The 144,179-nt window shown below is 36.5% G+C and overlaps 1 protein-coding gene across 1 annotated transcript; it reads left to right on the forward strand.

Annotated features, from left to right (window-relative positions):
- The first annotated feature begins 7,346 nt into the window (after positions 1-7,346).
- LRPPRC (leucine rich pentatricopeptide repeat containing) lies at positions 7,347-119,076 on the forward strand. The gene is made up of 37 exons (XM_058165239.1): positions 7,347-7,529; positions 19,788-19,984; positions 21,262-21,384; positions 22,281-22,402; positions 22,486-22,544; positions 23,058-23,144; positions 24,146-24,272; positions 25,560-25,704; positions 25,981-26,135; positions 26,892-26,997; positions 27,089-27,196; positions 39,232-39,350; positions 43,392-43,485; positions 44,190-44,259; positions 49,057-49,084; positions 51,974-52,022; positions 53,081-53,187; positions 53,398-53,475; positions 54,903-55,013; positions 56,237-56,367; positions 59,585-59,670; positions 61,072-61,279; positions 76,020-76,144; positions 76,559-76,665; positions 80,445-80,513; positions 83,713-83,803; positions 87,264-87,406; positions 87,526-87,640; positions 95,584-95,704; positions 99,061-99,149; positions 103,605-103,809; positions 106,553-106,683; positions 109,840-109,955; positions 114,302-114,376; positions 114,931-115,015; positions 117,261-117,403; positions 118,906-119,076. The coding sequence occupies exons 1-37, from the start codon at positions 7,390-7,392 to the stop codon at positions 118,972-118,974; spliced, it is 4,134 nt and encodes a 1,377-aa protein (XP_058021222.1). The 5' UTR covers positions 7,347-7,389; the 3' UTR covers positions 118,975-119,076.
- Positions 119,077-144,179: the final 25,103 nt, after the last annotated feature.

A 144,179-nucleotide genomic window follows, 5' to 3' on the forward strand; every position in this document is an offset into this window, starting at 1 on the left:
AAAAAGAGTGACCTAAAAGACAACTATAGACTTCAACATCCATGTTAATGTAGTATCTAGGATTGAATTAGGGGAATTATATTTAGCTCTGAACAGACTAAATGCTACAGGCCTTTTTTGTTCATGACGTTCATCCTCTATGTTGGAACAAAGGAAATGCCAGCTATGGTAATAAGCCTCAGAGATTCCTCCTTCAGCTACAGCTAATATTGAACTGGAGATTACTGCCCATTTCAGGTTTACCTGATTCGCCAGTTGCGCCCCTTCCTTGACCGGGATGCCTTATGCACAGTCAATCATGCCCTCGTCACTTCCCACCTGGACTATTGCAATGCTCTCTACATGGGGCTCCCCTTGAAGAGCACCAGGAGGCTCCAGTTAGTCCAGAATGCGGCCGCACGGGTGATAGAGGGAGCACCACATTGCTCCCATATAACACCTATCCTGCACGGCCTACACTGGCTGCCGGTAGCCTTCCAGGTGCAATTCAAGGTTCTGGTTATCATCTTTAAAGCACTCCATGGCTTAGGACCGGGGTATCTACGAGACCGCCTCCTGCCGCCGATAGCCTCCCAACGACCGGTGCGCTCCCACAGAGCGGGCCTCCTCCAGGTGCCGTCGACCAAGCAATGCAGGTTGGCGACCCCCAGGGGGAGGGCCTTCTCTGTGGCAGCACCGGCCCTGTGGAACGAGCTTCCTCCAGGGTTACGGCAACTCCCAGACCTCCGGACCTTCAGGCGTGAACTGAAGACCTTATTATTTCAACGAGCTGGACTAGCCTAAGAAATAAAATATTTTAGTTAATTTTAAATGGGTTTTAACCGGTTTTTACTGTTTTAGTCATTTGGCGATTGAAATATTTTGTTTTAATTGGGTTTTAAATTGCTTATTTATTATTGTTGTATTTTTAATATGCCTGTGAACCGCCCTGAGTCCTATGGGAGATGGTGCGGTATAAAAGTATAAAAATAAATAAATAAATAAATAAATAAATAAATAAATAAATAAATAAATAAATAAATAAATTTCAAGGAGTTAAACAGATCATTTGGGGAGTTGGCTGGGGAATTGGCAAAAGCCCGATATCTCCAAAAGTACTATTTTTCAGATGTACTGTCACTTCCCACCATAGGACCAAATGAAAAAAATTCGGATCACAGATAGTGTTCAAATTTCTACCAAGGTTTTACACGCCTAGCTGTTCGAGAAAAATCTGTAAGAGGGAATTCCTGAATGTCCATTCTGTTTCCAACTTACAAGTTTTCTCTAAAGATTAGGTTCATTTTGTCTTTCAAGCAGGATACTAGAGCAGCAGTTCCCCATTTTTATGGTGGAAGGGGGAGAGGGAAACTGGTCTGTGTAAGCAGTGGGCCGATGCATGTGAGTTGAACTGCATGTGCGCACTGGCCCGCTGCTCACACAACCCACTTCCGAACTGGCCACAGCCCAGTAATGGGGGGGTTGGAGACCTCTATACTAGAGTACTTTAATCTCTAAAATTTATTATCAGTTTACAAACCCAGGTCAAACACACATGGGCAAGACTCTGATGCAAAGGAAACAAGAGTACATTGTTTACACACACAAAGTTTAAAATATTCAATGTTGTATCTACTAAATGTACCTGTTAAATGTCAAACCACAGCTTCAACTAGCTCTAACTACTTTGACCAACTTCCTCTTGAATCTAACCACAAATACAATATAAAAACTACTTTTAAGTATCTACTTGCTTCTCGTGCTTGCAAAATATTTGCTTAAAATATTTATTAATATTTAATAGCTTAAATTTTTTCATAGAACCAATAAAAGGAAACATCATTATGTCAGTTCTAATTCTTCCAGGGATAAGGACTCAGGAAATATAAGTATTTTAATTTTGTCGGCAGAGAACTGGAGGCACATTGTGTTTTCTCCCATTAATTTTCCGAGTAGGATTTTTTTCCTTCTAAATATGGATTTACTTGTAAGTCCCTGCATTTTGCAAATTTCCACAAAGTTGGAAACAGGCAAAGAGAGTGTAGTTCATCTTTGAATTTCATCATGACCTTCAAAAAGCATGGGGATATTCAGAACAAAAACATCCTGAGCGTTTATTTGAATCATTAATGAAACAAAACAGTGATACAAAACTCACACAGAGAAATTATAGAATCAAGATCCATCCAGTTGGAAGATATTTAATGAGAACACACAGAGTCACTTTCCTAGTTTAAAATAGTATTTTCTAAGGTTCCCTGCAATTACTTTAAACAAATAATCAGATGTTAGCAGCTTTAGGCAACATTCCCTTACCTGATAATGAGAATACTTAAAATTTCTAGCCAGGGCAGCCTATTTATGTAGATAAACCTGGGCCACCACAGAGATCCAAAAGTTTAAAAAAGAAATAAAATACAAATATTTTTGTGGAGGTGGGGGCATTAAAATTTTTGTTACAGACCCAGTTCTTGGTATCTAGTTGAGGGTGATTATTAACCTGGTTAATGACAGTCTTTCTACTTTTAGGCATTAGGTAAGAAATTAAATGCAGCAAAGCTGCAGGGAACATGGACACAAAAGGCTGCTTCAACAGCACTAAGCCATGGTATGATTAACTTATGCTTTTAAGAACCAGTATAATTGATTGGGTTCATACAACTTGGTATGTCATAGATATTTTACAAATCACTATAGATGCTGGTTTATTTACTCAGCCATGCAGTGTTGGAAAAATAATTAATTGAAATGACAGTCCTATACATAGATATCTGAGCATAAATTGAAAACAATGATACTAAGGGACTGTTGGTTTGTTTGCTATGAAAAATCTGACATTTTAAGACACATCCATTATGGTATTCTTTACTGAATTGTTTGTCTACTTGTGTAATGATTAAAACCAATCCAAAAGGCATTATCTGGTATCTGAAAAGTATACCTTTTTGATTGGAAATTATTTAGCCTTGATTGCATTGTAGTATGAGATGCACCATTACTAGTTTATCTTCTCCATGATTTTCAGCTGCTGTTTTATTTAACTATACTGCCCACACTGCCTACAGCAATTCTGGGCAATGATTCCCCTAGTGGCATGCATGAGCTGCCCTGTTCTACTATAAAAATGCATTATGGCTGAATTCACCCTGACAGTTTGGAAAGATCTAAGTTCTTTGGAAACTCAAAAATGTGTTTTTTTCTTTGTTTTAGCTGACAGGATGAGCTTCTGGCATTTTAAAGTGCAAGTCATTAGCATCCACAAGGGTAATGTTAATCTGTCTGTGTTTCAATCTCAGGACATTTTCCATTTGCTTCTGCCACAACAATCTCTGCCATCTCAGTGCTTTCTGAGCCCCCTGAGAATTAAAGGAAGCTTTACGGTGCCAGCAGGAATCACAGAAGAATTCAGCTCAGACCAGTTGCTTGCTGATTTACTCATCCTAGAGATTGGCACTAAAGATTGATAATTCGGATCTAAAAGAAAGACAGGTGGGTGGGTGGGTGGGGGGAGAGGAACCGACGAGTGATTAATAATGAATTATTATCTCCTCATAAATGGAAGGACATAGAGAAAATGCAGAGTTGTACTGAATGAGTGTTTTTATATAGAAAAACACTCAGCTCTTCTGTCCTCAATGTGAGGAGAAATGTGAAGAGAGGATAGCTTGGAGATTTCCTTTTTTAAGGAAGGGAACTTATTAGACATTTTAAGTGCTACAAACTAAGTTGCTTGTGTCAGCAATGGCAGCAGGCCACCCATTTAGAACATTCCATATTTTTGCCCCCAGTTTCTCTTTGGAAAGATGCTACAGTACTCGGTGGCAAAATATTGCTTAATGACAGATGGGGAGGGGATGAGAAAAGGTCATGTCACTGCTACGTTCCCAAACCTTCTTAGCTATTTTAGCACAACATGTCAGAACAGAAATTCTCAGCACAATACACTGTTCACGCATTGCACTATGTTCCAGTTTATTCAACAAGGGTTTGTTGAATATACTAAATAGGCTAGATTCACACTTCATCTAAAGCAATGCATTACGATTTATAAAACCACAATGCCTGGATTTGTGTGAAACACTAAGCTGAAATCAATTCATAACACTGTAGTTTTACACAATACATGAGACCAGCCAACGAGTAAAATACTTTTCCACAAAGGCATCTATTACAAACTACAGAAAATGGTGCATGTACTATGATGTTGTCATGCAAATGCCATAGATGTCATAATGTTGTCGTGATATGCATGGCATACCTTTTCCTTGTCCCACTCGCAGATCCAATTGAATAAGTCAGACACTGCTCTCACCCAAACTAATTAAGGTTCTTTCTCAATGGGTTTTGTCCTGTCATTGTGATGTATTGTGAAAAGGCAATCAGGTAATTTGTATTTTGATTTAAGAACTATTAGTGGATGATGATGATCATATGGCATTGTTACAGTAGCCAGGAGACCACAATGCTATTGCAGAGTCATAGTTTGGCTTGCCAAGGTATAGGTTATAGGACATGCTTGAAAACTTACCAACACTTACCAAGATGCACCCAAGGAAGCCAAGCTAGCTTTGCATGGGAGAGAAAGGCAAGTGGGTCTTCCTGCAGCATCACCCAAGGCCCCCTCCCTTTCTAGAGCTGCCCTGCAAATAGACACTTCAACCGGTAAGGTTCATCAGGAATCTAACTGCCTGCACAGAGCACCAGCTCATCTTCCCACCAAAGTGGTAGCTATCTACCGGTATCTACTTGGCATAGAACATGCTTTGGATGGATAGAAGCTGAGGCAAGTGCCATGCAGTGCTTGGGCTCGAAGCATCAGAGTTTAAACCATCTCAAGCATCATTAAGCCACTGAGCTACTGTGCCTCTATTCAGCCTTCAGTCAGGCTGTAAAACCTTCTCCTTGCTTCTAGTAGTGATCCCGATTTTTCTTAGCCGAAACCAATAGCTTCAAATAAGATATAATTGCAGAGGATAAGATTAAAAGATGGGATTTTATTTTAACAAAGAAATGGACCTAGATGACATAGGGTTCTCAGAAATTCTGCCCATTAATATAGTATAGTTTAGGGCTATCAAATCTTTTTGAAAAGATTGAAAACAAAACAAAACTAAACTTTGGATGTTAACAAAGAAATACAAAAAAATTCTAAGTCTTTGCTTCCACCTAGTGGCCATCTGGAGTACTGTAGCACTAAATTGTAGGTACCGTAAAATACTGCCCACAACAAAGTTCTAAATAGGCTTAATATCACATAAAGCAGCAGGCAAACAATACAATGTGCCACAGTATGGTTGCAAACTTCCTGAACTCTGACCTTTTGATGTCAACTCTATCACAGAGATAAAAAAGAAAGCAAGGAAGGAGCCAAAATCCTAATACAGATAGCAGTCTTAGCAGTGGATGGATTCTACCGGTTCGGACTGGTTTGGGCAAACTGTTAGCTCAGATTTTTAGCCAAACCGGTTCTCTCTTTCTTTGAAGTGGGCCTGCCTGCCCCTGCGTTATATTCACCTATATTTCTGCTTCCGAAGCCCAGCTGATCAGGGCGGCAGAGTGTATTGCAGCTCCTCAGCTGTTTTCCTTGCTCTCAGCAATGCGGAAGTTCAATTTTCTGCAAACTGTGCACACGTACAGTCAGTGAACCTGTTATTAAACTGGTAGGATCCCATCACTGAGTCTTAGGTACCAAATGATAACTGATGGAGTCCAGAGCAGAGACAATGCCACATATGAAGTAAGGTAACAGTGAAGAAAAAGGAATAAGAACTAAATATAATGTAATGTAAACTAATCAGAAAAGCTAAAAAGAAGGAAGTTTCTATTTTGTCTTCCAAAGTAAACCTGATACCGTACTCAATTTCTTCTGTTCTGATATTTTACAAGATAAGCTACTCAGAAGAGATTTTTTTTTTTTTTAAAAGCACAAAAGGTTTCACATCCCATTATAAACACAAAGTATAAGAATGATGGGACACTTTGCATGGACAAAATAAATGATGATCAATAACTCTCCCAAATGATGAGAACCTGCTCTAAAGATTTAAGTATTGTTGCTGGTATCCTTATGATTTATATTGACTGTTTCTTAATATTTGATTGCTTATTTGTTCCCTATGACTATCATTAAATATTGTACCTTATGATTCTTGATGAATGTATCTTTTTTTATGTACACTGAGAGCATATGGAGCAAGACAAATTCCTTGTGTGTCCAATCACATTTGGCCAATAAAAAATTCTATTCTATTCTATTCTACTCTACTCTACTAAATGAAATATGCCCAAAGATCAGCAACATCATTTCTGCCTCCGAAGAAACGCAATCCTGAAAATTTTTTATTGCTGTTAAGGTCACCTTATGGAAATAAGAAACCCTGAAGGGGGAAACTCCACGGCTAGCTGGCAAACTAAGGCTAGTCCTGACAGATCGGTTGCGCCCGCTGAAGCAGGTTTTAGTGCACCAGTTTATACCACCCACACATTTCTCAATGCAATGTATTTTTCGGTAACTTTCTCAAGCGAGAGGGAGCCAACGGCGGCAATATTTGCCCGTGTCATAATTTGAACACACCTCGAAAGCATTGGGATAGAAACAAAAGCGAAATTTATTATACTGCCAATTGAGCTCCCACTTCGCTGGGGAAGGTTCGCTGCGGTTCGGATTTAAACCGCAGCGCGGCTGTATCCCTTAATCGAAACAGGTGAGCCTAGCCTTCCAGCCACCGCCAAGAAACTCGCTGGTTACTTTCTTCCCGCGCTCTAGGAAGTTTAAAAAAAATAAAAATCAGAGCGGGCATGATTACAGCGCATGCGCAAGTAAGGAAGTTTCACGTGTCTTCCCCGGCAAGAAGCGAAAGTAAGGATAAGGCCGACAAGTAGCTTTCCCAGAGTGGAAGAACTCGGAAGTCATCGCTCCATCTCGAAAACCTCTTTGAATCGGTCCGTCTCTGGACCGCGCGGTTTTTATTTTTAAGACAAGTCTTGCGGTGCCTTTTGAAAATGTAACTCTACCAGGAACAATAATAAATAATTCGCAGACTGAAACTTCGGGTTCCATTCGGAGCGGCCCAAGCCGCTCTTCGTCCTTGCCCTTGAGCTACGTCTATCCGCTTTGGACTGTTCCATTTTTTTAAAAAGGGGGTCTATTATAATTGTTGGGCTTGAAAAGGAAACGCGACTACGTTTTTAAAGTAAATCCCAACTCTTCGGGATAAATCACACAAGTTCTTCAGAATCTGGGTTTGTGGTAGTGTATTCCTCGGTTCCAGCATACCGGATCTTGCCAAAGTGTCTCCCAGGAAACCCCCCCTCCCCGGAATTTCTCGGTGAATGCAACCTGCTGCCGGTCACGTGCTCCCCCTGAGGCCGCTGGGTTCTTTTTTGCTGCACCAGCGTGCGTGAGTAGCCATGGCGGGGTTGCTCCGGTCATCCGTGTGGCTCCGTTCGCGTCTCTTGCTCTGGCGAGGGGGATGCGCCCTTCCGGGACCCGTCCCGTCCCCGTTGCCCTCGGCTGCCCTACGACGCTTTCACAGCAACCCCAGCAGAGCGTGAGTATCCCCCGAGGAAAGCACGCGGCCTCTCGGGTCCGGGAGTGGAGGCGAGCAGTGGGGAGGTCGTGAAGATGCTTGGGCTGGGGGTGGGGGTGGGGTGTGTTTGTATCCCTTTGCTGCTTTCTAACCACCGTCCGAATATTTGCAGCCCAGACTCTTCTCGGTCCGCAACACGAGGCTGCACGCTTTTGAAGCCTTCCTCGGCCCTGGCGTGGATTATAGCAGGGGTCTCCAACCTTGGTCCCTTTAAGACTTGTGGACTTCAACTCCCAGAGTTTCTCAGCCAGCAAAGCTGGCTGAGGAACTCTGGGAGTTGAAGTCCACAAGTCTTAAAGGGACCATGGTTGGAGACCCCTGGGATAGTAGGTTGGATCAGGCCATGCGAATCTGAAATCCGGGTTAGAATTGTTATTCTTGCAGGATCAGACCGAAGGCCCATCAAATCCGCTGTCCTGCTTTTTATTCCCACTTCCGCACTAGCTGCCAGTGGGGGAAGCAGCAGGGTGTAAAACAGGCCAGCTGGTTTCCAGAGGCAAACTGCCTCGGGGTATGAAAAGAAAAAAAAAGAAGAGAGAAAAAGGACAGGTAGCCTTCAGGTTGCGACCGCAACTGAACCCAACATTTACGTTGCTAAGTGAGACATTTGTTAAGTGAGTTTTGCCCCGTTTTATGACTTCTCGTGCCACAGTTATTAAGTGCATCACTGCAGTAGATAAATTAGTAACCCGGTTGGTTTAAGTGAAGCTGGCTTCCCCATTGACTTTGCTTGTCAGAAGGTCGCAAAAGAGGCGCTCACATGATCCTGGGACCAGAAAAGGTCATAAATACGAACCAGTTGCCAAGCATCTGAATTTTGATCACATGATCATGGCTATGCTGCAAAGGTTGTAACTGTGAAAAACGGCCATAAGTCACATTTTTCAGTGCTGTTGTAACTTTGAACAGTCACTAAATGAACTGTTCTAATACTATGGAAAGGAAGATGTATTTGCATAACCTACTCCATGTTTAAGTGAACCGCAGTTTACTGAATTAATCCAACTACCTCTTTATGCAACATTCTGAACTAGTGTTTCTCCACCTCAGCAACAATTTGGATTAAACTCAACACTGCTAAAGTTGTTGAGGGCGAGATATACTGCTCCAAATTATAAATCAACTATTTAGTTAGATTGACACAGTTAGTTGCATTTTAGTTTAGTGTGGTTGAGGGAATCTGGCTGGAGAGTTTCAGATGTGCTTTCCATATTTTGCTTAAATTTATAACTGACATTTTATCCTTTGCTTTTTCTCCCTAAAGTTAATTTTTTAAATATTGGCTTCATTACAGGGTTGCTCTGTTCAGTACATTGTTCTGCTTGCCATTTCCTAGAGCTAACTTTACAATATCCTTTCTGAGCTACAGAGACCAGAACAATACAGACTTACAACAGTGGACCGTTCAAAGTTACAACAGCACTGAAAAAGTGACTTATGACCATTTTTCACAGTTACGACCTTTGCAGTGTCCCATGGTCACATGATCAAAATTCAGATGCTTGGCAACTGGTTCATACTTATGACCATTGCAGTGTTCTGGGGTCATGTGATCACCTTTTGCAACCTCCTGACAAGCAAAATCAATGGGGAAGCCAGATCCACTTAACAACCATCTTACTAATTTATCAATTGCAGTGATTTGCGTAATAACTGTGGCAAGAAATGTTGTAAAACGGGGCAAAACTCACTTAACCAAAGTCTCACTTAAACACATAAATTTTGGGCTTAATTGTGACTGTAAGCTTACTGATGATAATTGGGACTGTACACAATATATTTAAAAATATTAAAATATTTCAAAAGTTTTAAGTCCTCGTTTATTCACTAAAGCTTTGAGTGTTACACTGGTAGTATTTTTCTATCATCAAGAACAGGAGTCCCCAACTTTTCCGACCTCAGGGACCAGTAAATTCAAAATTTTAAATTCCGCAGACCACTAATACGATCTGCCTAAAGACCGGCTGGGTGGGCATGGCTAGGTGGTCATGTGACTGGTGGGCATGGCCAACTTGATGTCATTCACATCGAGGGGTGCCTCACTGGCCTCTACTCACCCCTCCCCTCCCAGCAGTGGTGGGTTGCTCCCAGTTCGGTCCGGTTCTTTAGAACTGGTAGTAAAAGTGGCGGGAGTCTCCGCCCACCTGCCCAGACGTCATAATTGACGATATGCGGAGAAGTGCATGTGCTCCCATTGCGAACCAGTAATAAAGGTAAGTAGAACCCATCCCGCCTCCCAGCCACTCCTCCCCACCCTGCCTGGGCTCCTTAGGCCCCCAACAGAAAGCAATTGTTGGAGCTTAGCAACCACCATGAGAAAGAATTGGATCTGACCAAGAAGGAGGCTCAGCAGAAGCACCTCACTCAGGACTAGGAGCATAGGCTTTCCAATAAGAGCGAAGACCTGTGGGACTGCAAGGTACAGGTGCCTGGAGGTTCAGCAGGCTGAGATGGTCAGCCGGTTCCAGGCCATGATGCAGTCCCACTGGAACAAGGCCCTCCAGCTCTTCTCCACTAGTGGCACTTCCCTCCAGCCTTCACCCAAAGCCCCGCACCAGGAGGCTGAAGCAGACCCCAAATCGGAATTTCTGCCCCCTCTGACCCACACAAAAAGATCCCAAAGAGGGAGACTCTCTACAGCAACACAAATTTTCATTGCATGTATCCGGCCCAGGGGCCGTAGTTTGAGGACCCCTGATTTAATGCAATGTAAAAAAATGCTAATAATTTTTCTGCGGACCACCAAAATTTTCTCGCGGACAACCAGTTGGTGACTGCTGATCAAGATGACATGTTTTGTGGGGGTATTTAACCATGCAGTCCTGTTTCTCTAATTCAGTGGTAGAAAACTGAATTATGTAATTATTGACTGATGCCTATGAAGGTGTAATTCAGCACTTGGAAAATCACTAATCCAGCTCAGAATAGACTTTGCCACATTTATCACCTGATTTCAACATTTATATTATTACCTGATTTCAACATTTATTATCCAGTTGCTTAAATATGTCTGTTCTTCCAATCTTTTGTTAATACAGTATATTCCTGTTAGCTGGCTGTGTTTACTATGCAGAAAGGAAATTATTTGCGGTTCCAGGTATACATTGTGCTTTATGGCACCATATCCTTTTTGACATATACCATGTTTCCCTGAAAATAAGACTGTCTTATATTTTTTTGAAATCTGAAATAAGCGCTTGGCCTTATTGTCATGCATTCAAAAACCCAATTGGGCTTATTATTAGGGGTTGTCTTGTTTTGGGGGAAACAGGGTAGAGCAAATTCTCTCCAGTACGCCTTTCTTATTATTTCTGTAGAGATCATCTGCAGAAATAATTTCATTGGTTATATACCACTCCATTTTTTCTTCTGAAGTCAGGTACTCTACTGTTTTGTCTTGGAGGGGTCTAGCATTTACATATAAGGACATATGCACATATGAAACCTGGAGTTTCTTGGCATGCACCTTTACCTTTGTGTCCTTATGGGTTTCTTGATTAACTACATTTATTTCCTGTATCTCTGCTGCCCCCCTTGGAATGGTTATTAAGATGTATATAATCATCCTCTAGGAATTATTTCTCCCTCAACTTTCATGTTGTTGACTTTTCTCAGGAATCAGATTAAAAGTAGTTTACTATTTTTTTTAATATTACTTGCCCTCTTATTTTAGGCATTGTATATTCTTTTTGTACAGATCTGACTTGTCCTGAAAGGTACTCCAATACCTCTAAATTCTTCTTGGTATCATCACCTCATCCAAGGACTGAGACTGTTCTCATAGTCTATTAGTTCTGTGCTTGGAACACGTAAAGCCACTGTGACCATCCAAGCACACATGTTGTCATGTAGTTGACATGCCTCACATGCATCCAACTTTATTTATTTATTTATTATTCGAATTCGAATTTTGGTGCATCTAATAGTCAACCACACACCTCCAGTTCCTAACAGCCCTTGTGCCCAGAGGGTTATCTTTAATGCAAAGTCACCAAGCTGGCTTTTGTGGCTAAGGCAGCACTTGAACTCATGGTCTCCCGTTCTCTAGTCTGATGCCTTAAACCTTAGGCCTCTTCTTTATCACCCAATTCTGTCATTATTGCTCAACATACTTATCTTGGTCAAGATAATTTGACTCCTCAAGTTTATTTGACAGGGTACAGGTAGCCCTTGACTTGTAACCATTTGTTTAGTGATGATTTGAAATTACAACAATACTGAAAAAAGTGTCTTATGACCACTTGTCACTCTTATGACCATTGCAGCATCTCCATGGTTACATGAACAAAATTTGGATGCTTGGCAACATTATAAAGGCTACTTTATGAAGGCTACAATGTCCTGGGGTCAATGAGGAAGTCAGATTCATTTAACAACCATCTTACTAACTTAACCTGCAATGATTTACATAACTACTGTGGCAAGAAAGGTGATAAAATGGGGCAGAACCCACTTAATTGTCTTGTTTAACAACAGGAATTTTGGGTTCAATTGTGCTCAAGGACTAACTGTATCTGTTACATCAATCAGTTCAGTAGGTAAGAGCTAGAATTAGGTACTTCTGAGTGAGTTTAGTTATTACACACAATAAATTACTAATAAAGTATCTGTTAATTTTTTCAGAGTTGATCTGAACTACTTTTCATCCTTCTAATCTTTGCACTGTAGCCTTTGTGATCCCTAACTATAGATATGCTAACTGGGACTTAGTGGAGTTCAGAATATTTGGTGGGTAGTAGATTATGATTTCTGCCTCCAATACTAGAGAGTATACACTAAGATGCTCAGAATTAAATTGTTAGGCTCTTGATAGTCTCTGATTGGCGGGTTGTTGTTTTTTTCAGATGTTTCATAGGTGAAGTAACAATTTACAGGAGTTTGCTGTTTTTTTCTGTTAATAGTTTGCTTTTTGGTTGGGGTATGGTCTGTTTTCCTTGGTAATTCATTGATTGTGATATTGTTTCTTTTCTGATTGGTTTTCTGATACCGTTTATTTGGTATTGGTTGTTGGTTCAGTATGCTCTGGGTTGTTGACTGTTCTTTGACTTTTGGTTATATCTTTTAAATCGTATATAGAAGAGCTCTATGTCTCTGTCAGGGAAGTAGGTAAAACAGGAGGAAAAATGGCTGCTGCTGAGGGCCAGAGAAGGAGGTGTGTATCTTCATGTGTATCTCTGAGGATGAAAAGGTAATTCCAACTCTTGGAGGTCTGTCAGGGCTTGTTTCAGTGATTGAGCTGCTTGATCTGAATTTTACAAATCCTTGCCTTGCCTTCTCTCCATTCCAGCAGAAGAAAAATTGTAAACTACTTTCCGGAAAGTAAGTAATGCTCCCTTGAGGCCTCCTGATTGTCTTTTGATCCCAAGATATATCATTAACTATTAGGTTTTTTTCCCTAACTCATACATTTTACGATTTTATTCTATAAATTTCAAATTAATTGAACTTACAGTATTGTCAAGTGCACATATCAGAACCACTTGTGGATAGACCCATATAGATGCTGATCATTGTATTACATGACTATCTGCTTTGCCTTTGGAAACAGCAGATATAGAACTAACAGTCTGACCTCAGATGATTCTTCCCCTAAATAGACTCTAAGCTGGAATGTCTCTTTACACCCTCTAAAGCCCCCCGTCCCCCAAGCCAATGGTTCCACTATAAGAGTTGAGGCATGTATTTTTATATTTCCAAAAACATTCAATTACCAGTAATCCTCAACCTACAACCACAATTGGAACTGGGATTTCCATTGTAAATCGTTGCAGATCTGAGTTGGATCTGATTTTATGACAATTTTTACTGCAGTTATTAAATATATCACACAATTGTTAAGTAAATCCAGCTTCCGCTATGAGATTTTTTTTGCCAGAAATCAGCAAAAATGGTTGATGGTTAAATTGTGATCATGTAATAGCAGGGCATTGCAACCAGTTGTAAATGTAAAACAGTTGCCAAACATCCAAATTACAATCAAGTGATTATGGGGGTCACTTTTTCCATAGCCATCATAATTTTGAACCTTTGTTAAATGAATGGTTGTAAGTCAAGGACTATCTATATAGAAGCTTCCTTTTTCCCAAAGCGTGATTACAGAGCTATAGTGTTGTAAAGAAGAACTATAGTCAATCATTTTAGATAGTAATTTTCATAATTGCAAAACTAGGATCTCTTGAATCTTCAATTATGCCTTAAAAGCGTAACATAAAGTACAGCAAACATTTTTAATATGATGATAGACAACATTTTTTGCAAATTTCTAAGTTATTCTAAGTTATTTCTGTACAGGTATATTTTTTTGTTTTGTACAATTGTTACCATTGTTTGATATGAATAATTTATTATTCATGACATTCATTATGAATAATTTCTGATTTCTGCCTACAGTTCAGTATTCTATTTTTATGTAGCCCACATATACATAGAATAGAATAGAACAGAATAGAATTTTTTATTGGCCAAGTGCGATTGGACACACAAGGAATTTGTCTTGGTGCATATGCTCTCAGTGTACATAAAAGAAAAGATACGTTCATCAAGGTACAACATTTATAACACAATTGATGGTCAATATATCAATATAAATCATAAGGATTGCCAGCAACAAAGTTACAGTCATATAGTCATAAGTTGAAAGAGATTGGTGATGGGAACGATGAGAAGATTAATAGTAGTGCAGATTTAGTAAGTAGTTTGACAGTGTTGATGGAATTATTTGTTTAGCAGAGTGATGGCCTTTGGGAAAAACTGTTCTTGTGTCTAGTTGTTCTGGTGTGCAGTGCTCTATAGCGTCGTTTTGAGGGTAGTAGTTGAAACAGTTTATGTCCAGGATGCGAGGGATCTGCAAATATTTTCACGGCCCTCTTCTTGATTTGTGCAGTATACAGGTCCTCAATGGAAGGCAGGTTGGTAGCAATTATTTTTTCTGCAGTTCTAATTATCCTCTGAAGTCTGTGTCTTTCCTGCTGGGTTGCAGAACTGAACCAGACAGTTATAGAGGTGCAAATGACAGACTCAATAATTCCTCTGTAGAATTGGATCAGCAGCTCCTTGGGCAGTTTGAGCTTACTGAGTTGGCGCAGAAAGAACATTCTTTGTTGTCATTTTTGATGATGTTTTTGATGTTAGCTGTCCATTTTAGATCTTGCGATATGATAGAACCTAGAAATTTAAAGGTTTCTACTGTTGATACTGTGTTGTCTAGTATTGTGAGAGGTGGAAGTATGGAAAGGTTTCTCCTAAAGTCTACCACCATTTCTACGTTTTGAGTGTGTTCAGTTCCAGATTGTTTTGGTTGCACCACAAGGCTAGTCGTTCGACCTCTCGTCTATATGCGGATTCGTCATTGTCTCAAATGAGACCAATCACTGTTGTGTCATCTGCAAACTTCAGTAGCTTAACAGATTGATCGTTGGAGATACAGTCATTGGTATACAGAGAGAAGAGAAGTGGGGAGAGCACACAGCCTTGGGGGGCCCCTGTGCTAATTGTACAGGTATTTGATGTGATCTTGCTTAGCTTCACCTGCTGCTTCCTGTTTGTTAGGAAGCTTGTGATCCACTTATAAGTCTGTTCTGGTACCTGTAGCTGGTTTAGCTTAGTTAGAAGAGTGTCTGGAATGATGGTATTGAATGCTGAACTAAAGTCTACAAAAAGGACCCTTCCATAGGTCTTTGGAGACTCAAGATGTTGTAGGATGTAGTGGAGAGCCATAGGTCTTGCTCAAAGAAAAAGCCATATTTATGCATAATTTTAATAAATTGTAATTTATTACAATTTGTACATACACTAAGCTATAAACATATAGGCTGGACACAATACACAAAGCCAAAAGTAAACCAACATGTTACAGGTTAATGTGCTATGTGAATCCAGCCTTAATATCCTTGAATTGAGAAGACGTCTTAACTCTATAATTTGTGATGTTTTACATCCTAAATTAAACTACTTTTAAACTGTTTTGCGTGCATTTTATTATCTCATAACTGTTCTAATGATCTTAAGCAGTTGTTTTGAAAAAAAGTAAACCATTGATTTACCGTACTTAAAATAAAGTAGTGGTGGTTTCACTACTTCATGGTAGTGGTTTCAGAAATTTATTACAACTTTAGATAGCCAGTTGGTCCGGCGGTTAAGGCATCAAGCTAGAGATGAGGAGATTGTGTATTCTAGTCCCATTTTAGGCACACAGCACTGGGTGACCTTGAGCTAGTCGCACACCTTCAGCCTTAGAAAACAGACAATGGCAAACTACTTCTGAAAATCTTTGCCAAGAAAACGGACTAATCTAGACAGTCACCAGGAGTCAACACTGCAAAGGCATCCCATATTACTATTTTTACTGATTGTCCCCTATTTTGATTATTTACCTGGCTCTAAATATTTGTTTTCAATGTTGTTCATTGAGATACTACATTTAAATTTCCACATCTACTACCACAGTCTCATTGTGGGATATGGGTCTCAGAATAAAGAACAATTTTCTGTAATATTACCTTCATCACCTATGGACTGAATCCCTCTTGGAAGGTGACAAGTTGGGTTCAAGGGATAGCAAACGCACCCTTGTAAGATGATGTCATTTGATTTGAAAGAGGCAGTGGTATAATATTACTCCTCTCCCCCCCCACCCCCTAGGGCAAAAAAACTATTCCTCAAGCTGTTGTTAATAACCCTTGGGCTATCTCTTACTTTACTTTTTTAGGAAAATTGTTGAGAAAGTAGCTGGGTTAAAACTTCAGCGAGCTTATCTGGTTCCTTTCAGTTCAAATTCAGTCATGGATATAGGGAAAAAAATGGCAGTGGTCACTGTTTTGTGTTTGGGACAGTGGGTGATTGATTTTCTTAGTCTTGTGGAATCTCAATTATCTTTGATACTTTTTTGATCATGATATCCTTCTAGAATAGCTGTAAAACTTGGGAATGGAGGGTATTGTATAGTTCTCCTCCCTGAGTGGTTGGTTCTAATCATTGGAGCAGTGTGTGGATATGAATCCAGACATGTACAGGACCGCATTCTCTACTACTCTAAGCCTAAGTCCAAGTGAACTATGTTACATGAATCTAGGGAGGCTATCACTTTTGGTTAAGAAAAAATGGAATTTATTGCAAAGATTTGTTTTTAAATTCCTGTTAGGGATGAAAGGTGGAAGGATATAGTATAGTATAATGGCATTTATTTATTTATTTATTTATTGTTTGAATTTATATACCGCCCTATCTCCCAAAGGACTCAGGGCGGTTCACAGGCATATAAAAACATCAATATACAAATTAAAACAATCATTAAAAAACTTATTCTACTGCCCAATTAATTAAAAGTAAAAAATATAGATATTAAAATCAATTTAAAAACCCCTCTAAATTTAAAATCTAAAAAACTAAGCCAGTCCTGCACAGATGAATAAATGAGTCTTGAGCTCGCGACGGAAGGTTCGAAGGTCCGGAAGTTGACGGAGTCCTGGGGGGAGTTCGTTCCAGAGGGCGGGAGCCCCCACAGAGAAGGCCCTTCCCCTGGGCGTCGCCAGGCGACACTGCCTAGCTGACGGCACCTGAGGAGTCCCTCTCTGTGAGGCGCGGGTCGGTGAGAGGTATCTGGTCGCAGTAGGCGGTCCCGTAAATAACCCGGCCCTATGCCATGGGCGCTTTAAAGGTGGTCACCAAAACCTTGAAGCGCACCCGGAAAGCCACAGGTAGCCAGTGCAGACCGCGCAGGATAGGTGTTATACGGGAGCCACGAGGGGCTCCATCTATCACCCGCGCAGCCGCATTCTGGACTAACTGTAGCCTCCGGATGCCCTTCAAGGGGAGCCCCATGTAGAGAGCGTTACAGTAATCCAGGCGAGACGTCACGAGGGCGTGAGTGACCGTGCATAGGGCCTCCCGGTCCAGAAAGGGGCGCAACTGGCGCACCAGGCGAACCTGGTAGAACGCCCCCCTGGAGACGGCTGTCAAATGATCTTCTAGAGACAGCCGTTCATCCAGGAGGACGCCTAAGTTGCGCACCCTCTCCATCGGGGCCAATGACTCGCCACCGATGGTCAGCTGCGGATTTAGCTGACTGTACCGGGACGCCGGCATCCACAGCCACTCTGTCTTGGAGGGATTGAGCTTGAGCCTGTTTCTCCCCATCCAGACCCGACGGCCTCCAGACACCGGGACAGCACTTGATGGCTTCGTTGGGGTGGTCCGTGTGAAAAGTACAGCTGGGTGTCATCCGCACAGCTGGTACCTCACACCGAACCCACTGATGATCTCACCCAGCGGCTTCATATAGATGTTGAACAGAAGGGCGAGAGGATCGATCCCCGCGGCACCCCACAAGTGAGGCGCCTCGGGGCCGACCTCTGCCCCCTGTCAACACCGACTGCGACCGGTCAGAGAGATAGGAGGAGAACCACCGATAAACGGTGCCTCCCACTCCCAATCCTCCAACCGCGCAGCAGGATACCATGGTCGATGGTATCGAAAGCCGCTGAGAGGTCTAATAGGACCAGGGCAGAGGAACAACCCCTATCCCTGGCCCTCCAGAGATCATCCACCAACGCGACCAAAGCCGTCTCCGTGCTGTACCCGGGTCGGAAACCGGACTGGAACGGGTCTAGATAGACAGTTTCATCCAGGTGCAAGGGAAACTGATATGCCACCATCCTCTCTACAACCTCCGCCGGGAAGCGAAGGTTGGAGACCGGACGATAATTACCTAAAACAGCCGGGTCCAGGGAAGGCTTCTTGAGGAGGGGCCTCACCACCGCCTCTTTCAAGGCGGCCGGAAAGACACCCTCCACCAAAGAAGCGCCGTAATCGCCTGGAGCCAGCCTCGTGTCACCTCCTGCGTGGCCAGCACCAACCAGGAGGCACGGGTCCAGTAAACACGTGGTGGCATTCAGCCTCCCCAACAACCTGTCCATGTCCTCGGAGCGACAGGGTCAAACTCATCCCATAAAATGTCACCAAGACCACCCTCAGCCGTCTCACCAGATCACCGCAATCTTGGTCCAAACCATCCCGAAGCTGAACGATTTTATCGTATAGATAACCGTTAAACTCCTCAGCACGTCCCTGCAACGGGTCATCCCGCTCCCCCTGGTGTAGGAGGGAGCGGGTCACCCGAAACAGGGCGGCTGGGCGGTTATCTGCCGATGCAATGAGGGAGGAGGCGTAGCTACGCCTCGCCTCCCTCATTGCCACTAGGTAAGCCCTAGTATAGGACTTCACTAGTGTCCGATCAGCTTCAGAACGGCTAGACCTCCAGGAACTCTCTAGGCGTCTTCTCCGGCGCTTCATCCCTCTCAGCTCCTCAGAGAACCAAGGAGCCGGTTGGGACCTGCGCCGGGTCAGAGGCCGCAAAGGCACGACCCGGTCTAAGGCCCCCGCCGCGGCCCGTTCCCAGGCCGCAACAAGTTCCTCAGCCGAGCCGTGAGCCAGACCCTCAGGAAATGGCCCAAGCCCCGTCCGGACCCCCTCCGGGTCCATCAGGCGCCTGGGACGGAACCAACGTGTCGGCTCCGTCTCCCTGCGGCGGTGAATGGCGGTCAGAAAGTCCAGACGAAGAAGAGAGTGATCTGACCATGACAAAGGTTCAATGACTATTTCCTTTAAGTCCAGATCTCTCAACCACTGACCAGAGACAAAAATCAGGTCCAGGGTGCCACCCCCAATGTGAGTAGGGCCATCAACTACTTGGGTCAGGTCCAAGGCCGTCATGGAAGCCATGAACTCCCGAGCTGCCGTCGATGACGAGCCGGACGATGGCAAGTTAAAGTCCCCCATGACTAAAAGTCTGGGGGTCTCAACTGCCACCCCGGCCAGCACCTCCAGGAGCTCGGGCAGGGCAGCTGTCACGCAGCAAGGAGCCAGGTACGTGATCAGCAAACCCATCTGGCACCTATGGCCCCATCTCACAAAGAGGGATTCGCACCCGGCAATCTGAGGTACAGTGGTCTCCCTCGGCTCTAGACTTTCTCTAATCACAACCGCCACCCCCCCACCCCTACCCATTCTTGATTACATTAATTTGTGAAACTGCCTTAATCTGTGCATAATGTGGAAATATTGTTATGCTGATAATGCCCATTGATTTGATAACTAGCACTTGTGTTAACTTTGGGTTCTTTTGGTCTGTTAACATTTTAGATACAAAATTAGTAGCTTGTAATAATTTTTGCTTAACAGGAAAATACTGTGGTATATCATAGACTTTGTTTTGGTTTGCAGATTCCTAATATACCCCACAAGGCTCTTTACAATTGCAGTCCAAGAAAACAGAGATGTTCAAGAGCAGTTACCTATTCAACAAAAGCAGATACAATTTTTTGATTGGGCCTTTAACAAAATGGACAATTCTATCAGAAGAAATGGGTGCATTACTAAATCCCTGTTAGAAGACATATTTCATGATGCCTGCAAAACAGGTAAAGAGTTGTCTTCTTAATTCTTATTGAACATCACCAATGTAAACGTTATGTTAATATATTAATTATTGATATTGCTTTTTTAACAAATGCAATATTTTCATTTCTTTGGAGTCTTGTTTTAGAGGGCCTACAATCAGAATTTTCATTTTGTATATGTGAGCAGTATATATGATATATAAAAAAGTTACAAGTGTGATTTTATAGAAGTTAGAAGCCTCTTCTGCATATCTCCTCTGCTAAGAGGCTAAAATATCAAACCATGGAAAACCATTATTATTTTTAGTTATCTAGATATCTTCAATAGAAAATTCAGTTTCACCTTTCCCCCATTCATCCTGCAAGTCCATACAGTGGTTTTTTAATAACTATAAATTACTTTGAATTTCAGATCCATTGTATAGTGTTCATATTTAGGTGTTTAAACAGTTAGGTATTTAAAATCATATTTAAAATCTTCACACATTGAGTAGTTTGTAGATGTCATTTCCCCTTAAGATTTGGCAAAATGGGCTTTCCTCTGGTCTTGTATATTTTTTACTTTGTAATGGATTTCTTTTTTCTCCAAAAATTGTAATCTGTATTCCCTGCTTTTCCTGATATTCTTTGTTCAGTGTTTTCTTTTCCTTCATGGAGCCATTTTGTAAATCAACTTGCCCCATTTTGTGATGGCTTCCACAAAAGCTGCTCATGATTCCAAATGGGCCAGCAGGATTCCAGAAAATTTGAAGACGTCTAAAAGAAGGTCTTTAATAATAGCTAGATGCATAATGCAATATACATAACAGTCTAGAAAACAACCAAGTAGTCTTCAAGTTATGACTGGTCAATTAGTGACTGTTCAAAGTTATAATCGACCCATAAAAGAGGGCTTAGGTCCTTGATTTGAAATTTCAACAATTGGGCCTTCATTGGTTTTCTTAACAAATGCTGCAGAAACAGTCATAAAATCAGATTGGTCATGTGACCGACCTGTTTTACAACCATTACAACATACCGTAATGGGCAGACTCCATTATAGTTGTGTGTCAAGGACTACCTGTTCATGTATATCTTTAATTCAGTGTATCTCTAGTCAAATAAGATACATGCATGGGTATACTAATGCTTCCTGTCTTTAAGATTGTATCTGTATATTTTTCTTATTCTGTAAAGTTTGATTTGTTTTTTATTATTTGTTGATACAAAGAAGACTAGAATGTTTAAACTGTTCAAAACTTCTTATTTATGGAAACTTAAAAGTTGTTGCATTTCCAAATTATTTTGTTCTAATTTAGGATTTCCAAATGGTAACCAGGCCTTGCTGCTGTTAAGAAGCTGTGGCTCACTGTTGCCTGAGCTACCTCCGCTTGAAAGAACAGCACTTGCTCATACCATGTGGACAAAGCTGAAAGATGCTGGTATGTGATTTAAGTAAAATAAACCATATAGATTAGCATGTATGTTTTTTTAAAAAAATGGTTTGATAATATTCTATTACCATTCTTTAATACTGGTTGCTATGACATTTTTCAGGTCAGTTTCCATATTTAGAGAGCTATGCTGACATCTAGGGGATAGTAAAAGCAAACTATTTTTATTTTATCTTCAGTTAATTTAGCTTTATGTTTACTGCTTTTTAGATTAAGTTTATTGATCTTGTGTTTTGCTTGTCAGTTTATTAGATGGAATTCTGTGCAGTTTTCCACCTGGGTTTCTTAACTACCAGGTAGTATTTCTTAAAGGGTTTGGATAACAGCTTATGATATTCAGCATCAGTTTGGATACTTTAGACACCTAACCGCAGCTTGGTGCTACAGAAGGAAAATATATACTTGTTCATCTTTTTCCTTCCCCTAATCCCCTGCCTAAATGACTTACTTTGGTGCTAACCATAAATCATTGTTACTCCAAACTTAAAAAGTGAGAATTGAAAGAAATCAAATGTCAGAAACTATTGTACAGCACTCCATGTGCTAACGTATATAACTCGCCCTTCCCCAACTTAATGGAGAAATTTTAGCTGGGACCTGCTTTGATCAGAGTTAGTACCCATCATTCATGATAAATAGTATCAAGAGCTGTATATATTTTTGTGCAATAGTGGCAAGGCATCTTCCATCTACTCTTCCTTTAGGGGTTATCATTTCATAGGAAAATAGTATCAAAAATGTCCAATTTTAAGCTGAAGCTTGGGTGAGCAACGAGGAGTGCCAGAATCTGATGTGTCTTGGATTTTTAGTTCATTTTCTGAATATTACTGTTGTATATTATTATTGTACTGAATTTTATTTTATTTTTACCTTTTTTTACTTAGGTGTTGTATTTGACATAAGCCATTATAACGCTTTGCTAAAAGTGTATCTCCAGAATGAACATGATTTTTCTCCAGATGAATTCCTGACAAAAATGGAAGAGGCAAATGTCCAGCCCAATCGAGTAGGTTTTTCATAAAGGTATTTTCATAAATTTACTGTACCATTTGATAAATAGCAATTCTCATATTTAATTCTGTTTTACAGGTCACATATCAGCGACTGATTGCTGCCTATTGCAATAACGGAGATATTGATGGTTCCAGGTAACAACATAAACAAATAGCTTGAGATAAATCTTGTGGGACAATGTTACATGTGTTTATGTTGAAGTATCTCCAATTGCGTTTAGTGTAACTTACTCCAAAATTGGGGAAATTTCAAAGAACTCTTTCACATAAACCGTTTAGAGAGGGCTGTGAAGCTCTGTGAATTGGTATATAAGTCTAAATGCTATTGCTATTTTCCTGACTAGGCCATATTCTAATATATGAGTAGGAAGCCAGAAATTGAACAGTGTCTCGAAAAGAATCCTAATTTTGCCCATTTCAATTAAAATACCTCTTTGAAGCGAAAATAGTGATTCTTAGGCAGAGTGGTAGATTGACAGGTTAATGCTAATCAAATTTTAGAATATTGTTCCATAGTTCTTTTAACTAAAGCAAATATTGATGTCATTCCTGTGCCTGTGTCTGTCTGTCTCTATTTATTATCTATCTCTACATACATTTTTCCTATTTTTCAAGGGAAAATTTATCTGATTTTGTTTTCATTTGCAGCAAAATTCTTAATATTATGAAAAGCAAAGATCTCCCAATTACAGAGTTGATTTTCAGCGCCCTTGTCACTGGTCATGCAAAAGCTGGGTAATTTATGTTTCTTATTCTCCTTAAATCATTGTCTAAGCTTAATCTTAATTAGGCAATTATATGTTTAAATCGTTTGAATAGTTACAATAGAATCTATTTCATAATGAACTTCCTTACCTTATTCAGAGATCTTTGCTCATTCTGATATGAATGGGGATTTCCTGAATTGAAGCAGCTCTGCACATTATATGAAGCAATATCTTTTTGTATGAGTGTCTTCTAGGATGTGTGAGCTTGCTTGACCTATGTTCCAAGAAACATCCTAAGAACCTACACACATGTGAAATTAAATGCATCTTTTTAAATTGGTTTGGAATTGAAAATAGCTGTTGCAGGCAAATTTGAGAAGGGGAGTTTTGATCCTTTTTCTGCCATAATGCTGATTTTGAAACAACAATCTACTACTTCAATATACATAAAGGTTCAATGTCATATTCATGTCATTAAACAAATAATAGGTTAGATAAGATTTAATATGAGTAGATAAGATTTAAAAACTCCAAACCACAGACAAGCTGTGTGAGGAGATAATTGACATCTTATATATTTTTTCTCCTCGTGCTACCAATAGAGTGGGCTGTTGGAAAAGATTTTTCTGATACAGTAGTCTTCTTTCAGAGAGATCTTGAATATTTATTACTGGATCAGTCCAAATCTCAAATTGCTGGAAATATCCACATCTCATATACAGTACGCTGATACTTTTTTTGCTGTGACTGTCAATCTTTTTTTAGTAGATTGCTCTCATCTTTTAACATAGTTCCTGAACACTTTATACAAAAAAAAGTAGAATTTTAAAACGTGATGCTTTTCTTCTAATACATTCCACAGCTATTTAATTTTGTATACATTTCCTTTTACATAGCCATTTAATTAAATATAATTAAATATAAATTGTTAGATTCCGGACTTCTGGTTTCAATCATGGGCTAAGGACAAATGTCAAAATACATGTAATTATGTAATTATGTATGGTATTTTTCTCCATAATATTTCAGAGATATGGACAATGCAATCAACATCCTTTCTGTCATGAGAGACACTAAAATTGAACCTAGTTCAGAGACTTATTTGGCACTCTTGAATGCATACGCTGAGAAAGGCAACATAAACCAAATTGAAGAGGTAATGCCCTTTGTTTGTAAAACTACAACTTATATCTCGGTTTACGGCACTTTTAAAAATAATTTGCTTCTGACCTTTTTAAATATAGTTCTTCCATACATCACTATATATGTATCATATTAATCCAGAAAGGAGGCTAATCCTGAATTTGAGATGTTATTAAAAAAATGGATATTACTAAAGATGCCGGTATTGGAAAGTTGTAAAAGTGTAATTAAGATTTTAAAGATATAAATATTGAATAAAAATATTTTTTTTAAAAAATGAAGATTATACAGGGAATACTGTATGAATACACACATAAAAATAAATACAACAATCCTGTATAAAGCCCAACTCCATATCATGTCAATTTAGGATTACCAGAGCCACCTAAAACTAATTTTGTATATCTTTTTTGTCTGTGTATGCAGCTGATACTCTTTGCATATATAAACAAATAAATATAAAGGCAATGCTGCAAATAGAGGTAGATCTATTTGGATAGACGTTTGATAAGAACAAAATTTTCCTAATTAAAATTGTCTATAAAAGTATCCCTTTTTAAAAGGAATCATTGATTATGCATGCCTAAACGATTTACTTTCACATATACAAACGTAGTAGGGAGTCATGGGCCTGACAGAAAAAAATGATATAACGACACAGAAACTAAAAAAAGACTATTTACGAAAAGCTCAATAGGAGCTGTGCTGGCTCAGCATGTATGAAAACTTACTCTATTTTAGTCCTTTGCAGTTATTATGAAGTCCCATTGTTTTCCAGTCCATGTGTATTGGCAAGTGTCTATAGTGAAATAGAAGCCATCATCAAACTTAAAGTACTTCATTAATCTTATAGCTGTTAATGACAGCTTAAGCCACAATAATTTTGTCAGTAACCAAACAATAATTGTAAAACAGTGCCATGTTTTGAATTCTGCAGTGACAATTTTATGGTAATCCCTCAAGAAATGTTGTCTTAAGACTTGCTTACATAATTAGCCAATGCCGTATATCAGTGTTGAATCAGTATTTGCTACTTGCTAGGCATGTTATAAATCTGAGAGTTTTTCTATAGATATTGCTCTCTGGAAAACTCTGTTCTTTTATTTGATGGACACATAATAAGATACCTGTATCATTGAATACAGGTATCTTATTGGGGAAGTTAGCAGCTACATTTCTCAAAAGTTTATAATTGATAGCTAGATTCATTTTTGTCTTGCCCACAAAACTAAATAAAAGAACAGCAATTGTGATGTTTATAAGAAACACTAACATGACATTTTTCCGTTTGCTGATATAGGAACTAAAAAATGTCGAAAAGGCTGAAATTTATCTTTCTGAAAGAGATTTTATGGATATCATTTTTACTCTTGCTAAGGCTGGATATCCTCAGCATGTACAAAATATTCTGGAGAAGATAAAGTTTAGTAAAGAAAGCATACCAGGTAATGTTTTTCTACAAGTATTTTGGGATATAGATGGGTAATTTTATTCTGTTAATACAAGTTGGGAATGTAAGGTAAATGAGATTTGATAATATGTCCTATTTATGTAGCAGCCATAGAACCAGAATTGTAGGTAGAGTATATTTCTTGTGTAAGTATACATGTGTATACACATCAAAATACCCTTTTACTGAGATTGTCAGAAAATGCATGTTTATAAACTTGTCAAAATCTTACAGCTTACATCTTTCCCTCTTATTTTTATTCCAACCATAGATGTAAAGAATCTTTGCCTGAGATTAATAACATTTAACTTAGAAGATACAGCTTTTGAAGTTCTGCATTCAGTTTTTGTGGCATTAGGGCTCACCTGTGAAAAACACAATACCCAGTGCAACTTTTTCTTACGACATTGTATAAACATGGAAACGGTATGTGAAGGCTCACAGTGGACCAAACAGGATTAAAAGTGCATTCCTGCTTACAAAATTTCTCAAGCTGATTTTTGTGGATTGGTTTTAAAAGATGTGTTCAAATTATCCAAATTCAAATCCAAAGTTGGATTCTATGTTGTTTAGGATTTAGGAATAAAGCAAGGATTAACTTTCTCAATCCCTCCTTTCCCTGCCAGCCACTAGACTTCTATAAAAATCTTTGGGGCCCTTCTACTGTAAGTGGAATGGCTTGTGCTATGGAAAGCTAACCAATATCCAATCATCTTTCATAAATTCATATTTTTAAGTGGATTTCTCTGGGATTTATATAGTGTGAAAGAAAGCTTTGCATATATCTAGCTATTATTGCTGGCAGATTTTTAGATCTAGTTTATTTAATTTCTTAAACATTATATTCTGATCTGTTAGGGATTCCTTATACACGTCGTATCTTCCTCTCCCCAACTAATTCCATAGACTACCAACAAAATAAGTTCTGCCCATATTCCCACTTAGAGGATTGCATTCTCTTGTTTCTTAGTCTTTATTTTCGTATGTATTCTGGACTGAAACCCAAGGAATTCTTCCCTGGTCTTTCACTGCTTGGTTGTTCATTGTTAAGTGTAACATGGGTTTCCCAGTCAAAGTTTTAAAAAATCTGTTTTTCAAGATTTTGTGCTTTATTGTCATTATGATTTTGAATAATTTATTGAATAGTGGTGATCTTAAATTCTTAAATCTTATTTCTTGCAGCCCTTGGCCAAATTGAAGTATTTCTGCAGTGAGCTAAAAGCGAGCAACTTACACCCTTCATCTCTATTGTCGAGTTTATACTTTGCGTTGGAAACAAAGAAAACTGGTATTTCTTTTTGCTGTTTAGAATTGCTGAACATTTTTGTATATATGTTGTTATCATGCTCATTAACTTTTCTGTTTCTGGATCTTTTAAGATTTATCTATTGATATAATGAAGATAATAAAAGAAGAAGGCTTAGGTCTTAAACCACACTATTTTTGGCCATTGCTGGCTCAGCACCAGGAAAAGAAGAACACTGAAGGTTAGCACTTTTAATCAGATTTTGGTTATCATTAATACTAACACATAATCATGTTAACATATTTGCACATGAGAACAATTCAGCAACATGTACAACTCTATCAAAACAATATTGTCTTTTGATGTAGTAGTGTACTTTATATCACAACAATTGCCTTGAAAGGTTATTATTTCATTCTTACTTTATTTTGTCACTGTTAATAATGCCACATTTGGAACTTTACAAAGAGCAATTATTATTTTAGCTTGGTTGTAGCCAAGGTTCAATTTGTCACAATATTCTTGGTTGTCTTAATATTCTGAACTTGAAAGACAATACTGAAATCTAGGGAAGCTTTTAAGATCAGGTTACTTTGTGCAAATTCTTCCTCTCTATATAAAAGAAATGAATTTTTTAGATGAGGTTTTCATCTTTCTTTGTAGTGATAAGTTAAATGTGAACTTAGTTACAATAATAAAAGCATAAAACTTTCATTGTTGAATGAACTCTCATGATCTGACAGCATATTGTCAGATTGAAGGACTAAAATGCTCAGTTTTTGGATTCTTAAGTAGGCTTAAGCATTTAGCACACACTTTCCCCTGTTACACATGGGGGTGTCTATAAGATATGAGTAAGGATTGAACAAATATTAAATTTTAAAGGACAATATCTAATTCTTTGGTTTGCATTATTGGTAATTCAGAAAGAGTGGACTGATAAAAAGATGCTTTTAAGAGAAGTACTTTCCCCTTGGGAAAATTAAAAACTGTCTTTTTCATCTTATTTCACAGTATAATGTGTTTTAGAATGAGATGCAGAGTTGTTAGTGTGACATGGATGACAAACAAAATGCAAAAACAACAAAAAAAGAGCTTTTAGCAGGTAGTTCATATTGCAATTTTATTTTAAAATATACAGTCATATTCCAACTTAGACTAAATGCTGAAACAAGTATTCCCTAATTGTTTCTGGCAATAAAAGTGTGCCAGTCATTTTTTTAGAAAAGTCTTTATAAAACCACATTCTCTTGTTAACTCCTTACATTCCTGAAAATGCTTAAAAGTACTGGGGAGAATAGCCTAAAACAGCCTTTGAATTCAAAATTGTTGGCAGTTTATTGCATCTCCTCCAACTATCCTCCAACTATACATACCACGATAAGTTTAAGTTTAGCTATGTTTTATTTAATCCTATTTCTTTCCAGTTTGACTTACCTTTATCCCAAAACTAATGAATGGCTAGCTATAAGTAGTTATATTCATCCAGTAAAAAAGCTTCTTGCTGATAAGAAAGAAACAGTAAGTGTTGATTTCATGATTCTTGCAATGAGAAGATGACTAGGCAAGCAGTTGTGAAGTTTGGAATCTTGATTGTAGAAATCCTTCAGCCTCAAAGGCAGCCACTTAGTATTGTGAATAAAAATAGCATGGCTTAGTTGCAGAAAAAGTTTTTCTTCATCATAAGTGTTGTATAGATTAAAATGTAGAAAAACTTTATTGTTAAAAATCCTGAGGTGCTTCTTCAGATAATGACTCCTTGGCGCTCTTATCAATGAAATTCTAAATTCAGAATTCAATTCACTGTGTCAGTCTTTCTTCAAACATGATGTTTGAACGGTTGCAGGAACTGGGTATGTCTAGTTTAATAAAAAGAAGGACTAGGGGAGACATGATAGCTGTGTTCCAATATCTCAGGGATTGCCACAAAGAAGAGGGAGTCGGGCTGTTCTCCAAAGCACCTGAGGGTAGAACAAGAAGCAATGGGTGGAAACTGATCAAAGAAAGAAGCAACTTAGAACTAAGGAGAAATTTCCTGACAGTTAGAACAATTAATAAGTGGAGCAACTTGCCTGCAGAAGTTGTGAATGCTCCAACACTGGAAATTTTTAAGAAAATGTTGGATAACCATCTGACTGAGATGGTGTAGGGTTTCCTGCCTGGGCAGGGGGTTGGACTAGAAGGCCTTCAAGGTCCCTTCCAACTCTGTTGTTATGTTATGATGTGGTATCGTTTTTCTAGTGGTATAAACTTGAACTGAGGAATTACATGAACTCTTGCCACAAAATAAGAATTGCTCTATGATGACAACATGTTAGATCCCATTGTTTCAATAGTAGAGTGTGTATGTATATGTTTGTATACACACTTAGCTCAGAGTTGAACTATTGGGTTCTCCTCTTGGATGTGTAGTGTTAAGGTGCACAAATTTTCAGAAGTAGTTTGTTATTCATTGAAGAAGCTATCCTTCTGTTAATAGGTGGGAAAGCTACTTTTAATTTTTAAAAAATGCTTTTGAAAATTACTATTATTTAATTGGAATAGGACACTGTTTAGCTATCTGATTTGAAGACTATTTGTTGGATAATTTAAAGAATTAATGTTTTCTCATCTGTGTGTTGAAAGAGTCATTAAAATATGTTCAATCCTTAAAGCCATCAGTCTGAAACTTTGTGAGGTTAAGGATCCCTAGAGAACATTGGTCCCTGTTTTTGCCATCCTAAAATGAAGCAACTGTAGTCTTTTTGATGCTTTTCCATTATACTTTATAATCAGCTTTTTTTAATCAGGGTGGCTTCAAATAAAATCTCTGTCCCTACAGACTACTTTGTTATATGCAGAAAGTTATATATAAGAGGCAGCAGTAAAAACAGAAACCTTTGTTTTCAAACTAAGACTTTGTTCTCAAACTGGGACTAAATTATATAAACCAGCATATTTTATATTGTACCTTTGGAATGTAAATTTAAAAGGTTATATTTATAATCTTACCTTAAATTTTGTTTATAAAGAAATTACGCATTGGGTAAAGACATATGATAGTTACCATGTGAATTTTTTTTCTTTGTGTAAAAAAAGCTAAGCAATATAGTTGAGCTTGGTTCATAGTACTTTTCAGGATATACCTTTGTAATTTTTTATCATCCAGTCTATTGTAGATAGATCTGGAATTATATGTAAAGGTCTTCCATGAAATGGGAATTACAAATATGATTCCTCTAGATATAGTAACAGAAAGAAACATAGAGAAAATGCAAACTTTGGTGGATTAGGTAACTGATGATTAAAAGATAACAAATATATCTGTCTACAATTAAATTGTACTTGGTTATCTTGCTTTTGATTGAAAAAAAATGAATAGTTATCTAACTTGGAAACATCAGCATGTAAATGTCTTCTGAGACATTGAATGAGGGATAAGGCAATATGTAAATTTAAAAAAACCAAGTTAATTCTGTTTTCATCATACAGAATTGTAATGAAATTTGTGAATGACTTTCAGAAAGAGTGGAAGAGATGCTTTGAAACAATAAGACGAGAGGCAGGAGCTCCCAGTGACTTAATGATCAGAGAAATAAATTTAGGAAGGACCTATTCTAATGGTTCAAGTAGTTAAAAGAGACACAGGAAGTTTCTACTTTCAGATTTGAACGATTCTGTCAAATTATGTACCTTGCATTATAGTGAAATTATACAGAACTAGTCCTAAAATGAAAACCTTCAAAAGTATATCCATGTTTATTTTCAGTAGAGTACAATGTGGTTTCTGCAGTTAATCAATGGACTAATCCAATGATTTTAAACTGTGAAGTCTTAACGAAGTGTAAATACATATACATAAATGAAGATTACATGTAGAGTTGGGAGAATTTTTTCTTTGTGTAAAAAGCTAAGCAATATAGTTGAGCTTGGTTCATAGTACTTTTCAGGATATACCTTTGTAATTTTTTATCATCCAGTCTATTGTAGATAGATCTGGAATTATATGTAAAGGTCTTCCATGAAATGGGAATTACAAATATGATTCCTCTAGATATAGTAACAGAAAGAAACATAGAGAAAATGCAAACTTTGGTGGATTAGGTAACTGATGATTAAAAGATAACAAATATATCTGTCTACAATTAAATTGTACTTGGTTATCTTGCTTTTGATTGAAAAAAAATGAATAGTTATCTAACTTGGAAACATCAGCATGTAAATGTCTTCTGAGACATTGAATGAGGGATAAGGCAATATGTAAATTTAAAAAAACCAAGTTAATTCTGTTTTCATCATACAGAATTGTAATGAAATTTGTGAATGACTTTCAGAAAGAGTGGAAGAGATGCTTTGAAACAATAAGACGAGAGGCAGGAGCTCCCAGTGACTTAATGATCAGAGAAATAAATTTAGGAAGGACCTATTCTAATGGTTCAAGTAGTTAAAAGAGACACAGGAAGTTTCTACTTTCAGATTTGAACGATTCTGTCAAATTATGTACCTTGCATTATAGTGAAATTATACAGAACTAGTCCTAAAAAATGAAAACCTTCAAAAAGTATATCCATGTTTATTTTCAGTAGAGTACAATGTGGTTTCTGCAGTTAATCAATGGACTAATCCAATGATTTTAAACTGTGAAGTCTTAACGAAGTGTAAATACATATACATAAATGAAGATTACATGTAGAGTTGGGAGAGAATTTTTTTCTTTTCACTATACATCTTATTCACTATAATTTATTAGTCCATTTTTGTTTGAAGTTATTTTTTGGAAAAAAAATTAGTTGACAATGACAACATAGATCAGGGGTGTCAAATTCGTTTCATTGAGTTTGATTTCATTGAGGGTTGCATCAGGGTTATGTTTGACCTTAGGATGGAGTGGACATGGCCAGCTCAACATCACTTGTGTCGGGGGCACCTATGGTGGCCCAAGCACTCTGCCAGCAAAATCGGACTCCTGAGCTCCATTTTCAGCTGTGACAACCCTCCTGCAACCCTCTGCCAGCGAAAATGGAGCTTGTGGAGTGCTGACCGTGACCGTGGCCCTTGCAAGCTCCATTTTCAGCCATGATTGCCTCCTGCAACCCTCTGCCAGCAAAGATGGAGCTCAGGAGGGCTGCATGCAGAAGCACTGCAGGCCAGTCCTTCACTGTTTCCAGGGTGGCCTTGTGGGCCACATTTAAGCACCTGGCAGGCCGCATCCAGCCCCAAGGCCTTGAGTTTGATGCCCTGACATAGATGATTAAAATACAATTACATTTTTATTCCATTATATAAATAGCCAAATTTCACTTTCCTAATCAAAAGGTAGAAAGTTGGGGAGGGGAAAAATGAAAGGAGAGATATATAAAAAATCCTTATGTTTTCTCTTCTACATTTTAAAGCTCTTTCACACAGATATGGCTTCTACTCATACTTCAGGAAATTCAGATGTAAATAAAAATGAACCAGCTCAAAAATGGTGGAATGCTGGAAATGATAGGATTATAGCCTCGTGCATTGTTTATAAAGTTCAAATAAAAAAGCAACTACTAGCTTGAAGGTTTTGCAGATCACAAACAAGGCTTTTGGTTTTTTTGAAGCTGAACCAAAAAATGCCTTTTGATCTCTTTTTGATTTTGTAACCAAAAAGCTAGAATGCATGTGTGATGCAGGGGTTCAAAATGTGGCCACCAATGCAATCATCAATGATCCAGACTCAAAATTTTTGTCATTAAATTTTTAAGATCTTCTACCTCATCTGGATTGAGTTTACCACCTGACAGTTTGGAGAAGGTTCTGCCCAATTGCAGTAGCAGCAGCATACGAAACAGCCTATGTTTTTGCACAGTGAGGACCCCTCATTGCTTTACCTTCCTCCAATCTTGTCAGATTCTTCCTTCATATATTAGAATTGGGTGCCTGCAGAACTATCCTCATAGCAGGATTCCTTTGTCCAAAGGTATAATTGCAAATGGGTACAGGTTAATGGTCCAGTCTAGGTGAGAGGCTTGCTTTGCTGGATGTATCTGTTTCTGAACTGAACCCATGGGGCCATCTGATCACAGTTGGGTAGTATGATGGACATTCAATATAATTTTAGTGACTAAATGAACAAATCATGTGTTTAAAAATTAATGTCCCATATCAAACTGTTCCTTTTTTTGTGTGTTATTTGTGAAACAAATTAGGAACTCTGATTTTTTTTTAATAAATTGGAGATGAGTTATAATTGGATAAATGGATTATAGTAGGAATATAGAGAAACAGGATTAAGGGCAAAAAAAGAAGGGGACGACAGAGAACGAGGTGGCTGGATGGAGTCACTGAAGCAGTCAGCATGAGCTTAAATGGACTCCAGAGGATGGTAGACGACAGGAAGGCCCGGAGAAATGTTTTCCATGGGGTCGTGATGGGTCAGACATGACTTTGCAACTAACAACAACAACAACATAGAGAAACAGTGTTGTGTAATGAGTAAGAAACCAGACTAAAAGCTAGAAGATGCTGGGTTGTAGTTCTGCCTTAGATACAAAGCTAGCAGAATAACTTTTGGCCAGTTCCTGTTGGGTCATTCCATGTCAAGTGGTCTGATTTCAGGAAAGTGCCAGGTCGACCATCACGGATTTTGATGAAATTCAGTGTAAACATGCACACACATCCCCAATGAACATTGGTAGTGTTATGTTTGCCGATGCAATACTTGTGGAGATATAGTTGTTTGTATGACCCCATACCGCAGCCTTTGACAGTATGGCTCTGAGATTACAGCAACTTTGAGACATAATATCTCCAGCAATATTTTGTTGAGAGAAATAAAACTTGGCCATCCTGTACAACTTGTGCTCTATTAAACAAAATAATAAAAACATTCTCATGAGCGATCTCCATCTAGATAATTGGGAGCAAAGTTGGCCAAAAATGACTGGCATGAAAAAAGGGTAAAGTTTGGCTTTTTATATGGAAGGAAAGGTATGAGAAATGTGAAATTTAGCAACACAAGATTGTCGAATATAAAATTCCATTCTCCTACTGCTTTCCAATAGTTCACAAATTGAGTGTAAGGTGATGGTTTTTGTAAAAATGCTAAAAATGGTATTTTCAGCCTGCTTTTACAAAAAAAAGACCTTCTGGAAACACTGTTAAATTATTCTCATTAGAAAGAGCATATTTCAACCCCCCTAAAAAAGTAGAGTTGGTGTTTCATCGCTGACGTATAAAGCCCTAAAAATAGGGACAGAGTGGAGGATGTTGTATGGCAATGTCACATCCATTCTATTATTGTTTCATCTTGTTCATTTTATATAGACATCATTACTACTATTATATTGCATTGTCCATGGTGACATTGTCACTACCAGTTCAGGCACTTGACCCAACAACCCTGTCACCATAGGGGGCACACCTGATAGTCATGCAATACCATCTATGGGTGGGTTTCTTAGTTGAGGATCCCAAGCCTGTAATTTGGTTTCTTCCTTGAGGTTCCAAAGTCTTGTGTGGGTATCTGTCCAGTTCCCATAGGATTCCGCAGCCCCCAAAGCAAAACAGTGTGTTAAGAGTGTCTATTATGTGGCTGCATATTCAGACAATTTTTGGGAGATCTAAACAAGATTTTGGGAGATCTAAACAAGACAAACTTAAGGAAAGAGCTACCAAAATACTTTCAGCATGTCAACTGTCCCACCAGAGGCAAGAATATTCTAGACCATTGCTACACAACACTAAAAGATGCTTATCGGTCTTTACCACGTGCAGCTGTAGGACACTCTGATCATTGCATGATTCACCTTGTACCTGCTTACAGACAAAGACTTAAAGCCACAAAACCAATAATTAAATCAGTGAAGACCTGGACGGAGGAATCAAAATTAAAGCTACAGGCATGTTTTGACTGCACTGATTGGAATATTTTTAAAGATACCTCTGCAGACCTGGATGAACTCACAGATACTGTAACTTCATATGTCAGCTTCTGTGAAGACCTATGTGTACCTACAAAGAACTTGCGAATATGCAGTAACAAAAAACCTTGGTTCACACCTAAACTTAAGCAGCTACGACATTCCAAAGAGGAGGCCTACAGAAAAGGTGATAAAATGCTGTACAATCAGGCCAGAAATGCACTAACAAGGGAGATCAAAGCAGCAAAAAGAAGCTACTCTGAAAAGCTAAAGAATCAGTTTTCAGCAAATGAACCAGCAAACGTGGAAAACTGTTAAAAATATCACCGGCTATGGCAAACCTCCCTCCCAGGCTGAAGGTAATCAACAACTGGCAGATGACCTGAATGAGTTTTACTGCAGGTTTGAAAGGAAACTACAGCCACCTATCTCCACAACCCCCATCTCAGACACACCAACAACAGCCAAGCCTCCTACAACTGACCCCATTTCATTGGGTTCACAACCCCTAGTGATCACAGAAAAAGAAATGCAGGACCTATTTCACAGACAAAAGCCAGGAAAAGCTCCAGGCCCAGACAAGATAACTCCTTCTTGCTTAAAAGTCTTGCTGACCAATTGGCCCCCATCTTCACCCATATTTTCAAGAAATCACTAGAGATGTGTTATGTTCCTTCTTGCTTCAAACGCTCTACCATCATCCCAGTGCCGAAGAAGCCCACCATCAAGGAACTGAATGACTACAGACCAGTTGCTCTAACATCTGTAGTCATGAAAACCTTTGAAAGGCTAGTGCTTTCCTACTTGAAAACCATCACGGATCCGCTGTTAGACCCCTTGCAATTTGCATACCGAGCAAATAGATCAACAGATGATGCTGTTAATATGGCTCTGCACTACATCCTACAACATCTTGAGTCTCCAAAGACCTATGCAAGGGTCCTTTTTGTAGACTTTAGTTCAGCATTCAATACCATCATTCCAGACATTCTTCTAACTAAGCTAAACCAGCTACAGGTACCAGAACAGACTTGTAAGTGGATCACAAGCTTCCTAACAAACAGGAAGCAGCAGGTGAAGCTAAGCAAGATCACATCAAATACCTGTACAATTAGCACAGGGGCCCCCCAAGGCTGTGTGCTCTCCCCACTTCTCTCTGTATACCAATGACTGCATCTCCAATGATCCATCTGTTAAGCTACTGAAGTTTGCAGATGACACAACAGTGATTGGTCTCATTCGAGATAATGACGAATCTGCATATAGACGAGAGGTCGAACGACTAGCCTTGTGGTGCAACCAAAACAATCTGGAACTGAACACACTCAAAACCGTAGAAATGGTGGTAGACTTTAGGAGAAACCCTTCCATACTTCCACCTCTCACAATACTAGACAACACAGTATCAACAGTAGAAACCTTCAAATTTCTAGGTTCTATCATATCGCAAGATCTAAAATGGACAGCTAACATCAAAAACATAATTAAAAAAGGACAACAAAGAATGTTCTTTCTGCGCCAACTCAGTAAGCTCAAACTGCCCAAGGAGCTGCTGATCCAGTTCTACAGAGGAATTATTGAGTCTGTCATTTGCACCTCTATAACTGTCTGGTTTGGTTCTGCAACCCAACAAGAAAAACACAGACTTCAGAGGATAATTAAAACTGCAGAAAAAATAATGGCTACCAACCTGCCTTCCATTGAGGACCTGTATACTGCACGAATCAAGAAGAGGGCCGTGAAAATATTTGCAGATCCCTCGCATCCTGGACATAAACTGTTTCAACTACTACCCTCAAAACGACGCTATAGGGCATTGCACACCAGAACAACTAGACACAAGAACAGTTTTTCCCAAAGGCCATCACTCTGCTAAACAAATAATTCCATCAACACTGTCAAACTATTTACTGAATCTGCACTACTATTAATCTTCTCATAGTTCCCATCACCAATCTCTTTCCATTTATGACTGTATGACTATAACTTGTTGCTGGCAATCCTTATGATTTATATTGATTTATTGACCATCATTTGTGTTGTAAATGTTGTACCTTGATGAACATATCTTTTCTTTTATGTACACTGAGAGCATGTGCACCAAGACAAATTCCTTGTGTGTCCAATCACACTTGGCCAATAAAAAATTCTATTCTATTCTATTCTATTATATTTAAAGTAATTAGATTCTGGGTTTAGATGTGACAGAACATCTAGTCTGTTTCTCCAAAAATAGGTCCCAACTGGACAATAAGCTCTAGTATGATTTTTTCAGATGCTCGTAAGATTACCCAAATCTTACCCAAGTCCTACCCAAAAAATAAGCCCACTTAAGATTGCCAGCCAGACGGACACATTTTTAATAATGTACCCAAAAGTAAAACCTAACTGGAAAATGAGCCATAATGCGTCTTTTGGAACAAAAATTGATATAAGACCCAGACTTATTTTCAGGGAAATATGGTATGAAATTCCTGCATGGACACTGAATACCTTACTTTATGTATTTCATAAACAGGCTAATGAAAATTTGTGTCCTTGCTTTATGATATACTGAACATAATTGATCATTGTGATTGCTTAAAAGTAAATGAACTGTTGTCATATATGAGTTTAATATTTTTAATTGTGGAAGAAGCAACAATGAATGAAAATTCAGTTAATGGTATTTTTCCATGTCTTATAAACTTAAGTTTTAGATGTTACCAGAACTATTGACAATTACTTTGTAATTAATTATTTCTAAATAAGATTCCAGTTCTACTGAAATCAAATCACTTTTCTATTTTAAGGCAAACTTCATTGAATGGTGTGGCTTTAACTTTCTGTGATTTGTTTACATGTACTTTAAGTGCTCAGCAGGAATTCACATTTAATTATTTGCACTATGGTGCACTACATAAAAAATTCATGGAAGTGACACTTTTCCAGAGTTTTCTACTGGTTTCAGAGAAGGACTTCAGGAAACTAGTTTTTTTAAAATAACAAATGAGGAAACATGGACTAATAATGTTTATGCTGCTATTTTATATTTATTTACTTGTAACCCACCTTTATTTTTACAAGTAACTCAAAGTGGCAAACATATCCAACACACTATCCTCTTCTTATTTTCCCCACAAGAACCTTGTGTGGTGGGTTGGGCTGAGAGGGAGTGACTGACCCAAAGTTACTCAACTAGCTTTCACAGTCACAGTCTTCCACTTTCTAAACCTGGTTCCTTAACCACTAAACCAAATAAAAATGCTAGTTCCAGTGCAGTTTTTGACATGAATCTCAAATTAACCCCAGTAAGATGTAATAAAATTCTGTGTAGGCATTTCAAGAAGACCTAATTTCTGAACACTTTGTGGTAACCTTTTATATAGCAATGTTAGTCTCTTATTTCTATTTTATTTTTTATTTTATGCCTTTGAGTCAATGTTGATTCCTGGTGACGGCCTGGGCTAGTCCCTGCAGTGTTCTTTCTTCCACTCAACTGGGTTTGTGCCTAAGGTGATACTAGAACTCACAGTCTCCTGGTTTTTAGTCTGATTATACACGAAACCGGCATTCACTTTAAAATGTACTTGTAATGATAAGAATATAAAATGCGGTTATATTAATTGGAACATTTAAAGACAGAGAAAGAAGGAAGGAAAGAAATAGTAGTAGTAGAAAAGAAATAGGAATATCACTGTATATTAAAATGTCCAATCCTGGTCAGAAATTGAAATTAATGAACTTGACAGTACTTAATTTCTTGGTAAAATTAGTGAGGAATCAAAGTAGTGCTATTATTTACTGTGGAGATGCTGTGGAAGAGTCTTCCAAAAGAAAATCTTCCCAAAAGACATAAATTTATCATGGTGGGAGAATTAAGTACTCCAGCATCTTTAGAACATAAACTTTGCCTATCATGGTTCTTCCTGGAAATTCCTGGTTCTTAGTGATTGTATCCATGCAGTTTTCTCAGCAGTGTAATAGAAATAGTTTATCATTGCATCACAGGATTTTTTAAAAAAAGTTTTTATTACCAAGTCGGAGTATTATCACCAGAAGCTGTGGAGCTTCGTGATCAGCCAAGGTTGGCTAAAGGCTGCCATCTTTAGCATGCTATTGAAAATAAAATCCTTTTCCATCTATTTAAACTTTAATTGTCTTCTACTTTCTTTGTGTGAGATGAGACAATCTACATATAGAAAAATTCACATCCTAGGATCCGATACCCTGTGTTAGAAGAGAATCAAGCAGAATACAAAAAAACAGAATACAGAAAAACAAAGGCCAATGTAATTTCTGCTTTAATGTAATTTTCTCAACATAAAATAATCTAAATTTATAAAGCATTATGTAATCTTTATTTCATAGACTGAACTGAGTGATTAGCAAGCTATTGTTTAACACCTATGTTCTTTTTGTTTAGGTGTAATTAATGTCCTCAAAACTATGGATGAATTGGAGGTAGAGCCAACTATTGACACCTTTTTATTATATGTTTTCACAAAATTGGATAATCTTGACCCTGTTCGCCAGAGGATTCAAGTAAGTTTATCATTTGTTTTAGCACTTTAGTCCTTAATAATATTCACTGAAATTTCTGGGGCTGTATAGGATTGAGGTTTAAGACTTTGATTCATGATGGAAATATCAAGTAGTAGGATGATACATATTTGTTAAATCAGATAATGTAATTTTGTTTATTTTAAGATAAAAAACAACAGAGAGGATGCATGCTGTTATACCTGGAACTATTGCTTTAAAGAGAGCTGTCCTGGGCCAGTTCAAGTTACCAGTGATGGAATTATCACCAAAAGAATGACTTGGGGACTGAGGACACTTCATTGTGATTTATCTGAGGCGCATATGAATATCAGGATAGACATTGTTTTGCTAAAATACATGTTATATGGGTATGATACAAAGAGATGTATCAGGGCAGTGAAGGATGGGAAACATCCTCAGAGTAAATGTTGGCAGAGAGATAATGGTGGTGTTGCAAAGAAAAGAAGACAGGCTGCTTTTGGCTTCTTTTCTTCCTTTCTTTCTGGAACAGAAATAATCCAGGTTACTGTGGTGGCGGTTCCTCCATTCCAGAAGAGTATTTCTTCAGTGCTACATCAGTTACTAGTAAGGCATCTGTCGTCTAGAATTTGTTTCTGGATAAAACTCTTGACTTAACATACATCATGGAGATCGGACTTAGAGCCAGGCTGCTATGTAGTACAGCATGTTAGGATTGGAAAACGGAGTAGAATTGTTTTGATCTATATGAATTTTGTCTTATTGACCAGATGCATTGGGCTAAAAGTCTGAATATCTGAATATCTGATGATGCATTTAAGTTGTATGAGCAGGAAAATAGTGTTAATGGTTTATTTGCCTGATTGAATAAGGATCTCTTCCTAAACTCAATTTCTTCATAACCCTTTTGTCCTAAGACTTTTCATTGTTCCCATTGAAATTACACATTCTGGAGAGGTTCAGGATTCCATGTCCTTCATATGATCACTAGCCTGTCCCAGCTGGGTCTTGTTCCACCAACCAGTGATCTGAAGACAGAAAAGCTTTGCATGATTGTTCTCATATATAGACTACTCCTTTACCGATCTTACATGAGGGGGTGGTGCAAGTCTCTGATGAGATAGAGAACTAAAGTGATCTGAAAAGATGTTTGGTATAACCAGTGTTTTCCTGAATCTGCCCATGATACTATTGAAAGTCTGTTTGATTTGAGGAACCGGAAGCATCATGGTGAGACTAGTTGGAAAATAGCAAAGCTCCAATAAGCTTCGTGAAAATCCAGCCAGACAAACCGCTGTTGGGGGGGGGGGTCTTCAGACCAGAACCATCTTGGAGGGATGGTGATGAAAGAGAGGCGCCTCAGAAGACCAAGAGGACAGGCAAGTTCCTCGAAGGGTCGGAGGCAGCTCTTTCATCCGACAGCAAGCTGGCGGCCTTTAAAACGACCGCTCTAAGTTGTGGCAACAGGACTAAGATTTGTGCAGGAACAATGTTTGAATGGAGTATTGTTACCGGATGAGCGTTTGTCCAACTTAAAGGTAAAAGTATATATTTTTTAAAAAGCTTAAAAGAGGTCCCAGCGTGAAATAAGCAGCTAATTGGTACTTGGGAATTTTAAGAACAAAGAGGAAGTTAAGAGACTAAAGCCCAAAAGAAAAACTTTCTACCTGGACTTAAAATTAAATTTGGAGAAATTAAAAATAATACAAGAAAAAGAAAACTGAGAGACAGCATTTTTTAACAATAAAAGAAAATAAATTGAAGAAAAAGTACTTTCTATATGGATTTAAAGGTGATACTTTGTTGCCTGGGGATTAGTGGATTGGAGAGAGACATCTGCTGGTAGAAAGAAAGCACTACAATTAATGCTTTAAATGTTGAAGGAACAGTAAAAAATTTTACTATTGTGGGAAATTTTAAGGAGTACTTGTTTAAACAGCTGGATCCCGACTTTGAAAATAAGTGAAAAAGAACAAAGCCTTAAACTGGAATGGTCAAGACAAATATCTGAATTGGATATTATTTGGAAATTTAAAAAAAGAGAGAGAGAGAGAGACACTACATGGACTTGAATCTTAATTACATATAAATTAAAATTAAAAAAAATTGAATTGACAATATGGAACATTGGGAATATGAGGAACGAATGGAGATGTTTAAGAAGGTGCGTGAAGTGTTTAAGGATGATAAAGAAGCGGAAATCTGGTTAAAATACCAAGAAAAAGGAAAAAGAATGTAAATGTGAAGCAGGATCATAATGTTGAAGGAAAAATAATTGAAGATGAAAAAATAGATAATTATACTGGGATTGTCAATGGAAAACAAAAAGTGGATAGGGGGGAATATCATCCAAAAAAGAAAGGAAGAAAAGGTTTAGATGTGAAAATAACTGAAATTAAGATATAAAATTGAAATGTTAGGAAATGAGGAAAATAATTAATTGATGTTGGAATAAGAAATTAGGAACTAAGGAAAAGTAAGAGGTAGAAGGTTAATGAAGTTAAAAGGTTTCAATGTAAAAATGGAATAAGTTGAAATATATTGTTAATAATTAAAAAATGTGATGGGGACTGTGAAAAATATGGTTAATAAATGGAGAAAAAATTGGAGTTGCCCAGATACATTGTGGAAAATATTGAATTGAAAATTAATACAACAATGGAGAGAGAATGGAAGGAGGAGTAGAGGGAAGAAGAAGAGAGAGGAATAAAGAAAGGGAAAAGGAGAGGAAGAAAGAGAGAGGAAATAAGAGTAGGAGAGAAGGTTAGAAAGGGAGGGAGGAAGGAGGAGGGGGGAAAGGAAGGGGAAATAGATAAGGAGTAGGAGAGGAGTAAAGAAGAAAGTAGAAAAGGATAGAAGAAGGAAGGGAAGTGAAAGAGAGGAGAAGGAGAAGAAGAATTGTTGTAAAACAAGAGAGAGAAGATGGTAGAAAGGCAACCCCGAGCATATTCAAATGTATTAGGATGAAGAACGAATCAATATGAAAGTTAAAAGAAAATATATATGATTAACAATGGATAAGATAAGATAACTAATTGAAATAATCTTAAGAAACTAGGACTTGAGGGCAGATGGTGATGCTGTTTATATAATAAGTATAGAAGTAGTAAGATAAGATAAAAAAACATGGAAAAAGAATATTTTGGCAAAAATTGTAACTATGTAAAATGAAATTGGATATGATAAGTTGTATAAGATATGATACGGCCAATATTCTGTTCATAAAATGTGTGTGTGTGTGAAAGAAAAAATAAAACTTGATTTTAAAAAAGAAAGTATTTGATTTGTAGAATACAGAGATGAAAGCCGCAGTTGACACGACTTAGACATTAATGAATCTTGATGTTAAAACTGGAAATGAAACAGTTACCTTTGATAATAGAATATTTAATCATACTTAATGGCTTGATGAGATACTAGATAAAGTTTCATAATTTTATATAAGTTGAGCATAACAGGAAAGCAAATTATTTAAATTTCTAGCTAAATTCCTTGCAAAGTGAGTTCTCTCTACCATAAAATGATAGTCTATAAACAAAGCATATATTTTAGTCTAGGACATCCTTCACACTTCCTTCCAAAAAAGCTTATCTTAGCTAGATGTCCTTTTCTATCAAATGTAATATTGCACACAACACATAAAAAACATTCAGATATAAAGTTATTTTTATAAAGGACTTTGGCTCTTTTGTACGGCAATCAAAACATTTCTCACTATTGTTAATATGAAAAGCTGGAGAGTTAGCACTGTATTTACAATTCTAACAAATTGAAACAGATACTGTCTTTTAAAATGATTGCTTTGCAGGTCTACTGTGCATATTCTGTGTGTTTAGTCTTTAAATTACAATTCTAAAATTATGCTTTGCATAAATAGTTTTTTTGAGAACTTCAATAATATCTGTAAAATAAGCCATTGCACACCCTGATTTACAGAAGACAGCTTTGGTCAAGGTTGGGAGGCTGTTGGCTAAACCCACACCAGATCTGAAATATGAAGTATTTTAGAGAGTTTGACTATGATGATATACCAGGAACTACTATATTACCATCTTTCCATAGGAAAAAGGCAGTCCTTTGGAAACCAATAAATTCTTAGCAGCAGAAATCAGGCATGAAGCTTCACAGGGCAGACTGGATAAAGTTTATCAGTTATGTAAGTGCTCTTGTTTTATATATTATCTGAGTAGCCTGTTTGGAAAAGTAGTATGAGATAATTCTAAGAATGGTAAATGTTGATAATTTATACAAAAATGCTTATTTAAGATTATTTGAAGTTGTATTTTAACATGCCTCTGTTTATGATTAGAAGCAAGTATAATATGTAAATTAGCCTTTTGTTTCATTTTAAAAAGCCCATATCCCTTTGATAGAAGAAAGAGATGCTACATTACCTACTGTTCTTAAGATATTCTTCTTAAAAAATGTTGTAGAAATTGTGTGACTACTGTGAGCAGTTTTAATAGATATACCTTAATGTTCTATTTGAGTATTGCTGTGCTATAAAATTAATATAATCTTTAACACTGCTTTTGAGAACAATACTTAAATGAAAAGAATTATATCTAATTTGACTGGAAAATCTGAATTTATAGAACAGATCATTCCTTTATTTAGGAATAAAGTTTATTTAAACTTAGTCGTGAACAGGGACTGATTAGGAAACAGGGAGAAAGACAGGGTTAATATGTCTTTACAGTGAAATATAAAGCAATAGGTCTATCAAGTATGTGTATATAACATTAAATATTTTGTTTTCCTTTATAGCATATTGGTTTTAAAATAACAATTGTTGAATCAGTGTTGTTTACAAGTACAAATCAATGCATACTGAATGATTTAATTTAATTTAACTTGCAGTATCTTCCTTAAACAACTGGACAACGGAGAGGAGTCATATCAGGAACAGTATAATCCTTGGATTTAGAAGGTATGACTTATGAAATCTTATATTTTGGATATCTTTGGTTCTAAGTTCCAGCTTTGTTTTTCTGTTATTTAAGGCATATTTTTTTAAATAGCTATTTGTAGCTAATAATATCCTACTGTTTTGGCAGGATCTTTTAGGGCTCTCTTTGTGGCTGGGCTTCAGTGTTATTGAAGTTTAATATCCTGTTCTAAAAGTGGAAAAGTTAAGGTTTTCATTTGGGCCTTGATTCAATAAATTGAAAACAGAGTTTATTTATTTTATCTTTTATTGTTTTAGATTTATATTCCAGTTTTCCTAGGAAATCATGGCACCTTCCAAATATTCCCTTATAATAAGCATCTTTGTGTGGGTGGCTGAGCTAAGTTATCAAATCCCAAATTCCATAAAGAGCTTCTATAGCTGAAACTGCTCTGATAATATCACGTTGACTGTCAAGTAAAATAATATTTATATAAAATATTCACAAAGTATTTTATATACATATTATGCTTCAAAGATACTATCACAGTCATACTAGTCACAATTAGGATAGGTTAATCAGTAGTATGTATTCTTTACCTAATGCCATCCCATAAATTTATGCTTAAATTCAGACCTGCGCATATATATGTGTGTGTGTGTGTGTGTGTTTTCTGAGGTTTTTGCGGGTGTTTGTATGTAGGTCTTTGGTTATTTGGGTTTTCTCCCGCATAAAATTGGAAGTGTCTTGGCGACGTTTCGATGAAGTCTCATTCATCATCTTCAGGCTTCAGCTTCTTGCTTCTGGGAGCAATGTGTGATTGCAGCTGTTTCTTCCTTTTAACTGCTAGTGGGGGTTTGAACTGATTGGGTGGGAGCTTGGCTGTGCTCTAATTGGATGGGGATTTTTTGTGCTCTGATTGGCTGGGGGTGTGTCCTGTTTGGATGGGGGCTTGGTTGTGCTCAGATTATCTGAGTTGCAGTGGGATTTGAGCTGGTGAGCTGCATTGCTGTTGTTTGGCTTCGTGTTCGTGGTCGTACTATATCTTCATAGTGGGTATCAGTCTGCTGCATGTATGAATTGGATGGGTTTGAAATGGAATATCCGGGTCTTTTCCCGTGTAAAGAATACCCGAATACGCCAAGACTTGCATACCTATACCTGTGAAAATCTATGAAAACATACATACACACATATGTGTGTGTGTCTGTATGTATGTATGTATGTATGTATGTAATATATAATATATATGTATGTATGTATGTATGTAATATATAATATATGTAATATATGTATATATATAAGGATTTTTGTTTAGAACTTTTTTAGTTTTACTGTTTTTCTTTCATTCAAATACTAAAAATCTGGTATTGATATTAAACATCACTGAATGATGCATAGGAACGAAATATTCATGTAAATGCATTTCATCAGTGGTTGTAATTTTTCTGTTGACCTTATATGATACTTGGTGCTATCTACATCTTTTTATCTCTCCTTTGTTTGTAGTGCCTTGGTTGCTTAAAGTTTTACTCTTAGTGAACAATTTTTTTTTCATATTTATACCCTACCACAATTTTATACAGAGTCTTGGTGGCTCACAACATAAAACTGCAATGAAAAGAAATAGACAAGAATGGTGGTAATTCAGATTTTTGGCAGTGGAGACAAAACAAAAAGGGAAATTACTGTTCAAAGAAAAATCAGCAAGTGACAAAAATGGAGACTATGTTTGGCTTATAGGAGAGATGTTACAGTTTTATAATACAGTACTTTTTGGGCCTAACTGTAAACTGTGTAGACATAATAGATAGAAAAAAAGGAAGGAAAACAGAATTTGGCTATAGGGAGAGAAAACTAAAAAATAATCAGCACTAAAGTGGAGAGAGCAAGCAAAGTAAGAAATGGGTGGCAATTGCAGGCAAATTGTAGGGTGATCTAAAAAACTAAAATTATCTTATTTGAAAAAGATACAGTGACAGACAAGGAAAACAGTGACAGATACAGGTGAGACAAAACAGATTGTATTACTGTATGTGTGTATCACTAAAGAGGTAGATCATTCTAGTTCCTGGCAAGGTGTTTCAAAATCTGAACCACTCTGAAGTAACAGTGATTAGGATTATATTGTCATTTATCCAGGGAGAAAGACAAAGTAATAAATTATTAGGCTAGAGTAAATCTGTGAACTGTTTTTATGTTATTAAATTGATATGTCAGGATAAATCCCTTGCCAGTTCAGAGTAGAAATTATCCTGGAAAAGTAATCCAGAGTTAGAAGACATATATATTTTCTCCATGGATCAGTGGCTGGTTAATTTAAGCTAGTTTACTAGAGATGCTGAAAGTGTATGCTGCTTTTGTCATAAAACACAGAAACCATGCTATGAATAGTTTTCCATAAGATTCTCATACAGATAATCCTCAAGTTACAATCATTTGTTTAATGATGATCAGGAATTATGATGACCTCATTATAGGTGCTTTACAGCCTCTGAAGCCCTTCTGGCTGTTGCAAAACATTGCACCACCATATTTTGGTTACATGATTGCAGTCTAAGTACTTGGCACTTATAACTTATTGCCAAGTGGCCCACAATCATGTAATCGTCATTTACATTCTTCTCTGCCAGTTTCCCCAAAAAGCCAGTGGGAAGCTGACATGGAAATTTGCAGGCTGCTGCCGCCAAAAGGACTCTCTCTCATCTCTGGGATCTGGTTGAAAGAATGGCCAGCTGATGGGAGCTAACTCTTTAAAATCCTGAAGGTTTCACCTCTGTTCCCTCTCCCTGCTGAGGAAGTTATCTTCTGTGCACGGAAGGGAGCTGTACTCCTTCATCAGTCCCCAAGGTGCTTTTTCAAGAGGCAACTGGACTTTCTTGTTTTTCTTTGAAAACGTTTCACTTCTCATCCAAGAGGCTTCTTGGGCAAGAAGTGAAATGTCTTCAAAGAAAAGCAAAGTCCAGTTGCCTCTTGAAAAGGCATGTTTGGGGCAACCATGACCTGGATGAATGAGAATCTCCATAGACATTTACTCCTTCAGCAAGACTCAGACAGGTTCCTGCGTCTTACCAAAGGAGTTCCCTTCAGTGCATGGAAGGGAGCTGCAATCCTTTCGCAGGCAGCTCTTTCAACCAATCCTCAAAAATGAGAGGGAGCTAAAAATAAAGCAGAAAATGGAGGGGCAGCATGATATGATAAGGTGCCCAAAATGCTTGAAATGCGTGTGGGGAGGCCCTGGGAGGATCGGCACAGGCCATGCACAAAGTGCTTCTGTGTTCTGAGGCTAAAGATTCTGACTGGATTTCAGCAGGGAGGATTTTCACTTCCTGAGCAGAGTGACCTGGCACAGGTCACGTGCGAGTGTCTCTCCACTCAAGAGGCTAAAAATATTGCTTGGATTTTGGCAGAGTGTATTTTCAGCTCCTGAGTGGGATTTTCCCCGCTCTCCTGTGGCCGGAATGGGACAACTCACTGCAGCCAATTTGCCGCAGCCAACTCAGCCATGGTCATCTTGCCACCAAGTTGCCACAGGACAGTTCAACAATTCAGTTTAATTATTTAGAATAATTAAAACATTATTTAATTTTTTTCATTTACTTTTCATTTTGTCCTTCCTTTGGCATCTTTTCTTTAATTATTCTAGTCCACCATTTCTTTGATATTAGTGTAACTCTTGTCCTACAGCGAGTTGGCCATGGCACGTTAGCTGTGGCAAGTTGGCCACAGTGAGTTGTCCTAGACCCCCTGAGACCCCCTGCACTGCTTTCCTGTTTATTTAATGACCCATGGGATCACTTAAGAACCACAAACAACAATGCCAGGATTGCAGTCATTAAGATAAGCATTAACGTGGCAACTACCTGGACTAGTCCCTACAGTTTTCTTGGCAAGGTTTCAGATATGGTTCAGTCTCTGAAAGAAAGTGATTTTCACAAAGCTGGCTTTGTGCCCAAGGCATTACAATTTCTAGGGTAAAGCAGATAAATTTGTTGTAAACATTTAGAAAGCATACCTGAGAAAGAGGAGTATAGAAATATTTTACATTATATATTCTAATCCAGCAATTATCAAATATGTTTGAAGAAATAGCGGTTCTGTTCATGGATTAAAATAAGTTATATCCCTTTGTGGCATTGCTCAGTATCCTGCAGACATTCCTGGATACAACTGTATGCATATTTACTTGTATGAGAGACAGGACCATATTATCAGGGACTTAGATCACAGAGGAGGCAACGTGTGTGCATGGAATGTACATGGAATGCTTTTGTTTTCAGAGATAGGTTTTATTATTTTCATGATATTATGGGATGAAGCTTGCTCACACAGTGAAGGCTCCAGTTATATAACTTTGAATAGGATTAGTATCTTTACTCATTTTAAAAAGCAATCATTGTTCTACAAGAAAATTCCGTAGAGTATAATAGGTGGTGATATAAAAATAAATAGTGGAGATTAGGCTAGTTGTTTAAAGCTGTGAGGTTTGTGGTTTCAAGTCAATTTCATGATGGAAAAATGTATTAAATACAGGCAGTGTAGGTGGTATAGGTTAAAGATTACACAGATTGCATGTATTTTGAAATGCAATGAGATTATAGATTTGAACATTATCACAAAAACTCCAAAGGTAGTGATCTTCTGTAAATATAGTAAAATCATTTTGTAAAGATAGGCTGATGCTAAAATATATATGTCAATTATTTCTTAACTTTCTTCACTTAAGCAAATCTTCTGAACTCATGATGTGACTGTTCAGTTGTATTGAGCATTCAAAAGAAATAATAGGGTATTTTTTTAAAAAATTCCAATTTATTATCTTCTGCTGCCCTCTGCAGGTGTATTGATGTTGATCTTTGGAACAAGGTAAGTACAGACAGCTAAGCTGCAATGGGGAGATATTTTGGGTGCACAGTATTGGAACAGTGCAATAAATAGATCTCCTATTTCAGATGTAAGTCTAATCTTACTTCACCTACGTGAAGCATTTTAAATTGTCATGACTTATCTAAAGTTAAATATTTTTAACTCCTTTTGATCTCAGTGGGGAAAATTAAGCATGTAATTAATACTTTTTCCTTGTCTGTATTTGGTCTTTCAAATGCTTGACTTTGCTCTATAATCTATTGCTCACGTTGTGACTGTGAATTCATATTAACATAGAAATGGCATTTATTATTGCATTTATTAAGTAAGCACTAATTTTATTGTTCATGGTAGGGGATACATTTTTCTTTTAGGGGCAGCAGTTTTTGTCTTTATAAGAGATATCCAAGTACCACTTGGAAATATTTGATGGTATAAAAACCCTACAAGTTTTGGAAAATTTCTTTATCAAGGATTTATAAAACAAAACCATATAAATGTAAAAATGCCTATACCGTTAATATTTTTCCAAAGACCAAAACCACTGTTAAAGTTAAAGCAACTACTAGTGAGTGTGCTAGCAGCTTTAGTGTGCTGCAGCGAACAAATGAAGCTGTAAAGATAGCTAACATTTTTAAAAAATCAATATTCTGTAGCTTCATTTTTAAGCAACGCAATCATAAAGCCCGCTGCCATGTAATCTAACTGCTTAGTGATGGAAATTCTGGCACTCCCAGTTGTCATCGTTAAGCGAAACATGCTTCTTCATTAAATACAATACCACATGGATGCCATTTGTGACCTGCCGGCTTCCCCACTGACTTTGATAGTAAGAAGCTGCCAAGCAGCAATAATTACGATTAGGACACTGCTAAGGCTGGAAGTTTGAGGACCAGTTGCAAGTACCATTTATTCACCATCATGGTTAATGTCACTGCATAGGTGATAATGGTGTAGATTTATTTTCTTTTGTATAAGGCTTTGAAACAAAATTTAAAAAATGATAAATGAAAATAAACCAGATTTTTTGTAAAACATGGATTTAATGAGTTACCTTCTCTTTTCCAAATATGGACATATTTTGTTTTTTTCAAATGGTTATCCTTGCTGTAGCTTCATCTTACCTGACATAATTGTTTTGCTATTTTAGTAACAAATTAATGATAATAAAATATCCATTTTAAAATCTATTTCTTTTATTGTAGATTCAAACTATATATTGTGTTTTTAGTATTACCTAAATTCATTGAAGTTTTTACTTGAATAAAATAGCTTGATGTTATTAAGCAGCCTCCTCGATAAAGACATTTTTCAAACTTTGTGGTTTCTCTGCAATAAAATAATTCTAATTGATATTTCTAATGCTCTCCCCCTTTTTATTCATTTTTCTTCCAAATCAGTGGTTTCCAAACCACTGAAATATTGGGGACAAAATATGCAAAGGAACTCTGGTCTCTGCCCATTAATTTTGTCTACCGTTAAAACCTGAAAGAATTTGAACCACATTTGTTATGATGGAATAAATTGGCAAAAGAGATAGCACATCTGAAACTGGACTGGGGCTGTGCAGAAAAATATTTCATGAAAAAAAAAATCTGCGGTGGATCCCAGTAGGAAACGAAGTTGGGCAGCTGCTTAAAACGTTGGCAGCTGTTCCATTCTAAGTTTCCTCCCTTCTCCCTCTGTGATGCCTTGAGCTTTCCAGTTCATCTCTATAAACACACACAGATAAACATGTGGGGAAAATAATACCCCACACGTACAAACACACACTTCACTAAACAGAAGAAAATGTTATGCTTTCTATAGCCAGTGTTGGTGAAGGAACTAGAAGGAATTGTAGAAGCTATGCTTTCTCTGACTTAGTTTGGCTTATAGTGCCTACTTTTGTTCTTTTTGTCTATGGTAAGAAGTGTGACACCTTGTAACAAATAGACATTTGGCCAGTCATAATGCCCTCCCATTCCTTTTACACTGATAGTTTCCCCCTAAAAAAGTAAAGGACTGGGGAAACTGTTACTTGGAAAGGTTTAAAAGGCTTTGTATACAAAAGGACTAGGGGTTGTTGGGGGGGGGGTTGTTGTTGTTTTGCCAACATGGCTGTCTATCAGTGTAATTGTCCTTGTTAAATATGTATAAAGAGATGAGCAGTGAGAAGAAAGCTTTCTCATTTATTAGATTTATGCAGAAAAACTAAAAAAATTCCAGTATTTTAACCACTGGAGATAAATAGTATAAGCAAGTAGCCAGTAAAGGCAAGTAAAATATCTTGAAATCTCTTTTTTTGATCAGAGTTGCCAGAATATGTTCATTAAAATGGATTTTAATGGGGGTGGAAAATCTTGTTCCCTTAATAGTAGGAAGGGTAATCAAGTTTAAGAAAAAAACTTTCAAGTTAAACAACTGACCAAATAGCCGCTACCTAGATCCTTTGGTTACTATCAGCCATCAGGTTTTAAGGAATAGATTGTTTCACTCTCTCCAGTTCTATTTAACTGTTACATCAAGTATCAGTTATGCTATTCCTAAATTAAATACTTAACTGGAATAGAGTCTGTTATGCACAGTGCAAGTTAAAATTAATTTGTAAATAATGATAGCAAACTACATAGATCTCAAATTTTAAACCTTTAAACAATACTGTCGGAGTGCTTCAAGATTTTTTTTTCTTTATGATCACTTGTGATGGTAAAATGCATGAATCTTTTGTTGTGCAATTTTTAAAAAAAATATTAAAAGCTTTTATTTAAAAATAAATAAATTGCTGTGATGTGGCACAGAATAATGCTAGTAGAGGGCTGCTTTGTTATTTGTAGAATTCAATTTCAGTTACTATTTGCCCTTGCTTGCTTTTCTTGGCTGCAATGTACGATTATTCTGTCTTACCAGATAACAGAACTGTTGTATATGGAGGAACAGAAGGCTGAACAAGAAACTGGTAGAGTTTCAATTTCTATGATTGTAACTTATCCACAAATCCGTTCTTCTGGGTAATGATAGGTTTGAGGGATTACAACCGTAAACATTGATTATTTCTTTTTGAAAGTGAAATTTGAAAACATGTTGGGTAAAAACTTTACCCAGATGATCACAGTATATTTTGTGGAATCCATGCGATTTTATTAGTGTTTTTCCTTTTTAATGAAAAAATGTACTTGAGATGCTTATATAGTAAGTGAAATGAACAGATTACCGGGATAATGTAATCAAGCATTTACAGATGGAGGTAAATTCTTTTTTAGAAGGGCATTAATATAAATAAGACGCTATTAATTTAATAGCTTTTTGTAACGTTTTAATAACAAAAGTTACATTGTGACAAAAATATTTTCAATAATAAGAAAATACAGTATGCATCACTGTGTAGTTTCTTTATTGGAATCTCATTTATTCTTTCTGATGCTTCAGTGTCAAAATTAATACCATTAACTTATACTGCATCTTTTGTTAAACTTAAATTTCATTGGCCAATAAGCAGCTCCCCACAGGATTATTGGAGCTGGTGATTAAATATCATTTAATATTCTTTATTGTGTTTACATTCATTCACTAGCTTCAGAAAAACCCTGGAAATAATAAGAAATACATGGGGCTGTGCCTATGAAGCTTTAAAAAGCTCTATTTCTTTTTGAATAAATGACAAAATATTTACAGCAACTATTTTGGGGTGGTGGGCAGGAAAGTGGGGGAGAGGCCTTGGGCAGTGCTGCTTTTGTCACACAGCCATGGAAAAATAGATTGAAGAAAGATTTTGTTCTGAAAAGCTGTCATTCGGTTTGAAAATAATTAATATTCCTTTCACTCACCAGTTAGATATGTGCTCCCAAACCACATAATCTCTATGCCTCAGTGATCATTGTTGCCATTTCAGAGCCTCTCATCAGGGTGACATCTCACACCAAAATGATTTCTTATAAATTAATCTTGATAACATGACAGTGTCAGTAATTTTAGTAGAATGCTTTCTCTTGTCTTACCCTCACCCCCACCTCGCAGAAAATATTGGCCGTTTTCTTTATTCCTTGATTGACAACATGACTGACTCAGAGGTACAGGACAAGGAGGAGCAGTTGAGACAATACTTCCATCAGCTGCAGAAGATGGTACTATTTCATTTTTTTGCTACATAATGCCCGTCCTTCCTGACATGTATCTATTAGATTTGAAATTGCAGCTTTTAAGTACAGCCAGACCACTTCTCAATGGCATGCAAGTGTTGGAGATTTAAATTATGTCTGAAATTTGTGTAATATATTTTTTTTGTTTGGTTGTGCTTTTAAAACTCACATGATTTTCTCCACCTCTTCCTACAGAATATAACGATTCTTCCTGCCTACTACAAAGGTATTCGCAAACTGCTGATCGAATACAACGTTCCCAATTTAATTAAGGTCTGTAATGGCAAATGTTATTTTATATATAATTATATAAAATTTACATATATACAAACATATTCTTCCAAGTGTATAGTTACCTTAAAAATTAATAAGCCTGATATATAAAATTAGTTTTATTTAATCCTTTTCTGAAATGCGGAAGCATATTTTAGGCAGAAGCTAAAGTTTTAAGAGGGCAACTCTTAAATGTTGATAACAATCTTAACAGCAAAACAAAAGCACACATTCCTTGAGTTTTTAAATTTATCATAAACACATTGATGCTTATATTCAAATACATATCAAGCCATTAATTATATCTTACAGTGTAATTTTATTGGCTTCTGATGAGCAGCTGTTAAGTGTATGTACACACCTATTTAAATGGGTTAGCATTAAATAATTTTGCTACATAACAAGAATGCATGGCTTCCAAGTTTTATTACAAAAAAAGAGTTTTGATCCTAGCAATAGTAAAAATATTCATTAGAATAGAATAGAATTTTATTGGCCAAGTGTGATTGGACACACAAGGAATTTGTCTTGGTGCATATGCTCTCAGTGTACATAAAAGAAAAGATACGTTCATCAAGGTACAACATTTACAACACAATTGATGATCAATATATCAATATAAATCATAAGGATTGCCAGCAACAAGTTATAGTCATACAGTCATAAGTGGAAAGAGATTGGTGATGGGAACTATGAAACGATTAATAGTAGTGCAGATTCAGTAAATAGTCTGACAGTGTTGAGGGAATTATTTGTTTAGCAGAGTGATGGCCTTCGGGAAAAAACTGTTCTTGTGTCTAGTTGTTCTGGTGTGCAGTGCTCTATAGCGTCGTTTTGAGGGTAGGAGTTGAAACAGTTTATGTCCAGGATGCGAGGGATCTGCAAATATTTTCACGGCTCTCTTCTTGATTCGTGCAGTATACAGGTCCTCAATGGAAGGCAAGTTGGTAGCAATTATTTTAGTTGAGGACTTTCTACCTGGTATTTCTGACTTTTCCATAAATTGATTTGAAACCTTAAATGCTTGGTTGCTATGATTTAGTTTCCTCTTAAGGATACAGCTATTTATAGTTAAGAATTTCAGGCCATGTTTATGCCATGCTGATGCAGAAGATGACTGAATATACAAATTAGTTTGTCCTCACTTGCATTGGAATTGCACAGAGAACAAAGAAGAATGGGGGACCTGCTCCTAGTGGGAGAAGCCTATTCAAGACCAATAAGAATCCTAGAAAAGTACATAACTGATACAACTCAACATCATTGCCCACAACTGAGATAACAGAAATACATTTTTCAAAAGTGTAACATTAGGGTTTCCTTTGTACCTTACACATAACCCCTATAAATATAAAAGTATATATTGTTGCTGGGATGTGTTTCATTGTAAAACATCATTTGAATATCTTTCTATCCTTTTACCTTAGTCCTTGATTAATTCACAAAATTTGGAACAGAAACTTCAACAACTTAAAGCTGAAAACAAACCCATTGGAGATATTCTAAAGGACTTTATAGTTGCTCTGTGTTCAGAAAAGGTAATTTTCAGCAGATTTGTTTATTGTATTATTATTAACAGAATATGATAAGTAAATTAAATACTTCTAACTATGTATAGCACCATCAGTTTAAATTACACTTTACAGAGTAACCTAAGTAAAATACAAACCCTAGCCACAGGAGACTTCATATAAGTGGTGGTGGGGGACTTAAGGAGAGATTATAAAAGTCAATAGAGTTCAAAATGAACAAATACAATTATATGTGTTTGTTTCTTGTCAAACTGCAAATGCATGTAGGTGAGTAAGGAAAACTAGTATTTTCTGGATTTCAGGTTTGCTCCTTGCAAATCTAAAGTATTAAAAAAAATTAGTGAAAAAAACCTCTCAGTGCTGATTTTTAGTTACCTTGTGAATGACATGTTTTGAGATTGTGGAAGTCTGTTAATGGTAATCTGCAAAATGAATGATAGTAACAGCTGTGAAAGGTTTATCATACATGCCAAGTGTCCTTTCAAGCCATGGCTCTGGTCTCTTACAACTAGATTGTCAAGCAACTGATACATGTGTAATAATTTGCAAGTCAAATATTAAAAGGTGGTTAATGTGGGGACTGAAATTCCATTTTTTTCTTGAAGAAAAGCTTTCTGAGATGCTGAGGTTCTTTTCTTCATTAGCAGGCATACAACTGTAATTCATATTTTTGTATAGAACTTCATCTTGCTCAGAGTTCTTATACATGGGCCCTGAACTTTGTTTTACGTGGCACTGATGCAATGTCTGATTTCATAGTAAATTAAACTATATTTTAATTTTAAAAATATATTAATATGTCAGAATTTTAAATTTATATCATGTCAGAAAATTGGATTATGAACAGCTTTGTCTTCCTTTTAATTAACCAATATGTTCTCTGCTCATTGATATATTTAAGAGATTGTGATATATTAGCTGTAGGTATAAAATGTGAAAATGCTTTGCCATCAATTTCAATATCAATGGGACATAATTAATGATATGCATACTTCAGAAATCAGTGAAAGCATATATTGCAACAGGATAAAAGTTTATAATGGACATATTAAAACTATTTACTAATTTTAGAAAAAAATCATTTGCACATAAATGTAAAGCACATGAATTGCTAAGAAGCAGTGCGATGTGTAAGCATATATAAATAAATGTAATTTCCTTGTAGAATATAAAATGTCATGTTGATTTTCTTTTTCTACTTCGTATCTTTTGCTTAATGTTCCTTCTAGAATATGCAGAAAGCTCTTGAAGTAAAAGCCAAATACGAATTCGACATGAATGTTGTGGGCTATGGAGCCTTAATACGCCTTTGCTGTCAAAATGATAATGTAGAGGAAGCAATGAACCTGAAAGAAGAATTGTAAGTACACTGGCACTGAAAGATGTCACAGAGATTTATGCTGATATACAGTCCTTATTGAATTAAGTAGGTTGAATATTATCGCCCCCATACATTTTTAATTAGCTTATTCCACACAAAATATTTTCTGCTGAAATTCAGAATTGATTGTGTAAGCTGTCATGATTACACAATCGCTTTTGTGCCAGCACTTTTGTTAGTGTTTTAGGCTCGTATTACTCTATATTATATTTCTCTAATATATTTCTGATGAAGTCTTAGAATCTGTCTTGGTATCTAGCTTTAGATTCTGATTAGTAATACATCTACAGTATGGATTGCTGCAATTCTTGTAAGTGGTATTATTTTAATCATTATCTCCAGTTATTATGCTTTTTGTTTTTCAAAAGGCAACAACTTGATTGTGAAAATTAGCTCCCAGCTAAAACTTGTAATACCGTAACTGATTTGAAAAGAAGCAAAGTGCTTTTCAGCACTTCATTTTCTCTTTAATTTTTTAAAAAATTGTACTCTTGAGATACTTGTTTTAAATTAAAACAAATAAGTATAATAAACTAAAATAGTTTAAGATTTTCCCTTGGTTATTTTGGCATTAAAAGTTTGTGTTTCAGCATATGCAACTTTATTAACAACTCAAAGCTGTCATATATCTGAACTTGCTAAAGTAATTAATTTATTTTAAGGTATTTGTTTCCGTTCTTGAACTAAAAATGCTTTTTGGTGGGTTATATATATCAGGGAAAAACATTCCATATCCATAAACATATTAACTAAAAGTAGTTGACCCAAAAAGTACAAAGATTAGGGAAGGGTGGAGGGGAAAAAATGACCTTCAACAGTTAAATATTAGTTCTTCCATTATATCCAGTTATAGATATTCATAGAAGGGGTAAGAAAGACTGGTGGAATTGTTTGTTGTCTTCTTCTGTTGCTGTCTAGTAAACTTTCTGTTGCTGACTAACAGCTGGAGCCACATGGAGTATTTTTGTATCAAATATGTGTCACTATTTTTATATCAGTATTTCAAGAGAATGCAAAGTTTCATACACAAAAAAGTAAGGTTCTACATTTAGGCAAAAAAAAATGCACAGGTACCATATATGTGGTACCTTGCTCAATAGTAGTAACTGTGAGAGGATCTTGGAGTCCTAGTGGACAACCATTTAGATATGAGCCAACAGTGTGCAGCAGCTGCCAAAAAGGCTAACACAGTTCTGGGCTGCATAAATAGAGGGATAGAATCAAGATCACGTGAAGTGTTAATACCACTTTATAATGCCTTGGTAAGGCCACACTTGGAATATTACATTCAGTTTTTGTCGCCATGATGTAAAAAAGATATTGAGACTCTAGAAAGAGTTCAGAGTAGAGTAACAAAGATGATTAGGGGACTGGAGGCTAAAACATGAAGAACGGTTGCAGGAACTCAGTATGTCTAGTTTAATGAAAAGAAGGACATGATAGCAGTGTTCCAATATCTCAGGGGTTGCCACAAAGAAGAGAGGGTCAAACTGTTCTCCAAAGCACCTGAGGGTAGAACAAGAAGCAATGGGTGGAAACTAATCAAGGAGAGAAGCAATTTAGAACTAAGGATAAATTTTCTGACAGTTAGAACAATTAATCAGTGGAACAGCTTGCCTGCAGAAGTTGTGAATGCTCCAACACTGGAAATTTTTAAGAAAATGTTGGATAACCATTTGTTATCCAAATGGTGTAGGGTCTCCTGCTTGGGCAGGGGGTTGCGTTAGAAGGCCTCCAAGGTCCCTTCCAACTTTGTTGTTATTATTATTATTACATATAAATATTTCTTGTAATGTTTCTAACACTGACACATCCATCAAATGTAGTTGAAATTTGAGCACATATCTTTAATCTTCATGGTAAACAGTGCTTTCTCCAGTTTAGATGATCTATAAAGTGCATTTGCTCAGTCCGTTCACCCTTTGCAGAATTTGCAAACAAATGAAAGTCCTTACAGAGTCAGACATTTCATATATGCTAAACTAGAGAAATCACAGTCACAAACAGTACCAGCCCTTGTATGACATTTCCTGATTTAGCAATGGTTGTGACTGGGAATTGGGTTTACCGTAAAATCTATAGGCCTGAGGAACAGTCCTTTGTTAATGAGCCATTATAATAAAGATAAGTAAAATTCATTAGAGGAAGTCCTTGGCTCATGTCCAATTCATTCAGTAACTGTTCAAACTTACAATGGTGGTGAAAAAACTCCCCGATATATAACCAATCTTGAAGTTCCAGCCATTGCTCATAATGTGATCACTATCTGGGTGGGTGCTTGACTTGAAATTATGACATTGCAAGAAGCCATGGTCATGTGATCACAATTTGTAAGCTTCCCTACCAGTTTCCCCACAAACAAAGAGAATGGGAAGCCAGCAGGGAAAGTTGCAGTTCACTTCAATAAGTCTTTCCCAGCTTTTCAGTCTTACACTCTGCATGCCGTAGTCTTCCTCTGCTCTCATGGTGCTGAAGCACCCCACTTCCCCAGCCTTCCCGAACTAGCATGTATCCTGCACCAGGCCACCAATGTTACCCATGTACTTTTTACCTGCGACTCACATACCTTCCTGCTTAATGACCTATACTTCTTGGGACTATAACAATACCTAGGACTGCTGGGATGGTCATCACTAAGCAATGCAATCACATGGCGCCATGTTTTACAACCATGTTTTACAACCATATCACTCAACAGTGACAAGCCCAATGACATAAGTGTCATTAAATTCAGCATAAGCTTAGTTGTACTTGAGTCCTAGTGCAATTATAAATATAATGGACATTTGATATTAATGGGATCTTAGTTCATGTTAGCCTTGATAAGCCATTATCAGTATTGCCTTCTCTTTTTGTACATATTTTTACATAAATCTTGTGATATATAGTATTTTCTTTCTTTAAAACAGAGATTAAAAACAAAGGCACTGCCCTTTAGTCTTTCCAATGCTTTGTTTCTTTTTACATTCATCTCTCAAGACCTCTATTAATGCAGCTGGATTTAATTTGACAGAAGCAAACAAATGTGCTTCTGTCAGTATCTTAATGTTTCAGCAATATTATCATTTTATCCAGTTACTGGGACTAGTTTCATTCCATGTACTATTTCTAGGTGAACATGCATCAGCTTGTGCATTGAGATTATTGTATTCCGATATGATGTAAGAATCAATTTATTTATTTTTATATATTTTAGTTGCCGTAAAGATTCATCTGATGTTCTTGAATTAAGCACTTACATAGAATTGATTAAGATTTTGGTGAAACGTGAAAGACTGGATGGTAAGCAATGCATGCTTTCTTTCAATGTATATTACTGTTATATAATACAGATATCTTTCCACCAGAATAAAAATATTAATGGTATATCATGCCCTACAAAGTGCTTGAACATTTTACATCCAAATTTGCATGTGAATTCAACCAGAGATACTTGGACGATGTAGGCCATTAGTTTTAATGGACTGGCAAGCTTGTCATTTACATTTACACAGCTCAGTGCTTTTTGCATTTCTGCAGCTAGTTTTTATTAGCACTGCTGTTAGGATTGAGTTTGAAGATCATGACTTATGGCACAAATTGTGTATGTGCCTTGACTAATGGCCTTGTTTTTCCTTAAGAAGGTGTGAAGCCTGAGTGTAAAGCCTGTAAACATAACCTCTTTGAAAAGTGTCTAAGCACTCTTGGAGAAAAAAATGATTTTTTAAAAAGAAATATAGGATTAGGTTTTAAAATTGTGTGTTACAAGACTTGTAAACTGTAAGTTATTGGCATAGTTAATTAGAAGAAAATATTCTTACATTGACTAGTGAATTTGAATATGAAATTCTATTAGATGATTTATATTAAATTTATTTATTTAAAAGGGTAAAGGATGTGTGTGTGTGTGTGTGTAATATATACATTGTGTGTGTTTGTATGTGTTTTAGAGTGATTATTTTCATAAAAGGAGTTGATGTTTAGATCAGATACCTATACAGTTAAAAGGTGCTATTATGTCAAGCTTTCAAAAGCCCATAGCATGTTGCAGGAAATATTTCAACAGATGCTTTTATGTAAAGTAGTCAAAACATTTTGCTTGTGCAGTAATTAAGAACATTACAAAAGTGGTCTTATTCCATATATGAAAATGTTTGTTTCTGCTTTTCTAATGAACATTAATGAACCTAATGTTTTAACATGCAGTCTCTTAGAAAGCTTTCATTGGCTCTCCTTGGCTAATTAGTATCGACACAGCAAACAGGCCCTATCGGTATCAGACCATTAGTCTGGCTCTATATACAGTGTAAACACATCTTTATTATTTGGCCTCGTGACAAGCCATCTGCTGAAGAAACAATGGTGTGATTTAGCAGATGTTAGCACCAAACGATAAAAGCATCCATTTAGTAGGATCTTGTTGCTATAGGGCAGACTCTACAGGGTTATGTGGTGCAGAGTGGGCTCACAGTTCCCATCTGTAATTTGTAGTCAAAGTTGCAGCAAAATGATAAAACCATGCTTTGTGGATTCATAATTGTAGTCTCGTTTAGAAATGCAAGTAGTAATTAACTTGAAATTGGCATTATACACCAGAATTTACATTCCTGCTGGTTTTTGAAAGGCTGTTTTAATAGCAGTTTGTTTTTTTCTGTATATAAAATTACCTAAAGCTTTTTTTGTGTATGCTGTGGTTTATTGTAGATGCTATTAACATTTTAAAGGAGATGAAAGAGAAGAATGTCTGTATTAAAGATTCAGCTGTCACACAGTGTTTCCATATCCTTAATAATGTAGCCTTCAAAGGTGAAGTTGAAAAGGTGAATCAGCTGCATGAGGCTATGGTAGACCTGCTGTTACCACAGTCTTCTGTAAAATTGTGCTCTCCCCTAGTTACTGTTCACTTGAAGAGGTAAGTTGGTTGACATCTACAATTAACTAAAGAAACAAAGATATTTACTTTCATGTTTACATTTTATACACAATCTTTACATGCTTTCTTTATACTGTAATTCTGCGATCCTATACTTAGAGAACCTCATTAAATCCAATAATTAACTAGTGTTATTGTTATTATGTCATCATGACCGTTACGCTTTTTTTGTTTGCAGTATTTCTTTCATTTTGTGAACCTAATAATATCAAAGAAACAAAATATGTCTTAGATCACTGCATCCTCTAAGAATTATTGATATTCCCACCACTCTATCTCCAAAGGCTAGTAAAGTTGGGTTTGGGTTAAGCTTACTTCCTGATGACTTCCCCTGGGACTCCGTCAACTTCCTGACCTTCGAACCTTTCGCCGCGAGCTTAAGACACATCTATTTATTTGCGCAGGACTGGGCTAGGATTTTAATTTAATGTAGTTTTAATGGGGTTTTATTATTTTAATTATAAATTTTAATTCGGCCTTATTTAATAAGTTTTTTAATTAGTGTTTTATTTTGTATTTATATTTGTTTTTGTATTTATATTTGTGTATTTGTGTTTTTAATAGGCTGTAAATCGCCCTGAGTCCCTTGGGAGATAGGGTGGTATAAAAATGTGAATGAATGAATGAATGAATGAATGAATGAATGAATGAATGAATGAATGAATGAATGAATAAATAAATAAATAAATAAATAAATAAATAAATAAATAAATAAATAAATAAATGACATAGATGTATCAGGGGTGTCAAATTCGCAGCCCACGGCTGGATGCATCATGTACTGGCCACTCACACACCTGGTTTAACGAAGGGGGGGAGGTCGCAACGCATCACATGATGACACCCTGACAATGAAAGTTTGACACCCCTGATATACAGTATCTATTTCGTTTCCTTGAGTTCACTGGTTTTCCATTGCCTTCTTCAAGGCTGTTTCTCCCCCCCCCCCCAGCTTCTCAGAGTGGGCTATAGCAACGATCCCCAATCTTTGTGGCTTGGTAGCCTGGCTGGGCTGTAGGAGAGGAATTGGGCTGCACAAGTGCTGGGCCAGCACACACACAAAGCCCAACTTGCTTTAGCATCTGGCTGATGTGCGAGTGCCCACCAGCCAGCCAAACACACAAGGGCTGCATGCGCGCACCAGCCCACCGCTTGTGTGACCCAATTCCAAATAGGCCATGGCCTGGTAGCAGCCTATTTGGGGACCCCTGTTCTGCCACATAGATTCCTTATTCCTATTTTAGGTATGCCCTAATTTGACAAGTGTTTCCTGGATCTGTAAATAGGATTAGACTAATGGTAGAACAATAAACCATTATAGGGGCATTTTAGAAAGTGAAGTAAAGTTTCCTTTTGAATCACTACACAAGGTGTTGTGACCTGGCAGTTTTTTGAGGGTAGAGTGCCAACATTCCAAATGCTTCCCTGAATTAACTTGTCAAGCACAAAATGGACTTTAATTACAATGTTGTCCTATCTTCATTTACCAAACAGCTATGCAGAAATCCTTTAGAGTTACTATTTGGGACAATTATTAGAAGCTACTCTTATTTGGACATTCCCTCTATTCCTTCTCAGAGCAGATTTACAGTTCTTGGTGTAGCAATAGCTTTCAACAGACACCTTCTCGTGAGCTCATGGATATGTTCTGCTTTCATCAGTTCAAACAACAGAGTCTGTTCCATAAATTCTGGAAAGTTACATTGAAATGGTGGGGCATGTAGTGAATCTTTTTTCCCCTCTTTCAATGGCAGTGTATTGTAATTTCATTTTAATGTGTGCCATTGTGTATACAATGTGTATACCGGAAAATGACAATAAAGGTTATTCAGTTCAATTCAATCCAACATTTCATTACGGAGGATCAAAAAGAAAAGAAAAGAAAAATCCCTATGACCAAGCCTTTTCTAAGACCAAAATACACTGACAGTTCAGGAACTAATCATAAAGTAGCATGCCAAGCCAAGCAATTACAAGAGGATACAGCTTGGAAAGTATCCTAGCCGGTTTTTGTTTTTTTTTGGTCACACATGCAGGGATGCAGCCATCAGTCTCTGTTGCATGTCCTGGAGCATAATGATTGCTTTCTATTAGCTTCCTTTCCAGTCTCAAAGACTGACATCAACATCTGTTCAATTATCCTTTGTGCAATGTCAGGATGATTGATAAACAGCTGCAAAGCAGCTCTGGTGGAATATTCCATTTTTAATTCTCACCAACGCATACTGATTTAAAAGGTTGGCATCAGCAGCAAAGTCCGTACACAACCCTTGTCGTAGGAGATAATATGGAAGTCTGAGGATCATACTTTCAATCTAAAACTTCATTTCTTTGTGTGTATTAACACACTTTATATGTGTGTTAAATCATTTTCAATATTTTCTTAATTCCCATTTTTATATGATGCCATTGCACTAGAAACAGTATTGGTGAAACAGTAGTTATTTATTCATTCCTTCAATTTATACAGCTATCCATCATCTCACATGTGTGATTTTGGGCAGCTAACACATTTAAAAACAAATAATTAAAATCATAAAATATAGTTCACAGGACAGTGCAGTCCATACATTATGAACAGTTAATCTTTTAAATACAAGGTATTAGTTTGTAAACAATTTTTGTTTTCCTTCCTAGTTGCTAATACAGCCTTCTTTTTCTTGACTCACTGGCCAAGAGTATTTTATGACAAGTTGAATGCATTTGTATTCTGTTTCTCTTCTCATGTCACTTTGAGCTTGTTGTTGGTTTAAAAATGTTATTTGTTAGAATTACGTCCTGCCTTTCTTCAGAGCTCATAGTATCTTGCCTGAGTTCCCTTTTCATTTTCTCCCCCTAACAGCAACCCTGTGAAATAGTTGGGGCCAAGAAACTTAAAGATATTAAATTCTTTTAAACTCACAGCTCCATTCTTCAAAACTGTGGTTTTGATTGTCATACCATTGGGGGTGGTAGGATGGTTCAGAACCCTAAGCAGTTTTGACATAGAAAATAGTAATACTAAGAACAAGCCACTTATTGCCATTTCAGGTTAACTATAATATTTACAGGCTTTGCTAAATATATATGTAACTATTTATTAGTCCTGAATATTTTGTTCATATGCAGGTGGGGTAGAGAATAAGTCAGATGCTATCTAATACTGCTAGTTTTTACACATAAATATTCAAAAATCTTTTGCAATCTTTTCTCTAGCTTTTGAATGTGATAGCTGTGTTTTCACGATGTGTACTGAGGAGTTGATGAGAAATGAGATGTTTTTCACTTCTGCAAATGGAGCTTTTGCATAGTGGGAGGATGGGATAATTCCCTGAAAAAAAAATGTCATTTTTAAATTCTTTCAGGTTATTTTAATTTTTTATATGTAAAAGTCTAATCTTGAAAAAGTCTTAATTTTTATATTACTAACAAACAACAAGTAGAAATTATGACCGTACATTTTGTCTGAAGAATTTTATCTTCCTATGTTTCACTGTGATAAGTTCAGATCTACCATATTTGGGAATGCAGTTGGAAAGTATGTCACATAGGTGCCAGACTATTATTCATTTTTACAGTAAAGTTTACTGTTCCTATGAACCTGAATGAAGTTGTGATGGGGTAAAATTAGTTTTTTGGAATGGTTGCTATTGCTTCCTTCCTAGGGTTAAGTAAGAGTGTTTGGCCCAAAGTCATCCATCTAGCTTCATGCTGAAGTCGGGACTAGAACTCAGACACTCTCAATTTCTAGTCTGTGCCTTAAGCACTACACCAAATTGGTTCTCATTCCTGTTCTTAAGCTGGTGTAAAATCCAGAGGCAGAGGTTCTATCAAGGGGAACATATCCACTGACACGCCCCTCTATTTTTTAGAATATACACTGCCTCTCTGAACGTGTGCCAAGATCATTTTATTAGTCATACATGTCATATATGGTATCTGCATTCAGTTTTGTCAGGATGCCAGATAAATGGGGCAGCTTCTTATTGGATCATGCTACTCTGTGGTAGTGTGTATAATTGTCAGCCTTACTAGCTAGACCAGATACGAAACATGACCAGATAAAGCTAATTCTACTTTATCATATAGCTATATTAACAGAATCTTGAAGGTCTGAAAGTGCAATTTTCCTGCCGTCTCCTTTACAGCCTGAAAAACTAGGGACAAACCCTTGTGAGCCTCTTCCCTGCCCACGCCGACCCGTGCGCTCTCACAGAGAGGGACTCCTCAGGGTGCCGTCGGCCAGGCAGTGCCGACTGGCGACACCCAGAGGAAGGGCCTTTTCTGTGGGGGCTCCCACCCTCTGGAACGAGCTTCCCCCAGGACTTTGCCAACTTCCTGACCTTCGAACCTTCCGCCGCGAGCTTAAGACACATCTATTTATTTGCGCAGGACTGGACTAGAATTTTTATATTTTAAATCTGGTTTTAATGGGGTTTTATTATTTATATTTCTATTTTAAATATTCGGCCTATTTAATAAGTTTTTTAAATTAATGTTTTATTCTGTATATATATATGTTTTATTTGGCTGTAAACCGCCCTGAGTCCCTAGGGAGATAGGGCAGTATAAAAGTACGAACAAATAAATAAATAAAATAAATAAATAAATTTTGCAGTTCCAGGCAATACTGTTACTTACCTGATTGTTTCTTAGGCAGCCCCCGTTGTCTCCAAAGGTCTTTCCCATATAGCATTGCAATAATTTGGTTTATCACAGAGTCATGGCAAAACTTTTAAAATGTGTAAGTGAATGTGTGTTATTCAAGCTTAACACAAGCTTATTAGATCACCTTCTGACCAGATGTTTAAAAAGTCCTACTTTCTTTTCCTATACTTTCTGAAATAAGGTTGATGATATCCGAACAGGTTTGTGGCAGTCCTGAGAAAGCTCCTTTTTAGCAAAAGTGGGGTGGGTGGATTTGGAGCCAGAAATAACATTTTTATTCAGTCAGGACGTCTGACACTCTCAGCATAATTTTGCTATTTAAATATATTTCTAAACTGTCATTCTTTTACAAATGATGAAAATTTTTATTTTATTTAGCATTCACAAGAAATTGTGAAATTTCTTACTGCTCTTTCCCCCTTTGGATATATTTATAGTATTTTATCTGAGTTCTTACAATAATTTTTATCAAAGCTAATAAGCCAATAAGGTTTCTTGACAGGATGATGCTACTTAGGGAACATACAGGTAGCCTCTGACTTATGACCACTCATTCAGTCACTGTTTGACGCGCTGAATGAAGGGGCTCAAAGTTACTTCCTTTGCAGTGGCCCCACAGTAATGTGATCAGAATTTGGTCACACTCACACGTATGACCACAGGGACACTGCAGTTCCCCAATATGTCTCTCTGTCTGTGTCCTTTTGGCCTTCTGCTGTTGTTTGCTCTGCCACCCGAGAGGCTCTACCATCCTTCACCTGCCACCCCTTGGCTACTTTATACTCTCCCCACTTTTTTTTTCTTGCAGCACAAATCCAGCCCCAGCCCTGTCCAGGAACTCTTTGCAAAGAGTTGTTTTGAGTTCAAAACTGCAGTTCAGGGCCCTGCTTTAGTCTTTTTTCCCCCTCACAGTGCAACATCAGACCCAGCCCAGCCCAAGAGCACAGTACAAAGGGGCGCTTTGGTGCACTGCTGCTGGGATTGTAAAAAGCAGCCCCCTAGCCATAGTGCAACACAAAGCCCAGCCCCGCCCCACCCCACCAGTTAGGCTACATGTTGTTGTGGCACACCGGTGGCCAGCAGAGCTGGCAGCAGAGTCGAACAGTGAGGAGATTGGGGTGGAACTTGGGCCAGTCCTGACAGCTGGGGAAAGCTCTGTGTTGGAGGCAGAGAGGGAGCTAGACAGCAGCAAGGCAGAGGAACATCGGGAGCTCGTTCCCAGTGTGCGCATGCACAGAAGACAAGAACAACTCAGAAAGCAGGGTCGACTTGGGAGGAAAGCCACACCTTGGAGGTGATTGGCCCCTCCCATAGGAAACAAAAGAAGAGCGTATGGGGAGTGGGCTTTTGCAGGAAACAATTTGTTCGTTCCTTGACTCTGAGAGACTCTGTGCCAAGTTTTGCCTTGTACTGTGTTTGGAAACAAGTTACATGGCAACTTGCCAAGCGAGATAAGGTCTGTACTGATAAATATTCCTCTGAAAGACTGTTTGGACAGGCCTTGCTGACTGAATGAAAGTAATTCACAGTCGTGTAAATAAAGGAGGTTTTCATTTCATTTCATTTCATTTATTAAATTTCTATACCGCCCTTCTCCCGAAGGACTCAGGGCGGTTCACAGCCAACGTAAAACAGAATTCATACAATATATATAGATAAATTAAAAACACTGTAAAAATCTGATTAAATTTTGGCTAACAATTAAAATTAAGTTATTAAAATCAAATAATAAAACCCCAGTTAAAACACAACACATTAGGCTAGCCCTGCGCGATGAAACAAGAAAGTCTTGAGGTCGCATCGGAAGGTCCAGAGGTCGGGGAGTGATCGTAACCCCGGAGGAAGCTCATTCCAGAGGGTAGGAGCCCCCACAGAGAAAGCTCTCCCCCTGTGGGCCGCCAGCCGACATTGTTTGGCTGATGGTACCCTGAGGAGACCCTCCCTGTGGGAGCGCACAGGTCAATGGGAGGCTACCGGTGGCAGCAGGCAGTCCCGTAGATACCCCGGTCCTAAGCCATGGAGCGCTTTAAGGTGGCTACCAACACCTTGAATTACACCCGGAAGACCACCGGCAACCAGTGCAGCCTGTGCAGGAGAGGTGTTATATGTGGCTCCCTCTATCACCCGCGCAGCCGCATTCTGGACCAGTTGAAGCCTCCGAGTGCCCTTCAAGGGGAGCCCCATGTAGAGAGCATTACAGTAGTCCAGGCGGGAAGTGACGAGGGCGTGAGTGACCGTGCACAAGGCATCCTGGCCTATGAAGGAGTGCAACTGGCGAATCAAGCGTACCTGACAAAAGGTTCCCCTGGCGACGGCCGTCATGTGATCTTCTAACGACAGCCGAGCATCCAGGAGAACACCCAAGTTGCGAACCCTCTCCATAGGGGCCAATGACTCTGCACCAACAGCCAGCGATGGAACCAGCTGACTGTACCAGGATGCTGGCATCCACAGCCACTCCGTCTTGGAGGGATTGAGTCGGTTTTGCCGGGACCAAGATGCTGCTTCCTGCTTTTTAAGGGAGCCTAGGTCAGAACAGGTGTGTGCCTCATCCATAGTGGCAGCAAGAAGATGGCAAAAATGGACTGGGGCACCAGAAAGCAGAACAGCAGGGATCTCAGAATATAGGGTGATCAGTGAGCTAGGGTGGCTGCTACTTCCTGGTGAATGGCAAGAAACCTGGAGCCACAGGGTACAAGGTCATCAAAAGAACAAAGATGGAGGAAGGATAGACAGACAGATAGGAGAAGTTGGAGGCATCTTACCTTGCCAAGAGCAGATTGGGAGGGACCATCCTGGAATGTCTAGGATTGGCTAACAGCTCGTAAAATTTGCTTAATAATGGCAAATGGGATTGCTGGAATTGTGGTTGCTAAATGATGCAGTCACATGACATTTCACTTTACAACCACATTTCTTAGCAACCAAAAGTTTTGTCCCAATTGTGGTTGTAACTCGAAGACTACATCTATAAAGCCAATCTGAAAGTGAAATTTCTCTTTCCCGGATCAATCATGGGACTGATCCAAACCAGTCAGTGATATTGTGAATAAGATGTCATTGTGATGCTAAATAGCCAGTCAGATTTGGCTACATGACAGTAACACCGAAGGCAAATGAAACCAATTGAGAGAGAAGGCAGTATAAATGCATCAATGAACTGCTCTGTAGACATTGATAAAACGGTATGGGTATATGTGTTTCAGTAGAGAAAATAGTCTTGAAATGACATTACTAATCTCAGTTCAGCTTTTCTTATGGAGCATTTTCTATGACTGGAAGACTACAGCTGTCTCCAGTCATAGTTAAATTATTTTGGCCACTCCGGTAAGTTATGGAATAATTTATGCTTGAACAATGCCTGTAGCAGTTTCTTTTTGAAACAAATTTGAACTGAGAATAAGAAATTGATTCATAATCCTGGCCTAAACTTTCTAGTATTATTTTTAAAGTAATTCCTCCACTCCTCCAAACTACTGATTTTCCTAATACTATGGAGAAATCTATACACAGATCACCCTTATCAGCTTATGTTATATTTATTTCAAATGTCTGCATTATTTATGAATTGTTTTCTTCTCACCAACACAATTTTAAAAAAAAGTGAACGAAAGGTTTGTCTCTCTTACTCCATTATTGCAATTAAGAATTTTACTTCCTTAGTGCCAAAGGACAAAAGTGGTTCATTTGCCCTAGGAGAACAGAACAGTGATAAGATGATTTTTCGTCAAGGATCATTGGGTCGTAATTAAGTTACATTCATTGCTATTACTTTTTGAAGGCTGATTGGTAAATGACAGGCTTCATGCATTTAGTACGGACAGTGTTCGCTGGGGCTTTTTTTCTCCCTCTGTCAGAAAATCCTGTTGAGCCTGATAATGTAAATGTGGCATTTTATTCTGAACAAAAGAGTAGGGAAATGAGCTATCTTGTCTAATCATTCAGTTGTTTAACACTGACTTCCAGTTTAGACTCAATTGGCTGGAAAGCACTTGACATGTGAAGTTAGTGCTGTTCGGAATTCATGTTTGAGTAAATTTTAAAGTAAGTGACAGCTAAATTGTACCTAGGGAAATTACAAAGCCTTCAACACAGTTAATTTTTTGGGGAGGATTAGTTGTAATTGCAACATGAGTCTCCTTGAAGATTCCTCCTTAAAGCTGATGAACAAGGGGGAGGGGGACATTTAGCTCTTTTAAGAGCCCTGTTCTCTTAACAGAATAAATTTTTTAAGCTGATTGTACCTTCTTGAATTGATTTCCTTCCATACTAACTTCTTCTTTAGATTTGCAGAGGGGTTTGTTTTTATCATTCTGTTTTTTTCTCCAAAGTCATTCCCCCCCACACACACACTTTCCCCTTCCTTTCTCTCTAGTGATTTCTGGTTTGAGAGCATTCCAATTAGTAAAACCCTTAGGTAAATTGCCACTTCACTAATATGCTATGCAGAACATTAAAACACTTTATTCCAATTAAAATCAATATTTAGCTTCTTATTTTACTTATTTTTTTTTATCAAGCAAGCTCCTTGGTTTGTACATATATGCTGACTATAAAGCTGAAAGAGTGACAATATTTTTAGTATTAATATTTGTTATAAATTAAAACGAGAAGAGGTAAGAAAAGAATTATGCATCTAGCTGTAATTCACAAATAAATGGTTTCTAATTTGTACAGATAATTTTTAATATTGCAATTTTTGAAAATGTTTACAATTAATGAAATGAATTAATTTCATAATTACATTATTTCTTGTTAAGATTCAGTCAGGTGAGTTGCAAAATAACATTTACTTAATCACAAGTTAATTCAATTTTCAATTAAGTATATGAATGAGAGATTAATTCCGAATCAGATAGAGCATATGTAGACTGCATGTTTATCTAGACAGAATAGCATATTGTAGAATAGAGCTCTCAAAACAGTTATGACACTGTACTGCTGGGACTGAAATATATAAACTGGCAGGTATGCAAGTAACAATGAAACAGCTTTGTTTTAAAATGCAACAGTATATCTGAATAGCAAAATATTCCGACTTTTGTACAAAAAATATTACGAACAGTTGTAAAATTATGCTCGTGGAACAAAATGTTCAAATAATTTGATCTATATTGAAATTTCACCATTGGAAAATACTATTAACTATGGTGCTAGGAAGAGCCATGCTAGATCAGATCTAACAGTTGTCTAATCTGGCATTCTCTTTTCAGAAAGGTTAGCCACATGTAAGTGGAAATCCCATACTTAAGAACAGCAAAAGTTCAGTAACATTCTCCCATTTAAGTTCCCTAGCAGTTAGTATAAAAAATCTGTCACACCTAGTAATGGTTCAAGAAATAAAATTTAGTGAAGATTACAGAAAAATAGAAAGTAATAATGAATGACCTATTGCAACAAGGAAGTTTGTGAAGCCATAAAATAGGCTAAAAGAGGGAAAGTGCCTGGACCAGATGGATTTCTAGCTTTTTTCAGAAATAATTGCTACAATTTTTTTTTCAAAAATGAACTCCATTATAGAGCAGAAAGATATGAGGTAGCTGGATCGAATCCTGATTGAAATATACTAATATAGCATTACAGTTGTCCTCACTTAATGGCCATAATTGGGATCAGATTCTCAATTGCTGAAGCAGTTAAATGAGACATCACATGACTTGCCTTGTTCAACAACTGTAATCTTCACACACTCAAGTCATTAAGCAGTTTCGCAGATCGAGTCCCAGCTAAGGAGCATGAGTTACTTCAATTTTTACTAAAGAGTCAGTTGAGAGATAATTTTGGAATACCTAAACAGCATAAGAAAAAATTCACCAATCTTTCTAAGTGCAGAAAAGGCCTCTGCCAATTTGAATTAGACTTGTTTAAAATTTTGGAAGATACAGACTTTGGTGAGAATTTTATTAAATAGTATAAATCAAATTATATTTCACAGAAAGCAGATAAATGTAAACAGAATTGACATACATTTGTGAAATATAGATGAGATTGCTATTCATATTATTCATATTAGTTCTGAAAGTATTGAATAGAACAATAAGACAAGGCGAAAGAATTGCTAGAGCGGATTAAAAAAGAAAAACATAAATTAAATTATAAATTAAATATTTGGTGAAAATCTTGAAAGTCCTTGGGAAGAAATAGAAATATTAATTTAAAAATTAAAGTATTTTAGTGTGCTATCTTGATTTAAAATTAATAATGAGAAAATGTATTATTAAAAACACGGCTGGAAGAACAGAAACTCAAAAAATGGTTTTAAGATCAAGACAAAAGTGAAATATTTGGGTGACAAATATGAATGTATATCTTTTCAGAACAATTAAGACATGAAATGAAGTTATAAATATGCTAAGATTGGGAAAAGTGCAGCTGACATTGTTTAGTATAGTATAGCCTTTATTGTCATTGTACATCATGTATACAATGAAATTGGTTAGGTAAAATTTTTATGATTAAAATGGTGCTGATTTTTTTTAAAACAGTAGCTATTTTTATAGAAAAAAATGTACCATTTTAACAATGGCAGAAAGATGTGTGTTAGTTGGTATGGCAAGCGTTAAATATAAGAATATTTGGAGCTCAGGATTGAACTGTGGAGTCCTTGCTGTTCTCTGAGCCTGGTTGTTTTCTTGCAGACATTTCAATATTCATTGCTCTCTCAGAAAACAAACTCCACTCCCTTATAGCACTGATGAAGGTACCTAATTGGGTAATGAAATGTCTCAAGAAAACAACCAAGCTGGGAGATCACCAAGGATTCTAAAGATTAAATAAACATTTTTCCAAGATACAAAAGGGTGCGGAGGACTCGGACTGCCTGATTTGAGATTGTATTTTAGAACCTGCAGCTTGGTTTGGTTGAATAAGTGGATGCTGCTAAGAAATAAGAGAATCTTAGAACTTGAAGAGCATGACCTGAAGTTTGGATCTCTATAGTACATTAAAGTTAAAGTTAATATAAGTTTTAAAAATCACTATATTAAAAGTTCCAAATTGAGCATATAAACCCAAATGTATATACAAATATCTGTATGGATCTCAGTACCAGAAGAATTTTAAAGAAAAGAAACAGCCGTGTAAGAAATGGTTAACATATAAAGAGCTGTACATGGATCTGGAGAATATAAGATGAAATCAAGAGAATTTTACTGCAGAGAGATTTAGTTTTCAGTAATTTTCATATGCAGAATTAAAAGAAAGATTTAAAATAGATAACAAGATATTTGGAATTGAACAGCACAAGATAGAATTTGAAATTGAACTATATAAAATCATGAACATATAATTGCTAAAATATAGACTGGTGAAATTTGAAATGGAAAAAGAATAAGTGAACGAGTGATAAAATAGGCTAAGAACTTTACACATAATATATTGCTTGAACAATGGGAAAATATGGGGCTGATAGGATTGAAATTTACATTATGCTATTATTTAAAAGAGGTACTTGATAAAATAATGAACCAGAAAAATTGTCTAGAATGTATAAAGGATACTTCAAATCTAAATATAGGAAAACATGAAGGGTCATTTTATCATGCCAGGTGAACTTGCAAAAAATCCAGAAAATTTTGGGTTCAAATACAATGATACAAAAAGTTTTAAAGATGAATGTTCAGTTGAAACCATAACTTTTCTTGTTTGGACTAATGGATAGACAATTAGAAAAGAGTTATGGAAGATTATGTTTCTATATAACTGTTGCAAAATTATTATATGCACAGAAATGGAAAGGCTGTGAGATGCATTCCACAATGCAGGAATAGATGGTAAAAATGACAATTAGCAGATGTGTCAAAATTGACTTGAATAATTAGAAAAGGGCAATAATTAGATTTATCAGTGATTAATAATGAATTTGTGATTTATGCGTTTGATCTTTAGAAAGGGTAAACTACGGAAAGAAGAAAGTTATGTTGTAACTTTGGAAAAAAAGCAAAATATATTTATAACCACTTTTAAGAATATGGAAGCCTTTTTTCTTTTTCTTTTTTTTGCATTCATTTCACTGGCTCCTTCTTGTTTATTTCCCTTTTTCTGTCAAAATTTGTATTTTTTTCTTTTGAAATTTTCTTTTATAAAAATTATATATAAAAAAGCTCAGAAGGGTAGTTGATTTGACAAGTCTGGTTTTGAAAGGTGTTCTTTAAAAAGGCAGTTGCATAACAATAGAGCACGACTTTGATTAAGGCTGGGTTCTTATAGTTCTATTTAATTTTTGCAGTGGCTTATTAAAAATCTTGGCTTGGGCTCAGAGTGATTCAGTGAACATACCTCATTGTGAATAACTGATTGCTGCTGCTGTTATTTTTTTTTTTTAAGAACCAAATTACCAGTTCTCTCACACTGAGAAGTTTCTGATGTTGCATCAGGTTCTGTAAGGGTATTTTCTCTGCAGCTCTTGCTTGGGGAAATCTGGACATTGGTGGGTAAGAAAGTTTCTTAGCATGCATAGCTTTAATTCCAGAGCTTTCTGCTGTAGGTGTGATTAATTTTGTAAATGTGGTTGGAGAACTCTCATGTGGCAATCATGAAACTGAATATTAAGATGTCATTCTAATACTCTCCAGATGTTAAGCCAAGATGACAGTTTAGAAATGTAACATTTATAGGTGCATACATTCCCATTACTCCTCTGAGTATTACTTTTAACCCTTTTACCTCATTTCTTAGTTTACAAACACATGCTAGATTTCTTCAGAACTCTGTATTTGAATATTGTGTACATTAGTAATGTATCTGGTTGGTTGGCGTTCCAATTGCTCATTCATTTATTGATAACTTTGATATAAACATGAATTTAATACTGTGGGAAAGCAGCTGAGATGAATATTATTGCTCTTTCCAGAGTCACTGTCAGAAGCTGAAATAAATAGAGAAAACTTGAACGTGTAAAACTGCACCCTAAGAAAATTGTGGGGAAGAGTTTCCAAGCTGTTTCTATGTGTGTTAACTGAACTTTTATCCAGAGCAGAAGAAAACACTGATTATATTAAGCTTTATATCCATGTGTGGTAGCTACCATAGCATTTCTTTTGTATGGCAGTAATCTAGTTTGTATCATCCTCTTGCAGTTTTGAAATTAACCTGTAATTTAATCTTCACCCCAAATGACAATAATTCAAATGACTCTGTGGGGTGCCAGAAGATGTTCTGTAAACAGGGCTCCATAAAAGGGGATAAGGTAAAGATCCAACAAGCCAGGCTATTTACAATTTCATCCAAACTGGAGTAATATCATTATGTTGCCTGCATTTGTAATGAATAATTAAATTTACATCAATCTTTACAAAATTGTAGCAAACTTTTAAAAACAATAATTCATGGGAAGAGTTTAAATGAATAATTTTCTTTCAAAAATTTTGCTTCTGAAATGTAACAATCTTGTTTCATAAATATGACATGCTGAATTTTCAATCTCTCTCAACATTTTCTGCATAATTATCTAATACAACAAATATCAGTAATTAACTGCTAGAAGTTAGTTTTGAAGATGTTAGTTCTAACATACCTATTAATTTTCACTAAAATTTTGAATTGATCTGCTAAATATAGGACCACACTACTATCATCATACATTTATTAACGAATGGAATTCTAAATTAGACCAATGGTGTTTTTATGATGGACACATACATATTGAAATTCATGACTAATAAGAAAAAATATGTTTGTATATGTCAGCTCATTATATTATGCTGCTTAGTTAAGATTCAGATTCATAGTTACCAACTGAATGTTAATATTTTTGTATGGTAGAACTACCAGATTATATTTCTTTAGTGTCTTAATTGGTTAAAATGCTTAAGTTCTCTTTTAAGTTTATAATTTGTAAATGAATGAATAAAATTAGGTTGTAATTAATTAACTACATTATATGAATGACCAGAACTATAAAATAGGTGCATTACAGGAGATAAAATAAGGGGAAAAAAGGAAAATTTTGTAGTATGTTTGCATTTTTAAAAGAACTATTACTCTGTGAATTATATTGTGATATTCAAATTATTATTTTAAGGTTTGTTGTTTTTTTCTTCCTGCTAAAATCTTTTGCTGGATTTTCTTTAAGGGATGACTTATTAACAGCGGTGGAAGTGTTATTTGAATGCTATAGAAAGTACGGTGGGCAACCTAGACTTCATGAAATCTTATGTGGATTAATAGAGAAGGGAGACAGTGAAACAGTGAAGAAAGGTTAGTCACTTCTATTAAGCATTTCTGTTTCCCCCTGTTGTTCCAGGGTGCAATTTTTTTGACCAAATAAACTGTTGGAAAGGTTTGCTCCAATAAGAAGGTTCAAATAATATTCTATAATAATAGGACACAGTATTTTTAAACAGGTTCTCACAGCTGCGCTAACAGCTACATGTTACATAGCTTTTCTTTGTTGTAAAATAATTGATATATGTAATTTTTAATTGGTTGGTGACCATTTAGTCATAGCTTAATTTTGTGATTTTTCTAGAGATGATTGTTTTATTTCACCAATATAAGAGATCTGTAAATGACATTGAATAACAAATTACAATTGACCATATAACTAACTTTTATCTCTTTAACGTTTCTTGTTAACATTAGCCTAATGAGTCTTTTAAATAAATCTTACAGTTTTTGACTTTTTCACCGAAGAGAAAAAACAAATGGGAATGATGTTTGATCTCTTCTTTGCCTTTCTGGCAACTGGCAAATACAAAGAAGCCAAGAAGATCATTGAGGTGAGAGTATATCTAAAGTAGCCTAATCTCTTATAGCTATTTAGTGTTAATTGGAATATATTTAAACTTTTTAGCCATTAATTAGTGTTGTTGTAATTAACATTAAATAGAGCTCAAATCTAATCACATATGAGTGGTAGGAAGCCAAGGGAGACCTTGGGCAGCTTTTTAAAATATGTATAATTATGTTTAGAAATGAAATAATCTCCTGTATATTCAAATTGTTTTTTTACTTTGTCAAATTTCCTATTAAATATCCACATAATATTTGCATATAAATCTTACATTGTGAAACAAATTAAACCAGCATTCCTGGGTGTAAAGTTGCTAATCCTCTTTTCTAACAAATTCTTTGTTCTTTAAAGCACTGGAATTTAATTTGCTGCAGACTATACTTAGATTTATTTGTAATGCTTGTCTAAGAGTTAATCAGCCAAACAGCAGTGTCTGCTATAGCCTGATCTTTCATTTAGCACTTCTTTTTCTCTTACTATAGTAAGCAGCTTATAGAGAGTGGAAGGTGTGAGGGAGTGAATTTGGAGTTGCTGTCTCTGCATTTGGGAACAGTAGGTGTAGCCAAGGGAGAAACATTTCTGTCATGCCTTCACTCACAACTTTATCCAGAAGCCTCCAAGCTGATATGGCAGATCCCTTTGATAATTGAGCCAACCCTGGCAATTTCAAGAACATGCCAATGTCCACAGACAGCCTCATCCCACTTGGGCCCTTAGCTTAAAAAAGCAAATACTAAGAGTGAGAAAAGGGGTGTAGGAAGAAAAAAAATAAGCAAAGGCAATTGTTCACCTTGGCAATTTTAAGACTTGTTGACTTCAATTCCCTAGCCAGCATAGTTTAGTCTTAAAGTTGCCAAGGTTGAACATCGCTGAGCAAAGGCATACAGGCAAAGGTGACATTTGGATAGTGGCTGCTATGACAAGCAGGCAAAAGGACTATCATTTTACTGCCAGACCCACAAGCTATAATGAACAGCATGTCCCTGTTCTGCTTGGAATTTTGCTGCAACCATAGTAGCAACCAAAAAAAGGAGCAATCACATTGAAAAGCACCTCGTTCCTATTAGCACAAGAACATTTTGGGGGGGTGGGGGTGGGGGAAGTTTTATGCTACATTTATCTAGTTTTCAGTGAAATATTGCTTATTGAAATGGGCCAAATCAATTGCATTTCTCCTTGCCCCCAACTCAATATTCATTTACTACTTGCACATTAGTGAGAGCACAGGTGAGACATTAATCTTTGGAAAATATGAAATTTAATTTTGCTTCAAACAGGAAAAAACCTCCAAGGAATATTTTTAATTATAATGTGGTTTGTAAATAATTGCACAGAAAGAACACATGAATTTATCTAAATTAATATTAATTTTACCCAGCTACACTATCTGATTGACAAGTTTAGTTTTGAATTGTCAAAAAAGTTACAAATTAAAGGATTGATGGAAATTTAATCTATCTTTTAAGATAGGTAAGGGGATTATTTCCCTCTCAATTTATGATAGGGACAAAATGAAAGATCATTTTTCCTGGGTTTTAAAAATTTACTTCTCTAACCTTGATGGTTATATATTATCTTGATTAACAGTTGCTAAGAAGCAGCGATGAAAACATATACTTGCCCTCATATCCTATTTTATTTGGAAGCTTCCTGAACGAATCTGACTGATCACAGTGTCATACTGAGTACTAGAATTGAGAGACCTATTGCTTTATAGAGAAGACCATTTCTTCCTGCTGTTTGATAAGTGCTTATTGGTACCATTACCACTTGGGTGCCCAGCTCTTCATATGTCTATATCTGATATCTGTAGGTAGGTTGGCAGAGATTAACGAAATAGCAGAGACGTAAATGTAACATAATACAGAAAAATATACTTTTGACCCATTAGAAAATAAATGTCTGAAAATTGCAACAAATAACTAAAAAGTAAAACTATAGGTGAGAAGGAAATGCTATACAATTATATTTAGCTTTATAATTTCTATTGGAGTGATTAACAACTTTAAAAATTAACAAAATTTATTAAAATGCAGTACATAATTATAATCCATAATAAAGTATAGATAAATGTTGTAATTGAAATGTTAAACTCATTTTTGAAAATGCAGTAGGAGGGTTAGAGATAAACTGCCAATACAGACTACTGTGGCAATCCAAGAGATTTAGTTAATCTGACCTAGATGTTCTTTTAATAATTGAGAACATGGTATATGTGAAAACACTTCTCCATTTCAAAATGAAATGCAAGAACATCCATAGTATAATTCTGTGATTGGTGCAGAATAATTTCTTAAGAGAAAAGGATTTGCTACATACACTTTTTCAGCTTTTAAAGCTATTTAGATAATTGGCATTTGGAGCATAAGTAATATTGAATGTTGGAGGTGAAAGCGGAATCTTATTTTTGTCATATCACAAAGGGGATTATCTGCAATTTCAAGTGAAATACAGTGCTTCTGTATAATGTCGATGGGCATAGTGTGTAAAATGTTAATTTTCTAGTTCTTGCTTGGTTATTTTGTCTTGTATATTCTCATCAAATAGAATCAGTATGAAATAAAAGTGATGATTGAACAAGCTGTTTTTCTTGTACTGCTTGCAAGTATAAAGTGAACTGTAAAATAATATGTAAAAATGCTTTGTTGATATTTGTCTGATAATCATATTTTATTCTCTTTTGAATCTATGTGAGAAGGAAGTTATCTTTCCAAAATTTTACTGTTTCAGTGTTACTATGGCGTTGTTTTATACGTTTGGCTACTTACACTATTCAATTTTTTACCTATTGGATATTAAATATCATACATTAATGATATTACTCAGTAGAATATGAATTTAGCAGTAACATAGATGGGTTTACATAGTAAAGCGGTTGGCTGCAGAATATTTCTCATGCTTACTGGAAAGCACCCAGTAATAACATGGGCTACTATTTTTGAAAAATATATATTTCTGCTATAATAAGAATAGGATGGTTACTTAAACCCGTATATCTTTTCATTGTCAATGATTATTGTAAAGTGACTCTCAGGAAGGCAGTTGTGCAGGGAAAAAAAAGTTTGGAGTTGCATTGTCAAAATACAATATTTTTATTTTATTTATTTATATCCCTCCTTTATTATATACTCCCTATACCCAAATCTCCTTTTCATATCCAGTGAATCAGAGGTGTCTGCCTGAGCCACTTCCAAATATTAGCTTGTTTCCCAAGACTAAAAAAATGTTTCAGCCCACTTTGCCTATATAGGTAGTCCTCAACTTATGACCACAATTCAGCCCAAAATTTCTGTTGCTAAGCAAGACAGTTATAAAGTGACTTTTGTGTTCTAATAAATTACCTTATTTTAAGTGAATCTTATGGATAAATAGGTGTATACAAAATTAAAGTCTGTAACAGCAATTAAGGTAGTCAGCATCAGTAGACTAAGATATAAACAATAGGTGCAAAAAGTCTATTTATTCTTCAAGATAGAATGTCTCAAGGAATAAGCACTTGAAAGTATAGTATTTATATGTATATTTTACCTTGAAATGTCATGTTAAAAGCACAGTTCTATTGATACCATAAACTTTATTTGAAAAAATAAATTCTGTTTTTGGTACTTCAGGATAAGTAAGAATTTTTGACTATAAAGCTCAATGGGGGTTCAATTGGCATTCGCCTTTTAGGGACCCAAATTACAAATTCAGGTTAATAATTTGTTTTGAAGAGGTTATCCTTAGAAAACAAGTATTTACTGATTTTGAAATCTTCTTTTACAGACACCTGGCCTAAGAGCAAAATCAGAAAGAATGGAATGGTTTGCAAACAGATGTATTGCAAATAATAATGTATGTATATTTAATTTTGGTTTGTGTATATTATTGATTCAGTAGAATTCTATCACATTACTATCAAATCATTAATACTATATCCAAAGACAAATAGATTACTTTCTGCAGTGATCACTGAATAGTATTTAATCCAGTTTACAGATGGCAGTATTATAATTGCTCTGTGATTAGTTATTCTTGATTTCGTATCCTTTAGATCAGTGCTTCTCCACTTTGGCAACTTTAAAATGTGTGGAGACTTCTGGGAGTTGAGATCCACCCGTCTTAAAGTTGACAGGATTGAGAGACGTTGCTATAGATAATCTTTAATTTTTATTTTCCCCCATTCTTCTCATCCTTTACATGAATTGTGACTGTTTCTGGTCAAAAAATAGCTAGTTCAGAATAATAAAATTGGAGAAGGAAATTTAGACCAAAATGTCTAATTTTCTGCTGAGTGCAAGAATCCCATAGAAGTTTAAGTTTACTTTATTGTCATTGCACCTCGTACAACGAAATTAAATGCCATCTTCAGTGTACATCATACATAAGAAAACTACAAAAAAAAACCAAACCCCAGCACATTTTTCACATTCTACACAATTGAATTGAAAACCTCTGATACTGCATCAATATTGCACTATGTAGTAGAATTCAACATAGCTACTGCTCTGGGATAGAAGCTGTTTTTCAGCCTATTTGTCCTTGTTTTTATTGTCCTGTACCATCTGCCAGATGGCAATAGTTCAAAAACAGATGAATGAGATGAGATGAATCTTAAGGAAAGTTTTGAGCTTTCTTAAGGCAGCGGGAGCTATAAATCTCTTCCAAGGAGGGGAGAGGGCAGCCAATGATCCTCTGGGCAATGATGTTAACCCTCTGGAGCACTGTACACAGGTGCAATAAGTTAAGATACTCTCTATAGTGCAGTGATAGAAGGTCACCAGCAGTTTTTCAGAGAAGTCTCAGATAGTATAATCTCTGCTGGGCCCTTTCAACCAGTTGTGCAATGTGAGCGCCCCAGGTCAGGTCCTCTTTTATGATAACACCCAGAAACTTAAAACTGGCCACTTGCTGCACTCGATCTCCATTGATAGTTGTTGCATCTGCAATGCTTAATGTGAAATGGTCAAGTACTTGCAGGATAAATAGAAACACCACCTAAATTATCTGTATCTTGAACTTGGTTGCAAAATTATTAAGTCCTTAGGCAACATCATTTTTTCCAATATGATTAACAAGACGAATAATACTGTTAGTGAACATGATAAGATACTGATATTTTTTGGTCACATCCCTGATCCTTGTTTCTAGCAAGTCAGCACACTTTGAAAGCCAGTGAGTCCTGTCAATATATGCTTATTTCAGTTCCTTGCAATAGTTAATCACCAGCTACCATGACTTTCCTCTTGGTCTTCAAGTTGCATCCATTGTGCTCTTTAAGGATCTGCCATCTTGTTCTTTTATGCATTGTTTCTTTTTCTTCTTTTGAGCACTCAGATCCTTATTCACCTGTAAATCTGAAAACTATGTATGGATTCCAGTAGTGCTTACTATCTTCTGGGTTTCTTCCCAGTAGGTGTTATGCTCTCCTATTGCTATCTTCCAGTTAAACTTATGTTATTGATAGAGAATTACTTCCACAGTTAGTTTTTGTTAGAAGAGCTTCTTTTCTGTGAATTCAAAAAATTGCATTCTTGTTGCGTTTTTTTTCCTTCAATATTTATCAAATATTTATAGGTTATTTTCAGGCAGGAAAATAAATATGCTAGAAGCATTGTCACCATTATAGATTTGCTCTATTCATTTTCATTTGTTTAATTTTTTCCATTTTTTTTCCTCTTCTGTTCAATCATGTTTGATTCTCAGATACTGTATTGACAAGTCCCTACAGTTTTCTTGGCAAGATTTTCCAGAAATGTGGTTTGCATTTTCTCTTTCCAATAGCTGAAAGAAAGTGACTAATGTAAAATCATCCAGCAAGCTTTATACCTAAAGTGGGAGTAGAACTCACTTTTTCCCAGTTTCTTGCATGATGCCTGAACCACTACACCAAACTGGCTCTTTTCATCTTTAAGGAAATCATTGATAATAGAATTTGTATTCTTCTTGTTCTCCTGTTGGGCTTTCATTTTAATCAAATACAGATTCTTTCCTTAAGAGAAAATGTGCTGGGACTATCACTTAACCTCCCCAGAAAAACTTGTTACCTCATTCTGAGAAATTCGAATCTGGAAATTGGCTGGAATAAACCTAGAATAAATCCTCTTGCAATTGTTGCTTATTTTGCAGGAAGCAATCATTCAATAATTCTTGCTGAGTAATTAGAAGCTCTTGATATTGGACTATCGAGAGATTATAATAGGATAATTATCCTTTCATCCTCAAAGCTCAATGGACAGTCCTTCAGAACATACAGCTGCTCTAATCACTCTCCTCTCCATTTTTGCAAAAACTTGTTAATTCATACAGTTAATGACTTATTACTAGCCCAGCTGCAAAACCCCAGCCAAAGTGAGCACACTATCTCCCTTTATCCTTTTGGATAGTTTACATGATTCGGTTTTTGGGAAGCAGGTTGCTTCTCTTTTTTTCCTTCAAATTCTTTGCCCCTGGTTGATTCCTCTGATAGGTGACAAGAATAGTCACAAGTGATGCCTCTTGTATCTTTCAAAAAAGCCCAATGAAGTGCTTTTTCTTATACCTCACAATGTGTAGAAGTGAGGAAAAAATGGGCACTATGGACTCTGTGAACTATAGTACCGGTAGGTTTAAGAACTCCAAACATTATGATAGCCATATTTTTAAAAAGTGCTATCAACAAGGCAAATAGCTTCCAGATAAACCTACATATATATTTAGACATTGAAGCGGTTGCTGGCATGTTAGACCAAAAGGCAAATGAAAGTGGTTTCATACTAAAAGAGAATATTTGAGGGGCAAATGTATGAATGCTATTAATGCAAATATATGGAAATTGCTCTGTTAGATATATTTATGCAATAAGATGTTTGAAATATCTGCATGTTTTGAATATTTTTATAGTTCTTTTTGTTTACACGTATTTTAAGAATTATGAAAATTATTGTTATTTTCCTATTAATCAGGCCTATATACCTTTGTCAACATAGACCATATGGAAAATTGTATAATTTCCCAATGTAAACAGAAAAAAATATGAATATTATAATATACATGTTCTATTTTTATTTTAAAGGTTGAGAGCCTGGAAGCCATGGTAACACTGACTGAAAACCTCTTTGATTGTGATAGAGATAAGATGTATTATTCTCTGTTATTATTATGCCGTAAGTAAAATGACCAGTTTTATTTTGTTTCATAGGCTAGACTTATCTGTCATAATTGCTAAGCATCCCCCAAAAGCTAATGCAACTGTGTAGTAGCATGAAAAAAAAATACGTATCCTTGCGATCAACTAATTAAAAATAAAATGTAGAAACCACCAAGGAGGTTAGGTACATAGAACTTCCATATACCAGACAAGACTAAATACTAATGTCATCCAATATTGCATGTTCTGAAAGATTTCAAATCTCAGGAATTGGTATTTCCTACCAGTTCTTAACTGGAAAAGACCAAAGTTCAACTTGAGGCCTTCAGTGTGGAAAACATATGTGCTAGGCCTCTTCTCCATATTGTTCAGATAAAAAGAGGATTCTCTGTTTAGTTTAGCTTCATCACAAGGAAAAGGACCAAAACAGCTATCTTGCTTATCTTCCCTCCTTCTACATTGTTTTAAAAGAGATTTAGAAAACTTAAGAAAGCTGGGATCTGAACTACTTTCCTCCAGATATTATCTAAATGGGCTGGAGTCAACCATGGTTGTGGATTCTGTTTAGCCACGAGCATAAAGGTCTGCATTTATACTTGTTTATATTTGTAAGCATTTCACTACAACTGAGGGCCTTCATTGGGCCTTCAGTTTCCTCCTCTTCCTCCTCCGTCTCTCCCCCCCCTCCTTGCAGGTTCTGGTTTAAAGATCTTGGCATAACACTACTTTTCCTTCTTTCTGACCAATGCTCATATATTCTATTTTTAAAAAAATACCACAAGAAAAATTATGTGGCATTTTTGCATTCAGTTCAGCAACTTGTCCATGGGTGAAATATTCAGTATGTTTGGGCTGCATTCCAATTTACCAGTTGGTTTCTTTCTTTCAGTTCTGAAGTATTAACTTGAATAGGGAAACATTCTACAGTTGGCTTACTTTGGTTGAATGATAATTGAAGGTTTTTGTAAACCACCTATTTTCTTCTGCATAGGTGGTATTTATCTCTTGAGGAGTTTTTTAAAGAAAGTTGCCATTTCCCATCATTCTGTAGTACTAAACCATGTTTCAGAAATTCAAGAAGCGTCTGTGTAATTTCTCCCTTTACTTTGAACTGTCTTGTTTTGCTGTCTGCAAAAGAATTTGAAAAAATGTTCCTCTTTGCTATGTACATAATTGCTTTCAATAGAAGATAGCCAAATACACTTGCATTCTTCCAAGCCTTTCATAATTTTACCATTACGTAGGCAACTTGTTAAGCTTTAGAGGAAAATGCTATAAAATTGAGAGCCTCATAGCACAGGGTGACTGCACATTCAACTCAGGGAGATTTAAATTTGGCAGGCACGTTAAATAGCTGAAATTATTATTTTGAAAAAAATCAGAAGTTCATATGTATTTGTACTGTCAAATAGCTTTATAGCTTTTATATATATGCTTTTAAGAATGTGTATGTTACTGTTCAAAGTTGGAACAGTATAGCCTCACATTGGAAATTCTGTTAAAATTAGGGGTAGTCACAAAGGTGAAAATGTGTCACGGGAAGGATACTGCAAAATCCCCATTCCCACCCCACACTGGGGCCAGCCAGAGGTGGTATTTGCCGGTTCTCTGAATTACTCAAAATTTCCACTACCAGTTCTCCAAACTGCTCAAAATTTCTGCTACCGGTTCTCCAGAACCTTTCAGAACCTGCTGGATTTTACCCCTGATATAACCTCCATCTCCCTCCATCACACATTAGAATAGTGGCATATCCAAACTCCCCGCCCCCAACACACACACTTCCTTCTTTGTTTTCCCTTGGCTACTTCTGCCACCTTGGAGTGGTGTCTATCCCACCCACATCTTCTCCCAGTCTTCATGAAACAGCAAATGTTCAGTCATCTGTAACAAAACCACCCCATTTCATTCAGTGTCTGGACCAAATCGTCAAAATCAACTGTTCCGTACATGGGCAGATTTATACATCTCCCCTCCCCCCCTTGAAAATTTTGAGTAGCCTGCATTTTGGATCACAAAATTGACTGGGGAACTCAGAAATGGACTAGAGGCCATGGTGTCTGCTAATTGGCTCCCAGGTCGCAGAAAAAATGGCCCAGAAAGTATTTAGATTTTATTTTTAAAAAACAATTTTCCAAAGTATATTGTGGAATGGCGTGGAGTGAAAAAAGTTTGAACCTTTGGATGTCTGCTATTGTACTGATCCAGATTGATACCTTTCCCCATTACTTTAATGTCAGATGGGAAAAGCTTCTTAATAGAACTTAAATATGAATGCTGAAAGCTTTTCTTTCATTGCCCGGTCTCTCTCCTGTTTGCATAGGTCAGTTACCCTTGTAAACCCACACAAAATGGAAGGAAGCATTATGAAACTATCTTTAGAATGCGAAGGACTAGCTGCTTTTTTTGCTGCAGCAGATTAACCCACTTCTCCCTCCACAGCTCTGCTTTAGATGGTTTACTATGGGCTTACTATTCAGCAGAAAATAAGCAAAAAAGGGGTCAGAATTTCAATTTAAATAAAGAAACATAGCATTGGGCTTCAAAGCATATTTTTCCCCAGGAAGAGATTGTTCTCTTCTTCCCAATAGGAATTTCCTCCCTTATACTGACAATACGCCTATCAGGAAGAAGTATAAATTTTATGACAAATTTCTCCAGTCAGCAAAAATAAAAGGCACAACCAATTGCTCTATTCAAATGAAAAGAACAGTTTTTTTCTTAGAAGATAAAATTAATGTGTTCCTTAATGCTTTATATTTAGTAATTAATTATAATCCTTCATCATAGAAATGAAAGAAAATAGACCCAGGAGCATCCTTGTCTGCCAACTGTATTTAGGATTTATGCTGGTAGTTTAAGAAGGGTATGTTATATACTTAGTGTTATTTGGATAAAAAAAAGAACAAAACAACCACATTTCTTTTGTGATCCTAGAAGAGGAGCACATTCCTTTGCAGGAGTGAGTACATAAAAGTACTTACAAACTTATCAATTATGACACTTTGTCAAACTTTGTTTAAGCACTTATTCAACATCAACAACAGCTGTTTTGTTTCCACTCATAGAAGGATCTTTTGGATCCAGCAAAGAGCTTAAATTAATTTAACAAAACAACTCCAAATGATATAACCTGAACAGAAAATTATTGAAGTTTTACTTAATACAACATGATATGACTTTTAATTCTTATTGTTATGGATAGTCAAATTTCCAAAATAAATATAAATAGAGTTAAAACAAGTTTTTGAAATAAAATCTTCCTTTTCTTGGTAAACAGTGTCATTCCCATGATTGTTTCATAAAATATGAAACAGTAAGAAAAAAAAGTACTTTTTATTTTAGCTTACTAGTTTTAATGGAGATTTTGCTAAAGTATTTGAAACTTGAAATCTTTGTTTTTTGTGGCAATATGTTAAAATACATTTATCAACAGTAGATATGTGTAATTGTTTTCTGTTTTCTTCTTCTTTCAGAGAAAAATAATGATTTAGAAAAGGCTGAATCTGTTTGGACTAAAATGCAGGAAGAAAACATTGTTCCCCGTTCAAGAACTTTGCATTTGCTAGGACATATTTTTAAAGCTAATAATCAGAAAATTCCATTTACTGTACCTGAGGTAAATTAGATTCAGTGTTTTCATGGTGAAATAACTACATTAGAATAATTCTTTTCAATTAGATAATAAGTGGGTATTATGTATTCGGAAAGATAAAGACATATTTGTTTCTTTTTAAGAATTGGTATGAAAGCGATGATGATTCTGCAGCAGTTGGCTTGTCATCACCTCCTCAGAAAATATATCAAGTTAATGAAAAAATAGATCGATTTTGTAAAAATGGTAAACACACAGGTAAATCAGTTTTGGCTTCTTAAATCCTTGTTGAAGATATTATTAACTTTTTCTGTATAGTCACAGTTTATGGTCTATGAACACATAATGTAACTGCAACTGAAAACTTCAGTGCCACAATATTTACATATATATGTTACCTGAATCTACTGTACCACATTTTTTTTAAAAAAAAAATATTTCTATTTTCCAACATCATATTTATGTACAAACTATTTTATCCATCATTAATCATTAATTTTTATTTATTGCTGATTCAGGCCTGCCCGACTGCCACTTCCTTTCTTCACAACGCCCCTCTACCCTTTACTACTTTCCCATCCTTCATCTCCTTCACTTTACTACTTCCTCTCCTCCTTCTCCACTCCTCCCTTCTTCCACCCTATCTAACCTTCTTATTCCCCTCCTCCTTCTCAACTCTTTCCTACCTACTTTCTTCCCTCCTTCTACTCCTCTCTCCCTTTCTTTCTGAAATGGCAGTTGGGCAGCCCCAATATCATTTTAAATTTTAATTTCATATCTGCAAACATTACTGTACATTAATAAGCAATCCATGTATCATTTCTCCCCCTCCTCCCCCCGGACTTCCCAGAGCAAATACCGGATATTATGACCAACAATCACAAGCTAAAGTATACAAAATATACATAAACTCCCACCCCTCAAAACTTTAAAACTTTAAATCCCCTCACAATACAAATAAAGAGATAAGAAAGAATAATAAAAAAGAAAAGAAACAGTACCAACTTCACATATTACTTCTTCTTACAATCCATTTTTAAAATTAATCCATCTTCTCAAATTCAATTTTTTTCCACTTGTATATTCCTTCAAATTTCATAAGTCCATTTCTTAAATTACAGTCCATCTTCTCGAGCTCAAATTTTCATCACTTATATATTTCTTCAATTGTCATAACATTTAATGTCCGTTCTTTTTACAGTCCATTTTAAAAATTAGTCCATCTTCTCAAATTCAAATTTTTTCCCACTTGTATATTCCTTCAAATTTCATAAGTCTATTTCTTAAATTACAATCCAGCTTCTCGAACTCAAATTCTCATCACTTATTTTTTTCTTCAATTGTCATAACATTTAATGTCCGATCTTCCAATACTACTCCATCAATCAAATATCATTACGAATAAAGTCTCTCAAATACAATATTTCCAACTTAACTTCATAACTTTTACTGTCTATAAATGTGTCAATTAAAACAAATAATCATTTAAGTTACATTCACAATATAACAGTAAACAGTTAAAATCATTACATCCACAACATTAAATACATAAATTTTACTTTCCATCCTTCACAATTAAATAATATCATCCCATAGGTTTATTCCATACAAATAGCAAATAACAAAAATCCTATAATTTATATCCTAAACAAATCAGTTCCAAAAATTAACCATAATCATCATATTCACATCTTAAACATTCCTCCCCTCTCCTATTCTATTTTCCATCATTTCCAAACCAGTTAACTTAGCATCTAACAACAAAGGATTCCCACTCTTTAAAACATTAATATAGAAGTGTCTTGCTTTCATAACTGAACTAAGAAAATACTTTCTGCCTCTAAAATCCACTGACAAACCCATTGGAACTTCCCATCTAAAATATATCTGATGTTTCTTAAACTCATCCACTAAAAAAGCAAATTCTCTTCTCTTTCTTAACATTTTAGGAGGAATTTCCTTCATCGTTTTTATATCTTGTCCCAATATTTGAAATTTATTTTTATAAAAGGCTTGCAAGATTTCATACCTAATCTTTTTAGTTGTAAAATAAATAACCACACCCCTCAGTAATCTATTTTGTCTTGCCCACCAAGAATTAACACGATAAATTCTTTCAATATTAATCTCAAAGTCTTCTGGCTCCACACCCTTTATCTGAGCAAAGGCTTGCGTAAAAATCTCTTTTAAGTTTTCCTTCCTACTTTTCCTCAACCCCCTCACCCTTATAGCATATTCCATTAATCTATATTGTAATATTACTCTTTCTTCATCTGCCCTATCTACCTTTGCCTGTATATCTTCCATCTTATTATCTAAGTTCCAATTGTTTTGATTCTTTTGAATTTCCTCTATTTTCCTTTGCAACTCTAAATTAGCTTTATTAATTTCTTCAAAATTATCTTCCATCTGAATACAAGAGCTTAATATTTGTGAAATTGCATCCTTTACCATTTTCATTTCTCTCTTCTGCTCTTCCACCACTTCCTTAAAATCCAACATCTCTTTCTCTATTTCATCAAATTTTTGATCTATTTCTGAAAGACGACTCTCCAAAATCTCTTGTAAAAAATTTCTTAATTCCTCTTTTATTTCTTCTTTTAATTTTCAAATCTGAACTGAAGAAATTTCAAAGTTTTTAGTGGCTTTTGGTACTATTTGCTTAAAAGCCATTTTTTAAAATATAACCTAACAACGGACAAAAAGAGGTTAAAAAAGAAAAATTCAAAAAAACTTTTCTTCTAAATTACTATAATCCCAAAGAAGAAGAAAAAATATAAATCATAAAATTCTCATTTCTTCCATTTAGTCAGTGTCTTCTTTTATATCTCTTGTTCCACATTAGCTGTTAATAAGTATTTCCTTAACTTTCGTTTCCAATACACACATTCCACAAAATGCCATTTGCATTCTTCTCTCCTATCTTCGCAACAAATGTAGCCTCTATTAGGGGCTTGCAGTCTTCTTACAAACAAATGCTAGAACTCCAGTTTCTGCTCTGTCCGCGTTACAATCCATCACAAATCAATTTCTGCCGCGGAGACTGGACGCTACCTTTTTTTCTGCCAAAAGGCAGATGCCTCTCTGAGTCTGGAGCTTTTCAGGCTATGGAAGGAGCACTCCCCTCAAGCCTCCAGAAACTTTTCCTGTGGCTTTTTTGGGTGTCTCAACTTCAGCCTGAATGCTCATCTCTCCCTCTTTGCCCGAGGGGGAGATTTACAAGCTGTCGGACAATTGATTTACGATGTCCTGACAGCTCTATAGACTACGGAGTTAGCAGTCTAAACAAGACTGCTTTTCAACGCAGCGGAGCCAGGCCAGAAGTACCTACTGTACCACATTTTTATGAGACTTGGTTACTGTTCTAATTTTGTTTCTATTTTGATTGCAAAATCTGACAAGATATGTGTTGTATCTGCACCCCCCGAGCCGGGCCTCCTGCCAGAAAGTGACTTGGAAAGTGAAGGGGAAGGGCCATCAGGACTTACCTCGGGAGCACCGGCTTCCCTGGCTCAGCTCCAGGAGCCAGAGGCAGGCCAGGTGGAAGAGATAACGAGGCCTCCATCCTCTGACTCTTTCCCCCCACAGGCCATGCCTTCAGACCCAGCTGATGGCAGTCAGGCTTGGTTGGACCCTAGGTTTCGTAGGCAGGAGAGGCGGGAACAACAGAAGCAGGGGTGGGGCAGGCCTAGGAAGTGTTGAGTCATGGAGCCACACCCCACAGGATATAAAGGCAGCCAGAGCTGCTGTGCCTCTTCGTAGCAGGCAAATCAACTGATTAACTAAGAGCTGAAGTTTGTTCCTGGGTGACTCATCAGCGTCGAGGGAGATAACAGAGACACTTGGCAGGCGCTCGCTATTCTGCTGATAGTGCTGGCTAATTAAGCCATCACTTGAACGGAGGCGAAGGAGGACAGAACAATACCAGTATCTTGTTATATTGAGATGATAGTATATTAAGATGGAAAAAATGCCACCCCAGAACAAGAGCACATCAGGATAGAAATACTCTAGAATAGAGATCGTGAACCTATAGTTTCTCTTGCTATATCTGTCTTCTGTAGACAAAACAGTTAATTCATTGTCCCTAAGCATAAGGAATTTGAAAGGGATATGAGTTAACTGGCCATGATGGATCTTTTCTGGGCAGACATTACCCCAAATAGCCTAGAATTTTGAGCTAGATGAATGCCACCTACTATGGCCACCAGAGGGCAGTTATGGCTGAAGAACTGGTACAGAGTTTCTGTCTGCTTTGGTACTTTGATTGGGCCCATTCAAGAATGGAAAATTATTTAGAGAAGCCCTAAATATTTAAGAAAAGAAAAACTGTATCCATATCCAACAAAAGTTATGAAAGTAAGGGTAGTAGGACTTCAAGTGATATCTGTCATTCCTTTAGTTCTTACAATTCTAGTTCCCACTATTCAAAACATGCTAGGAAAAGAGAGATTTCCAAACAAGCCCCAGCAGCTCCAGCAAGAGTGAACGTTGTTTTTCCCCACCCAGCAAAGAGGAAGACCAAAAATGGGTGCCTTAGCCTTAGTTACCTGAATTTGAAAGGTCTTTAGAATCATATGACAACCTACATATATTCATTATTATGGGAAAGAATCCATTCCTTCTCTCTCCGATGGATATTTTTCCCTTTCCAGGTGGGTGAAATATTGTAGAATAGAATAGAATAGAATAGAATAGAATAGAATTTTATTGGCCAAGTGTGATTGGACACACAAGGAATTTGTCTTGGTGCATATGCTCTCAGTGTACATAAAAGAAAAGATACGTTCATCAAGGTACAACATTTACAACACAATTGATGGTCAATATATCAATATAAATCATAAGGATTGCCAGCAACAAGTTATAGTCATACAGTCATAAGTGGAAAGAGATTGGTGATGGGAACTACGAGACGATTAATAGTAGTGCAGATTCAGTACATAGTTTGACAGTGTTGATGGAATTATTTGTTTAGCAGAGTGATGGCCTTTGGGAAAAAACTGTTCTTGTGTCTAGTTGTTCTGGTGTGTAGTGCTCTATAGCGTCGTTTTGAGGGTAGGAGTTGAAACAGTTTATGTCCAGGATGCGAGGGATCGGTAAATATTTTCACAGCCCTCTTCTTGATTCGTGCAGTATACAGGTCCTCAGTGGAAGGCAGGTTGGTAGCAATTATTTTTTCTGAATTATGAAACGAGTGTATGAGTTATATATTGAGTTGTCACATAATCATGATCTCCTTTATTAAATACTATATACCAGTGATGTCTAACCTTTTTGCTGTTGCATGCCAAAAGCGGGGGGGGGGCACATGCGCGTGACCACACCCATAATTCAATGCACCCCACCCCCCATGCATGTGCATGTGACCCCTCACGCTCCCCCTGCTTTTGGCACGGTGGGACCGGAAGGCCCATTTTTCGCTCTCCCCAGGCCCCAGAGCCTTTCTAGGAGCCTGGGGAGGGCGAAAACGGCTTTCCCAACACACACACACCGGGAGGCAAATGGGCCGGTTTCGCCTTCCCCACTCTTCCAGAGGCCAGAAACAGCCTGTTTCCCGACTTCTGGTGGGCACGGAAGGCCCGAAAATCAGTTGGCCAGTGCACGCATGCATGCTAGAGCTGAGCTAGGGCAACGCTCGCGTGCCCACTGATACGGCTCTGCATGCCACTTGTGGCACACGTTCCATAGGTTCATCATCACAGTCCTATACAATTAAGCTCCTTTAATAAAAAATAAGCCCTCACAAACAGTTTGTTTGTTCCACTATCAAATGTTTTGACTCTGTTGTAGGAAAGCAATGTGCTGGTCTTATAATGAAAGTTCATTTTCTGCAATGGAGACAGAACAGCCAGCTACCCTTCAGTATCAAGAGGGAGAGAAATGTCTCAGGGCCTATCTATACCTGTAGCCAATTTAGCATAGTTTAGTCACATATATTTATTCCTAATTTTTAAAGTGTTCCATCTTTGAAAGGAGGAATGCTTGGAGTGGAATTGGCATATTTGACCCATTTCCTCTTACTCAGTATAATAGACTAGGCTTTTTTTTAATACTAGAGTAATTATTTTGTTGCTAATGAGATATTAAGGCCACACCTGGAATACTGCATCCAGTTTTGGTTACTACATTACAAAAAAGATGTTGAGACTTTGGAAAAAGTGCAAAGAGCAACTAAGATGATTAAAGGCCTGTAAACTAAAACAAATGAACGGTTGCAGGATTTGGTATGGCTACTCTAGAGAAAAGGACTGGGGAGGTGGGGGGGATGGCACACATGATAGCAGTATTCCAGTATTTGAGTTTATGGAGATTCTCAGTCATCAAGGTCATGATTGTCCCAAGGGTGCTTTTTTTCAGCTGGTCATTTGCATTCTTTTAGAGCGTCATTAAGCACAGCCATTTTTTTAAAAAATCTTAAAAGAATGCAAATGACCAGCTGTCTGCAAACAGTATAAATCCTTCCATTCCCCACCATTCAGATAGAGCTGAAGAAGCTTCTTGGATGAGAAGCAAACTGTCTTCAAAGAAAAACCAGAAAGTCCAGTTGCCTTTGGGACAGTATTTGAGAGGTTGCCACATACAGGAGGGGGTGAACTTATTTTCCAAAGCACCAGAGGGTAGGACAAGATACAATGGATGGAAGTTAATCAAGGAGAGAAGCAACCTATAATTGAGGAGAAACTTCCTAACACTGAGGACAATTAAGCAGTACCTTAAGCTTGCCTTCAGAAGTTGTGGGTGCTTCATCACTGGAGGTTTTTAAGAAGAGACTGGATAGTCAGTTGTCTGAAATGGTATAGGGTCTCCTGCTTGAGCAGGGGGGGTGTTGATTAGAAGACCTCCAAGGTCCCTTCCAGTTCTATTTTGATTGATTAATTTCAGGAAACATGCCAGCTAGCCTGCAACAGATATTCTTCCAACTTGTTGGCTTTGTGTTTTTTCTTCAATCTTGACTACCAGTGATCAAATATTACTATTTTCTTAAGTAAAGCTATTAAGATTTATCTTGTAGTACTGTCTTACAACTGTATGTTGTGTGTGTGTGTGTGTGTGTGTGTGTGTGTGTGTGTGCATGCATGCGCGTGTTTCATTTCATTGAATGCAAACCTAGCTTTAACATATAATACTTGGTATTTTAGTTACAGTAATTTAGATACTAAAATTATAATAAACATAACAAAGAACAAAATTAATGAATATTGACCTAAAGCTGTGTGTAAATTGTTACACATTCTTGTTTCAATGCAAAATATTATGAACATATTCTTAATCACTGCAACATTCATCAAATTTCATGATATCTTTTTTACCTTTAAGAATAACATAATATAGGATTTGCATCTATTTAGTCGGTACCTGTAGTGTAATTTTTCAAATTCTGTCTTACTTATTCTTCATTCAGTTTTCTGGATATATTTTCAGACATGAGCAGAATTCCACTAGATATTCAAGGCATATATATAAGCTCTTTTATGTATAATATTTTATTCTAACATTTGAAATGACTTTCTAAAGTGAACTGTTGAATAGTGGGTATTTCCAGATATGTAACATGTATTTTTAGAGCAGAATAATGTTTTGGTGGGACATTCACATCTGCTTAATCTTGTTCAGAAAAGTAAATGATTTTAAAGAATACTTCCCTTTTCCTCCTTAGCTTCCTCTTCTTAATAATGTCTTTTGACTGTCAATTATTGTGAATGTGTGAAATAAAACCATTAATCAGTCAGATAAATGCTGTTGTAGTATATTTATAAATGGTATGTTTCTGTGTAAACCTTTTTGTAAGCAAATAATTTCATCTCTCAAAAGTCGAAATACTGCTAACATTTCCAAAAGATTTCTGGGATAAATATTAACCACAAGAATTAGGAATTATCTTAAAATTGAATGTAAAGTATTCTTAAATGAGAAGCATTGCAGTGATTTGACAGTGTTTTTGACATAACTTGTTTCTCATTGGTGGCAGAAATTCCCCCTCCCTCCTTTTAATATGAAGACAAATTTAAGTTGCTAAAAGTTCAATAGAAATGAGATTTTTATTGGACACTAAAACAGCTCTTAAATGTAGCTTTGAGCTCAGAAAAAAGCAGAGAAACAGATTTGTTTCACATGCTGTTATAAAGAAGAGATGGGAATTTTACTGTGCCATTTCAATAAACACTGATATATTTATTGTTTTTTTAATTCTTTTGCAGAGGCATACAGACTTTTTCTAATGACGAAGGACGTTGTACTTAATGTCAGTTGTTACAACAATCTTATCAAATCATTGCTCAGCCATGGTTCTCTTACAGAAGCAATGGAAGTTAAAAAAATGTAAGTCATTTTATGTATGCATCTGTCTTTAGCAGGTATGGGTAATTTTGCATATACATTACTTCTTACCTTGCCTGTTGTTTAAGGATAATGTCAATGTCATGTATTAGACTTTCCATCGCTGAATCAAAAAAGTTGACATACTGAAGTCATCTTTGTCAGTAGTCCATCATGAGCGAGTCACACATTTGGTACACTTAACAATTTAACAAATGTGGACATTATCAAAACGCCAAACACTCCTTATGTGTAGATAGTCCTGGGATCTCAAGACCAGAGAACAAATATTGCAAATATTCTCTTGAAAGAATCATATGAATAGGAATAAATGTTGTTTAGTGCATCAGACAGCTTTGCTTCATGCATAAAATCACCACTGTGGAGTAGAGATCTGAATATGCAGCTATGCCACACATTTCTTCAATTGTTTGACTCTCTTAAAAGAACTTTCTTGAAATAAACTTATTAGAGTGTGGATTGATTTTATATCGATAGTGAGAAAAAGAGATTAACAGACAGAAGATTGTCTGTGGCCAACACATCCAACTGTAATCTGATCCATCACACAGTAGAAATAGTGGTGGGTATCAGCTATGAATATTGAGACCGTTAGAGGAATGAGTTATCTTTACAGTTAGCTTACATTGTAACAAAGAATGACAGAAAAGTTTTAAATCAGAAAACTGTGTTGAAAGGGCAGTTTATTAGACTAAATTTATAATAACAAAAACAACAATAATAGAATTAAATAGCTACTAGAAAATAACCTGAGATTTTTGTATGTTCAAAAAAATAGAGATTTATCTTAAGAAATTAATATATAGAAACGGAAAATTACCAATTAGTTGACTAACTTTCAAAAAATAATCTGCTAGAAATAAAGATGAATGCAAACAGAAAACAATTAAAGCAAGATTTTAAGTGTGAACTAATTAAAATTATATTGAAATTACGTAAAATAAAATGATAAAGTAAATTTTAACTTCAGTCCTAAAATCTTACCTGTATTTTGCTATGCTTGGACATGTTACAAAACTAGAAATTAAATGGTTACTAGTAAATAACAGAAGATTCATCCTGTGAATTAGCTTTAGTTCTACAGTCCTTTCCAGTTGCCCATCCCAAATGCATGGAACCTTTTTCTTGTACTTTAGCTAATTCTCCTTTAGCATAATTTATCATTGTGTCTCAAATCCAACAAAACTATGTTTAGTCTTTGTTATTATTATCTTTATTCATTTATTTATATCCTGCCTTTATTATTTGTATAAATAACTCAGGATGGCAAACATACCTAATATTCTTTCCTCTTGCTATTATTTTAAACATGCAAGTTAAAAAAAATTGGGTTATGAAAAATAATAAAATAAAAACCATCTATGTTCTCTTTACTGATATTCTAGAGAAAGAGAAAGTCAGTATACTTGAATTATATATCTAATGCTCAGCTAAATCGTGCTTTACCATTGCCTCCAAAATGGATTGCAGTATAGATTCTAATTCAGAAAATAAAAAATAGAGAATCAAACAAAAAAATTAACCAAATGGCAGTCTTATGTAATGAGAGACTCTTCTATAAAACCTGCTCATCTTGCTACATTTTTCTTTAATTTTGATACGATATACATATGTTAGGTGTCAAAACAAAGAATTTTCAGGATTGCTTGATAAATTGCAAATATAAATCACTAGGACTGTTGAATATTTAATAAATTATAGAGAAATAGCTTTTCATCACATTGGCAAAGGTTAACACTTTCGGTGAAAATTTAAGCAGGCTAATATATCAGAACACAATATACTTTACATAGTCTATTACCAGCAGAGACAAAACACTAAAATAAAAATAAAAATAATTTGGTAATCCAAGTGAAATACAATAAAGATAGCATTCCAAGATCAGGTTATTTTGGAAGGGAGTTCTGCCTAGCTTACAGTAAGGAAGAAATAATAAGTCATTATTTACTTTGTCCTACCTGTATGGGTAGATATTTTTTAAAAATCAATAATTTCTGATAAATTGGAAATACTAAATGTTAGTGCTTTTATAGAAAAATATTTTATTATTATTATTGTCACCCCAAAGATCTTGATGAAATTTAACTATAGTTCTAAAATAGAAATGTAGAAGTTTTGAAATAAGGGATTAGGTCTGTAATAACAGCAACACTTATTTAATTGCACTAAAGATTGGAAGATTGGGGAAAGTAAATCCTTTGTAATATGTCATTTACAGTTCCGTGCATGAGTTTTTGACTTACAGGTTTTGACAGATGGGGCAAAAGGAAAAAAAAAAGAGCAATGAGGGCTTAGGCAGAGATTAAGCGGATTGGTTTGGAAGAGTAAGGAAATCCTGAGGGCCAGAAGCTGAAAGTGACTGAGAGGAAGGTCATATTATGAACTTAGCGGAGGATTTTCTTGAGATTGGGGAGAATAATTTAGCTATGACTCTGTTTATTTCCTAATCCGCTCAGTTCATAAATTCAGAAAGGTGGGCTCTTCTGTTGTTTCTCATAAAATGATCCCTGTGGTTTAATCTGATTGTTGATACAGCAAATGTCAGCCTTGTATTTACTCCTCTCAGGGGGAATTTTAAGAGTAAAGTCTATATTTAATTATGTGAGGACCATTTAAAGCCATGGACCTGAAAATAGAAAAAGGTTTTCTGATCAGCTTGTTCAAAGTTCCCCCCCACCAAAAGGATTTAAATATTAGTAAAGCTAATTTCTTACAGTTTCTGGTAAGTGAAGTTGTTCACTTTTGTTTTGTTTTTGCCTTTTAAATTACAGAATTAATGAATGATGCAATTTAGTTATAGGACCGCAGAGTAATACATAAAGTTGTTTTTTTTTGCATATGTCTAGATGACAAAAATTTGAAAATTAAATCAACCAAATTATACAGAACTGATTCATAATATCCCTTTGATTTGTATTTAAAATATACTGTGCTCAATGCAGGAAGAATGGTTTTACATTTTATAATTATGGTGACTGTTTTAAAAAGAAGAACAAAGTATCCCGCTTAGGATACAGCAGAACAATAGTGGGCATGCAGTTATTTTCGTCATGTAATATGTCAGCATTCAAGAATCTGAACCGATTGTTTAAAAAAATCTTGTACTTTGTTTCTTTTGTTGCTCATTTCCAACTTTGTCATCTGTCAGAATGCACAAAAAAATTATCCTTCTATAACCATTGACAGGATAACACAAAAGCTGTCTCCAGGTCGATATTTTGCAGCAATATTTTTAACATACGAACAGTAGTTTTTATAATTTCACCTTGGTGCTCAACCATTTATTATCGTATCAGAAGCATGTCAGTAATTCCTTTCTAAATGTCTGCTTCTTTTAGTGCTGAGAACCACATCAAGGGCTTCGTGCTGAACGATGCTGCCAGCAGCCTCCTCATCTTAACGCAAGTTAGGCGGGATTATTTGAAAGGTATGTCACAATGCTTGACCTTTACGTCACATTAATGCCTCTGCAGATTTTTCTTGTAACGCCCTTCGAATACTTGGATAAAGGAGTCCATTTAGCAAATTACCTGCTTATCAAGCGCCTTTTGTGGTAGCTGAGAGACGTAAATTACTGTACATGCATTTATAATACAGCTTGAATATGAATGTACTTGTCATTTGACCACTTAGTCCAGTTTCCGTTCCATTTAACACAAGATGGGTTTTCTTAAGATGAATCACAGCTCTTCAGACATGCAAAATTTGTGTTCCAGAACGAGAAAAAGTACAGGCTTTCAAATGCGTTAAAATTCACAGCACAATTCATTTTGCTTTGGAAATTAACATACCTTAGAGCATCTGAAACAATTCCCAGCAGTTTCTTCCTGCACAATGTGTTTGTAGCACCAGATATCAAGTGAGTTAAATTGAGTGTTAAATGTGCGTGGCTGTGCACTAAATGTTTATAATACTGATTTTTTAAAAACTTAATCGAATACTTTTAATAGTTCTCAATGCCAGAAGTAATAAAACATACATTGTCCTTTTGTGCTCTTTGTAAACTTTACTTTGCATGGTAACAGCAGTATTGGCTAAACAGTGTAAATGCTTGTGAATGCAGTGGTAGACAATTTTACTGTTATTCTATATTCATTTATTTGAGTCTAGTTTAGATTCATCTTGAACATCTTCCCTCAGAATCTATTGGTTTTCACATAGCAAGAAGACCAGTCAGGTTTGGGATCACTGAACTTTCACAAATTACAATTTTATACCACAGTTGTTACAGATTGCTGATGAAAATGTCTTTTGTGTGTTTCATCATATGATTAAATGCATTGTTTCCATATTTTATTTCATTTTTACTCTTAGTTTAGCAAATTACCTTCTTTAAGGTAGTAGGGCTATTGCTAAATCATTTAGTTTCATGAATTCTCTGAAGAATGTATCTTAGTTTAAATATATCGGAGTTGGATAACATTATACAGTTCTTGGCTTAATTAAAGAGTCCTTTAAACTGTACAAGTTCAGAACTCTGATAAAAAGTGCCTGTCCTTTAGCCGTCTATGGTATGGGAAGAAGTGAAGGTATCTGAAACAACACAGAAACAAAGATTATCAGGAGATGAAAAAAATGTAGGAAAAACTGTGGGTGGCCTGTTTATATTTTGCTTTGGCCCTACTTAAGTTCTGCTTAAGCTCCATGTGGTTCCCAAGTGATTATCCCCAGGGAATCCTTTCAACAGAAATAATTACCCATCAATCAGCTGCCATGACCCTATAATGCCAGACATGATATCCTGAATCTCAAAGTATTGAGAAGTCACTGGGAGAATAGCTTCTCCTCTCTATCTTCCCTTGAGACCAGTACTTCAGCAAAATTTCTACAGCATAACAAGGCATCTTGCTGTTTTCCCATAATTTGCTATTTTGGCTTCCTCTTGGACAGCAACTAAAGGATGCAGTAAAAAGATTGCAGATAGATTGGCAGAGACTTCCTACTTCAAACTATTGAACTCCTTTGCTTTTATTTGACCTCTGATTTCTACAAATGTAGAAATCTTTACTTTTTCCTTTCTCTTTACTTTCCCTTTACTTTTCCCTTTCTCTTGCTGGATACCTCCTGGCTTGCCCTCAACAATGGCTAGTGAAACACTTGCAAGTCTTAAGATTATTTTCTCAGTACTGAGTGCATTAATCCTGTTTCTCTGTGCTATGTTTTACTTATCTAGCCAATTTTTTATTCTTTAGAGCAGAGCAGGGAAGCTAATATAAAAACTGTACAATTGAAATTGGATGGAATCTGTATTTTAAAAATATTTACCATATTTTTCGGAGTATAAGATGCACCGTAGTATAAGATGCACCTTAGATTTGGGGAGGAAAATAAGAAGAAAGCTGATTTGCAGGTGGATTGGCCTCCCGGAATATCCCCAATCAGCTGTTTAGGTGAATTTTAGCAACAGGTTCCTTGGTTGTGAGCTCTGTGCCTTGCTTTTTTTGGCTTTTTTTTTCCTGCCTCTGAAACTCTGTTTCAGAAAAAAAAACTTTTTCTGCCTCTGAAAGCCTCCAAAACAGAACTTCAGAAAAAAAGTCTCTGAAGCTCTGTTTGGGAGCTTTTTTTCTGAAGCTCTGTTTCTGATGCTTTTTTCAGCCTCTGAAACCTCCGTTTGAGAAGCTGGGCGGGGCTACATTTGGAGTATAAGACTCACCCAGATTTTCACCCTCTTTTTTGGGGGGAAAAGGTGTGTCTTATACTTCGAAAAATATGGCAATTCAGTGTGCTGCTATGATCTACCTAGGCTAAGGATGTTCCACTAAAGGTAATTTATTACTTGATCATTCCCAGATAGCCTCAATTGGCACAAAACCGGATGGATCATTTGTGCCAGGCAAAAAAAAACCAACCCCACTAATTGTGCAGTCACTGCAGTGGTTTTAAAATTGTCTTCTAGGCCCAAATCAACTAAAACCATCCTTAGAGGATTTACTGGCATGGGTCCAGCAACAGGCCTCCATTTTATGGAGCGCTCTCTCCTGGAGATACATTTGGCCTCTAATTTATAGATCTTTCAAAACCTAGCCAGTGTAATGCTGCCTTAGCAGGTGTTTGGCCTTAAGTTAATTTCATACAATAATGGTGCAATATGTTCATTTTGTATTGATTGTTTTTATTGCTTTCATGGGATTTTAATAAGTAATAATCAAATTTTTAACGTGAAAATTAATACATAGCCATTGTGACTAAAATAGGGAGAATTATGATGTTGGTCAATTATACATACAACAAATCAGATCTGAATAAACCAAGTCTAAATTATAGTCATTAAGAAAATGGTCACATTTTTATAGTGAAACTTTGATTTTTCTGGATCTCCATTTAGTGCTCTTCAGATACAACAATTTTTAAAAAAGATTTCATCTCCAATTATTTATCTGAAGCAGTCTATAAACAATTTTTTACATCTTTTCTGTAATTATATAACCTATGTTTTTACAAAATGATACAAGTTGCTATAAAAACATCAGTTATATAATGTTACATTACTTCAGTTTGATTTAATAGACATTGATTTAAATGGGAACTAATCCTCCTTATTTCCACTCCAATGGTATTGCAGACCCAATTGCAAAAGAAAGCTCAGAACCATATTGGTTGGAAACATGCGGAAGATGGCTTTATCCTTCAATGGATAGACAATGGCTAAAATGATGATATGTATATGTATATAATAAAATATATATTAATAAAATACATACGTGTTGCTCTTATCTAATTATCATATTTTAATATTACCTTTTCATTCTTAGTATCCATATGTGTGTCTGTGTGTATATACGTACATACACACGTACACACATACATGAACCAATTCCTTTTACCTATATCAGTGTGGCTCGTGGGGGACGGAGCATTAGAAGTTTAATTTTCACTTTTAATTATTTAGGATAGGTAAGTAAATGTGGTCAGTGAGAACATTTGGTATTTTCGAAAACATGTTCTGGGTGCTCTAATAAAATAGCTGCTGCATTTATTCATTATTGATGAGGATGGAGGCAAAGCCAGGTACAAACATACACTCACCTAAAGTCAAAATTGTTGTGATTACACCCTTTTCCTTTACCATATGATGCTTTCTATCACTACAGAATGTTTCTGTTTTTCAGTTTAGATATTACATTAAATTTTCTATGTCTATTATTGTAAGATAAGACTGCAGCTTTTGATTAGCTATAAATGTGTCCCATATGCCTTTTCCCAAAGAATTTTGGATGGAAAGTCGGCAGAGTTTTAACTTTTCTACTGTTACTGTTAGCTACAGGACCTACACTTGAGAATAAGCAAAACAGATTAGGGTGTTTTGATATATTCATCATGAAAATTCAGTAGAGTATATAATAAAGTGATGATTTTGTTTTTCATGTTGCCATTTTCAATAGCTAATATCAAAAGTTGGATTGAAAGTATTGTAAGTGAGCCAACTGCACTTAACTTAACATAACTTCACTTAACCAGTGAACCCACCATTTTTTACTGTTGAACCCCTCCAAGTTGCTAGTGCAGGTTCTAAATATATCTTAGTGGTTAAAAAAAACATAAAAATTACCTGTTAGACCATGGGTCAGCTTAACAAATCTAGAAGAATCATGCTTGAGGAGATAGGATATGGAAACAGGGTACTTTTTCTATCTAATATACATGATGGCCTATGGTGACTGTTAACTATTTAGTGATAAGAATGTGGACATCAAAATCTTACATGCAAGATATACATAACAACATATAATTGCTTTCGGTAACAGCCTAAAAAAGCTATGGTGGGTTGAACAAAAGAGTTGGTAAGGTTTTTCCTTCTCCTATTAATTAGATTTATGAATATGCAATGTAATATCAAGATCTAATGTTTTGAATAATGTCTCTTTTTTAATCTGTTCAACAGAAGCAATGTCTTCCCTCGATACACTTATTAAAAATGGTAAGATACCCAGTCAACTAGCAACTACTCGTCTTGTTCAGGCATTCGCTGAGAAGGGAGATGAAGAGAGTATAAGGGAAATTGAGAAATTAATAGAACCTCTCCATGGGATTATTAAATTGCCAAGAATGCTTTTCATCAACAACACAGTGCTGGCTCGCATCAAAAAGTAGGTAACTCGATGATTGATACCACTTCTTTGTACTAGTAGTAAAGCAGGTGATCTTGTTGTCTTATCAATAATCTTTTCTTTATAATAGTTAAATACTTGAATTGGCTGCCATTGAAGATTCTTAGCCAAGAAACAATGAATGTTGGAGTCTATTTAATGAAATGGAAAAAATGCAGATTATTGGATAAGTGAACTTTTGCAATAGGCTAATAATATCAAGCTCTTTTTTTCCTCTTTAATTGTGTTCAATTCTTGTAAGATTGCCTGCACAAATCCTTGCAGTTTTCTTGGCAAGTTTTTTTAGAAGTGGTTTGCCATTGCATCCTTCTTAGGACTGAGTGAAAGTGACTGGCCCAGGGTCACCTAACAGTCTTCATGCAGGAGTAGAACTCTTGGTCTCCCAGGTTCTAGCCTGATAAACTGACTCTCATATCAAACATACATGTTTATAAAATTCTATCTACCTGAATGAAACATTGACGTACGCTAACTCTTGCTAATACTGTAATTCTCAGCATAGTGCATACCTGTTTATAGCAGTAAGTTTTACAGGTGTGTTAAAATTGCTTTGCACTCCTGTTATAATGCAAAATAATAAAAGATTGCCTCCCAGCAATTTGCCTCCTTGCAGCAAACAGCCTGCTTTAGTTTCATTTTCATTTTCAGCACAGCCTGATTAGCACAGGGGGAAAAAATCTGCCTCTTCCTCCCAGCAATTTGCCTCCTTGCAGCAAACAGCGGAGGCCCGTGTGGCAATGGACAATGGCAATCCCTGCAACCTGAAACAGCTGAGGGTCGGGAGGCCGATCCTCCAACCAATCAACTCCTTGTGCGAATTAGGCTGTGCTAAAGCTGAAATGGGCTGTTTGCTACAAGGAAGTGAATTGCTGGGAGGCAGAGGCCAAAAGGTGGGGGCTAGCAGGTAGGTGGGGTTACATTCGATGTATAAGACACACCCAAATTTTCATCTTCTTTTAGGGAGAAAAAGTGTGTCTTATACTCCAAAAAATACGACACCTTAAAATAAATAATAAAGTATTTGTCTAATGGAATGTTTGAAAATGCTTTTCAGATAATAGATTTGGAAACATACTACATTCCATTTATACTATCTCTCTTCTCTTTATAGTATTAGTACATAAATATCAACTGTATATTTTCTGATGTATACTGGCTTCATTGAATGGTTTAATAGTATTTATTTAATATGGAGTGTTGGCTTATATCCATAAAATCTGTGCTTCTGTATGCATTGAAGACATTTAAAATATACCAATTAGCTGAATCTTGTCCTATTTATTTCACCCTTATGCCAGCCTTTCAGATAAATTTGGTTGCTTTCTCACAGTCAGCCGTTTGGTAGAATATGTTATAGATATGTATACCCCAGACATACATTGATGATAGTTCTAATCCAGACTGGCAAAATATTTGAAAAAATAGAGGAGTTTGGTAGAAAGATTGAAGAATCATTTTAATAGATTCATGTCCATGTTCATGCTTTCTGTTTCTGGACACGGATTAGCATCTTTCTAAGGAGAAATAAACTTTACAAATTCTTAATACCATAGTATCATTAAAAGCAGTTTTAAAAACTAGTCTTTTGGAAATGCATAAAGGGTCAATCTTTTCTTTTAAACATCAATTTAACATCAAGAAAAGTCCAAAGTATGCATATAAGGTTGTGTCAGGTAGAAGAACATGATAACAAACAATCAGTACAAACCTTTTGCCATTTTATAGCCCAGTTATCTTATTTATTTGCTGTAGTCCATTTTTATCAATAAGTTCAGACATCATGTCAGCTGTCTCCAGGGAGAAAATACTGCTGCATTTAGAATCAGGTACTTTTCTAAATTAGCATTAATTTAATTTAATTTAAATTAACTATGAACTTTCGGATGTCTTCTGGTATCTTAGGCATGTTATTCGCCTAAGTGTATCCACTTATTGTTGCAGCCAGATTCTAAAGAGCTGTAATCTGCAACTCTTTAAAATCAAAGGCACAATAAGTTGTGTTTATTTCTTATGACTACAGTACTTTCATCATATGTTGCCATTTCTATTACACTAGAAAGTAAAAAATATGTAAACAAAATCATTAAACCTATCCATCAGTAGGCATAGAAGGACACGAAGGTGCAAATTTCATATATTCATTACAATGCAAATGATGAAGCCAACATACTTGTGTCAGATATTGTGACATGAATTCTATCCTTTCTGCAATGATATCGTGACACATGTATCTTCATTTTGACATCAGCCTGGTTGTTACAGACACTGGTAAGCATATCACATTTAATATAGTTGTGTCTGCATCCAAAAGGGTAACTATGGAAAAGTCAAGGAAGTATTTAATAATTATAAACATTTTTCCCTGTAATTTTTGTTTTCTGGGGATATTTTTTAAATTTTTACATCCCCATATTTCAAAGGTAACTAAGCCACATGTTATTTTGTTCAGTTACCAGAAAAGTAATGTTATTCAACAGTAGAAAAGGTTATAGTTCATTTCTGAAGGAAATGGCATTAGTGCTGATGTTATGCACTCGGCCATAAATGTGTTTCACTTTGTGTTATAACAGTATCTGCATGAGTGGATTGATAAGTACTTTTAACATTGCTATTCTGTGTAATATTAATGTAGTAATAGAATAAAACATTCATGGTCTTGCTTTATTGGCATATGAACTCTAACGTTAGCAACTTAGCTAATGCAGCTTTTTACTTTTACCAGCAATAACTGCGATGCTGCCACAGAATACATTGAGGAGAAATTCATTTCTAGACAACTGACTGAAGATGCCAACCTATCCTTTGTATTCAGAAAATTGATAGAAGACAAAGAAGAAACAGCTTTGGAAAAACGTAAGTTAGTGTAGCAAAAAAAAAAAGGTTCACTGCCTTATAAAAAACTTCAGTAGCTGCTTCTGTAAATCTTTCCTACTTGGTCAGTTCTTAAAGCAAGCAGCGTTTTCAAGCCTTATATACAGGGGTGAAAAAGGGACACGGTGACTCAGAGGCTAGGATGTTGAGCTTGTCAATCGTAAGGTCGGCAGCTCAGCAGTTCGAATCCCTAGTGCTGCCATGTAATGGGGTGAGCTCCCATTACTTGTCCCAGCTTCTGCCAACCTAGCAGTTTTGAAAGCACATAAAAATGCAAGTAGAAAAAATAGGGACCATCTTTGGTGGGAAGGTAACAGCGTTCCGTGCGCCTTTGGCATTGAGTCATGCCGGCCACATGACCACGGAGACGTCTTCGGACAGCGCTGGCTCTTCGGCTTTGAAATGGAGATGAGCATCGCCCCCTAGAGTCGGCAATGACTAGCACATATGTGCAAGGGGAACCTTTACCTTTACCTTACAGGGGTGAAATCTAAAAATTTTCCGTACTAGTTCTGTGGGTGTGGCTTAATTGGTGGGCGTGGCTTGGTCAGGTGACTAGGTGGGTGTGGCCAATAACAATAAATAAAAATAATAAAGTATACAAAACAATAAAAGGTATCAAAAACCAACTTTCACATTTTACACACACACACAACACAACACAACTGACTCACACACAATGCAAAAGCAGCTGCACTTCACCCAAAATGGCCTTGCAACAAGCAGAAACCTCACACAGCCACAAAAATTCCAAAAACCAACTTTCACACTTTACACATTCACAACACAGCATGACTCATACACACACAAAATGCCACATACAGCTTTGTGAGATTTTGTGTGTTTGTGTAGTTAGAGTGAAACACTACAGAAACACACCAGATCTCAGAAAGCTGCACAAATATTTTATTTTTATTTTATTTTATTTTATTTATATATTTAGATAAAAGCAGCTAAATTTAAAACTTCCTTAACTTTAAAACTTCCTTAACTTTAAATTGCTATGTCAAAAAAAAATAAAACCCCAATTAACTATTTTTTTTTAAAGCTCCCCCCCTCCTTACCTAATTCAAGGGAAAAGGCAGGCAGATTGAGTTGCTTACCGATGAGGTAGATTGCCGGCAGACAGATTCAGTTGCTAGCTGATGCAATTGATTGCAGCAGCCGAAGCAAGGCCGGAATAACAATCAAGACCGAACGAAGCAGGAAGCTGCCAAGTAGGCACCGGGCGATTGGGTGGGCATGGGCCGGGGGTTGAGGCAGGGATTTTTGCTACCAGTTCTCCGAATTACCCGCCCTCATCACTACCGGATCGCACGATCTGGTCCGAACTGGGAGCATTTCACCCCTGCTTATATAGCTCATTTCATGTTAATTTCAAAAGTAGCATCACTTATAATGAAATCTTTCCTTCCACAAACAGCCTACATGAATATATTTTAAACTTGACAACTTTAAGATATTTGGACTTTGGGGCTAGGGAATTCTGGGGGTTGCAATCCATGCATTCTAGAGTTGGCAAGTTTGAAAAACATTGACCTGAGTGAACACCTTTACTACCATAGTTTTCGGAGTACAAGACGCACTTTTTCCCTACTAAAAGAGGGTGGAAATGTTGGTGCACCTTATACACCGAATGTAGCCATTATTGGCCTCTCAAAACCCCGCCCCGCTTGTCTCCTTGTTGCCAGAAACAGACCTGTTTTTCACAAAAACGGGATGCGCAGAGAGTTTGGGAGGCCTGCAGAATGCTTCTGAGGGCTAGGCCTCCCAAACCCTCTGCATATCCCATTTTTCAAAAAAATGGGGCACGCAGAGGGTTTGGAAGACCTGCAGAGTGCTCCTGGGGGCCAGGGAGGGCAAAACCGAGAGACACGGAGGCAAAAACTTTTTTTTTCTTGTTTTCCTCTTCGAAATCTTGATATGTCTTATAGTCCAAAAAATATGGTAAATGTTGGGCTGCATGTTTTCCAGAGCAGGGTTGGACAGCAAGAGGAGTTTTGACATTGGAGGAAAAGAATCCCAGGTGATTTCTGTGATTGCTGGGAAATAGAATTCTGAGATGAGATCTCCTCTCTGCCCACAAAGGAGGCAGAATGAAATATATAATCCTACTGGTAATATTGTAGGATTGCAGTGCTGATTTTAATTCTTTATTGATAATATATGTTCACTTATTCATTACTTCTGTTTTTGCCTCAACCTTTCAACCTGAAGAGTACTCAAGGCAGCCAACCGACAAAAATAAAAAAATTGAATATAAAAAGTTTTTAAAAGCACAGTTAAACTGATCATCAGTTCAAGTCGAAGGGTGAAATCACCACTTTTTAATTTATAGCATATTTTTACAATGTGGTTTATAACATAAAAAGTTTAAAACAATAAAATAGGCTACAAATTAAAAAGTAGCAAAAATTAATAAACCACCATTAAAAATATTACGATTACAAGCCTGTACCTGTTTAAAAATTAATTCTTTTTCAGCTTGTTTTTTTTTTATTTTTTGATATTTTAATGTTGTAATTGCTTTATTGCTATTTTATGGTATAAGCCACCCAGCGTTGCCCAACAGTGAGCTATGAAATGTAAATTAAATTAAGATGGCTGAAACACCAGAATTTGAAGGGCCGTTTTTTTAAAATGCTTATACATAACCTTGTCAGCCCTCTTATAAAATATAATAAAAAAAGCAATATCAACATACAGCTTCATTTACTGGGTTTAATATTAGAAAATTAGGGGTTAGGATACATAATCTTGAAAACTGGATAAGCAAACAACCCATCCTTAATTACCGTTGAATTTATTAAGATGATGTGCCTGAATTATTTGAACCACTTCTTCCCACAGTTCAAAACTGAAGGAATAACTTCCTTTTTCCCTTTTTTATATGATAAAAAATCAGGTTGGTGGCCATGATGGCCCAGTCAAAATTTTCTCTAATATGTGATGCAGATGTTGATATTTTTACCATTTCCTTTGGGTTACCCCTGCATTGCGAAATCCATTTGCACTTTGTTAGCAATTTTGAAATACTCCCTTTTCTTTCCCAGCTTCAGTGATTTCTCTTACAAAGCCTTATATTAATAAGCCTTATTTTTCCCCATATTTATGCATATTTATTTATTTGTTTTACAGTGAGTGCGATGGCTGAAAGATTGGCAAATCAGTTTGGAATTTATAAGCCTGTTACAAATCTTTTCCTTCAGTACATAGAGCAAGAAAAAATAAATGACGCTGAGCTTCTTCTACAGGTAAATGGGTGTGTGTGTACATAATAAAACATTCTACGGACAAGATATACTGAAGGCTTTATTATACACTATATCCAGTTATCACATTATGATTTTTCAGGTATATATTTTTTTATTAATTTTTTATATTTTTGGAGGCAGATGAAATGATTCTAACGCTGGAACAAAGGAACAAGTGCTTTTCCGAGTAATGTAATCTCAGGTTTATCTTAAACATGTCACCTTTAGAAGTATGGAACCTGGATGTAGCATATTCTGCTTCTTATACACTTGCTATAAATGTCTGGGTCCCTGCCTGAAGAATTAAAAAGACTATTTTGCTGCAGAGCAGGTGGGAGAGGGACAGTCAAGGCTATATTTTTTGATAAATGATTTTCTGTCTAGGCTTAATGGAAAATTAAGAGTAAAAACTCAGGCAGTGAACATGGTTTACCATTATTCAACTACTTTCAAGCAAAAATGGGGTTTTATTTATCAAACAGTGGTTTCCTTAGCTTTTCAATTGCTGAAGTGTTGAAAGGAGTTGTATGTTTTTAAAGCAATTAATCTGGCATGTTAACTGACAAATGCAGTGAACCATATTCTCTCCCTTTTAGAATTGGCAGTCTTCGGGGAATGGGATGACCATGTTTGCGCTACTTTAACAGGGCTAAATATAGAGCTGAGAAAAATGCAGAACAAACTGAGTGATAAGAGCTGGCACTGGGAATGTACACAAACAGGCTTCAGCAAGCTGACTTTCCCAGCAGGTGGCAGTCAGACAACCACAATGATCCAACAAATTGTGGGCTTCGTATAAGCTCCCTCTGTCAAACAGAAGCCTGCTTCCAGTATCTGATAAAAAAAAGCCACTGCTTTATATGCTTGTTCTTGCTTAGCTGCTAAATACTTGAAAGAGGACATGGAAAGGAAAACAGCTCCTCTCCTAATCAGAATGTTTTGCGGCATCTGGGGAGATTAGGTAATAGGACTGTGTGGTAAAAGAAGGCTTTTGTCTGTTGCTTATAAAATTAAAAGAATTTTAGTGCTTGGTCATCAACTAGTCATTGAACAGTTCTGTTGGCTTTCAATGGACCGCATTATCATTATGAATAGCTTAATCTAGAATGTTAAATTTTGTTTAATTACTGCTCAGGGAAATGATTTGGATTTGTACATGGGAAATCAGTGAGCAGATTTGGATGTTCTGAAAACATTTCTTGTTTTTTTGAAGATGATTGAATAGTTAGCTACATATACTTTGTATTACTGATCTATTTTAGAAGACACATTTTTATGTCATAAAATTAGAACTGGGTTTTTTGTTTTGGGTTTTTATAAATATACATGTAAATATTTTTAGTTTCATTTAAAATTAATTCAAATATTTCAGTGTCTTACATTATCTTACTAATACTAAGGATGTGCCTAATGGCTCTCTCTATATACAGCTTTGTGCAAAGTTCCTGTAAGAGCATCATTGGTTGGATTTACCAAAGCAGAATCTCTGGTTTACCATACTTAGATTGTCAAGGGCTTTACTGTGTTAAGATCGAAAGGAAGGAAGAACCAAGCAACTTGTCTTGGCCTCCCTGTCTCAAAATCCCAAATGCTAAGACTGAGGCATCATTTATTAGTTTTTTTTCTTTGTCGTCTCTTTGTTCTTTTCAGAAATATATTGTTCATGTTATGGTGGGCTGCAAGTTGAATGCTATGGAACTTGGCTAATAAGCTGTGCTTATTCTTTGTCCCCTTTGCTTTAATGCAGCTCTTTAGTTCATATTCTTAAAGGATGAAGTGCTAGTCCTCTGAAGACAGCAATAAATATTGTCCAAATTAGTGAAAAATACACTAAGAGATTAATATAGGTCTTCTGTAATTAATTCCATTAGTTTTGAACAATTCCATGGGAGTTTTGAACAGTGTGTTTAACAGTATCTTAAGTTTCTCATCTCTAAGCACTGACAGTTACAAAAGCTATGATGACTTTTTAAAATGGTTTGCAATTAACTTTAGTTTCAAATTAAAAATATCATTTGCTTTGCCCCCAAATTACGGTGGAATCCTACATATATTTTAAAGGATTTTTTTTAAAAAAATATTACTTGTTAGAAGTGGCTAACTCTGCCATAAAGACTACATATTTTTCTCTCTTGACTGGTACACAGATCATAATTCTATTGTGGTGGTCCAAAATCATGTACACGTACTATTAAGGCTGATACTCACAAATAAATTCACAAGGAGTTAAGACCGTATTTTGTGACTCTCAAAGAAGGTGACCCATTTATTTCAATACACAATGCACTATTTAATTAAGGCATGGAATTAGAATCAGAAATAGCATTTTGCTATTGCATATTATTTATTTTAAGATGCCTTTCATGAAATGGGTATGTCTAGTTTAACAAAAAGAAGGACTAGGGGAGACATGATAGCTGTGTTCCAATATCTCAGGGGCTGCCACAAAGAAGAGGGAGTTGGGCTGTTCTCCAAAGCACCTGAGGGTAGAACAAGAAGCAATGGGTGGAAACTGATCAAAGAAAGAAGCAACTTAGAACTAAGGAGAAATTTCCTGACAGTTAGAACAATTAATAAGTGGAACGACTTGCCTTCAGAAGTTGTGAATGCTCCAACACTGGAAATTTTTAAGAAAATGTTGGATAATCATCTGACTGAGATGGTGTAGGGTTTCCTGCCTGGGCAGGGGGTTGGACTAGAAGGCCTCCAAGGTCCCTTCCAACTCTGATGTTATGTTATGTTATGTTAAATAGCTTCATATCTTAAGTTGTGATAATAAATCTGTGAATGAATAGTGCAGAAGAAGGACAGCAATTCATGAAACGAAGAGCACATACTACTTCTAACACTGCTGCTAAATCATGGTAACAAAATACAGCAAAACTCAAAAACACATTTTCTCTGACCATTACAGGTTTGGAGCAAAAAACAAAGAAAAAATGTTTTCTGTTTTAATGTTTACCTCAAAATTCTTTGAGTTCGTGCAACAGCCTATCAAGACAGCTCTGCTGCTAATAGTTTGTTGAATTAATGTGTCTTCACAGTAATCTGTAGCAGAAGGATAACCCAGTGATAATATGCATACCTCATATCTTTTCTTTTATGTACACTGAGAGTGTATACACCAAGACATATTCCTTGTGTGTCCAATCACACCTGGCCAATAAAGATTCTATTCTATTCAGCTCCATTTTGTGTCTACTGAAGCCTCCTCAAATTATGCTGATTAAATTCAGCAGTAAATAAACATGTTTGTTGCTTTTTTAAAACTTAAAAATGAAAAGGTTTGTGAACTATCATATAACACATCTGTTTTGAGTCATTTCTCTCTTACACACACACACACACACACACACACACTCCCAGACCAGAGTTAAAGGGTTCAGAAAGAAAGCTAAAGAGTTCTTCAACACCATGTTTCCCTGCTTCCTCAAATGTTTAAACCCTTTTTTAAAAAAATCACCCCAGCTGCTAAAGGATTGCTCACACCTGATCTATAGGATTTGCTTATATTTCTACTTCTACACAAAGGGGAATAGAGGTTTTAACATTGATGGGTTGGAGGCGGGAGGAGAAGTCATTGTATATTTTTCAAGTTTTCAAAAAACAAGACAGAAATTTAAAAAGCAGCAAATCAGACAATGTTTTAGTTTTATTGTCTGCTTTGCTGTTTTTCTTTTCTTTCCCTTCATAGAATTTCTGAGATGGGACAGACATTTGATTTTTCGGGTCTGTCAAAAAAAAACTTTGAGTTTAACTTTTGTCTCTTGAGCAGTGGCTGTCTGTTGCAGAGAAAGCCTTTTATAAAATAGAGAGATTGAAATCAGTCCTTTTGTATGTGTAAGTGTAGGTAATTATACTTTAAAGAGAACTTGCTTTGTACATTTTAATTTTTATAAAGAAACGAGCAGTTATCTCTCTGACACCTTATTAAATGTATAATTAACCTTATGATCCCTGCCTCACTTGTGAATGCTTGGCAGAATAATTGGAGAAGAATACTTCCCTCCTTTCTTTTACAGTCCTAAATCTCTTTTCTGTGGGTTGTTAAGCCATTTCTTCATTTTCTTCTCCCTTTGCAGCAAACATAATGTTTATAATGCCAAGAATAGCATTTGCCAGAAAAAGAAGAAAAAATAGGTCTTAGAATCCGATGTATGTTTCTTTCTCCAGCTTTTTAATAACTGGTTGACCATTAAGGCCTTTAGTAATAATATATTATTGGCTATTGTGAACTTTTCTAATTGGAAGTTTTCACCTTAGGTGTGTTTTATTTATCAAGATATTACAGTTACTTTGCTCATTTAATTTTCTTTCTTTTTCTCCCCCCACCCTTTTCTTTCAAGAGAAACAAAGCAATAAGTGAACAAAAGAATTATATCATAGCTTTTATTATACAGAAATCCAGGACCAAAGGAGAGGTATATAAACTTTTTTGGTTAAATTGAATGTAAATAGCATATTCTTTCTAGGATCTTTACTTAATTGTGTTCTGATGTCAGCATTTGCATTGTTGAATATTCTCACAAGGATTTAAGATTGAACTTCCTCAATCCAAGAAAAGAAAAGGAGATATCCCAATTTAATATAAACAGTGAACATAATACTTCTTCTAAAGTAAACATAATACTTTGATTCTAAAGTGACTAAACATGCATGATTTACAACTTGAATCACTATACATTAGGGATAAAGCACATAAATTGTTGGCTGAGTGCCCCAGATTAAATCCCTAGCATATAGATTTTGGAAAAATTTGTGGGAAACCCTGGAGAACTGCTTATAATAAACTATAATAATGATACAAGGTAGTTTCCTATATTTTTGCCCTGGGTTTTTCTAATAAGCTGTCCGCGTTGTGCTTTTTTCTGCTGAAAGCATCTCTAGATTCAAACTGTAGCACTTTTGTTCTTCTTTAGTCCTAAATCTTTATGAAAGCTATTTCACTAATATTCTGTGCCTGTAATTTTTCTAGAGCAAAAAGATCAGGACTTTAAGGGACCTGATACCTGATTTCAAAGATCAAGACCAGCTGTTCCACTACCTCCTGAAAAGCTACTGTAAGATTTAATGTTTAGTTTTTTTACATTTTGTGTACATATCTGCATTTTAATTATATTCTTTGATTCAAATACTGTCAGCAATTTGATAGCAATATTTTGACAATGATCTTTTTTTCACTATAAAGCATTAGAATTCTCTGCTATCTCAAGTATTATTTATTAATATTCCATTTCTAAACACACATATGAGATGACATGCTTTCAGAAATATTGGATGTTATGTCTGTGGAGATTCTCGGTCAGCCAGGTCATGGTTGTCCCAAAGGTGCTTTTTCAAGAGGCAGCTGGACTTTCTGGTTTATCTTTGAAGACATTTCGCTTTTCATTCTTGAGAGAGCTGAAGAAGCTTCTTGGATGAGAAGGGAAGCGTCTTCAAAGAAAAACCAGAAAGCCTCTTGAAAAAGCATTTTTGGGATTGGATCAGAGGTGGGTTTCAGCAGGTTCTGACCAGTTCTGGAGAACCGGTAGCAGAAATTTTGAGTAGTTGAGAGAACCGGTAAATACCACCTCTGACTGGCCCCGCCCCCGTCTATTTTTTGCCTCCCGAGTCCCAGCTGATTGGAAAAAAATGGGGATTTTGCAGTAACCTTCCCCTGGAGTGGGGATGGAATGAAGATTTTACAGTATCCTTCCCCTGCCACACCCACCCAGCCACACCCATAGAACCGGTAGTAAAAAAATTTGAAACCCACCACTGGGATTGGATGTTATGATATTTTGGCGTTTTTAAAAATGTAGCACCTCCTCATGAAACAGAAATGTGGATGAGAGTTACAGGAGCTGAAACCCACTGCATTTGGAGGTAGATCAGGATTGCTTAAACTCCCCAGAGAGTAAGTTATACAAATCAGACTTCCGGCAAAGGCAGCAAACCAATAGTCATTCTGTTTTTCATCGAGACTTAATTCTCTACAATCCTGTTCTCGATATATATGTGTAGGTGGGCGGTGAGGTAGGAGAAGCTCTTTATATTGTTAGTCTTCCAAAAATAAAGAATTACTAAGAAAATGTCTCAGTTATGCAGTCCATTAAACATAATCTCACTATTCTTTCATACAATAGATACTTCCATTTTAAAGGAATGGGAAGTTAACAATTTCTATTATACCTTTTATTAAACCATCACTTTCTGCAGATTCTGAAGCCTCCCACAGTTAGAAAGCAACTCTTCTACATTTGCAGTTGTGAGTGGGGAGTTTCTTCCTGGCAAATGGAGGGATCTGAGGCATACACCTCTGTGGAATAGAAGCTTTTTAGTTGAATAACTCCCTGTTGGAAAAGCAGATACCACAAGTTAAATGAAAATCAAATCAGTTCAGCATAATTTCCCAAAACACTGTTTAGTGTTTCTGTCACTCATTGCATGAAGAAGCAAAGAAACAATGTTTTGCTGCACCAGCTCTGTAGGAAAACATCGGAGTTAGTAGGGTTATGTTGGAGGTCAGAGTTGCAAAGACACTTCCGTAGAGCCTATGTATGGTAAGGACTTAGTTGCTTGAGGATGAAAGCTTTGATGTAAAAGTAACCTCTGCTGTTTATGATCAAAGCAGAAAACCTTCTTTAGGAATTTTATTAATTTTTGAATGGGAATCATTAACCAGGGTTGTAAATGTCTTCATCTTCTAGCAAACTCCAATCTTACCACTATTTAAAAGAATGCAGTAGCACTCAGTACCATTGACACTTTTCTGCTTGCTTGTGTTTTATATTCTGTAGAAGCTTTACTGCAGCTGAGATTAATAACTATGAGAACAAGGGACTTGATTTACCTCTTAGCGGTTCCATACCAAAAATAGAGATTTTGCTAAATCAGCATTAGTAATTAATCAAGAAGCAAATTTAATCTATTTCAAAGCTTTGTTTAATCATGCCAATTAATCGATTCTCACTTGTAGACCCACTTCAGATTTTCGAAATCCAGTATTCTTTCACTGGGATGAGTAGGCTTATTGTTGAGCACGGGTGTCAAACTCTCGGTGTCATGTTGCTGTGACGTTTCATGACATTTTTTCCCTTCGCGGAGTTGGTGTGGCCGTGGCCTGCGCGTGATGCATCCTTCCCTCGGGCCGCCATTGTGGGGAGCAGCAAATTAGATACTTTGAAACCACATCTTGATTTTGTGAAGTGTGCAGCTACCTATTTCTGAACACAAAGCATGCTGATTAGATAGATAGACAGGTAGACAGAATAGACAGATAGTTTTAAATACTTGCAAATTATTTGGTTTGTTTTTCTTTTTTAGACTTGGAAAAGGATGTAGTTTCATGTAAAGCTCTGTATGAAGAAATGAAAGCAAAAAATATAGACTTAAATGACCTGTGTTTGAAACGTTTGGCAGTCCTGCTGAAAGAATACGGACAACCTGTTCCTTTCACTGAACCTCCTGTGAGTGCTTAGTGATTTTCAGGGAGTGTGGGGAATCTATGTGCTTTGTAAATTTTAATAAAACATGTTTAATTTTGCTCAGATTAAAGTTTCTCAGAGAACACTTACTGTTTTACTCCAGTGTGAGATCTCATTAGTGGGAGAACAGAAACTTTGGGGATCTGTATTTTAAGCCAAAGATTCAAGCGTGGGTTTACCATGCATCTGCAGAATATTTGATCTTTAAATGATTATTGCATGCTTTAGTGTAGAATAAGACTTAATGTATATTGTAACTGATTACTACATATAGTCCTCAGTTAACAAACATTCATTCGGTTACAAAGTATTGCTTACAACTATTACTTGAAATTCCTACCATTCCACAGTCACATAATGGTGAGCCAGGCACATCCAGAGAGGGACCAATGTCACACCTAGAGTGGTTGCAGTATCCCATAGTCACATGGTCCCCACTTGTGCCCTCCCCTGCTGGCTTCCCCAAAAGCAAAGTGAGTGGGGAAGCTGGCAGGGAAGGTGGCAGGTTGTTCCCACTCCTTACACTTTTTGTTCTGAGGAGCCTGGCTATGGAATACAGAATCCCCATGACTCACACCACAGCAGCCACCTGTGCATCCTTCTACACTGGCCATCCTGGCCTGGTGACACTTGCACCATGTGGCAACTGTTACCAGGATAACCTCCGGTATCTGGCTAGAGCCACTTCTGGCTAGCTGCACTCATGCCACAACAGCCACTTACTCCCCATTGGCCTGCTTGTGACTTGCGACTGTCTTCAAGCTTTCCAATTGACTGTGTTTTTAAAATTCAGCAAGAGGTTGCAAAGCAGTTCCTCACTTAATGACAGCAATGGGGACTGCCAGGATTGCTATCACTAAAGCAATGCAGTAAGTGTGATGTTACACTTAACGCCATGTCACAGTGGAAATTCTGCTCCCAATTATCATTGTTAAGCAAGGACTGCTTGTACTTTATAAATCTTTTCCATGAGCTTTTGTATGATCTTTTTGTCATGATTGTTAAGCGAATTACTGCAGTTATTAAGTGAATCACATGGTCATTAAGCAAATCCAGTTTCCCCCATTGTCTACACTTGTTAGAAGTCAGCTAGGAAGGTCACAAATAATGATCACATGACCCTGCAGCCATTGCAAGTACATGCAAGTTGCCAAGCACCTGAATTTTGATTACATGACCATGGGACACTATGACAGTCATAAGTTTAAGGCTTGTCCTAAGTCACTTTTTTCAGTGTCGTCATAACTTTTAATATTGCTAAACAAATGGTAATTTATAACAGAATAGCAATACTTCCCAATTAAAAATATGCTTATATTTTTAATATCATTGCCGTTAGAATAGATATATCAAATATTCTGTTACAGAGGAAATCTGAAGATTTGGTACAGAAATTGCTTGATATATATGTTAAAATATGGCTTATTTGCGTTCTCACTTCAGTTTCTTGCTTTCTTTTTGTTTCTTGCTTTTTCTTACTATAGGAAAGCTTCACATTCTACGCAGAGAAGTTAAAGAATGAAAAGGAGTCACATTCATCTGATGATGATTAACTTGTTTATATATTAGCTTCTGTTAGAAATACTATGATTATTACAAGAGGGCCTGTTTTAAATTCTGTGTTATTGTCAGAAAATAAAGGTGAAAAAATAGGACTTTTTGTGTAATGTAACTGACTTCTATACCATTACAGATTTACAGTAGTTTTACCCTGTAAGTTGCTTTTGCTGCTAACAAAACATACATATAGAAGAGTTACATGTGAACTGTATACTGTATTTTTCGGATTATAAAACACACTTTTCCTCCCCCTAAAAGAGGGTGAAAATTTGGGTACGTCTTATATACTGAATGTAGCCAAAAATGCGAGGCACGAAGGTGGCAATGGTCTGTGGCAATCCCTGCAGCCTGGAACAGCTGATCGGGGGTATTCTGGGAGGCCAGTCCACCCGCCAATCAGCTGCTTGTGCTGAATCAGGCTGCAATGATGCGTTGAAGTTGACCTGGCTATTTGCTACAAGGACTCAGAGTTTGCAGCAGCAATCACATCCAGCAAGCATACACAAGTAACTGATTCAGAAGGATTCAATAATTTCTCTTTGTCTATAATAAAACACATGAAGTAAAATATACAATACCAAAAGCAGGTTTTCCAAGCAAAACGCAAGCAGAGGAGAGGAGTTTCAGTTTCACTTTTGAGCAGCAGATTAGTTTGCAGCTTTAGCACAGACTCGGAGCTGCAGACCTAAGCCACAGATTTCCATTGCCCAAGCTCCTTGCTGTCTCCTTCCTTGTTGCTCACACAGCAAATACTGTTTCTGTTTCCAAACAGCCCCCAACTCTCTCACACACTGGCAGGATGCTACTAGATGAATACCGATGGACACTGGTAGGCAGATTTTTTTTCTTATTTTCCTCCCCAAACACTAAGGGGCGTTATATCCTGGAGCATCTTATACTCCGAAAAATACGGTATATCACTGTTTCTTCATTTCTTCTGGTCTGCATTCATTTTGCTACCTACCCTCAGCACATCTATTCCAGTAAAATTCTGGCTTCAAAGAATAAAGTTGTGCATGTATGCATGATTTGTTTTTAAAACAAAAAACAAACCCAAGTAGTTGGATTATAAGTAAGAGGAAACCACAAAAAACTAAAACATTAGCCATAATGAGTGACAAACAGCTATAGTCAGACAACAGAAAGAGTTGTAATTTTTTCAAAATCCTTCTGATCCCTAAAAACTCTTCATTTTTTCTAATTGTTTTTGATTGAGTTTCCAATCTTTTCTCACATGTAAATGGGGTAAAAAAGGATACTTCTGATACCAGATTCAACTGCAGCAATTAAATTTCAGCTTTCTGTTGCTCTTTCAAAGTTCAGAATTCGCTCAGACTCCAAAGTCATAGATAACCCTCATCTTCACCAGTATTATATTGTATATATTTCCTTAAAAATGTTAGTTTCCTTTTAGAAAATCTGCAAATTTCATTAATGGTCATTGTACTAATGCAAAGCTCTGTAATTATTTTTACGGGTACAGAAAATTGTGAGATGGACAGTTATACAAATCAAATAAATAATCAGAAATAATTCAGCCAATGTTTCCATTATCTGTCAAAGTTTGGACAAATTACTGCTTTATCTAAGAAATTTAGATATAGTACATTTTTCATTAGTGGTACCAGTGCCATAGATTTCCATTGTTTACTTTTTTATATTCACAACCTGTAGTATTTTTCTGTACTGTTTTCTTTCAGTGCAATTTGTTATTAGAGAGCACATTAATGGCACATTGTCGTGAGTATACTTAAAATGTTGAAGATATTTGTCGTATGGAGACATCTTCCCTTGAAGTTCAGCCAAGAACTTTCTTCATACAGTTTGGAGAATATGTGAAAGCTCCCAACTGATGGAGATACGTGGCGATGGATTTGGTTTTTCTTTTGCTGTCCTGTGTATCTTTCCTCCCCAGCAGCATCGGGACTGGGGGGAATGACTCAAAATCACCAATGTGCCAAATAGAGCATTATAATGCATGCCCCACCCTTTTCTATTTTCAGCAATGTTGCATGCTCATTCAAAGGGGCTGGGGCTTGCTGTATAAGAGCTGCAGTAGCGCAGTGGTTAGAATGCAGTATTGCAAGTTATTTCTGCTGATCACTGGCTGCTAGCAGTTTGGCAGATTGAATCTTAGCAGGCTTAAGGTTGACTCAGCCTTCCATCCTTCCGAGGTCAGTAAAATGAGGACCCGGATTGTTGGGGGCAGTATCCTGACTCTGTAAACCACTTAGAGAGGGCTGTAAAACACAATGAAGCGGTATATAAGTCTAAGTGCTATTGGTATAATGCCTCATTTATCATCTTGTTGATTTTCATGCACACACAGTGCTGGGAAAGACATTGAGAGACAATAAGACATAAACAAATGCATAGCACACATACCATATGCCATGCTGTACTGCTGTACTCCTCAGTTTCAGGCCCAGATCAAAGAACAATCCAGATGGATCAAGGTAATCTAATCCAGCACTCTGGCAGTCAGATCATTCAGAAGATCCGGGAAAGTAACAAGCAGAGTCTTTCTTAAATAAGTAGAAAAGTCTAGTTTCTTGACATTGAAATTTGCGGTAATAGCATTGAATGATACATTGTAAATCTAAGCAACATGATCTATACAACTTTCTAGGGTTTCATATCTGTTTTTCCCAAAAAGCAACTTGTATAAACTTAAATAGAGACTTCTGGTTGATGTTGCAGTGATATCAGACACTGGGAACGGGTCTCCGCATTCCCTGTGCTGAGTTCTCCCTGTTTGTGGGCTCTGAGAGGAACCAAAGCTGCTCTGTAGAGGCGGTGAAGCAAAGAGGTGCCCTGTGAAGTCGCGGACAGTCACAGTTCTCCTGTCTGACCCAGGGCTCTTTTTCCCTCTTAGCCATGACAACAAGAAGAGGCAGCCTAAAGATGGCTGCCACAAAGCTGGGACAACCAAATAACTAAGACTGGTGCTGGAGCAAAGTAGGTGAACAGTGACTGGAAATGGGGGAGAGGATTCCTTTTTATTTTAAACTTAACCCCAAGGAATAATTTCGAACTATTTGCTCAGAATTATTTGTTAAAGCGTTTAAATATTCTGATAAAAAATACCAGACCAAAAGAGAAAGGCACAAGAGAGAAAAATAATAACATTTGAAATATACAGAAAATTGGACTCTTAAACGGGAGACGTGGTACTGGGAAGGAATTTTAAAATGCTGGAATCATTTACTTACAAAAGTTATTCTACTTTTATAATTGATTTACAACTAAAATGACGATTGACTAGTGGCAATACTGAAATTTAAGTTGAGAAAACCACCCACTGATGAAAGGAAAAATTACAAGTCTGGGAATACCTATATGAAGGACTGAAAATATTTCCTGGATTATTCCTAACTACCCCATGACTACTGGAGGCTCAACTATGAAAATAAGGAAGCTATTTAATTAAGGGGATCCCTGAATGTTATGCTAAAAGATTGAATCTGTAAGGGGGACGCAAAGAGGCTTTTGATAACCTCTGGGACTATTTAAATGGAACTGATTGCTTATCTATGATATAAAGAACTATGATTAGTGCACTCCTTGAAGGGCAACTTAAGGACTGAATAAATAGTTCTTGGGCTGCTGGACAAAAGTTGAATTTTTTAAAACAAAATAAGATGCTTTATAAGGAAGAAATGAATGGAACTTTGAAGGAGATGGTGTTACTTTGTCAAAACAAAGGACATTATGGAGAAAGGATTTAAGGAGATTACAGAAAAAATAGAAAATACTATATGAGGGATGATGAGTAAAGACCAAGACACCCAGGAAAGGGAGGAGCCAACAGAAGAAATGGAGGAAAAGATTGAGTTGAAGAACCAGAGAACAAAAGAAGAAAACACGGAGGAGATAACAATGAAAATAACAGTGACTGATGAATTAAATCAGGGGAAAATTATATTAAGAGAGTTGAAAAGAGAATTGGAGATACAGGAAAATACTTTTGAGAGAGAGATAGGGCCCTGGACAGAAATTTTGGAAATAGGCAGTAGAGATGGGAGAAATACCTAGATTAAATAGCCAAGAAGCAGACGGAGACAGATAAAGATCCAAGAGAGAGGGCAAGCCAAAAAAAGCATAGCAATTAAAGTATTGAAGTGGTCAAGAAACAATGGATAGATGATTTCTCTTGTTGTTCTGGTTTGCTTTTCTTTCTCTAGGTAGGTGACATGAGTAGAAGTTAGGTAGGATAGAAAGAAAACATCTTTTCATGAAGGGTGACATGATTAAAAGTTAGAATAAGAGAGAAATAAGAGAATGGGGAATATTAGTGTATACACTTACATAATAAAAGCAATAACGAGAAAACATGGAATAATTGAATAATGACAACTGCAACTTAATATAAATGTGTATTATTATTATTAGAAATATATAAATTGATTGAATGTAATAACTGATTAATTCTACTAGTTTTATTTGTATTAGAATGTATGACACCCAGGTGCCACACTGTTCACACACTGATAAGTTTATAATTTAAAAAAAAAATAACTTAGGGGTGGGGAAATTTGCAGTAATAGCATTGAATGATACACTATAAATCTAAGCAATATGATCTATAGCAGGGGTCTCCAACCTTGGCAACTTTAAGCCTGGCAGACTTCAACTTGAAGTTCAAGTCCGCCAGGCTTACAGTTGCCAAGGTTGGAGACCCCTGATCTATAGCAACTTTCTAGGGTTTCATTTCTGTTTTTCCTGAAAAGCAACTTGTATAAACTTCCACACATAACCAAGAAATACAAATTCATTCATATTTGCAAGAAACTAATCTTGAAAGTAGAATTGTATAGAAGATTTGGGCCAGAGATATGAGAATAAATAAAGTTGCTTCCTGAAACCATAGTTTGTTTACATAATTGTTAACACTGCACAGGGTACTCTTTTCTCTATTGTAAATGTCAGAGTTCATCCCTCATTCTCCACAGGGTGTTTGAATCTCATCAACCCTGATAACGGAATTATTTTTTCTTCCAGTTTATTTCTTGCAAGACCAGCGTCTGTTTTTTTCAAATCAGCCAAATGATGATCCATTGGTTGCAACAGGAATTGAGTTACTGGGTTGTCACACAAGCTTGACATTGTGGGCTGAGAGAGTGACTGGCCCGAAGTCACTCAGCCAGGTTTCATGCCAAAGGTGACACTAGAATTCAGTCTCTTGGTTTCTAGCTCAAATTGGCTCTCCACACTGATAATAGACTGATGTGATTAAATTACTCCCATTTCTATGCTTAAATTTTCAGGCAAACAAGAAAGAGCTGTATAATAAAGCACAACAGGTTTTGCTAATTAGCACTATAATTATTTTTCTGTAGTGCTTAGATATATTAAGATAATGACACGTGGCTCCATGTTTGAGTGTTTTGTTTTGCAGAGAAGTTGATTTAAGTGTTTAATGTTATTTTGCAATGAAAGGCATTTCTCCCTTTTTTTTTTTTTTGGAACTCCTCCAGAAAAAAAACATTTCTGTAATTGAATCCATTCGGTAGACCATAACTCTTACTCCTACATGTCCTTTAGAAGATCTGTTCTATGCACAGAGGAGCAAAGTGTGTTACAGAAACCAAAGTATATTAAACTATGAAAATAGAGAACTTGTGAATGTTTTAAATAACAAAGACAAAACCATGAAGGGTCTGCATTCCACCTTGAACAGCTAAAAAATCAAGATGACAAATGTCTGTAAAAGAGCAAAATGCAGTTATCCTCAATAGTTTTTTGATTTGATAGTTTTACTATCACACAGAGTTGATCCGTCAAGGGGAAGAAGAATGTCTTTCAGTAACAAATAATCATAAAGTAAATGAAGAGGTCATTTGCCCAATGTTGAAAAACCAATTTATTTTATCCATGAACAGTTCATAGAGTTAAAGAGTCACATTGCATCATAATCATCCTTTCTCCATATTAATATGCTCAGTTCCATCCATCTATTTTCCTAAGACCTGATTTCCTTGTGCTTTACATTGTACATAGATTGTCCCCTGTAATATTAAAATTAAAGTCCCAAAAGTGCTTTTCAAAAGACAACTGGACTTTCTTGGGGTTTTTTTCTTTGAAAACGTTGGCTTCTCATCCAAGAAGCTTCTTCAGTTCTAACTGAATGGTGGGGAATGGAACAATTTATATCCTTTGCAGGATTCCTTCCATTCCCCACCAGTTGGTTAGAGCTGAAGAAGCTTCTTAGATTAGAAACCAAACGTTTTTAAAAGGAAAAAAACCAAGAAAATCCAGTTGTCTTTTGAAAAGTACCTTTGGGTCAACCATGACCTGGATGATTGAGAATCTCATAGACTCTAGAATTAAAGAAAAGCCAGCATTATTCACTAGCAACAGATTCAGGTTTGCAAACAAAATACTATAAGAACCTCCCTTGGTTTTAGTATAACATAATAACAGAGTTGGAAGGGACCTTGGAAGTTTTCTAGTCCAACCCCCTGCCCAGGCAGGAAACCCTACACCATTTCAGACAAATGGCTATCCAACGTTTTCTTAAAAAATTCCAGTGTTGGAGCATTCACAACTTCTGCAGGCAAGTTATTCCACTTAACTGTCAGGAAATTTCTCCTTAGTTCTAAGTTGCTTCTTTCCTTGATTAGTTTCCACCCATTGCTTCTTGTCCTGCCTTCAGGTGCTTTGGAGAATAGCTTGACTCCCTCTTCTTTGTGGCAGCCCCTGAGATATTGGAACACTGCTATCATGTCTCCCCTAGTCCTTCTTTTCATTAAACTAGACATAACCAGTTCCTGGGTATGTCACTTAGTATTTTTGAAATAGAATTGGTTGTAAAAAAAAATATTTCTGAGCACAAAAAAAAATAATGAAAGCATTTTAAAAGTTCCTTACCAAATGGCTTTCTAGTTTGCTTAATTTTAATACATGCATTTATATTTATTATAATAAATATATGTCCTCCTCCCCAGCAAAAAGGATGAAAAACACGAGTGATGGCCAGAATTTAGCACATTTGTAAATGCACCAGAGATGAGTTCATCCTAACTTCTGGCCTGTTGGCCTCCAGTCCCTCCAGCAGCTGAATCAGAGAAGGAGGAGGAGGAGACGACGTGGGAGTCAGGGCAACCTGAGAGCTCCAGGGTGGAAGAGGGAATGGAGCTGGCAGAGAGAGAGAGAGACAGAAGTGGAGTCTGGGCCATCCGTCAGTCCTCAGCTAGAGAATCAACAGCCCCCAGGTCCTGGGGTGGCTGATAAGGAAGAGGAGGAACAGGTAGGTCCAGTGCCGGATGCACAGAAGGCAGAGGAGAGGAGAGCAGTGGAAAGCTGTGGGCCGATCCTAGGGAAGGAAGAGCCACCGGTGCTAGCAAAGGCCCATCCTAGCTCTGGAGATAAAAGGCAGGGGGCGGAGATGAATAGATGTGGCAAACAACTAGTCATCTTCTGGCCAGACAGACTTGTTAGCCTGCATTGAGAAACTTTGCCGGGGCTGCTGACGCTCCTAATAAAGGAATCTGTGAATTAACTTCAGAAGGTTTGTCATGTTTGGAGAGCTGGGTCAGAACACTAACTTTTTATTTGACTCCCAAGTATAAATACAAAAAACTATATCCAATTTCAGTTGGTTTTGAGATCTGCAGTCACAATATAATAGTTCTGTTTAGCAGGATACAAAATGTGATTGAATTATATCCATAATAGCTAAAAAGTTCAATTTTTTTTTTATCTAATACATAAAAACTCATAAATTTCCAAATCAAATGTTTCTAAAGGGCACATTTTTCAAATGAAGTCAAAAAAGTCAAAAGTTGGCAGCAGTGATCATGTAATTGTGACAACTACTTTGACTTTTCTAGTTCCCCAATCCACCCCACTTAATGCACCAATACTTTATTTTTCATACCAGCAACGCAAACCATTCAAGGCTGAGAACTGAACCAACAATGTGGGTTTGAAATGAACCAGTAGTCTTGTATGCCAATGAAGTATTTCATGTGAAAAATAGATTTTTTTTAAAGAAATCACATATATGGTTTACTGAGTGAAAAAAGGGCATGCAGAAGATAGATGAAATTTAATGGGTTAATAGTGAATAATTTCTGTCACATTGTCAAAGACCTTCCATATTTCCCTATTCTAGAATTAGACTGATGAAAATTCAACGGGGAAAACAGGTAATTGTACCATATAACAGGATTTCAAATCAAGAGGAGGCAATAAAGAATAAATTACAGACTGAATAAAGAGCCTTTGGTTGAGTCCAAAAAAACAATATCAAAGTTTTAACTGTCATTTATTTTAATTTGGGGGGCGGCGTGTCTTTTGTATGCAACTCAGAGTCACATAGTTTGAGTTGAATGTCATATCAATACGTAAGTAAAATAATAAAATTCACTTGGCATTTAAAGATAGAATTCTTGTTTTCCAATAACACACTATCTTGCATGTCCAAGAATATCTTGTGTGTGTGTGTGTGTGTGTGTGTGTGTGTTGTATTTGTATGAATAACTTTTCTAAGCCATGCTAATAACATTATAAATTTACCTAAATGGAGCAAGTGAAAACTACTTTGGAAAAGTGTGTTGTACCATTAACTGCAGGAGGGGCAGAAAATTGTGGTAATTTATGGGTTTATTATTATTTATACACATGAATGTGTTCAGTGTCAAGCTTCTGGGTTTGAATATATTATAAAGCAGCTATAATGTACTTTTTTATTATGTGGAATACTGATGTTCTCCATAAAATACACAAAGCTAAATAGTCAAATCCTCCTCTTTATTCTTTTTGAAAAGGAACAAATCAGAGATACATTCCAAACAGTTGAATGTATTAAGACCCACTGCAACCAGGAGATGAAAAAGAAAGAAAATTGCTTTTCTGAATAAAGATAATACTTAGCCAAATAATCACTGTAAACAATTACTAGCAGTAATTTGTTGTTGTTATTATTATTTAGAATGCAGAGAAATGGAGTTTTAAAATGGTGGTCAATGCAGTCAAAATGAAATTAATGGCATCCCAAGTGTTAGGTTTTACTCTTGCAAAATGCTATCGTAGGTCAAGTACAACAACAAACCACTTTCTGGGATTGTGTTTTTAGAATTCCAAAAAACAAAAATAGCAATTTTGCATTGTTCCTATCACACAAAGGGTTGCAGCAGCTTTAGGTTTATTTAGCAACAGAGTATTATTTGGTGAGAAACACAGTTCTGCCTTTGGGTTCTTCTGGCATCAGGCTGATGTGATGATTATTGTTGTTTAATATTCAGTTTAATTTAATCTAGTGAAACAGGATGATGGCCTTTTCTAGTTCCCCAGAAGTTTTAAAATAATCCACTTCATATATTCCACTTGCCTACAGAGAAAACATGGCTCATGGGAAAGAGAAAAAGTGATAAAAATATTAAGAGGATGGAAACCAAATGTCTCCTCTTTTACTGTATGTCATGACTAATGAAGTTTCAAAGCGATTCTTGATGCTCTCTTTGAAAATGGTGGGTATATTTTCAAGATCATATGCTAAAAATCGGTTGGCTTCTTTCTTTCAGATTAGCTGAACTTGGAACTTGTGATCTGTTCCACAATCAGCCCCCTTGGTTACACCTTTTGTTGTTATATCTGAGCTCTTCCATCCTTCTACAAATAATATAATCAATTTGACTTCTGTGTATTCCATCTGATGATGTCTATAAGTTAGCAATGAAGAAATAATTGGATTGACAGAGATTGAACCATGGTTCCCCTGCTTCATTTCAGTTTCCTAGGCCATGGTACCAACTATAGTTTCTTCTTTCATATTTCCAGCTTTGGCATTCCAGTCTCCAACCACAAGTAGGACATCCTGCTTGCATTTTGTTTTATATTCAGGTTGAACATGGCCATAAAACTCTCCTCCTCTGTATTGCTGCTTGGAATATAAAATTGCTATATAATTCCTAATTAGGAAAACAGCACCAGTCCTTTAATTTTCATGTCCTGAATAATAAATGTCCAATTAAGTGCACTCTGATTAAGAGTCCAGTTGTAGTCCATCTCAATTTGCTGAGGCCTAAGATATCAGTTTGTAGTTGATTCTTTTTTTTTTTATTTGAATTTATATCCCGCCCTTCTCCGAAGACTCAGGGCGGCTTACATTGTGTAAGGCAATAGTCTCATTCTATTTGTATATTTATATACAAAGTCAACTTATTGCCCCCTCAACAATCTGGGTCCTCATTTTACCTATCTTATAAAGGATGGAAGTCTGAGTCAACCTTGGGCCTGTTGGGACTCGAGCCTGCAGTAATTGTAATTGCAGGCAGCTGTGTGTTAATAACAGGCTGCATTAGCCTGGTGAGCCACTTCCCAGCCCTATTCATTTGATATTTCATTTGTGATGATTTTCTTCATATTCAGGCTTCTTGCAATTCACGCGTCCACTGCAAGTCTATCTTTGCGGTTTCAGATTTTATTTTCCTGCTTGGCAATGTCAGTAACTAGACATCCTAAAAGATCCATAACACTTCCTTAGTGGCATATTGAGTGTCATCCAACTTGAAGGATCATCATCCGGCACTATATTTTAATCATTTTGCATTTACTACCTTCCTTTCTAGGTAAAATACACTGCCTTTTCCAGCACAATACAAAAGGATGCCTTTGCCATTGTCACTAGAGTGATAATGGGCCTTCAGCATCTTCCTATATCACTACTACCTAAAATAGGAGCCTGCTTGCTTTAGTTGGGCATCTAGAGTGACCTCTGTGCCTTCAGGGACCCTAATGGGAATATATATTCTTGGCAAATACCTGCAAGGTTCTTCATTCATTCCTAGGATGACACCCTCTCCCCTGTCACGATGAAACAATACAGCAGGACACTGTTGTGACACATTAGGCAGCATGACATTTAAAAAGGGTGGGAATTTAATCCCCTGGGCACGATTATTTTGACTCCCCCTCCCTACATTCACTCTGGTCCTTCTACAATCTCTAGCAACTCCCAAACAGGATGGGTGAATGCTGAAGAATTATGGTTTAATAATACCTGAAGGATGCAATGTTATATCTAATATCTGCATTTGTTTTTGAAAGTTTCTGCTGCTATAGTTCCACAGGTTGTGTAAATAGTTTATTTTAGAGTCACTTAAGCCAGCCTGCCATTTTCATTCACCTGAGTGTGGGGTCAGCCCTAAGCGTTATATGGCTGTAGTTTCATCTATTTATTTATTTTTTTTGCTGCCATCAGTCCATTGATTATATAATATTGTCTTGGAATAACTTTTCAACCTTCCAGTTCCTCGCCATATTTGTGAATGTAAAACAAATTTGTATTGACCCTGGAAAATGAATAGATTCTAGTTATCTGAGCTCATCTTGCATGTAAGGGTATTTGCTCTTCTAGTGGAGACAGCTTCCCATATGCCCTGTCTCAAATCCTACTTATCATCACAGTGAAACTTGTTTCATCTTGCCATAAACCTTGTTATTTGAACAGCAATAGCAACTACGTTGGCATGTTAGTCTTACAGAACTTGTTTCCATGTCCCCCTCCCAAGACCTTCTCACATTCATAAGAAAGTTCAGCTATGGTAACGGAAAACTTTTAATTGCTGTAGCAGAACTGGTAGAAATAGCTAAATTGAATTGCTTAATCAGGGAAGGAGCAATAGCTATTTGTATAAAAGACTGGAAACCCTTTATGGGCTTTCTGCTGAAAATGAATAAAAATGAACTGATGAACTCTAAATATGGTGATTAAAAAGGGCTGTGTATGGGAAGAAAGGGACTACATTATGTAATTTGGGAGGGTGAAAGCAGTATTAACCTTGTAAGTGCTGCAAAGAAGCCCGGAAGTCACTTTTTAAATATTTCAAAACCCCCCCCACCTTTTTCTTGTTGTATACTGTCCACATTTTCTTCTCTTTCCTATTTTCCTTTTTATCTTTTTATCCTATATTCTTGTTTATTTTTCTGTAGCTTTTAATTTTGTAAATAATCTGTCTTCACACCACACACACAAAACATTCTTGCTTTTAATTGGCTGATATTCTCTACACTATACAATCAGCAGTAAACTAGCTCAGATGGACAAATTGCAAGAAATAATTGGTTCATAGTGTTTTCTGTATGCTCCAGGCTCACAAGCATGTAGGCCACATCATGCTGAAAGCTTTTGAGAAAAATGTGGAGCAGTGGTAGGGTGTTTCTGAAATGCATCGTGAATGATTTGCAAGTCTATTAACTATGTCAGTCCTCACTACATTCTGTTCTGGAAATCTGGGGTGGGGAAAGGTTTCTGCACAGGTTCCTTCCATTTATCCCCTACTCAGTAAGGCTGTGAGCAGAAAGTTCAGTGGAATATTTATGTCTATTTTCCACATTCAGCTCCTGACAAAGTCCCTGTCCAAGAATATTTAAGGAAAATATTCCTCATTATAGTGCTGTCCATCTGGTGAACTCCTATCAACAATGGTGGACACCACCTTATTAGCATCTAATTCTTGTAATGCTGAGAAATAGAAATTTTTCATGCCATCTATGAACCAAATTACTGGAAATTCAGCTGCACCTTGTTGCGAATTTTGACTTTAGGGGAAAAAAATCAGCCTAAATGAACAGCTTTTTCTTGTTGTCACAAGCACTCTGTGTTCAAATACCAAGCCAAGCTGCCATTTCAAAGTAGCCCCTGCTCAAATGGCTATATTTAATGGCTCTATAACAAGAGCATACTTCTTTTCCTCAATTGCCTATGAAAGCAAGTTCTAGAAAGGGTTAAATGGCTTTTTAAAAATATCTCAACCTTCCATTTAAATGTTGTCTCCTTAATTAATAGTTGTTAACACTCTGTGAACTGTTGTTGTTCATTTTTGGTTCACAGGGTGTTTTTTTTCCAATCCACATGTCAGAGGAATGCAGGCACGTTTATTGCTTCTCACCCACCCTGGAATTTAAAAAAGAGCTGTCTCAAAATCAAATAAGTTATTCTGTCTAGATTAAGAGAAAAGAATTCCTGATTTTTTTTTCTTTATTGTATCAGCTAAATAAACGATGAAATCCTTTTTTAACCACCTATTGAAGACTTAACATAACATAACAACAGAGTTGGAAGGGACCTTGGAGGCCTTCTAGTCCAACCCCCTGCCCAGGCAGGAAACCCTACACCATCTCAGTCAGATGGTTATCCAACATTTTCTTAAAAATTTCCAGTGTTGGAGCATTCACTTCTTTCTTTCCTTCCTTCCTTCCCTAACTGATATACTATGATATTCTCACCAACAAATACCATCTTCTCTTCTAACAGCAAAAGTCACATGCTGAGATCACTTCTGGCTCTTTTAAAAATCTTTGTTAAAGGTACCAAGGATTCACTCATGTCTGCATCAAAATAAGCAGATGTTATGTGTGTAATTTTAACAATAGGTATAAAAATTTAGCCCCAAACAGGTAGAAATCTTGATCCTAATACAGTACATCATCTTAGAGGAGTTGTGGCAATATAGAATTATTTCAGAGGCTGGAACTGATCCAGTTAATGAGACCCTAATACAGTAGATGATATAGCTACCACATAATTTATGACAGAAGCCATTCTTCATTTATTTCCTATTAAGCAAAGAGCAAATTCAGCCTTAGGCTTTCCTCAAATTTAATCAACTCTATTGGTCTGAATCTCAGATGACAGGGTTCCAGCTCACAATAATATGGCGCCCCTTGCAAATGACCCTGAATCATCAGCTATCTCTCACCCACATCTAGGGACCCTTTCGGAAATATCAGTTTCTTCTTCCACGAAATGGTGCATTCAGATGTGTGGGATTACAATATCCATCATGTGTTCAGGAAACTATGTAAGTTGAAGTTCCAATATGTCTAAACAACAAATTAGAGAAGACTGCTCTGACTAAAGATCAAATCATATTGGACTAGAACAGGGGTCTCCAACCTTGGTCCTTTAAGACTTGTGGACTTCAACTCCCAGAGTTCCTCAGCCAGCTTTGCTGGCTGAGGGACTCTGGGAGTTGAAGTCCACAAGTTTTAAAGGCACCAAGGTTGGAGACCCCTGGACTAGAAAATATAAAATCTGATTTACATAACATTGCATTTCTTTCTCACATAAAAATAATCTATTTGTTTAAATCTGCCTGCATACTCTAATTTCATCTGTGTCTGTCTTAAAATAATCTTAAAACTAATCTTAAAATAAACACATTCTGGATTTCATAGTTTCTACATCAAATTGTAAATAAGTTTCTTTCTGAAGCTTATTTTTTTGAATCTCTTTTGATTACTAATGATTTTTTTTCTGCTCCTTCCTCTTCTAACTTCTGTTCAAATTGTGATTCTTTCTTTTAATATAGCCTTCTTCTCTTTAGCTTTGTCTTTTCCCTCAGTTATTCTTGTTCTTTCTTTAGACTTCTGTTTTGTTCTTCTCAGATTCTTTTTGGCCTGGCTCCCATTTCATGAAATTGTGGCTATCTCATGAGACATGAGTTTCTTGATACTTTCTGTGATCAATATCTACACCTGAATGGCTGCTTAAGAACCTTTTTTTTTTGTGAAGGAGTCTCTTATTTAAGCCTAGTTTCTAGAAGAGAATCAGAAATAAGAACTAAGTAAGAATCAGAACTAAGTCCCTGAGGTTGCTTTTCTAGCTAGTAGAAACAAATTTTACTCAATCTCAGATTTCTCCACTTAGTGAGAATTACATTCCGAAGATTATCTGCTGTGAACATTAACTTATGTTGAGTTAATGCAAATCAGTAATCTATTTATTTTATATATATATATAACACTGGAAGTCACTACTTAAGCCTGAGTCTCACACCTGGTTCAGCATTATAATCCAAATTCAAACATCCTGTCCAGATCATTGACCAGCTCAGCTTCCTCTTGGTCACAACCAACAAAGGAGAACAAATTAGTTCCCTGTATGTTTATTCCCACAATAGAAGTTTCTTTCAGCTGGAAATTTTCTGATATTCAGCAGAAATCTGTTATTTTTTGAAGTGGTACAGAACAAAAGGCAGAATGCTATTCACACATTATGTGGCATCCTTACACACCTGGGCTTAGCCTCCTTTTAAAAGAGCAGACACTATTCTCAAATGGGAGTTTAACACTCTTCTGGAAGTCTGTTGCACAGATTTATTTGAACTAAGAAAGAAAAAGCATATATACTCCAAATGAGCATATTCATTTCCCACAGTTTGCATTGACAAGTTTTTTTGTTCCTGTTTCTGCTATTCTTATGCCATTGGGCATTGCCAATAATTCCATGCATGGAAGGAGCCTCTTCTACACTTTTTGGTTTACTATTTGGATTGATAAGTTTATTACTTTGCATGTCAAACTATAGATCACATTGTGACTGACTGTAAGCTGAAGGCATATACTGGTCCAGTATCTAATTTTTTTGTAAAATAAACAATACAGCGTTTCAATGGTTAGATGGCCTAGACACTGATATTCTGATACAGATCTTTTTGACATTTATATTTTATTGGGTTCTACTAATCTAGTTCAATGTTAATTTATACTGTTAGTCCATGTATGATATGCCATACACCAGGGGTGGGATCCTACCGGTTTAACAACCGGTTCGCTAAGCGCGTTTGCCAGACGTGTGTTATGCGCACCACATACACACTGTGCGCATGTGCCCAGTTCGAAAAAACCTCACCTTCCACATTGCTGCTGGCAAGGAAAACAGCTGAGGTGCAGCAATCTACTCTGCCACACAATCAACTGGGCTTCAGAAATGGAAATATAGGTGAGTATAACACAGGGGCGGGTGGGCCCACTTCAAAATCGGAGTGAACCGGTTTGCTCACGGCTGAAAGTCAGAGCTAACAATTCTCCCAAACCGGTCCAAACTGGTAGACTCCAACCACTGCCATACACTAAATAAATAAACACATATTTTTCATTTGTGGCAATTAATCTAATCAGCTAAAGTTCCAGTATTTTGAGTTTCCCAAATGCTCTTTTTTTAACTGTTTGATTTCAAAAGACTGAGAAAGAGAAGTATACCATAAGAAACATTGAGAAGAAAAGGGGTGGGGGCAGCTGTTAACCTGCCTGTTAGCTTTGTTTGTAAGACAGTCAGCCAGTATTGTTAAAGATTAACCTGTATGAGAATTTTGGACATTTTATTTAGGGGTATCTGTGGTAGGCGTGTATCAAAAAAGTGAAAATGGTAACTGCAACCTCTTGATTAGTTAACCCCCCCCCCTTTTAACATGCATGTGTTTGCTTCTATTGCATGAAAAAGGGGGAGTTTTTGCCCAGTTGCAGCTGGCATCTTGACCTTTTTCACCCCACCCCCTGTGGATATCCCAGGATGCAGTTCAACATACAGGAAAGTTAATGAACATTTGTTGCATTATTAGTTATACGATAATGAGTCTTAGTTTTACCGATTGACCACGGTCATGGCTGTGGCTGTACACCCCTAATTCTTGGCTGATAAAAGAGAATCTATGTGTCTTTCATGCGTATCAGGATGGGCAGGGAGATAAAATTAAGATCTGACAGATGTTCCTTAACTCGACAGCATGCGTACACTTGCTTTCTGCAAGACTTTTCGGCTTTCAAATGCCAAAATAGCTGTTGTAGCCTTGCTCTCCCCCAAATTCCATTGTGCGGGTATCTCCTCTTGTCATAACACCACTTCTGAGCACTCATCCTGCTTAGTCCCTTTAGCAGAACACTTAGAGGGTGGAATTTTAAAATATTAAAAACCTTGTTTAAGCAATGTCAAGTCTTGATTCACTTCACAAAAGGAAGGAAAAACTAAAGAGGGAGATAAAGGAGGCATTTTTACATCTTTCGTCCTCTAAATTCGGAATTTTCCATGTGGTGTGAGATTTCCCCAATTATCTCTCTTCCTTTCTATTTGCTCCCCCTTTTTTCTAAAAAAAAGGGGAGAAAAGAACCCCATCACCTTGCATTCACAACAGACAGTCAGCCTAGAATTTAATCCTTAAAAATAGAGGGGTGGGGGGGGGGGTTAAAAAAAAAGAAAAAAGGAAAAGAAGAACTGACTTGCCAATATAATCTGGAAACTAGCAAATTAGAAAAGAGATCCTAATCATAACAGAACATTATGCAAAAGGGGGAAAAATCTTTTTTTTTAAAAAAAAGTCTTAAATACAATAAAAAGGAATAATTAAGAATCAGAGAGAGGCCACCATTTAGACAGTTTAATGATGCCACATGAGAATGAAAATGTCTAGGCCTATCTCTTTTAATATTCATCTTTTTAAAGAGAAAGCTGGGTAATTTAAAAATTATTGAAATACTAGTTCACTAGTTTTTAACATTTTTGTCTATAGCTCTCTTATCTATATTAAATATACTCACTCTAACTATACAGTAAGTAAGTCTGTATCTGCTTAACTTTTTTAACTGTTTTTTAACTGTTTGTTACTTCCTAACAAACAGGAGGCAGCAGGTGAAGCTAAGCAGGATCACATCAGTTACCTGTATAATTAGCACAGGGCCCCCCCAAGGCTGTGTGCTCTCCCCACTTCTCTTCTCACTGTACACCAATGACTGCATCTCCAACGATCCATCTGTTAAACTACTGAAGTTTGCAGATGACACAACAGTGATTGGTCTCATTCAAGACAATGACGAATCCGCATATAGACGTGAGGCCAAATGACTAGCCTTGTGGTGCAACCAAAACAATCTGGAACTGAACACACTCAAAACCGTAGAAATGGTGGTAGACTTTAGGAGAAACCCTTCCATACTTCCACCTCTCACAATACTAGACAACACAGTATCAACAGTAGAAACCTTCAAATTTCTAGGTTCTATCATATCGCAAGATCTAAAATGGACAGTTAACATCAAAAACATCATCAAAAAAGGACAACAAAGAATGTTCTTTCTGCGCCAACTCAGAAAGCTCAAACTGCCCAAGGAGCTACTGATCCAGTTCTACAGAGGAATTATTGAGTCTGTCATTTGCACCTCTATAACTGTCTGGTTCGGTTCTGCAACCCAACAAGAAAGACACAGACTTCAGAGGATAATTAGAACTGCAGAAAAAATAATTGCTACCAACCTGCCTTCTATTGAGGACCTGTATACTGCACGAATCAAGAAGAGGGCCGTGAAAATATTTACAGATCCCTCACATCCTGGACATAAACTGTTTCAACTCCTACCCTCAAAATGACGCTATAGAGCACTGCACATCAGAACAACTAGACACAAGAACAGTTTTTTCCCGAAGGCCATCACTCTGCTAAACAAATAATTCCCTCAACACTGTCAAACTATTTACTAAATCTCCACTATGATTAATATTCTCATCGTTTCCATCACCAATTTCTTTCCACTTATGACTGTATGACTGTAACTTTTTGTTGCTATCATTAACGGTTAAATTGTACCCTATGACCATCATTTGTGTTGTAAATGTTGTACCTTGATGAAGGTATTTTTTTTCTTTTTCTTTAATGTACACTGAGAGCATATGCACCAAGACAAATTCCTTGTGTGTCCAATCACACTTGGCCAATAAATTCTATTCTATTCTATACTATCTACACGGGGATTTGCTTTCATTCCATAGGAGGCAAGCTTTCTGGGAATTTCTAAAGTGTCTTGAGGGGACAAAGTTGACAAATGGCTAAGGAGTAATTACCAATTTACTACAAGACAAAATTGATGAAGTTGCATTCTGCGCATGCATATACACATGCACACACATAGAGCAACTCCTAGGAAACTTTCTACCACTTCCTCTTATTTTTACCTTTCTTTCCCAGTCAGGTGGAAACACTAAAAAAAAAACCAAAACCCCTGAGCTGACAGCATTCCATCCTCTCAGTTGTTTAAACCAGAGGTCTCCAACCTTGGCAACTTTAAGATTTGTGGACTTCAACTCCCAAAGTTCCTCAGCCAGCTTTCTGACTGAGGAACTCTGGGAGTTGAAGTCCACAAATCTTAAAGTTGCCAAGGTTGGAGACCCCTGATTTAAACTATGCTTAAGAGCCTTGGGAGACTTTCTTGGAAATTAAAATTATATTGGTGCATATCAGCTTCCTGTTTATTTATTTTTAGTAGAACAATTGTAAAATAAATCAGAATCTGTTTTAACAGCTTGATGTCAAAGGTGACCTCTAAGGACACATTGGTACTTTTAGGCATGACCTTACTTAATGTAAGTTGTCTGTGATTGTACTCTGCTTTTTTAGAAGCCAATAATAAATGAAAATGCTATTGCTACGATAACTATTTTTTCTGATTATCCCTGCAGCATTCCAAACAAAATCAGTTTATTTATTTGGAGGAATAATGTCTTCTGGGTAAGCAACACCCTTCCCATTCCCTGTGACCCAATGCCAATCTGCATGCTCATACATCACCAACACAATATGGACCTTCTTCCTCTCTGTATGTTTCAAATCCATCTTCCCATTGCATTGGGGTTCCTTTTTAATAGTGTTCAGAAAATGTCAAGCAATGCCAGTTGGTTGATTGATTTAATTTTGGCTTAGTGTATTGCATGTACACCTATCTTTGCAATTTATAAGTACTAGCTTAGTGTGTTGTTCAAATCCAGCTAGATACAATTGCTACAAAACAGACAAGCTTTGGCTTGTTTTATGAACTAAGCCTATGTTTATGTAGGAATAACACAGTCAAATCAAATTAATGGAATGGGGTCAAATGGGAAGATGATCAGAAATTAGGTTTTACTCACAATGAATTTTAAGAAAGTAAATAAAAAGATGAGGATAAAATGTGGACAGAACAAAGAACATATAAAATTTCACTTTAGAAGTTTAATTTTGCAAAGATCTATTTAGAATGCATGTTATAATTTTCTTTAAGCTTTTAAGAGGGGAACTGCACTATTCCACATTCAGATGGTCCTAGTTTTATGCTATGGGGATGGCCATCTAATAGATTGTACTTGATTCCCTTTTGCAATAGCATAATTCAGAATTTTTTTATAATCATGCTTGAGAAAAAAGGAATGTCCTATAACAGAAAAATATTATTAGCATGCAATGCCTCGACCAGTAAATGGTAAGTTGACGTTTGTATGATGGAATCATGGAACATATGATTTGGAAGAGACCTTATACATAAGTTAGATCAACCCTTTCTCAGTGCAGAAATCCACGAAAGCATCACCAAGTGGCCATCCAACTTGCATTTGAAAACATTCAGAAACAGCCCATCCCCACCCCCTAACTATCTGTAACTCCAGCATGACAATATTGCTCTTTCCTAAATGCCTGACATTTTCAGTCTATCAAACAGTTCTTGTTGTATATTCAAAGTTAGATCCAGAATACTTGATATGCTTGTTTCTTCTTCTTCCTTTTGATAACTGCAGTTATCAGCAAAAGATAATAATTAACAATCAATACCCTTCCCTGTCAAGAAACAAACTCCATTATATTTACAAATCTAAGATCCGTGATGGTTTTCATATATGACTAGGATATAATCAGAGGTGGTATTCAGCCAGTTTGTACTGGTTCAGGCGAACCAGTAGTGGCGATCATGGGTGGGCCTGTCCATCTGCCCCAGTGCTATGCCGTCCTATTTAGGCATGTTTTTGAGGCTGGCTGCATGCACGGAATGTGCGTGTGTGCACCAAGCGAGCGTGCACGGCAAACCGGTGGTAACAAAATGTGAAACCCACCACTGGATATCATCTGTCACAACCAACTGGAACACTGTGAGTCCAGTAGTACGAGTGACCGCGAGGCAAATGTGGTTAAGGAGATGTAAGTCAAGAACTGAAAATGTGTTCTTTCTTTGATCTTGTGTTCTGCTCTATTGACTTTTGATAGAATAGTGTCTCCAATAGATATCTATCTCAGGATAAAAAAATTGCTCAGCTTAGAACAGCTCCTTAAATTTGATTTCTTCAATATGTTATACTCTGATATGCAAATAGAACATTTGAAAGCTTATGATTATGATATTTTCTCCAGGTATTGCTCTCAAAGCACTCTTGAAAACTTGAAAAAACCTTTCATCCTTTCCATTTGCTGATGTAATGATTCCAGGGTGCTGATGCAATATATCTGGTGTAATATACCCAATTCCATTCTTTTTTGGAAATTTCTGAAACTGCAGCTACAAAACATCATCTATGCATTATCTATCACTGATAGTTGTGGAAAACCTGCTCACAAGAACTTATCAATACATCTATGATTTATGTCAGTGGTTGTCAACCTGGTCCCCACCGCCCACCAGTGGGAGTTCCAGCTTTTATAGTGGGCGGTAGGGGTTTTGTCTGATACTGAAGCACTTTCCTTTTTTTTAAATTTTATTGACTTTTTAAAAAAAAATATTATAGCATTATTTAAAAACATTTTCATTGTTGTTGTTGTTAGTTGCAAAGTCGTGTCCGACCCATCGCGACCCCATGGACAACGTTCCTCCAGACCTTCCTGTCCTCCACCATCCTCTGGAGTCCATTTAAACTCAAGCCTACTGCTTCAGTGACTCCATCCAGCCACCTCGTTCTCTGTCGTCCCCGTGACAATTTAAATTTAAAATTCCCCGTGACAATTTAAATTTCTGAAAATATACTATTTGTATTTTTAATTAAGTAGATTTTCTTAGTTAAGACCTTACTTTTTGAGTTCAAGTCTTGTTCTTTCTGTGGAATCGGGCATTCTTTGACCTTGCAATTCAGATTAAAGTGGCCTTGAAGGAAGGTAAATAACAATCATCTTATCAAAATAGTAAAAGGAATGTCTATCATTTGGATTAAGCAATGTCTACTAGAGTTGACAATAAGACTATGGCAGAAGTCTCAAGGCTAGGTCTAGTTGGTTATTTTATTGCCAATACAGACTTGGCTTCTTTCCTGTCCATGTAATTTATTTAATTCTCCATGATTGTTGATGCACCTCTTTTATCTCTGATAGAAATTTTGGCCAGTCTCTTGTTGGGATTCATTGGCTCTGTTTACTGTGACCCGGGGTCTGTCTTGAATAAAAAAAACCTTTGTTTCAGATCTCTATTTATTACACAGTTCAGTAAATTGTTTCTTGTCCACTATTCCATAAATAGTTTGTATCCCAGAGCAGTAACTATATTGAATTCTATAGTATAGTGTAATACTAATGCAGTATCAGGGTTTTTCAATTCAAATTTATAGAATGTGAAGGATGTGTGTTTTTGGTTTATTTTTATAGTTTTCTTATGTATGATGTACCCTGAAGATGGCATTTAATTTCGTTGTACGAGGTGCAATGACAATAAAGTAAACTAAATTAAACAGATATTTTTGGAGTGTTCTGTCACCATTCTGTGTAGATGTGGGTTTTGATTTAGCTCTGATGGAGAAGAGAGAGGAATCAAATCAAAGGATTTTTGGATTTTTCAAACTGGTTTGGATTTTTCAAACTAGTTACCCCCACAGATGTAAATAAGGCAATATGTCTGATAGTATGCCTTTTAAATTCTATTTTGTATTTCTGTCCTCCAAGTAATAAAGTCTAACACTGCTGTTAGGGTTATTCTTCCTATACAGGTCTACGTTATAGATTTCTTGATTGTTGTCTTCTACAACTGTGGTTTGTCATGGCATGAATAAACAGGAAGAAAAAACTTCAGTCATTCTTCCACCAAGTCCTCGCTATGGAATGAAGACAGTAAGCTTTCAAAATAGCTTGCTTCTGTTCCACCAGCGGCATTCAGCTATTTATAAAGCATCAGCCTCTCCCCATAACTGTCCATGGTTCTCTTTTAATTTTCCCATTGCTGAAAAATAAAGCAAATAATCCGTACAAATAAAAGTACAACAAACAATCATTGTCAGGCCCTCTGCTGCATTTGATTTTATTTAGGACATGCATTTGTAAGATAACATTTTATTACACAATCACAATTTTCTGAGGTAAATCTAGGTTTTATGGCTCCAACCATGGGTATGACTATGCACTAAAGTCTTGGGGTGATAAATCTGGTTTTTCATCAAGTACCAGAGGATGTGCCAAACACAGGAACATGGCTTTTTACTGATGGTGGTTTGCTGCCATCTAGTGGCTGGTTCAAATCATGACAGCAATGAATGTGATATTTATCTTTGTTAAAGGTAGACTCTCTTGACACGTGATAATTCCATAGATTGTCTTGGCAACAGTATGGAAGTGGCTTGCCCTTGTCTTTTCCCAGACACTTTTTCTGACTTCCCTGTCTTGTTTAGAATTTATGGATGAACCAGGTCCACATCTGTAGCTTTGTTGAGATTTGCCATTGCTAAAAAGGTGATGTCATATTCCATTACAGTACATTTCTTACTTCGTTAACATTTTCAGAAACAGTGATGAGAGTTTTTAAAAAGGTTTTGTTTATGGAAAGGATTAGCTATAACCTTAAATCTGTCAATGCACAAGCTTGTCTTTTCAACTTCACGGGATAGCGGTTGTGAACATGTCATATATTACCTGGCATTCACAAGATTGACAGATTATCTCATCTCCCTGTTTCAAGCAAGAGCTGCCTGAGGAGAACTGCCCCCATCTCTCCCTCCCTGTCCAAGTATAAAGTTTTTAGGCAGAAGGGAAACATACTGAGGTAAATTAGTGTTAGGGAGAAAGAAGGCCTTGAGATTCTAACCTCAGGCCAAACTTTACAAAAAGTTGGATTTTTTTGTTAATAAAGGCTGCTTCTGGGTCCAGTTCAAGGTGTTGGTTATTATCTTTAAAGTTCTATATGGCATGAATCCTGTATCTGAGGAACCCCAAGGAACTAGCATGCTCCATTTGCACCAGAAGAAGAGGCCGCTAAAGAACCCATCTGCTAAGTAATTCGGTAGGCGGGCTCAAGGAGAAGAACCTTTTCTGCTATGGCCCTGACCCTACCAACAGAAGTGGGAACTGCCCCTATCTTTTTAACCTTCTGGAAGGGTATGAAAACTTGGTTCTGCCCGTTGGCTTGGGGCCAGGAGGGAGACACGCAATTCTGGAGTGATTGATAGGGTAAGAAGAACTCATCCCTGTATCGTCTGTCTCTTGGTTCCTGGTTTGTTTTGGGGTGTTTTTTTTTTGCATAGTTTTAAAATTATAATGGGCATACTTTTAAAATTGTTAACTATTCATTTAAATGTTTGTTTATTTTCCTATATCAAGCTTCTTAACCACCCATTGCCTTCATAGTGGGGCTCTGGCCAGTGGCAATTTAATCAATACAACAAAATATCAAAGCCAAATAATTTAGGATTAAAAATTTAAAAATGTAAAACAATAGTATAAAATTGCAAGAGATCCAAGATGGGGAGACTAAGTGGTGGGGGTGGAGTTCTCATGGGGACACAGCCAAGTTTTGACCCCCTGATGATTTGTAAGTTTGTAAGATAGTCTTATGATTTGTAAACCACCTAGAGTCACCTTATTGGGCAGATGGGTGATGTATAAATTTAATAAATAAATAAAACAATAAACAAATGCCATAGAAGTAACATCAGTTTTGCAATGGTCTGTGGGAATGACCTTGGGAGACAGAAGGAAAGGCCTAAACAACCACTGCTCATATCACTTTCATTCCTAGTCATATCTCAGCCCACAGAAGCCAAAGGAATGTGAGACGCATCTCTAAGGGAGTCCTCCTTGATTTCCTGGAAAATAAGAATAAAGGGTGGGGGAGAAGTGCTAACTGACTTGCAAAATTCAATTACTGTAACCTTACAATAAAAGTAAGGCTAGTACTCATGGTTTGTGTTTCTTATCTGGTCTCCTTCAAAGGACTAACACATTCCTAGCAATAAAAAAAAAGGTTAACCAAAAAGTCGGGTAATTTTTTTTCCTGGGTATTTAAGTCTGATTTCTGGCCTCTGATTATTATTGTGTACAAGGGTATTGTGTATGAATGGAATCCCTGTGTGCTAGACACAAATTCATTACACCAGAACTGTTTCAAAATAGAAGCAGAAAACATCTTAAGATCTGTTCTTGTACATGTATTTTTAAAAATCTTCTAAAATAGTTTCTGTGATCTGAGCAGCAATATATTTTTATTTCCTTTCCCATTGATTTTTGGTAATAACTGCCTACAGTTATAAATGATCCATTTTTACTTTCTACTTTCATTAATAAAATTGGGTTCTACTTACCTCGCGTGAGGCTGGAGGATGGGGAAGAATGGCTGCTTTCCCTAGACATAGAACTCAGCTCTTTAAGGCCAGCAGCTGGAAATATAGAATTTACTGCCTTCCTATCTTTCCCCCCTTTTACATTTGCCCAAA

Source organism: Ahaetulla prasina, chromosome 1 (assembly GCF_028640845.1).
Source record: "Ahaetulla prasina isolate Xishuangbanna chromosome 1, ASM2864084v1, whole genome shotgun sequence".
In the NCBI taxonomy this organism is placed as follows: domain Eukaryota; kingdom Metazoa; phylum Chordata; class Lepidosauria; order Squamata; family Colubridae; genus Ahaetulla; species Ahaetulla prasina.

What these genes read in the sequence shown, in the direction of transcription:
- LRPPRC (XM_058165239.1), top strand. Translation starts at nt 7,390, where the DNA reads ATGGCGGGGTTGCTCCGGTCATCCGTGTGGCTCCGTTCGCGTCTCTTG. An exon ending in GACAAAGCTGAAAGATGCTG is followed by an intron (nt 21,385 to 22,280) that starts GTATGTGATTTA and finishes TTTTTTACTTAG; the next exon opens with GTGTTGTATTTGACATAAGC. An exon ending in CAGTGAAACAGTGAAGAAAG is followed by an intron (nt 76,145 to 76,558) that starts GTTAGTCACTTC and finishes TAAATCTTACAG; the next exon opens with TTTTTGACTTTTTCACCGAA.